Raw genomic sequence first — 141,150 nt, forward strand, 5'->3', positions numbered from 1 at the left:
ACTGGGATTAAAGGATGTGCTACCACCGCCCGACTAATAGCTGTTCTCTAATGGTCTCAGGTGACCCCTAAACAAGGGTCATTAGACCCCAAAAGGGTCTTGACCCACAGGTTCAAAACTGCTCTAGCACAATCGCAGCTGTGTGCCCTCCACTCTAGCACATCTGCTGTTGTTTCTTCAGTCTAGAGCATGCAGTTGTATTTGGCTTCTCATTTTTATGTTCTTGTGTTTTTGGTTTTTTTTTTTTAAAGATTTATTTATTGTATTTACCTGAGTACACTGTAGCTGTCTTCAGACACACCAGAAGACAGCACTGGATCCTGTCACAGATGGTTGTGAGCCACCATGTGGTTGCTGGGAATTAAACTCAGCACCTTCGGAAGACTCCTGTTTTGGTTTTCTTGAGACAGGGTCTCCTGTGTAGTTTTGGCTGGCCTAGCATTAACAATGTAGACCAAACTGGCAAAAAATGCTGAAGAGATCCACCCGCCTCTGCCTCTTGAGTGCTGAGATTTCACGTTTGCTTTTTAAATTAAACACAGGCTTTCAAGAACGTCTAAATGGAAGGTACACATTTATTACCAGAGAAGAGAAAACACACACAAAGCCTGGATCCTTTCTCCTCATGCACTAGTTTTCTATGCAGTCCAAAACCAACTGGGAAGCTATTTACAAGGACAAACTTCCTAACATGGTCCTGGACTGTGGGGTGGGCTGCTTCTTATAGAAGCCATATACTGCAAACTAAATATATTCTTAAGAGTTTACAAGAAGCTTTAGAGCAACTGTATCAACAGAGAAGACTTTTTAGTGCAAAATATTATAAAAGTGATACAACTGTGTGCCTCTTAAGTGTTTAATTATCTGATTTGAACAAGGAAATGAGAAAAAAATAAGTGGTGGAGACCGGCCTGGCTTTATGACTTTTTATACTCAATTCGTTCTACTTTTACGTCATCTCCAATTAGCTGATAGACGTAAGTGACCACGGTAGAAGCCTGGATGTCCATCAGCACAAATGACGGAATAATATTTCTGGAAGAAAAATAAACAACGTCAGAGTTTTATACTAAAGCAGCAGCACTGTAAATTTCAATTCAAGGTACTGAACACAGGAGGAGTCTGACTGTTACCTGCACACTGAAAAGAATTAATAGGTGGGCAGTGGGTGGCACACGGGAGGCAGAGGCAAGATTTATGTGAGTTCAAGGCCAGCCTGGTCCACATAATGAGCTCCAGGAGAGCCAGGGCTACACAGAGAAACCCTGTCTCCAAAAAGAAAAAAGAAAAAAGGAAAAAAGGTTGATAAGAACTTATTTACCTTTACCCTTTCAGTGTATTGTTTGAGACAGGACCTCACTATGTTGCTCTGGCTGGCATTGAACACAAAGAGATCTGCCTGCCTCTACCTCTGGACGGCTGGGACTGAATTTGTGCACCACCACACCAGCTCTTTTTTTTTTTTTTTTTTTTTTTTTTGAGCTGGGGACCGAATCCAGGGCCTTGCGCTTGCTAGGCAAGCGCTCTACCGCTGAGCTAAATCCCCAACCCCACCACACCAGCTCTTACTTAATCCCACTTCTCTCTACGAAACGTCATCCATGTAAAGGTCCCCACATAATCACTCCCTTTTCTAAAGCTCTGAATGCCTATGTTGTGGTACTTACGTTTCCAAGGCATTATAGGCTCCAGTGGCAGAACCTGGGTTAATATAGAATTTATTTTCATGCTCAAATGCTTCGAATTTGTGTGTGTGTCCTGAGATAAGAATGTCCACATCAAACTGCCTCTGCAGCAGGGCTAAGCTAGCCATGTCTCCCCACGGAATAACTTGGTGGCCATGGATCAGACCGATCTTGAACTGCCCCACAGTCACAACCTTCTGTTCTGGGTAATTCAGACTCTAATACAGAAAAGAGACATAAAACACAAGGAAACTTACTCGGTTTGTTTAAATATTCAACCTCACATAGGTATCTTAAGACAGCACCCTATAAAAAATACACTTAAAGTTTCTCATCAACCCGTGATACTGCAATGGTCCTTAGAACAACTCAGCTGACACTGGAAGCTGTCACACTGCTTTACTGAGTTATCTCTATAAGGGTTCTTTAGGGCAAGCTTTAAACAGTAATTAACCCTAGGCTGGTGAGATGGCTCAGCCGGTAAAGGTGCTTACCAACAAGCCTGGAATCTATCACTGGATCCCACATCATGGAAAGAGGGAACCTATTTCCACAAGCTGTTGTCCTTTGACCTTCACACAAGCACTGTGGCACACGTGGACAAGGATGTACAAATTCTGTAATAATTCCCTACACTTGTGATTTTTACAACTTAAGGTACACAATCTATAAGCTGGGGTTTATTTAAATTTTCTTCCAGGCTTTAATAGTCATGATACCCATTTTATGGATGTGGAAACTAAGACACAGAGAAGTTGAAATAACTTGCCCAAGGTTATATGCCAATATGTGGTTGAGGTGAGATCCAAACCCTAGTCACATGGCTCTAGAGATTATGTATTTAGCAAACTAGAAATGAATTTTAGCCTGTTAAACTGGTTTTTTTTTTTAAACACGAATAGCCTTAATGTATTTTTTTAATAAACTAAACCTACATTCTAATTAACAAGTAGTCTGTCAATGGGCAGTGGTGGTACACGCTTTTAATCCCAACACTCAGGAGGCAGAGGCAGGTGGATCTGGGACTTCTAGGCCAGCCTGCTCTACAGTGAGTTCCAGGACAGCCAAGAGTAGACAAAGAAACTCTCAAAAAACACAAAGAACAAAACCAAGTAGGCTGTCCTTTTCTGTCTCCCTAGTCTTCCATCACTGTACTTTACCCCAAATCTTCTGTATCTGCTAAAGAAGAACACTACATGTTCATTTTGTGTGGTATAAAGAAACTCTGGGGGTTTTTTTGGTTTTAGTTTTTTTTTTTTTTTTTTTTTTCGGAGCTGGGGACCGAACCCAGGGCCTTGCGCTTCCTAGGTAAGCGCTCTACCACTGAGCTAAATCCCCAGCCCCTTGTTTTAGTTTTTAATTTTTATTTTGTGTGTCAGCTGATGTGTGCGCCTGTGCCAATTTACACACCTGGTGGTCACAGGACAACCCGGTGTTAGTTCTCCTCTTCCGCCATGTGGGTTCTGTGATCAGGCCATCAGGCTTGGGGGGAAGCCCTTTACCCACTAAGATGCCTCAATGGCTCTAACCCGGTTGAAAGCAGCAACCAAATTAAATAATTTTTGAAAAGCTTAAGATCCCTAGAGGACAAAGTAATTTCTTCATGTTGGAATCAGGATTATTCTTGTGAATTATGCAATTCCAATCATATTTGTTGAGGGTCAGAAGAACTTGTCAAGAATCGCATTTAGTAACTAATGGGCAAAACTTAAATTTTTAAGAACTATTTCTTGGGCTGGAGAGGTGGCTAAGTGGTTAAGAACACTGACTGCTCTTCCAGAGGTACTGAGTTCAATTCCCAGCAACCCCATGGTGGCTCACAACCATCTGAAATAAAGTCTGATACCCTCCTCTGGTGTGTCTGAAGACAGCTACAGTGTATCCATATACGTTAAATAAATAAGTCTTAAAAAAAAAAAAAGAACTATTTCTTTCCCCATATCTTATTTCACAGACCCAGCTTGACTGGAATCCATGGTGTACCTTCGGGCTATGCATATGAGGTATATAGGAATGAAACAAAAATGAATTTAATGTTCAGATCTGGCTCTTATCCCCAATAACTCATTACATGTGTGCCCAAGTCTGAGAACACCCGAGTCCAGAACACTTCTCACAGCAAACTAATGGATACTTCACCCTAATTCTATACTTGAGAGACATAATTGTGATACTGAGGACTGAGCCCAGGCACTGTGTATGCTTCGACAAGCGTTCCACATCCTAGTGCCTAGGATGAGTTTTCAAGGGGCGGGGGAGGAAGAATGGAAAAGCTCAAGTCTAAAGAATAAAGTTTACACAAAGGGAAGAAAAGGGCACAGACGGAAGGGGAAGGAACACGGCACCTCATCGAAGTCTCCTCTTACGATGTGGACATCACCAGCCAGAGTCTTGAGATAGTCATAGCTCTCCTTGGTGCAAAGGTTTCCAGTGCAGAGAATGTGCTGGATTTTTCCTGGCACCAGGAGTTTTTTAAATTTGGCCGGCAGGCTGTTGCACCGGTGTGGAATGTGCAGATCTCCTAATACCAACACCAACTTTCAGGGGTCAGAGTGAGAAAACACAATTAGACACGATGCCAATCGGCACGATCCTCCCATCACCACCCCTTTAAACAGAGATCCAGAACAGAGCAGAAGTCATTCCTACAGGTCCTACTGTGGGTCAACAAATACTTGGTACCATATCTGGTCTAAGCAAATATCATCTTAAATATCAAAATTTATATTATTTACCAATAAAAAACAGGATAAAATCAAGTATTCTAAAATGATTCATTAGCCAGGTTTGAAAGCAAGCATCTATAATCCTAGCAAAGAGAGAGAAGGAGGGAGGGAGGGAGAGAGGGAGAGAGAGGGAGAGAGAGAGAGGGGGAGAGGGAGGGGGGGGGCAAAAGGACCACTGCAAGTTCAAGGCTCTCTCAGAAAAAGTAAAAAATAACAAAAAAAATTGATTTAGAAACCTATAAATTATATTGAAGAAAATGAAAACTGCAAGATGAATAACATACTGCTGGAATCTATAACATTTGGTAGTTTTGAAGAATGACAGTAATTCTTGTTCCTGCAACTATATAATAGAAAACCTATTTAATGGATTATTGGAAATGAAATAATGTGAGCCTAGAGAGATGGTTCAGATGTTAAGAGACCTGGCTGCTCTTCCTGAGGTCCCAGGTTCGGTTCCCAGGACCCACAAGGCAGCTCCGAACCATAGGGCTGGGGGTGGTGGCTCAAGCCTTTTGTCCCACACTCAGGAAGCAGAGGCAGGCCGACCTCATGAATTAATGACAACTTAGTCTACAAAGAGCTGCAGGCTAGCTATAGATAACACAGTGAGACCCTGTCTCAAAAAGGAGGAAGAGGGAGAGAGAGGAAGAGAGGAGAGGGGAAACGAGGGGAGAGGAACGGGAAGTGTGTGCGTGTGTGTGTGTGTGTGTGGGGGGATTGATTATGTAGGGTATGACGGTTCATGCTTGTAAAGCCAACACTCAGGAAGCTAAGTCAGGAAGATTACTACTGCAAGGCCAACCTGGGCCACATTGCAAGCAAGTTCTTGTTCTAGGCCAGCCAATGTTGCAAAGTGAATCTATCACACACACAAAATATATACATATACTTATGTGTGTGTGTATAAATATACAAATGAAATAGAAAAAAAATGAAATAGTAGGGAAAAGGTTAATTTTATAGTTTATGCTAAGAACTCCTTGGAGAACATTAGCCAAAAATAACTCAATTTGTTACTTCAAACTCTCAGCAGTATGCTACAGGGCACCAATGCCTACGCTTAGAGTGGATTAGATGCATATGTACGTCTGACTCTAAGTTTTACTGTCTTTGCTTTCTTTCACTGTCATATTTGTATAACTTGGATAGAACAGCTTCTTCCGCCCACTCAGTACAGCGGTAACTTAAGACCACACTCTCACAGTCGCCTATGTGCATCAGAGAGGTAGAACAAATGGAGTGAGGAGTGTAGCAGGCGGCAGTGGGGAGTTGCCACAAATATTATCTGCTCTGCATATCAAAAATTAGAAAGCCAACCCCAAGACAAGCATGGTGGTATACACCTTTGACCCCAGCATTAAGGGGGAAGAACCAGGCAGATCTCTGTGAGTTCAGGACCAGCCCAGGCTTCAAAGCAAGTTCCAGGCAAGCCAAAGCTACACAGTGTCCAAAGGGGGCATGGGGGACAGTCCTATGAAACTTTAAAAAACTTCAAGATTGAACAAAACAGACAGAGAAATGTTTAAAAATTCACTTAAGGGGGTTGAGGATTTAGCTCAGTGGTAGAGCGCTTGCCTAGCAAGCGCAAGGCCCTGGGTTTGGTCCTCAGCTCCGAAAAAAAAAAAAAAAAATTCACTTAAGGATAAGACACGTCTCCCTGAGAGGGACAGAAACCTTTCCCTGTGGATTAGTATGAGCACCCCTTCCAGGACTTCCTCATACAGACTTTGCAGGCCTTAATTCACATATTCTTTCCTTGCTGTTCAAGGCATGGCTATCTCTGAACGGTATCAAAGAAAGCATTACATGTTTAATAGTTTTGCCACCAGAATGTTAAAATTAATCTAAAATAGTTAATGTGGCAGCTGGGGAGTGGTTCTATGGTTAAAAGAGCTGACTGCTCTTCCAGAGGATCCAGATTCCCAGCACATGGTGGCTCACAACTGTCTGTAACTCCAGTTCCAAGGGACCTGACACCTTCTTAGCTGACCTTGGAGGGTATCAGGCACACATGTAGTACAGACAGGCATGCAGGCAAACACAGCCAACATAAAATAACTTTTTTTAACTCAAATACAATTTTTAATTAATTAAAATTTTAATTCAATAAAAAACTGGGCAGTGGTGGTATACACTTTTAATCCCAGCACTCAAGAGGCAGAGGCAGGTGGATCTCTGAGTTCCAGAATAGCCAGGAAAGGGGTACTCAGAGAAACCATGTCTTGAAAAACCAAAAACCAAAACAAACAAAACAAAAAAAAAAAAATGTGTGAAATGAGAATGATAACAAAAGCAAACTTGATTCCTCTCACAACAAAACCAAAAGGAACAGTTATCAGGACACAGAGTAGCTGAAGTATCAGGTGGGAGATCACAAAATGAGCATACGGGAAAGCCTTTGAAAGCTGAATCTACCAGAAAGTATCCACCTTCAACCAAGAGACATGTGCCTTGACAGACACCATCTTCATTTGGGGGGTAGGGGGAGGCTTCAGATTTGGATTGAAGGACAGAGTTACTGTGGGATGCTGACATTTGAAGAAAAGTGGAAGGGAAAAAAAAATCTGTATTTAAAAGAATTCTGAACTCATAAGAAGGTGTATGTCTAAAATAGTTCAAAATCTCCAGAACTAAAAATGAATTGTTCAGTCAGAATGTACCAGAAAGAACATAGGTGAGACACACACTGTTATCCTGACTGAAGATGTCAACTCTATAAGGTGCCACAGTATCCTTGGCAATTAGTGTGTGAAAACTGGATGAAGGGCCATCCAGGCAGCACCCGGGATCCACAGGAAAATAGAATCCTAGGGTTTTCTGCTGGTGACCAAGCTATGGGAAACAGAGTTACATGACACATGTCAATAGTGCCCTTGCCTAAATCCCACAATGACAAATCAGGTCAGACAGACAGTAGAGGCAGGAAAGGATCTGGAAACCAAAGACTTGTCAAGTCCATATACAAGAAACACCCGAAACAGAACATGGGGATGTGGTGACTCCCTATTTGACAGAGTCGAAAAGGGTGAGGAGCCCAGTCAATTATCAGCCACCCAACCACCATTGTTAGTAGGAGCGGAGAAAAACTTACTCTGTGCCCAGCCTTAGTGGAATGAAGAAGTTGATTGCAGACAGGGGAATGGAAAAAAAAAGGGGGGGTGAAACATGACCAATGTTAAAAGAAAGCAACAAAAGCTAAAAGAAAAAAACAAAAGATAAAAAAGCAAAAACCCATACCAAATATGCAAAAATTGTTAATGATTTCTGAATGTTATAGAAGGAAATGTTAAAAAATCAGCTGTGCTGGAAATAATTCCAAAAGAACTACTCATTTTCTTTTTAAACATAGAACAAACACCCACACGTGGCAAACTGTCGATGTATTCTGTATTTCCTAATCCTGCTTTCCACACTGACTCCTGTCCCTTTATTTCTCATTCTGTCTACTCTTTATAAGATTCCATAGTTATAATTTGAAGAATTCATCAGGAAGAGGTTAAGGTTAGTATTTTCTTGTTCCTGGGATCTTGTTATCTCTAGATATACTGGAGATATATATATATATATAATATATATATGTGTGTATTTTTTTGAGGTTCTAGTACTGAAAAAAACATGTTCCAGGGTAAGTTGATTGCTACTAGCATGAGTTCTTTATCGTGTGACGAAAATGTCAAGGAAAGATCAAGACGATAAAAACAAACACACGTCAGTGTGGTGGCACACTCCTTTGGTGCCCGCACTCGGGAGACAGAGGCAGGCAGATCTCTGAATTCCAGGCCAGCCAGGGCTACATCATAATAACAGGACTTAGGCTGGAAGAGATAGCTCAGAAATTAAAAGCACTTGCTAATCTTACAAAGGACATGGATTGGGTTCCCATTACCCTCACGGCACCTCACAACTGCCTGTAACTCCAGTTCCAGGGGACCCCAAGCCCTCTGGTCTCCAGCGGCACCTGTACTTGTTTGGCTCTCATAAACTCGTATAGACACATACACAAAAATTAAAAATAAAAATTTTAAAACAAACATGATGGACAGCAGAGCAACCGCCTTAAAACGTAAGCGTTCACCTCTCAAAATGACTTCAGAGACATGAACCATCCCAGCAAATTCTTCTTCCTTGCAAGTGTCTCCAGACTGCCAACAATGAACTTATCTACTTTAAACTGGAGACTAAAGCAAAAAATTCGCTTTGTAGAAGCCAAAATCCAGCGATTTTAAACATATTTTTGGAGCGCTTATAAAGCCACCCTTTTAAAGGTTGTCTGCCCAAGAATAATCTGTGAAAACGCAACGCGTGCCCTCAGCCTGAGAGGTGCCTTCACTTTAACCTACATCAGCACAAACAGTAAACCCCCCACAAACTTTAGAGAGTGCCTTCGAAAATTTGGTTACAGGGACGTGTCTGCTCCCCAGATTTCACCCAGAAACGTCGTAGGGAATGCAATCTATTGGGGGCAAATGCTTGATGCAGACTGGGAAAGCTACTGCTCTGCAAATAACACGCGCATCTCTGCAGACCTCAAACGATCCCCACGAGTTCGCTCTATGGGGTCGCAGGGGCCACAGGAGACCAGCAGCCCCTTTCCGGGTCCCCGTCCGGAGTGGCCAGTGCAGCGGCTACTTCGCGCTCTGCACCGAGGCCGGCTGACCCCAAGCCGGGGCAGCACAGGAAGAAGACGTGTGGCCACACCGAAGGCGGGAGGCCTCCCGCGGCCGCAGCAAGCCGATCTCGTGACAGGACGGCGGCCGGGTCCGCCTCGCACGCCCTCTGGCCGGTGGGGCGAGGGGGGACGCCAGGCCGAGCCACACCCTCGGTCAGCCGCAGTCCTCCCGTTCCTCCTCCGCGGCCTCCCAGATCCCCCTCGCCCCCCAACCGGACGCCGCAGCATCCCAGCCCGACCCGGGTCGCCGCCACCGCGGGGCTCACCATCCTGTCACCGGGATTCCGTTCAGTCACCACGAACGCCGCTGCCCTCTTCCTCAGGCACCTCGCTGACCCGCCCACTTCTTCCGCCACCAATGAGACGACGAGTTTGCGAGAGACTGTCCTACGGCGGCCCGTAAGGGTCTTTCCCCGTCAGAGAAAAAAAAACGGTGCTGCGAGAAATTCCTCGCGGGTGGGGCAAGGTAGAAGCGGAGCGGGCGGAAAGTGAGAGCAACATCCGGGCACCTGCGTCTGGAGCGCTTCTGCCCGCCATGCCTCCTTTTCCCGTAGCCATGCTGAAGTGTGGGATGACGGGCGGTCAGGTGAAAGGTGGAGCGGCCGTTCTTGCTTTGCTACTTAGAAGAAGGAAAGTCTAACGCCTGTGAAGGGTCTCCATCGTCCTCTTAGGCTTCCTCTGCCTTTCTTCGCCACGACTGACACCGCGAAGCCGGGCCTTACCGCGCCCCTCACGAGGGCCCTGTTGGGCTTCGAGTAGCATGCCAGTCCCGTTCCTTTTATTTATGCATAGTATTTAATTTGGCGTCCAAGAAACGAATTGAGCCATTGGGCCTTAAGCTCGGATGGCCGAGGGCTAATGTGGGGAGAAGTGGAAGGGAAAAATAATACTTGACCAGCGAAAGTAGTTTTGAGCTGAGGGGGAAAAAAAACTTGCTCTTTATCTGAGATTCTTTATCCGAAGACATTTTTAATATATGGTCCCGAACAAGCCTCTATGTCACTCTGTCGAAGAATGAGACTAATATTGACACCTTCGTTGATAAAGGTTGTTAGAGGAATGGACTAAAAGTCCATGTAATGAATGAGCTGAACAATTAGGACTATGTGGAGAACTCTTGGACTGGGAACGGGGTTTGTGGGTAGACAGACAATTTGCTTGGCCCTGTCTTCCATCCCTCTGCAGAGGTTAGGAGAACTCAAAAGAACAAAATAAATGGGAGTATTAGCATGGAAATTGGCTGGCAGGAAAAAACAATTTTGCTGAATTTTATATCGATTCATATTTTATTTGAGTTCTTGCTATGTATGTAGGTAAGGGTATACAGTGTTTCCTAATGTAAATTAGTCCATAAAATGCTGTGTGGATCGGCTGAATAATTTAACTCTCAGGCGTATCTTGAGCTTGTTCTACCCTAAGAGTTAAATGTAAGCCTTTAACGGGTAATTGGTGAGACATATTCAGGAAAAGGGATTTCAAACCACAGTTTCCAGCTCTGTGGCATGACAAACATCTGGACACTCTGTGGTGAATTCCTGTCGTGGTAATTCCTCTCATGGTGATGAACTTGATGCTGGGACTTGACATGTCATGTTGGAAGCCAAGATGCTGAAGTTGTTATAGTGTGTAGAGCCCATGAATCAAAGGAAGTGGTAACCACTTAGTTTCCAGCCTTGAGCTCAGAGTGATTGGTAGAGCCAAGATGAAGTGGGTTAGTCAGAATAGTTGAAGGATGGTTGCCAACAATTCCGGATAACTAGTGTTTTGGTTGAGGAGTAGTCTCGTCTGTGCAATACCAAAATCCCCCGTTTCCATCTCTGGCATTCTGACCTTCGGGTCAGTTATAGAGCTCAACAGAAGACTCAGTTGGTTTTGACAGGCATGATTAAGTCAGTCAGTTGACCCCACCGCCCTTTCCAGTTTTCACTTGAGTCCTGCGCGAGCAGAAGTAGTCTTGTGATTTGTCTTTACTGCTTGGGAAGAATATGAACGGCGCCTTTCTCTTCCTCCATAGTGTTTGGGAAAGCAATTCAAACTCTATCACGAGTGAGCGATGAACTGTGGCTAGACCCGTCTGAAAAAGGTGTAAGTAAGTCAAGTTAAAAAGCCAGGAGTGTGGTGACTAGAGAGGTGGTTCAGCAGTTAAGAGCAGTGACTGCTCTTCCAGAGGTCCTGAGTTCAATTCCCAGCAACCACATGGTGGCTCACAACCATCTGTAATGGGATCTGATGCCCTCTTCTGGTGTGTCTGAAGATAGCAACAGTGTACTCATATACATAAAATAAATAAATCTTTTAAAAAAACCAACAAACCCAGGTGTGCCTCAAATCCCAGCACTCGTGAGGGAGGCAGAGGCAGGGGGATCTCTGTGTTTGAGGCCAACCTGGTTTACAGAGTGTGTCTCAGGACAGCCAAGGCCACACAGAGAAACACTCCCCTCCCCATAAAAACAAAAAGCCCAAGTATGATGGCACAGGCCTATAATCCCAGCACCAGGGAGGCAGGGGTCAGTAAGATATATATGAACTGTGAGACCAGTTTGAACTATGAGAACCTATCTTACAAGCCAAAATAAATCAAATTTAAAAGAATGTTAAGCGATCAATTATACATAGCAAGAGAAAATGTTTTAAAAGTGCTAAGTCCAAGCAAGGTGTGGTGGGTACAATCTCCAGCACTTAAAAATGCCGAAACCTGACAGTTGCAAGCGTGCATTCCCAGGATGGCTGAATTAGGTGACAGCTTCTCCCGTAGGGCGAGGTCTGAGAGCAGACCTTCAGGGCTCTTCCCTGTCACTCTCTGCCACTCCCATGCATTAGCATTCTGGTCACTGTGGATATTTACAGTTTATATATATAGATTTTGTATATGTAAGTCCAATATGGATACATACATACCTGTAGGCACCATATGCAAATTCAATGCACACGGTTTTATTTGAATGTATTTGTGATGTCATGTTCACAATAGGATGGCCTCAGGAGAGGAGTTGGTTTCCTCTGAAATAGCTAACTTCTTTTTTTTTTCCAGCTTGCTCTGAGATCTGTGAATTCTTGTCATTCCACATATGGCTACGTCCTGTTCTCGTCTGTGTTTTTTCAACATTATCAATGGTCCCCCTCAGCCACGATAACAGACAGTGACATACCACTGAATTTAAATTGCAAACTGGCAATAAAGGTAAAAACAGTTGGTTTTCTCTTATATGGGAGAAAGAGTCCTTTTGCAGGGCTTAACTGTTATGTTAGAATCGCAGCTGGCTTCCAGACAGACCGCACCAGGCCAGTGCAGTTCCATGTGTCAGAGGTTTATTGTGGGGGTTGGGATGGGGGGGGGAAGGGGACAAAAGGACTATGGAGACAAAGGAGGGGTGAAGGTCAAGGAGGGTCTGCCTTTTATTTAGGCTGTGACGTAACCACTCACAGGTAAGGGTGGGAGGTAAACCAAATGGACGCTGGGAGTGTATGGCCATTGCCATGGCAACAGATGCGTGGGTCCCTGTTGCCTATGGGTGACGTCACCATCATCGCTGGCTTCGGAGGCGATCTGTAAAGCCGGTTCCTGATACCAACATTAACAGCTTAATAGACTTAATCACTTTGTTACCATTTACAAACACACAGCCTTTCATCTGCTGGCTTTTAAAAAGTTGGTGGGACAGTCATACTAAGTGCCTGTTTGACGTTTACAACGTATCTGTGTTGCAGTCAATCCTGCCAATCTTTAGATGTCTGAATTACCTTGAAAGAAGCATAGAGAAGTGTACAATGGTCGCCAGATCGGACAGATGCAGAGTCGTCATCCAGTTCTTCGGCAGGCATGGTAGGTGGGGCGGAGAGCAGCGCGCTTCTTAGAGTCCTGTGCACACAGTCTGCAGACCGCTGTGAAGTGGGCTGTCCACAGGGGTGGAGTGTGGCAGGTGCGGCACCTGTCTTTGCCCGTGAAGAGTAAGGTGGCCACCGTCATTTCCTCAGGACTAAGTGGCACAAGCTCTTCTGCATGCACAAACAACAACAACAACAACAACCCAGCTTTTTCAAATGTCCAACCCGGGAGGCGTGGATCAGTCAGCCTAGCAAGCAAATGATCTGAAATCACGATCAGAACCATGTAAAAAATGTAGGTGTGGTGGCACGTGCTAGTGGTCCTGTGCTACAGAGGCAGAGGCAGGCAGGTTCCTGGGGCTCACTGTCCCGCTAGCCTAACTTGCTTTGATGAGCTTCAGAGCAATGAGGGGCACCATTAAGGAATAATGATCCTAAATGGTAGACAGGTCCCAATGATACCTGAGACCGACCTCTGGTCTTAAGTCTCTCTTACACACACACGCACAGGCACACACACACTACACACACCACACATGCCCCCTACACACATGTTCAATTGAACCTGAACTGGTTTTTCTAGCTGGACACAAGGGCACACATCTCTGAACCTAGCACTGAAGTGGCTGAGGTAATAGGGTCATGGGTTTGAGGCCAGCGTAGCAATATCACTAGTTGTAGGCTCTCACCTATGGAGTGAAATCCTGACTCAGAGAAATAATTCATACTTATAGCATTGGTCCAAATCTTCTGTGTTCAGGATTGGTCGTTTGGAAGGTGGTGACCTTCTATTCACCCCCATACAACTGTAAGAATCATATTTCTTCATTTTGACTTACACTTATCTTAATATATTTTTACTTCAATGTGCGTTTATAGCCCTTAGATTTTTCTCTCTATACTAATGGTGTAGTATTATTTCTCCCTTCTTTGAATCTAAATCCACGTAGTAACCAACCACATAAGGAGTGTACGTAAAAAGATGCAAGGCTGATTGTCACACAATGTAGCTGTGAGTTCTGTTCCACGGCTTGTTAGCTTTGTGCGAGCACATAAGCTGCAGGAGCCCTCCCTTTCTGCTGTGTACACTGGGGGTAGCTTTGCCCCCATGCCACAGGCCGGATGGGGAGAAAGCGAGGTCTTACAGGGACAGGCCTGGGCACAGAACCTTTGCAGAGTGAGTGTTTATCAGCCGTGACACCCAGGTGGAGTTCAGAGAGCCATTGTTCAGTATTTGAATTGTCTCAAACGTGGTGCTGTGAGAACTAATCCCAGAAAATATTTCTGTCCTGGGCCTAGTGGTAATAACATTGCTCAGGTGGGGGTGAAAGTTTGAAGTTACACTACAGGCATGGTTCTGTCCCTGCTGCCCCTGCTGCTGCTGCTTCTGTTTCTCATGCCTTCTCTCCCTTCTCTCCCCTCTTCTTTTTCTTCTTCCTCCTCTTTCCTTCTCATTCTTTCCTTCCTTTTCTCCCTCCTCCTCTCCTTGCTCCTCCTCCCATCCCTTTTCTTCTTCCTCTTCTTCCTTCTTGTCCTTCCATTTCTTCCTTCCTCCCTCACCGTATTTTTCACTCATAGGGTTTGGTTCACAGCACACAACATCAGCAACTCCACAACAAAACTCAGAACAAAGTGACTTCCTCGGCATCAGGGACTAGATGCTTCTTCCATACCAAGAGCTTCCTAAAATTTACAAAAAAAAAAAAAAAAATTTACTTTGTACATCCCCTGACACAATGCTTGACTCTGCTGTGACTAGACCAACCTGGACTCGACCTGGTCACCTGGGGGCAGTGTTGTCATCCATTTGGCTAATTGCTGTCTGTATCTGGACCACTTTCTACTGTAAGGTTTTTGCCAGGGAGTCCTGGAGCTGGAAGGGAGGGAGGACCAAAGGCAGGACTGTGGCATAGATGCTGCCAGGTCCTGGGCTAGTTCTGTCCAGGGCTGCAGATGTTTGCAGTGTATGCTTGCAGCCTTATGTCAGTCAGCTGGTGGAGAAGCACTGTTCAGGGTCAGCTGAGACGAGTCTCCTGAGAAGATACTCAGCTGGCCGCTAAAAATACAGATTGGGACTTTTGGGGGAAAGTAACAGTCAGTGAAGTCAGCTTAGTTCTTTTGCTAGTAGAAAACAACTGCCCAGACCTGAGCTGCCACAGTAAATGAGTCACCTTGACTCAAACCGTAAACAGCCTGCAGAAGGGCAGTTGCCAGACATCTGCTGAAGGAAAAGACCGAGGTCCTCCTAAAGATCCGTCCACCCGTTCATGCTCCTCCCTTTGCACTGGCCACAGAGTCGCTCAGTGCCAATTCTGCAGAGTCCCTGAAGAACGTGCTCATCACGTAAGTTCTGGGCTAGCTCGAGAGACAGGCCTGCACAGAGGGGCTTCTAAAATGCTCCGTGAGTCTGGACAGAATGAAGCTCTGATTCACACACATGTAGCCAGGAAAGTGGATTGGAGTTGGTGAGGTTTTTGTTGCAACCTATAGGTGTGCTAATGATTTCCTGTTGGCTTTAAAAAAAGAACACTGAAAAGCCAAGCCACTTCTGAAGGTGTCCCTGCCTTCGAAAGCACAGCTCCACAGATAAAGTAGCTGTGTAAAAACTCGGCTCCTTAGCTTAACTGTTTCGGTGTCTGAAGAGTTCTCTGGAGCCTCTGAGAGACGGTCTGAACTTTGTGGAGACGAACCTGAGCACAGCTCCCAAGGACCATAACAAGAGCAGCGGCTTCTATGGAATGCTTCCCACATTGCACCAGGACTTAGCACAGCACAAGTGACAGAGACATGTTTTTATATTATAGCAGGGATTTGTCAACTTTTGAACTTAGTGTTTTCCCAAAACTGGTGCTTTCTTTAAAATAGGTGAGATGAGGCATGGTGTCTTTAACGCCAGCTCTCAGGAGGAGCGGCAGGTAGGACTCTGAATTGTAGGTTAGCCTGATCTACATAATGAGTTCCAGTTCCAGGACAGTCAGGGCTACATAGTGAGGCCTTGTCTCAAAAACAAACAAACAAGCAAACAAACAAAAACAAGTCCTACTGTTGAGTGCAGTGATGGCACATACAGTTAGCCCTCAAAAGGCTAAAGCAGAGGACTTTAAGTTTGAGGCAGCCTGGCCTACATAGTGAGTACTAGGGAAGCCAAGGCTAAATATCAAAAACCCTGTCATACTCAGAGAGAAAGAGTCAAAGGACGGATTACATCATCCCAGAGCTCAAAACTCTGAAACATCTTCTCATTTACCCAGAGACACGGGAGTGACCCGCAAATGCCCTGTACTCTCATCCAGGGGCCCGGAGGTATAGATGTTTCCTAGTATGTATGCTCAGCGCCACGGACCATTGCTTTACAAAACAGAACAACAACAGAACATCTGTCTGTTCCGTAAGGCGCGAAGGGCCAGTAAGATAGCTTAGCAAAGGAAAGATTCTTGCTGCCAAGTCTGATGACCTGAGTTCAGTCTCTGGAACTACATGGTGGAAGGAGTGAACTGACTCTCCACACACATGCCATAGCATGTGTACTCCCCTCATACAAAACAAACAAGAACAAATACTGAAGAAGATTTAGCGGCCACAGAGATGGCACAGTGGTTAAGAGCATTGGCTGTTTTTGCAGTGGGCCAGAGTCCATATCCCTGAACCCACACTGGGCAGCGCAACACCTGTTAGAGAAGCTATCTAATGCCCTCTTCTAACCCTGGGCACCTCCTTGGACATGCACATACATACATATGTACATACATACATACATACAAACATACATACATACATGCATGCATGCATATAAATAAATATTTTTTTTTTGTTCTTTTTTCCGGAGCTGGGGACCAAACCCAGGGCCTTGCGCTTCCTAGGCAAGCGCTCTACCACTGAGCTAAATCCCCAACCCCAATATTTTTATTTTTATCTTTTTTTCAAATGTTATGTGAGTAACCAACCACTTTTTAAAAAAATTTATTCATTTATTATATATAAGTACACTGTAGTTGTCTTCAGACACACCAGAAGAGGGTATCGGATCTCTTTACAGATGGTTGTGAGCCACCATGTGGTTGCTGGGAATTGAACTCAGGACCTCTGGAAGAGCAGCCGGTGCTCTTAACCGCTGAGCCATCTCTCCAGCCCCAATAAATATTTTTTAAATAAAAAAGGTCTGAGAACACAGATTTTATCTGATTTGCTTTCTGCTGGTGTTACAGATTAACTTGCCTTCCCAGTGAGAAATCATGTCAGCACTTAATAAAGGAAAAATCTTAATAATAGCAGGTGACTGGTTCTGGCTGATATACAAAAGGGAACAAGCCCTGAACAGAGATCCCATCAGCTTACGCAGTTTCATGGTCCCAAGTTACACTTTGCACAATAAACATGGTTCTCATAGCTATTAGGACAGATGGAGAGGCTTAGACTTACAATGTAAAATATTGTCATAGCTATCCTGGGGCAAACCAGGGCTGCTCTTCCAGGGCTGTAGTTACCCAAGGCCATCCTGCCTGGGTGGGAAGAATTATGCTATTTCGGCTAAAAGAACCTGGACTTAATGAAGGGTCAGGACTTAATGGCAGCCCTGACCCACAGCTGCCCACTTTGAACTGCTCTATAGAAACATGCTCTTTGATACAGGAGTGAGTCGGGGTTGGGGATTTAGCTCAGTGGTAGAGCGCATGCCTAGAAAGCGCAAGGCCCTGGGTTCGGTCCCCAGCTCCGAAAAAAAAGAAAAAAGAAAAAAAAAAAAAGTAGTGAGTCTAATGGCCAGCGGTGTCCTAGGAGTGAGTGTCTCCTTTTGTTATGGGTATAGGGCCTAATTGAAGGCAATCTTAGTGAACACATCTTAATAAAAACAAACACTCAGCAAACCTACCCTTCAGTTATCTTCAAGACCAACTCTTTCCTCCCTGCAGTTTCTGCAGAGCATCCTTGAGCACTGCTTTAACTAACTTCTACTTTATTAACTTAGTATTTCCCCAACAAGCTCACTGGATCCCCTATAACCTCAACTTACCATCCAGTTTCTGCTATATCACAAGGTCAATATCCTAAAACCATCCCACTGTGGTCGCCTTCAAAAGTTGCTCTATCATCTGTAGCCCCTCACTTCACAGTCGGAGTCTGTCCCCCCACTTTGAATCTCAGTGGGCTTTTTTGTTTGTTTGTTTTTGTTACTGTTTTGTTTTAATGTATACGGACGTTTTGCTTACATAGATGTCTGTGAACCATATATCTATGCCGTGCTTGAGGAGCCCAGAAGAGGGCATCAGCCATCTATCTGGAACTGGAATTGTGAATGGTTGTTGGCATCAAGTGGATTCAACCCCTGTCCTCTGGGAGTCCAGTCAGTGCTCTCAATGACTGCGCTGTCTCTCCCGCTCCAGCTTACTGTGGTCTTATTTGATGCCAGCAGTGGTTTGCCTAGGTTCCTAGCCTGGGCCTCCCAAGGCTGTCATCATCAACGCTGCCCTGGAGCTCCTCTATCAGCCAGAGGAGAAGCCAGGGATACACTTCTGGGATAGACTCTGTCTCAGGGTTTTCCTGCTGTGAGCAGACGCCAGGACCAGGGCAACACTTATAAGGACAACGTTTAACTGGGGCTGGCTTACAGGCTCAGAGGTTCAGTCCACTATCATCAAGGCAGGAGCCTGGCAGCATCCAGGCAGGCATGGTGCAGGAGGAGCTGAGAGTTCTACATCTTCATCTGAAGGCTGCTAGGGTGAGGGTCTTAAAGCCCACAGCCACAGTGACACACCTACTCCAATGGGACCACACCTTCTAACAGTGCCACTCCCTGGGCTGAGCATATACAAACCATCACACAATACGTCCTCAGCATCCTTGTTGCTCCCACTGAGGCCAGAGACAGACGGTGAACTCACCCCAGATGATCCTACGTTAGACCTCAAGAACCACTCGGTAAAATCATGAGAGCTAAATAACAGGTGCTTGCTGTTCCAAGAAACTCGATTCCAGAGTGGTTGGCTATGCAGCCAAATGAACGAAATTTGATAATACATAAATGTGCATGTTTATTAAGTTAGTAATCGTTGGGTTCAGTAGTGCACACTCAGCACTCAGGCAAAGGCAGGTTTACTAATGCTTGAGGCCAGCCTGGTCTACATAGTGAGTTTCTGGCCACATCAGTCAGTCAGTCCTGTTATTCAGCAAAACAAAACAGCAAAGAATTTCACCAAACATATAACCTGAGAAATGTGTCATTTCATTTACTTGAGACCAGGCCTGATTAGCTCTGCTAGCCCTAGAACACACTCTGTAGACCAGGCCAGGCTGGTCTTGAACTCACAGAGACCTGTCTCCTGAGTGCTGGGATTAAAGGTGTGTGCCATGGTGTCTGGCATTTTCTTTTTAAAGAATTTTTAAACTTAAAAAAATAGTGTGTGTGTGTGTGTGTGTGTGTGTGTGTGTGTGAGAGAGAGAGAGAGAGAGAGAGAGAGAGAGAGAGAGAGAGAGAGAGAGAGAACGAACATGTGGTGTGGTTTAAAGTCATCAGTCTTCTCACTCTTGGTGGCAAGATGGTCTAAGCCATCTCTTTCATCCTGGTTAGGTCTTCAGTTTGCTCTTCAGCACTGTGCTGCCGCAGTCTAGCTGTAAGATTAGTCCCTCCCTCCCCTGAAGGGCTGCAGGGAGGAGAGAAGATACACGTAAAATGCATACAAGTGTCTGGCACACAGAGCAAGCACCCTGATCTGAAAGTGTGAATCTAACCCCCCCAACCCAATCTGATTTTCAGATTAGGGATAATCAACTCATAAAGTTTTTAGAAATATTCCCCCAACCCTTCCAAGTCAGAACACTTTTAAAAATACTTTCATTTCATTTTATGTATGTGACTATTGCCTTTATTTATGTCTGTGCACTGCCTGTGTGCCCGGTGCTCTCGGAGGCAGGAAGATACCCCGGAACTGGAGTTACAAACAGTTGTCAGCTCTATGAGGGTACTGGGAACTGAATCTTAGTCTAGCAACTGCTCTTAACCATAGTTCCAGCTCTCCAGCCCCTGAAACACCAAGCATTTAGGACAGGAACACTCGACCTGTATTGCTAATTCTCCTACAGTAAAAAGAAATCACTGACCAGATTTAGAGGTCTAACTGCCGGTAGTCCTATAAAGAAAGACTAGTCCTGAATAAAATATTCAAAAAGAGCCTTGTAGATCCATGACCTGCAGTGCCAGTTACTGACTTATGTATGTTCAAGACGTCTCTTTTCAGGGCTGAGTTTTCTGAGTGCTTGCTTATCATGCAAGAAGGCCTGGGCTTGACTTGCAGTCCTTGAGCATGATGGTACATGCCTGTTACCCCAGCACTTGGGAAGTAAAGGCAGGAGCTTCAGGAGTTCAAGGTTATCCTTGGCTACCTATCAAGTTTGAGACCACTGGGCTGGGTGAGACCTAATTTGCTGAGATGTGACATGTTGCTCCTTGTCCACTAGGGGGCGACAATACGTTTCTTAATTAGGGCCACGTTCCATGGCAGGCCGTGTGCACCTGCCACGTGAGACATTAATTTTTATTGCTTTAGTTTAGCTGTGAAAGGCAGGCTTTTAAAGCCTGTTCATTTTGCACTTAGAGTTATTAAGAGGCTGCTTTGTTCTCTTTAAGGTATTAAAAGAACTCACAATGTGTATTTCCAAGACTGCCAGCCCTTGAAAATTCTCTTTGAAAAGAGCTTGTGTGCGAACATCCTGATGATTAAACCAAGGTAAAGGGTCTCCTGACGGCTCTTTCTCTTCTGAACACAGCGTCCCCGTGCACTAACAATTCACCCTGGAGTGTTCCTTTCTTTTTGAGATTATTTTTAAGTCAGCACACAAAAATGTCGGGGTTCTGTGTGACATTTCATGCTGTGTACATTGTACTTTGGCCACACTCACTCCGGTACCCTGCCTTACCCCACTTCCTCCTAGAGCTTCCTAGCCATTACACTTCTAAAAAGGCTAACACGTGACTTAGAACAATCACTGACATTGTCAGGAAGAGACTTTAGAAAGGCAGGTGACAAGCCGCTTAAAAGCAGCAGGTTAGTAGCCAGGAGCTCTGAAATACCCCACCCATGCCTGGCTTCACACTTCAGTGCAGCCAAAGAGACTGTGATCCTTCATCACTACAAGCTTCCCTTTGAGCCCCAGGACACACAGCCTGAGGACTTTGGGACATTTTTATGCAAATTGATTTTCTTATTCTATTGTTTTCTAAGTAATGGAGTGAGCCATATTGTCCAGGAAAGGACGTCATTCATTCAGTTGTCCAGGAAAGGACGTTATTCAGTTCTGTTGACCAGGAAAGGATGTCATTCATTCAGTTCTGTTGACCAGAAAGGACGTCATTCATTCAGTTCAGTTGTCCAGGAAAGGACGTCATTCATTCAGTTCAGTTGCAGCATTGACTGTTAATTATCATGAGTCTCGGGGAAAGCACATTCTTGTTTTTTTTTTTTTTTTTTTTTTTTTTTTTTTTTTTTTTTTTTTTTGGAGCTGGGGACTGAACCCAGGGCCTTGTGCTTGCTAGGCAAGCGCTCTACCACTGAGCTAAATCCCCAACCGGGGAAAGCACATTCTATCCCACTGCTTTTCTAAATTACAAAAGCAATCCTTGTTCCCTGCAGCACTCACACTGAAGAATGCAAGGAACCGTGAGCCTCACTCCTCTGCTGTCCTCTGTAGCTCAGTGGCCGGGTAGCAGCCTGGTGACTCTCCCTACAGCACACACCTCCCTACCACCCAGGTTGTGTGCGAATGCACATGCTACTGTGCACGTGCGGAGGTCAGAGGACGACATGCAGGAGTCAGTTCTCTCCTGCACATGGGTCCTGGGTCATCAGGCTTGGCAAGCAAGTGCCTGCACCTGCTGGGCTATGTCTCTGACCCTAGACTTGCCTTTGAGACTTAAGCTATGGGAGCAGCTTGGCATCAGTTCACTTACACCGATCTTATCTGAGTAACTGCTTTTTTCTTTACATTGCGTGTCTGAGCTACACTTTCCTGCTGATGACCTTACAGGGGAACATTTAGGTAGCTTCCCCTTTTTTGGTGTCAGAAACGATATAGTATACAGATTAGTATCTGTTATCTATTCCTGTGGAACAAATTTCCCCCAAATGCCGAGCCTTTGCAAATCAGGCATTTATGGATCTGTTGAAATAGCTGGGTCTCACCCGGATGTTCCTGGATCAAGGTCTCCTGAGTTTGAGGAAGGTGCCACTTGGATTAGAGTGTCACTCGCCATGGGGAGGCACTGCTGAACTCACTGCCTGGCTCTGGAAGCGCAGGAAAATCCATTCCAAACTTGCAGATTGCTATTGGGAATCCTCACAAACGCCAGACAATGAGTGAGCTCCCAAGACAGGGCCTCAGGGCTCAGGGCTCCTCCACTCTCCTGTCGGAACTGCTGCCCCGTAACTCCTGCTGTTTTCCTTGAGTGAGTTTAGGTCCAGCTCACACTCCAGGGAAGGGAGGGACCAAAGACAGGGAAGTGAGGCTCCTTAGGGCCCTGGTACAGGGTGCCCAACAGAGTCGTTAAATGGAGTTAGTGGGTCAAAGGCTGATAAACTTTAAACTCCTGTGTGCTCTGACAGCTGTCACCATCTGAACAGTTTGTCACTTCACACTCTGACTGGTGTAGAGTCCTTCTAAATGGAGGACATAACAAATCTTTACAAATTCTGATAGCCTGATAGGTAAAATTGATACATTTTCATTCTTTTCTTTAAAGGTTTATTTATTTATTCATTTATTATATATAAGCACACTGTCACCGTCTTCAGACACACCAGAAGAAGGCATCGGATCTCATAACAGATGGTTGTGAGCCACCATGTGGTTGCTGGGAACTGAACTCAGGACCTCTGGAAGAGCAGTCAGTGCTCTTAACCGCTGAGCCATCTCTCCAGCTCAGCATTTCCATTGTTAATAGTCTGAAAACTATATATTTATTCATAGTTTATACTTTCTGGATTTTTCAAATAGGCGCTTGAGACAGGGTCTCATACCAGAAATGAGCCCAGAACTTAAAAGTCCTTCTGCTTCTGCTTCCAAGTGTTAGGACTCTAGGTGTGTACCGCCATGCTTGGCGATTTCTTCTCCTTTGAATTACACAGTCGCACTGCCTTTTAAAGTCAGGTTTGTTTGGTGTCATGTTGTCTGGGGTATGTAACAAAGCAGTAGAGCAAACCCTTGCTTGATGTGTAGTGTACAAGTCTCTTCTTTTGTTCTATAAACACAAAAGGAAAAAGTGGCTTGAGTCCCAGCAGGGGGAAAGCTGAGGCAAAAGAAGCATCTGTTCAAGTCCAGCCTGGGCTACAAAGCTCAAGTCCAGCCTGGGCTACAAAGCTCAAGTCCAGCCTGGGCTACAAAGCTGGGCTCAGGCTCAGAACAGATGTATTTAGCATTTGTTTAACACCTCCCGGTTAAACAAGGGAGAGGTCCCCAGATGAGCCTGATGGTTGCTCCTGGCATTCTGGCCTGGATACACTGCTAACTAATGTCTAGCATCAGCCTAACAACTCAGACTGCATAAATCCTAAGATTTTATCCCACCACACCTCAAGTTGGAGAGCACGATAGAACTTGCAGTTCCTATTTGTCCTGTTAAAATGCAACTTTATTTTATTTTAATTTAAAACATGCTATGTTTATATATGGATGCTTTGTCTGTGTGTATGTCTATACACCATGTGCATACCTGCCCTCAGAGGACAGAAGAGGGTATTGATCCCCTGAAACTGGAGTTACAGATGGTTGTGAGCAGAGATGTGGAGGTTAGGACTAGAACTTGGGTCCTCCACGAGATCAGGCTGCTCTTAACTGCTGAGCTGTCTGTCCAGCAGTCAACTAGGAATGCTCAGAGAAGACCTGAGCGTGCACAGAGACCTGAGTGTGCACAGAGAGACCTGAGCGTGCACAGAGAGAGACCTGAGCGTGCACAGAGACCTGAGCGTGCACAGAGACCTGAGCGTGCACAGAGACCTGAGCGTGCACAGAGAGAGACCTGAGCGTGCACAGAGACCCGAGCGTGCACAGAGACCTGAGCGTGCACAGGAAGGTGCTCAGTGTCATGGTCACTAGGGGAGCAGAAGGCCAACCTCAAGCCTGTGGGTGCCACCTTGAGTTCTCCCTGAAGGCATGTGTTATTCAAAAGGGAGCATAATTAAACCAGGCCTCGCAGCTCTCACCTGCAACCCCCTCAGGAGGCTGAGGCAAGAGGATCACCTTGAGTTCCAGACCAGCCTAGACTACAGTGAGGAGACCTTGTCTCAGAAAAAAACAAAAGAAAACAACCCAGGGGATCTATAATAAAAGGGCATCTGGATGTCAGCAGAACCCTGAAGTGACTAATTAGTCTAGGAGAGTAACAGACGTCCAGGCCACAGGCCGAGTGGGAACCTCTGCCTGTCATGTGGATTAGCCACTTTGCAGTTCTTGGGACAAAGCACCATGACCAGAGCAGTTATCAAAGAAGGTTGCACTGGGCATGGGGTACACACCTTAAATCCCAGCACTCAGGAGGCAGAAGCAGGAGGATCTCTGTGAGTTCCAAGCTAGGGTTGTCAACACAATGAGTAAAGTTCCAGGACTCCATAGGTATACCCTGTCTCAAATAAATAAACAAAAATAAAACTTAACTGGGCATACAAATTCAGAGAGTCAGAGTCCACTGTGGCAGCAGGACAGCTGAGATCTCATATATGAGAACTGTAAGTAGGAGGCAGAGAGAACTAAGTGCCTGTGGCACCTGTCTTTTGAAACCTTATAGCCCACCCCCAGTGTCACACCTCCTCCTGCAAGGCCACACCTCCTATCCCTTCCCAAACAGTTCCACCAACTGGGGACCAAGTGTTCAGACACCCAAGACTTATAGGGACCATCTCATTTCAAACCACCACACGGGTTTCTGGCTTAGTTTACCTCAGCTGTATTTGAGCAGCTCCATCTTCTGCTGTCTCCTTTATGGCATGGAACCAGAATGCAGGGACGGCACCCTCCATTCGGCATGGAGGGTGCCGTCCCTGCATTCTGCTCACACTGCAGCCTCTACATGCTTTCCCAAGGTAGTACCAACATCTCACATGCCCAGGTTTCTAAGCTCTCTTAGTTGGCCTGCAAACGAAGGTCCAATTTAAAACATACAGTAAGAAGGTAGACCTTTGTAGGAAGTCTCCTAAATAACCAGCAGGCCTGTTTATTTCCAGATTCAAGACTTGAATTCCAGTAAGGTCTTAGCTGTTGCTCAAATGACATCGATACTTTTCATCACATTTTACAGACTGCTGGCTGAGGCCATTGCTCTTCTAACATCGAATCAAGAGGAAGTCACCTTCTCCGTTACCCCAGAGAATTTCTGCCTCAAGAGCTCGAGTGGGGAATCACTGGGTAAGGCTGATGTCTGCAATGGGATGGGATGGGATGGGATGGGATAGGATGGGATGGGATGGGATGGGATGGGATGGGATGGATGGGATGGATGGGATGGGATGGATGGGATGGGATGGGATGGATGGGATGGGATGGATGGGATGGGATGGATGGGATGGATGGGATGGATGGATGGGATGGGATGGATGGGATGGATGGATGGATGGGATGGGATGGGATGGGATGGATGGATGGATGGATGGGATGGATGGGATGGATGGGATGGGATGGATGGGATGGGATGGATGGATGGATGGATGGGATGGATGGATGGGATGGATGGGATGAGATGGATGGGATGGGACGGGACGGGATGGATGTACTTCCTGGCTCCACACGGAGTGCTGTCGCTAGTGTGGGAGTAGCTGCCATCTGAGAAGCAGCTAGAGAGAGAAAAGTGGAAAACTGATGGGCGGTCTGGGAGATTTACAATTCACAAAGTGTATGGCTTTGAATTTTCAGGTTACTTTAAAGTGAAGAGTGGTTATTAAAATCATATATTTTCATGTCAGGAATAACTTCCTGTTGTTCTCCCTCCTAACTAGCTCAGATTGGCTTGGAACTTGCACTTTTGCCTCAGCTTCCCAAGTAGCTGGGATTGCAGGCTCTTTCGAACATGCCCAGTTTTGGTCAAGGTTTCTAGGCCTGTGTCTCATGGTTTACTGTCCTAAGAGCCAGCAATCTAACTGAGACTACACACCAAGAGAAAGAGTTAGAACCTTACAGTATCTCAGACACTGGGCAACATGTGCACTCCCCAAGTCTAAGTCAGTCCCCCCAAGACCGTGTAGAAGGGAATTCTGGTGATGAGCCTGGACTTGCTCTATGCAGTGCCTGCACTAGGGATCTTCCGTTCCTCACGGCTTTGGGAGAAGTGGAAGGAAAAGCCGTGTGCTTAGCTTGCTGCACTGCAGAACTGTTATGGGCCTCACGCCCATGCCTCTGTGCACGCACACTAGATTCCGCTGCTGAGGCACGTGCTAAGTCAGGAGCTGTGGTATTTAAGGTGAAGGGCTTACACTGGGTCCAGCCATGGTTGTGTGTATATAGTATACATCAGGGGTCACTTGGTCTGTGAGGTAGGTGTAGTTACTGACATGAATAAAGGAAGCAAAAGGAGCCATGTGGCCTGCCTGGGTCATGCTCCATAGGTAGTCACCGTGAGCCTACCGTGTAGATAGGTGAGCTTCAGGAGATGGCTCCTGACCTGTGACTTTGTAATGGCTTCCCTTGCATGGCTGGTAAGGATCTTCCTGAGTGGAGGTGGCTGCTGAGCAGCTCTAAGCCCCGCCCCAGAGGAGCTTTCTAATGAGTGACTGCAGCTACTGTTGCCTGACCACTGTCTGACTTGTTACTGAGGTTCTCTGTTACAACACTAACTGTGGAATGAGCCTTTGCTGAGGGAGCCATAAGGCACCTTCCATACTTGAGACTGCAGTGCATTGCAGCCCTAAGCCATGTTAAAAGGAGACTCCTCGGTGTGAATCTGTTTCTCTCCCCAGAGCCTCTGTGTTATGTATGTGTATTGACCAGTCTTTTCCTTTCTTTGTTTGAGACAGGGCCTGTCTGGCCTAGAACTTTCTGAGTAGACCAGGCTAGCCTTGAACTCACTGAGATCCACCAGCTTCTGCCTCCAAGGGCTGGGGATTAAAGGTTGAGCCACCACATTCAGCCAACCAAAGCAGCTTTGTAAAGAAAAGTTCAAAACACCAACATATATGCAAATTATTATAAAAGAAATGTATTGCTAAGGCAATGTTGTCAGGAACTGACAACAAATGTTAGCGGGGATGTGGAGAAAGAGAAACCTTATTCTCTGCTGGTGGGAGTGCTCACCAGTATGGCCATACAGAGACCAGCTTAATTTATTTTTTTAAAAAAGTTTTGAGAAGTTTTAGATTTTTAGTATTTTAAAACAGCATAGGATATATAGTTCATCAGAAAAGCATAACGTAATTTCACGTGTAAACTGTAAATAGTCCCTTTTAGCACTAGTTAGCTTTAGCTGTGTGTGATGACCCAGGCCTGTAATCTCAGCAACTGGGAGGCCAAGACTAGGGGATTAGGAATGCAAGGCCACCTTTGGCTACATAGCAATTGTGAGGTGAATCTGAGCTACATGAGACCCTGTTGCACTAAAAACTTTAGACAGACAGACAGACAGACAGACACACGCGCGCGCACACATACACACAAATAAATAAGTAAATAAGTGTTGTTGTAAAAATATAAAAAATAAAATGCTGTCTTTTACCCCGCACTAGATCCAGCACCACAGTGCCACAAGACATCTGGTAGATAACTTCATCTCAGTCAGCAAAGCGTCTCACCCACTCTGCTCCATCCCATATCACACTGCCGAAGGCCTCTCTCTGAGCCGGCAGCAATCTCTCTGCCTACCTAGTTCCCAGGGCAGGTCTCCATGCCAGACACACACATCCCAACTCAGCAGTGGCCCAGACCAGCCGCCCCACACTCCACTACACTTAAATCTACACGTGAAGGAACACACAACACAATAACCTTTGACCCAATTGATAAGATATAATTGCCCACCTAAACATACAAAGCCCAATACACATCCATCCCTTAAGAACATTAATAACAATCTGTAAATACACAGAGTGGAATCTGAACGTCAGCTTCCATTTTCTCTCTGCCATGGCTACTCTCTCTGTCCCTCCTTTCTCTTCTTCTTTCCATTCCAGTCTCCTCCTCTTCCTTCAAACTTTTCTCCCACCATCCTTTCTTCTCGTCCAGTGACAGGCCTCCTTCTATCCTGTACCTGCCCTCACCTGTACTTTACAAATTAAATGGGGAGAAGGTTCTGGTGAAGTCACCTGAGTCCTGAGTACTTGACTAGGCAGCCATCCTTAGGGCAGTGGAATTAGCATCAAAATACAGATAACTCCAGGGCAAACCACAACAAATAAGTCATTCCAAAAACAAAGTAACTGGGGCGTCCTTTGTACCCTCCGGACTCTGCAGATGGGGTGGTTGTCACTTGGAGCCTCACCAGCTGTGGTCAGGCAGTGATGACCTAGAAGCCCCAAAGGTCAGAAGGCAGTACGGGGGCATGCTGGCCGCTGAGACAAGTTGGGTACGGGTCGTGGCCTTGCTTAGCCTTTTCCTGCTGACTAGAGCCATCACAGGGCTACCCAGCTCAAGGGGTGGAGTGTCCCTTAAACCCCACCTTCAAGGCTCTCCTCTATGATTAACTCATGGTTACATGCTTGTGCTGAATGCTAGCACATGCCTCATTTTAATCTTCATTTTCCTACATGGAACAGATTTAACCAGCTCTGTGTACAGTGAGATGTCTTTTGGCCCGGAAGAGTTTGACTTCTTTCAGGTTGGACTTGATACCGAGATAACCTTTTGCTTTAAAGAACTGAAGGTAAGCAAATCCCAGTGTCAGAGTCGAAGTCACTTTCCTGAGTGCTTTTAAAGCAGTGATCTCCACCTTCTGCTCCTCTCCCTGCAGGGGATCCTCACCTTCTCAGAAGTGATGCACGCACCCATTGCCATCTACTTTGACTTTCCTGGAAAGTATGTCCCTGAGAACTCTGGGTTGGTCTCTTCCCTTTTGTTCCCATAACTAAACCCTTTGGAGGTTGGTGAAGTTAATGTTATACTCCAGGACCTTTTCAACTTTATTAGCAACATTTATCAAACTGAAAGTTTGAAAGATGCCATAGCATGGTGCTTTAGAATTGGTCATTTGGGGATAGAGACATGGCTCGGTGGTTAAGAGCACTGACTGCTCTTCCAGAGGTCCTGAGTTCAATTCCCAGCAACCACATGGTGGCTCACAACCCTCTGTAATGGGATCTGGTGCCCTTTTCTGGTGAAGACAGCTACAGCATACTCATAAAATAAATCTTAAAAAAAAAAAAGAAAAAAGAATTGGTCATTTGGCCAAACGTGACAGCACATGTCTGCAGTCCTGGCACAGGGGGTCGAGGCAGCAGGATCAGAAGTTCAAAGCTTTGGCCACACAGTGTTTGAGGTGAGCAAGTGCTACTAGACCTTGTCTCAAAAAACACAAAAGCAGTCGCGTGCCCCAGGCAGTGGTGCTGCACACCTTTTTTTTTCTTTTTTTCTTTTTTCTTTTTTCTTTTTTTCGGAGCTGGGGACCGAACCCAGGGCCTTGCGCTTGCTAGGCAAGCGCTCTACCACTGAGCTAAATCCCCAACCCCGGTGCTGCACACCTTTAATCCCAGTCCTCGGGAGCCAGAGGCAGGCGGATCTGAGTTCTCAGCCAGCCTGCTCTGTAGGGCGAGTTTCAGGACAGCTAAGATGGCACAGAGAAAAGTTGTTTTGAAAAGAAATAATAATAATAGTAGTAATAACAACGATAAATAATTTGGTACTTTGACTAAGAAAGATAATTCTTCTGCAATGGAAACATTTGACTGGCTCCTGACACAATCGTCTAATCAGGGATTGTCTAGTTATGCCTGGCCTAAGCATGGAAACTCTGTGTGTGTGAACTTTTAATGTGCTTTAGAACTACAACTGAATCAGATGGGCTTCCTGTGGTTGCTAAGGGCTTCCCAGCTCTTAGGACTGTCAACCTGAGGAATTGCTGAAGGAGCACCTGCTGACGCTGTTTCTTTGTTGCTAAGTTGGTGGTACTTGCTGATGTGTTCCTAGCACGGGACAGAAATGAGCATGGTTTGTGCTGATTGTCCTCCTAGACCAGTTGTTCTGAGTGTGGAAGACATGCTCTTGGAGGCGAGCTTTATCCTGGCCACCTTATTGGACTATCCAAGTAGAACATCTTCACCACAGTCACTGCGCCTTTCCCAGGCACGAAGGTGAGGCCGGAGGCTTTCTAGTCTTTTTCCTTAACACTGGGGGATGGCACGGGCTGCCATCCATCCATGAGGTCAAAGGACAGCCCCAGGTATTAGTTGTTGCCTTCTGCCTTGCTTGACAGACGGTATCCTGCCCTTCACAGTTGCACATGGCTAGTTAGTCTGTGAACTGGGAATTCTCCTGTCTCTGAACACTGAGATCATCGATGCGCATTACTGAATCCAGCTTTAAATAGATGCACGTTCAGGTCCTCATGTGTGTATTGTGAGTGCTTTCCCCTCTGTGTTGAAGCAACTGAATGAGATACTAGATCAGTGCTACCACAACTGGCTTACAGTTATCTTCTTAAAGATCAGGGTCATGTTGTACACTGCTCTCTCCATGACGTACATATTGCAGGCATGTTCTAGTGTCATGATTTATGACTTGAAAACATGCATTCTCATGACCTCATAACACTTGATCCATAGGCCAGCACATGGGTCAGTGGGTAAAGACACTGCCGCTAAGCTTGATACCTGGGACTCACATGATGGAAGGAAAAAAATCCACTCTTGAAAGTTGTCCTCTGATGTCCACACACAATATGTCTGAGCCTACTATGGCACACATGCAGTCAGGATCACAGGGTCAAATTCAGGTCACAGGGTTGGCAGCAAGTGCCGTCCCCTACTGAGCCCTCTTGTGGGTCCACAGCTGGACTTGTTTCATGAGATCCTATCTTAGTTACTTTTCTATTGCTGTGTAAAACAACATGGCTAAGACAACTCATAACAGAAAGTTTAATTGGGCTTATGGTTCCAGAGGGTCAGAGTCCATGATGGCGGAGCAAAGGCACAGCAGCAGGAGCAGCTGAGAGCTCACATGCTGGTCCACAGACAGGAACAAAGAGCATACTGGGGATGTGGGAGGCTTCTGAAGTCTCCAAGTCCATCACTTTGACACACTCAGAAGGTGTTGACACAGGGCCACACCTTCTGATCCTTCCCAGACAGTTCCACCACCTGAGGACCAGGCACTCAAACACATGAGCCTATGGGCTGTTGTCATTCAAACCAGCAGTGATCCTGTGGACATAATCCATGTCTGATGGGTGCTGGGCTGCTGAGCCCAAGTCTGTCTGGGCGTTTCCAGATGACAGTGTGCATTCATTCATCTTAACTCTCGGCAAGTACTTCTGTTCACCAACTTCTCAGTCCACAGCTCTCATCGCCGTCACACCGCTCTCTGAGTTACAGGAAAGGTATTTCCCAGTAAAGAGCTCTATCTAATCCCTCTTAATACCCCAGGTCAGACCCCACACTGTCCGGTGCTCAGGAGGGTAAAAGCCGAGTCAGCCAGACCCCAGAGAGCATCTCTCGAGCAGCGCCCAAAAGGCTGTTTCCCAAGGATCCTCCTGACAGCAGCTCTGCAGCAGAGACCAGGAGAGCCAGCGCCAGCCAGGATGACATCTCCGAGGTGCCTGAGAGTGTTGTCAGTGATATGGAGGAAGGGCAAAGTCCCTCACCCCTCAGAAAGGTAGGAGAGCTGTGCTGAGGTTGGCCAGGGCAGCCCAGCTTGTAAGCATCTACCTTGCTGTAGGCCTGGCCAGGCCACTGTGTTTCACGATGCCTACTTTCTTCAAGTATATTACATCCTATGAGCAAATTCATCCCTGCCCCTTTGCTTCCTCCGCCGTCCTCTTCCTCCCCCTCCTCCCTGCTCCCTCCTGCTGGCCTCCTTTCTTCCACCCTCTGCCTTCACGCTTGTCTACATGTGTGTCATATGTATTGTTATGTGTCGATGTATGATCCACGAGTGAGTGAAAACATGCCACACTTAGTTTACCAAGAAGGCCTCCATTTATACTCAGTCTAGCAAATGACAGCATTCAGTTTTCTTAATGATTAGATAGAATTCCCTTTTTAATAATTTGTTAGTTGTAAGCATCGGTGTTTTGTTTGCATGTATGTCTGTGGGAGTGTCAGGTCTTGGAGTTACAGGCAGTCGTGAGCATGTGGTTGCTGGGAACTGGACCCAGATCCTCCAGAAGGGCATTCAGTGCTCTTAACCACTGAGCCACCCCTCCCAGTCCCCCAAATAAGATCCCATTTCACAGATACACATAGGTTCTTTGTCCACTTACCTGTTGATGGACGGATAGTGCGGCTACGGCAAGAGTGCTATGACAGTGGATGTGCAGGCCTCTCGGGTTTGGTAAAAGTCCTGTAGCTGTACAGTCACAAGTATCCTGAAGCGATACAGCAGGGCACTGATAGGGTGAGAGACATTTCTAGGGCTTGTTTTTTTGGAGAGTCTCACGTAGCCCAGGTTGTAACCAAGGATGGGCTTAAATTCATGATACTTTTGTCTCTCCCTCCCAAGTGCTGGGATTACAGGCATGTGCCACCACACCTGGCTGTTTTTGTGTTCAGACAGCATCTCTTGTAGTCCACACTGGCCTTGAACTATGCAGCCAAAGATGACCTTGAAGTCCTGATCCTCCTCACTTGCCTCCCAAGTGCTAATCGCAAGTGTGCTAGCATATATTCATGTTTCTGTGAAGCTTGGTGCTGATCGCCATGGGGCCTGGATTACTTCACGTTCCTACCAGCAGTGTACAGTGGTTCCTATTTCTCACCACCATTGCTGGCGTTTGTTGTGTTTTCTTTTTGTTTTAGGGGTGTGTGTGTGTGTGTGTGTGTGTGTGTGTGTGTGTGTGTGTGTCTGCGCATGCGTGGTGTGCCTGAGTGTATGTGCACCAAACATGTGCGGTGTCCACCGAGGCCTGGGTCAGGGGTAACAGTTCTGGGAACTGAATCTGTGTCCTCTGCAGGAGTGACAAGTGCTCTTAACCACTGAGCCCTCTCTACAGCCCCTGACATTTCTTCTGTCTTTGTTTTCATATTTGTGTGTGTGTGTGTGTGTGTGTGTGTGTGTGTGAGAGAGAGAGAGAGAGAGAGAGAGAGAGAGAGAGAGAGAGAGAGAGAGCATGTTTGCTATGAAAAGGTTTCCCATTCACACAATGCCAGCAGTCAGCTCTTACCTGAACTGCTGGAGTCCCTTCTACAAAGCCCTTGGCTGTTCCTGTAATTGAAGTGTTTATCTGTATTCTCTTCCAATTTCGGCTTCTGTTGATATTAAAGTCTTAAAGTTTGTGTGTGTGCACATGCCACAGCATAGAGTAGTGGTCTGGGAACAAGTTCTGAAATCAGTTCTCGCCTCCCACTCTGTGGGTCCGAGATTGAATCTGGGTCATCAGCTTGACACAAGTGAGCTTACCAATTATAAAAAAATGGTATTGTGTACGTATGGCATCATATGTGTTGTGTGATATACACACCTGTGCTTGTGCTTGCACATGTGGGCACATGGAGGCTCCAGGTCAATTCTGGGTGGCTTTTTTTTTTTAATTTAAAATATATTTGTGGGGTTGGGGATTTAGCTCAGTGGTAGAGCGCTTGCCTAGCAAGCGGAAGGCCCTGGGTTCGGTCCCCAGCTCCGAAAAAAAGAAAAAAGAAAAAAAAAAAGAAAAGAAAAGAAGTGATAAAATATATTTGTGGGGCGGAAGAGATGGCTAAGTGGTTACATAAGCTTGATGCTCTTGTGAAGAACCAGAGTTCGCTTCCAAGCACTCAAGTTGGGCAGCTCACAATCGCCTGAAACTCCAACTCCAGGGGATGCTACACCATCTTCTGGCCCCTGCACAAATGAGAACATTTATCTGCACATTTGTACACACACACACACCCATATCTTTAGAAAAAAAGAAATCAGGAACTTTGGAGTTAATTTGTGTGTGTGCAGGCCCATGCTGAGGCCTGGGATCCAGGCTTGGCCTGCTAAGCCGTTTCACTGGCTTCCATCTTTACTTTTTGAGACAGGGTCTCAGTGAACCTGAAGTTCATTCCTTCAGTTAGGTTGGCTGACCAGTGAGTTCCAGGGTTTGGCCTGTCTCCACCCCAGCCCTCGGTAACAGACAGACAGTGCCCAGATTCCTACCCAGAGTGGGATCCAGACTCAGTTCTCAGCTCTCACACTACGCACTTCTCCCTTGGTTATTCCCTTGGCAAATGAGCAGCTGCATACATCCTCACACGAACTGCTTTCTAGCTGCTCTCCCCACTTGCACAGGCTGGGAAACACTGCTTTCCACACGGCAGCCTTGTCTTCACATTGAGTTAACCACTCTGAGTGACTGTCTGTGTCTGTAGTTTCTGCAATTACTAAAGTGTCACAAGCACTCGGAGGCAAAGGTGGGAGGATCTCTGAGTTCAGGGCCAGCCTGGTCTATGTAGTGAGTTCCAGGACAACAGAAGTGTTTTGTGAAACCTTGTCTTAAAACTATTAAAAGCTCCAAGTACAAACTGGGTCACACATGCATCTCCTATAGTTAGAAGTGTGTCTGTAAGGTAAATTCCTCCTAAGAGCGTGAGAGCTGAGCCATGTGTGTGCACACTGAGGTCCTGCCAGTGTATGCTTACTGCAGCCGTGATGGGGAGAGACGTTTCCCAAGTCTGCAACCAGCTCCTACTGCCAAACTTGCAAAAACAACCACTGCCAAATTTATTTTTGGAGAAATTTTGTTTCCTTTTAAAATATATATATATATATATATGTATATATATATATATTTTTTTTTTTTTTTTTGGTTCTTTTTTTCGGAGCTGGGGACCAAACCCAGGGCCTTGCGCTTCCTAGGCAAGTGCTCTACCACTGAGCTAAATCCCCAACCCTTAAAATATTTTTATTTTATGTATATGTGTTTGCCTGCATGTGTGTGTGTGTGTGTGTGTGAGAGAGAGAGAGAGAGAGAGAGAGAGAGAGAGAGAGAGAGAGAGAGAGAGAGAGAGACATGTGTACCTGATGCACACAAAGGTAAGAGTTAGATGTCTTTGAGCTGGAGTCACTGATGGTTCTAAGCCCCTATGTAATTGCTGGGAACCGAACCTGGATCCTCTGTGAGAGCAGCCCTTGCTCTCAACTACAGAGTGGGCTGTCCTAGAACTCACTGTGTAGTCCAGGCTGGCCTCAAACTCACAGATCCACCTGCTCCTTAGTTTTTGGATTCAGAGTATTTTGTTTTTATGTGTGTATGTCTGCCACATGTATGCAGTACCCAGAAATCAGGAGTCAGATCTCCTGGAACTGGAGTTACAGGCGATGGTGAGCCATCCATCTTGGGCGATGGGAACCAAACTCAGGATGCAAGAGCTTGTAACTGCTGAGGCTTGTCTCCACTCTCCTCATCATGGCCTTAATCTGCACTGTCTGATTGTGAATGAAGTGGAATAGCTTCTGGGAAGCAAACTTGGGTCTTATGGTTTTTTTGTTTTTTTTTTTGTTTTTTGTTTTTTTTTTTTTGGTTTTTTTTGGAGCTGGGGACCGAACCCAGGGCCTTGTGCTTGCTAGGCAAGTGCTCTACCACTGAGCTAAATCCCCAACCCCAAACTTGGGTCTTATGGAAGACCAACAAGCACCCTGCCCAGCTGCAGTCTACAGCCCTGGCCCCTCCACATGTGCTCACTGGATACAGAGGCTTCTTAGCCACTATCTGTGATGTTTGATGTACCTGACTACATAGCTTATATTGGATTTCTTTTGTTGTTGGGTTTTTTGTTTGTTTTGTATTTTTTGTTTTTTTGTTTTTTTGTTTTTTTTTCCGGAGGTGGGGACCGAACCCAGGGCCTTGCGCTTGCCAGACAAGCACTCTACCACTGAGCTAAATCCCCAACCCCTGTTTTTTTTGTTTTTTGTTTTTTTTGCCACAAACAGCCCTTTTCCTTTACATAGTTAATTTTTTTTTAAATTTCAAATGACTTTTGAGGTAATTAGAAAGCTTTTCCTACTCGGGTTAAGAAATCCACGCCTTTCCTCTTGTTTACTCGCTGTGCCATCTGGAATCTCTTCATGCGTGCTGTAAATTATGGGTCTAACTTTGTCTTTGCAGCTTCCCCAGAAGCCTTTAAAATTACAGTCTGCCTTTGCCCAGGGCTCTGGTGTCTCCTTTGCCATGTTATACACTTGGTGCACTTGTGCCAGTCTCTGGACTTGCTGTGCTTGACCCGTTAGTGTCTTCCTTATCCTCTGCCCCTTCATCAGTGGCTTTTAGTTTGGTGGAATAGTGGCTTTTGGCAGCCTTCTCTTTCTGCTGTGAACACTGACTGGTAACCAAACTTTAGTAGCTCACCCATCTCCCTAAAGTGTCTGCTGGGATCTGAGGAACTCTTCCCTTCACTTACTCAGAGCGCTGCTATTCTGTCCACCATCCACCTGTAACCAGGCGACGTTTCCTTTAAGCCCACTTGTGTTTTTCAGGACTGTTTTAGAATTCTGACTTAAAACATTGTTAAGCCAGGGTCTCATGTTGACCAGGTTTATCTCAAAGTCCCTTTGCAGTTGAAGATGGACCCATGGCCTCTGTCTCTCAGGGGCTGGAATGCATCACCACACCCAGCTTTTCCGTGTGGGAGGTGGGGCAGTGAAGACATCTGTGTAGCCCAGATGGAAACTCCCAGTCCTGCCTCAGCCGTCCGAGTGCCAGGACTGAAGCAGGCAGCACCACATTAGCTTCTTCACAGGGGTCTGAGTGTCTCCTGTCAAGTGTGTCCCTGGCTGGGCTGGGGCACAGGCTAGGAATGACAGCACTTGTGAGGGTGAGGCCAGATCATGGGTTCCAGGACAATCCACCAACTTTAGAGATTCTGTCTCTAAATAAAAAGTAGAGAGGCTTGGGAGGCTGGCCTTTATCTTAGTTGACAGAAGGCTTGCCTGGGATGCCCAGGGCTCTGGGTTGAGTCCCCAGGGCTTCATGAGCCAGGTGCGGTGGCACACATAGTGAGTCTGAGGCCAGCTTGGCTACAAGTCCGTTCCTGCTGTAGATACTTGTCTCCATCCTCTGTGTGCACAGCTATTCTGTGTGTAGACGTATGTCTCTCTGCTGAATTGTTTGTCCTTTTTTCTTTCTTTCTTTGAGTCAGGGTTTCTCTCTGTAGACCAGGCTGGACTGAAACTCAAGAGATCCACCTGCCTCTGCCTCCAGAGGGCTGGGACTGAAGGTTGCACCACCACTGCCCGGCTGCCGAGTTGTCTTGGTCTTGGCAGGTTCCCCCAGCACAGTCACCCTGTGTAGAAGTGTGCAGAGGTCGTCTGCTTTCTCCCTCAGTGCCAGTAACTGAGTTCCCATGTCCACTGATCCTAAGTTACAGCCAGAGTCGGGTATCCTGCTTCATCCTTGTCTTAGCAGGAAGGTGTGGTGACATATTGCTTTCTAATGTGTGTGTCTGTGAGTACTGCACCCACGGAGGCCAGGGGTCCTGGATAGCAGCAGCCAGAGTCCATAGGTAGCTGTGAGCGCATCCACATAGGTTCTAGGAACTGAATTCAGGTCCTACGGAAGAACAGCAAACACTTGACGGTTTGGCCATCTCAACAGCCTCTTGTGTTGTCTTGTTCTTGCTGAGCCTCACAGCTCTGTGATCGGGGCCAGCATCAACCTTCCTTTGCCTTGTGGTGCTGGAGACAGCAGCTGGCTCTCAGGCACATTAGCGGAGTGCTCCACCATTGTGCTCCAGCTCACCGTTCTTCCCTTGCGTGTGTGCAGGGCTCTTGCTTTAGCATAGGAAGGGCTGTTAGCCAGCCACACATTTTAGGCCCAGGTAGACAACAGGAACAAGGGTAGGTGGCAAATAGCACTCACCCCAAAGTCAGGCAATGCTCAAACACCAAAATATTTTAGCCCGAATGCTGCAGCTTCAGAAGATGCTGTGAAAATTAATTCCCGAGAGCGACTGCTCGGCCAGACGCCTGGACAGAGGAGGCTGCGCAGTCACCTCAGCTTCAGGACCCTGACCTTGCTCAAGGCCAGACTTAAGAAGCAAGGGACTGATTCCAGGTGACCGGGTTAGAGAGATGGCTCAGTGGTTAAGAGCACTGACTGCTCTTCCAGAGGTCCTGAGTTCAATTCCCAGCAACTACATGGTGGCTCACAACCATCTGTAATGGGATCCGATGCCCTCTTCTGGTGTGTCTGAGAGCAACAGTGTACTCACATATATAAACTTATTAAACTTATTAAAAACAAACAAACAAAAAACAGGTGACCACAGATTTTACTGCAGGAATAGCACAAATGTGCTCTCTGGTTGCAGAGGTCAGAGTATGAAATGCCTCTCAGGGCTATCAGAGTGCCACTTAGCCTGTGCCTTTCAGTTTACTCCATGGCCAAAAGAAACCGGATCCCATCACTACCTACCTGTGTATATGACTGGGGTTCTAGGGTTCCGTCCATGTGGTGGCTGTCGTTCTCCTTACTGCAGCTAAGCTGGGGTCAACTGCAGTAAGGGATCAGACGCTGTACAAGGTATCTTCTCTCCAATCTAGACCATGTCTTCTGCTACAGGAGACTGCTTCAGGCACAGGCAAGTGCTGCTGAGGTCAAAAGCTTAAGGTAGGGTAGGAAGGAGGATGAGAAGAGTCTCTAAGGACAGTTACTTCTCTGTGACAGAGAAGAGGCAGCAGCTGGAGAGGGCGGAGGTTGGGACATCTAAGCACCAGCAACACTACGGCTCCCCTCAACACAGCAGCAGGCTGGGATTGGGGGCTGTTGATTAGCTTCAGCCTCCGAGGACAGATACGGTTCCTCTGCCTCTCTCAGTCCTGGTGGACATTTCTGAAGCTCCAGGAGAGGTCACAGTACACTACCATTCACAAAGATCCTGTCTTGGGCTGGTGATGGCCGAAGAGGCTCTGGCTCTAGATGTGTTCAGCAGGTAATGGTGTCCACGATTCATCACCATCAAAGACAGTGGCAGTACATGGCCACATTCTTTTTCTTTTCTTTTCTTTTCTTTTTTTTGGAGCTGGGGACCGAACCCAGGGCCTTGCGCTTGCTAGGCAAGCGCTCTACCACTGAGCTAAATCCCCAACCCTCTTTTTTTTTTTTTTTTTTTTTAAGATGTATTTATTTCATGTATGTGAGCACACTGTAGCTGTCCTCAGACACACCAGAAGAGGGCATCAGATCCCATTACAGATGGTTGTGAGCCACCATGTGGTTGCTGGGAATTGAACTCAGGACCTCTGGAAGAGCAGTCAGTGCTCTAACCACTGAGCCATCTCTCCAGCCCACATGGCCATTCTGAAACATACCAGCTGGAGCCTTGTATGTGCAGGTCTGTCTGCAAAATGAACTACAGCCTTCTGTTTTCCTTTCTAGTTTTCCTGCATGTTCTTTGGAGCAGTATCTTGTGAACAGCAAGAGCATGCCAACCACCCCTTGGGCAGTCTGGCAGTAGCAAGCGACAGTGAACAGGACGCGAGTGGATGAACGTCCACGCTAAGGCTGTAATAGCCACACCGGGCGCTTGGCTCCCTGAAGGCCAAGGGGAAACTGAGCAAACTGTCCCAGGATGCCCTGGAGACAGTGTCTCTGCTCTTGCCAGGATCACTGTGCACTAAAATCTGTGTCACTTGGGGGACAGAGCTGGCCGCACAAGGATGAGCCATCGGGGTTAGATGCCACTGTTTAACCCTGCAGCCTTGGCATGTCCCCTGTGGATCCCTAAGGCAGACTTCCCTCAGCATCTGGGTGAGGTGGAGCTTCTGTACCTGACAGCAGCCTTCCAGCTTATGTGAGACCTGACAGGCTTTGTTCAGTGTTGTTTTTCAGAGTAGAGAAAAGGTGGTGAATAAAAGACATACAGTTAACTTCACTTTGTGGTCATTTTATATATTACACGATTTTATTTCCTGGCCCTCAGCTGCTCTGGTTCCTGTCTGCTATGCAGTGGGATGCAGAGAGCATGCAGTGAAGTCGGTATGAGTCACCGGCACACACAGCGGCCGCTGAGCTCAGCCTGGAGTGGAACAAGGTAAGGGGGCAGAGGACAAATGCCTGTCCACTGCTCCTCTCAGGTCTAGCTGCTTACATGCACAGATTAAAAACCTGGCACAAAACACACTGATGTAACTTATTATGCTGTAGGACTCTCTCCCAAACCAGTGTACAGTGGTTGCAGGCTACAGGAGTCTTTGGAACATCTTATTGCTAAGTCCTTGGAAACCATCAGACCGTAAGGAAATGTCAAGCAGCAGGCCAGCCACCGTACTTCACACTCAGCGTTGCCTACGTGGATCAGATGCTGCAGACGTGTGAGCAGAGTTCTAGCTGAAACAGTGACTGGGTTCTTGTAGCTTAGCAATGACTCACAGCTGCCCACAGTAACCTAATAAAAACCCAACTTCACCAACTTCATCCCAAAATGTCCCTCTGTGAATGAAAATGGGCTTTCAAGAAGCTTTTTGTGGAAACTGGCAGTGCCCACCTATCTCAGCCTTGTCCTCTGTTGTAGGCTGAAGATTTATGAATCTCATGTTTACACTGATCACTGGATTGCAGACATTTCTGCCCAGCACACATGGCTGCAGAGCAGCTGTGGGTCTCCTGCTGAGAACGGCCTGGGCTCACCCTGATGCAGCTTCCCAAGCACCTTGGCCAGCGCAGCCTGGCTACAGCACTAATCTGCACAAGACGGTGACACTGTGACACTGTGTGTGTGTGTGTGTGTGTGTGTGTGTGTGTGTGTGTGTGTGTGTGTGTGCTCATGTGATGGAATCTAGGCCCTTGCACATCCCAGGTCAGTGCTCTGCTACAGAGCTCCCCACCCCTCACAGCGGCCTTTCTGGTGGCTCCGTCACTCAGTACTGTCTGGAAGGACACTGATGGCTCCAGCTGTAAACTCTCTGTTTTACACTCAACTGTCGTCCATTTTGGTGAACTTCTGAGGAAGATAAGGAGCTGCTGATGACAGGCCACGCTGCTCTGGCTCAGATGGTAAAGCACGAAGGACACGGCTCTGTGGTGCTGGCTCACTGTCAGGTAGACCAAGAAGCTTGGAGTTGGGATGTGACGGAGACAATCTGAGCGTCGGTGCTTTAGCCCCTGACCGTTCACACCAAAGGAGTGGCACGTAGTATAAATACTGTATTTATTAAATATCCTTACAGTTTATTTAAATGTATTTACAGAACTATTCCTGCATAAGTTATATTTCAGACATCGATCAGGTCATTGCCTCTGGTAGGACAAACAATGATAGTCTCGACAGAACACGCAGCTCATTAGCACAGACTCAGATTTGCTCGTCGTTACTATCTTTGCCACCAACTTCCTGCTAACAGTCACGTTTTGACATGGTCACTGCTCTATTGAGAAGTTCAATTTTGTGATAATTTACTTTTTTCAAAGAAATAGAATCCAAATTCTTGTTTCATATTTTGTTTTATAAGCAGATTTTTGCAAATTTTTTTAAATGTAAAACTGTGACAGTCTCCAGAGAAACTGAGTGTTACAACTTGGCCAGAGAGAGCTGCTGTACAGTGACAAGAAGCCATGAACCTACTCTAAAGTACAAACACGCACAGCCTCAGCCAGCCTGCCAGTGCCTCCAAGACACTCCTGGGGAGGGCAGTGCTGGGACGCTTCCGTCTGCTGGCTACTCTACCCAGAGCAAGGGCACTCTCCTGCCTCGGAACGCTGGTGCCAGTCTCTGCCGCAGACACACACCTGGAATGGACTCTGTGAGCGAGTAGCCTATCGACCAAGCACACAGCGACTCAGGATACAGAACTTGTCCCCTCCTTTCTCTCCGCTGTTAGAGCCTAGGGACGCCAGCTACTTCATCTCCACTTGATAATTTAATATTTTTTGTGCGCAGGCAGCTTAAGTTCATAGGAAGAAATAAGGTTCTGATATGTTTAGAGTGCACATTTTTAAAACAGAACAAAATAAAAATTTCAAGCATGTGATAAAAATAGTGATTTTTATAATACAGTATTGCTTTATAAATATAGATGGAAAAGCTATAAACTTTACTGGTCTTTGGTGCATCCAGAGGGATAAATAATTTGCCATTTGTAAATTAAAATCCAAATTTTCTCTTTTGTTATAAAAGTTCACTCTGAGACAAACATGAGTGCTTACACTGCTTGATTTAAAATACAGTGCACGCGCACACCAGGTTCCAGAGCAGCCCTGGCGAGGGGTGCGTGACAGAGCCCTGGGCACAGTGAGTGTGAGCGGGGCTTGCTCTGCCTGACCTTGGACAGTTATAAAACCGAGTGTGTGACAAACGGACAGGGAGAAGCAGATGGAATACTCGATGTCACTAGCTCATGCGCCAGGCCCCAAGTAATTTCACTGAAGCCTGATGCCTGCCCTATGGCTTTCTGTTTACTAGAGCAGCCCTATTGCCTGTCCATTTCTAACGATGACTGCTCAGAAAAGTGAGTTGACTAAAAAGAAGTTGTCTACAACAAACCAATCCACTTTTACAAACATTGGTTGATGGGCTAAAATGAGAGCAGAAAAAAAGCCAGCGACTTGACCAGCTCTGCTCTTAGCAGGAATTAAATGTCGGCATTGGAAAATTAATGCAAAATATATCCAGATTGTAAGGCTACAACACCTCTGACCAAAAACTAATGACAAACCACACAGAAGAGCTGAAGCTCAGTCCTAGAGTCACACACCCCATCTGGATGCAACCTCACCGTTTCACACACAGACACTGTAAAGAGTTTGTGCAAAATAAATACCCACCACGTGCCCCTCGTGCCCCAGGATCAACAGAACGCGGCGCGTCTCCTTAGTCCAGTCTCCCTGCATCCCGGCCGCTGTATCTCCTCACCAGAGAGCTCAGTGTTGTCAGGTTAGGGTAGTTAAGGCATTCTGACGTGTAATTAAAGGTGATTCAATACAGGAATCTAACATTATGCCAATTTAGGAATAGTAGATAAATTACTGAACAGCTTACAAATGAGTAACTCATTCTTATAAATGAAATGCCTGTTACAAGCATGATGCACTGAGAGCACTGACATGTACATGGTACATGGTAAACAATTTAAATAAAACAAGACACAGCTACTCAAATATACAGACACACAGACAAAACCTTTAAAAACAAGTTGAGGTAACCTCACACACAAGTTCAATGCAATACCCGGGGAGCCAGTGTCTCCTGCAGAGGACGGGCTGTGCAGCTGCTCACACCGTCTTCGCGCCAGCATCATCTGACTCGCACAGAAAACACGGCTTTAACTTAAGGGTTTCTAAGTATATATGGTTTTTCTACCACCACGTTAATGAAGGAAAAGAACGGACCCAAAAATATATATATATCTTTACAGCAGTCAGTTGTACATAAACCTTAAAAACAAGTCTGCGCTCGCAGGTACTGGGGGATTCTGGGAAGGAGCGTCACCTACTGCGATGGCTATTGGGGACTGTAAACAGTAAGCCGGACTCAGGGCCCCACACTCAGCTGTGATGTCACTGTGAATGTCAGGTACCACTGGCTTTCCTGTGGGCTCTGGGAGATGCAGCCACCGCGCCACCAGGCCATCATCACCTTGAGGACACAACGCAGGTGGGGCATGGGAGGGTGGGCGGCTCCTGAGGGGGAGGAGCAAGGCTGTCCACAGCCAGCCCCATTCCGAGCTGCAGCTGCGTTCTCTACTCTAGGAAAGCCCGGGGCATCCTTACAGGCAGCGCGGACGACCTCAGCTACAGCACTGATTCCCAGGCTTTGAGGAGTTTGAAATTTTGCGTAGTATTTCCTTTACTAGATTTCCCTGTCCCTCTCCTGCCTCTAGCCTGTGACCTGGACAAATCAACAGACTGCCACAGCTGCAGTCACAGGGGCACAATTAAGCATCTTTTAAAAAGCACAAAACATCTGCATCCACAGAACAAAAATTTCCTTCCAATTTGTAACCCAAGCCATCCACCGCTGGGGTTGAGATGCCAGTGCCCAGCACAGGGTTAGGGCAGGGCTGTGAGCTCCTGAAATCAGGAGTTTATACAGAAGACACAAACCATACCAGTCCTAGCAGAGACTGCACCTGTGGGACACAGGGCTGGTTCTCCTGGGACGACCATGTGTGCTCTGTAGAGCTGTCACTATTCACTATTTGTCAACTGTTAACATCCCTTTAACACACTGAAATTTTGAGTTCGCTTTACCAACATTACTTATTTTCAAAACTTCAACTGCTTTTGAAAAGTAAAAGGCTTTGAAAACCTCCAGGAGAAGGGAGAGGTGGCCTCGCTTCTCTCAGAGGGTCGCCAGCAGGTCCGGGCTAGCGCATGACAGTAGTGGTTCTCAGCAAGGATCTCCATGGGTCTCAAACGTGGGCCAGAGCATCCATCAGTGGCCACAGATCAGTGGCAAAGAAATGTGGTCCTGCCAGCAGGATCAGCACACGTGGCAGGGAAACGTTGGGGACAAGGGAAAGGCAGGAGTCACCAGTGTGGCCAGTCAGTCCGTGTACTCAGCCACTATTGAGAGGAGCACGGTGATGTCATCTGGTTTTCCACCTAAAACACAGATGAAGTTTATCAGTGTGCCTGAAGGAACAGTCAACCGAAGACGTGGCTCCTGTAAGCACTGGAGACAGTGCTCTGTCTGTGGGTCTGATCTGCCGACGCCCCAGACTGGAGAGTCAGAGCCGCAAGCTCCAGGTTTGGGGAGGTCAGGAGTTCAAACCCACCTATGTCACCCGATGCCTCTCCCACAGCTACAGCAAACGAGGCACAATTATGCAGCACCCAGGCCGGGGCACAGGGGTACACCCTATAATCTTCCTACTTGATGGGCTGAGGCAGGAGGGTCACCACATACTTGAGGCCAGCTTGAGCTTTCTTCGGCACAAACACAACGGTGGCTTGACTGAAGCCTGAACCCACCCTGCTGCTCTCCCGCTCGCCCACAGCATCATGTGAGTGCAGCAGGGGTTGGCAGGACAGCTGCAGCCCAGCACTCACATACCGTGCTGCCCTAATTTGGACAAACATGTCCAGTGTTTGGAGACTCGGAATAGCCTGTGTTCTAATCTGCCGAGTAGCTGCGGCATGTGCTTTTCTCTAGTTTAACATTTCCTCAGCTCAGATGTGCTCAGCACGTCACAGTATCACACCAGCAAAAGCTGGGCAGCTCCACACAGCTCTGACACCAACGTCATCCAGCTAGGACTGGCCTAATTCCCAGTCAGCCGCATCACAATGTAGATAAAAGACAGGACAATCAAGAGCAGTGTCGTGCAGCTCCCCTCTGCAGACTGCTGCAGCGGTCGGGAGTCAGCTACTCAGGAGGCCGAACATTAATGAGCTGCCACCCTCCCGACCTGCAGAGAGAGGATGCACACCTACACATCCCGCCCAGAGCTCAGAACCTTCCAGAGAATGCTTACCTCTCACATTTAATCCGTTGTCACATGCGAACTGTGCGAAAGGTGACATGTAATTTGGGTCATAGGCCAGCTCGTGCGCTTGCTCAGCGATGCTCCTTGCAGTCCGCTGTATGCTCTCATAATTTGAATTCTAAAGTGAAGGACAGAGTTATTTTTACACGCGGCCTCGTGTGAGTTCCGCATGAGAACGCTGTGTGCAGAGAGCTCACCTGCACATTCCCCCAGCACCTATGTTTACTCCGGTTAGACAAGACATGGAGACAGGGCCACAGGGAACAAGCCTCGGAAGTCCCCGTGTTTGGGACTAGCTGGCCGTATTTGCTTTTTACAAGGAAGAGGTGCCCGGGTGCTGGCCCTGCTGAGAATGGCTTCCAGTCTTTGCACCCCGTAGAAGACTCAAGCTTTGCTGTGAGCTCTTTGGCCATGCCCTGTCCTAGCTGCCTCCACTTCCTCATCTACAAAATGAGTGTGAGGACAAGCGTCCCCTCAGCCCTGACTTCGAAGGCTCTAAACTGTTCAGTCTAAATGTCACCCAGCGAGGGCTAGGGCAGCTGGAGACATGGCTGCAGAGATTAACGTACTGGCTGCTCTCGCAGAGGACCCAGGTTTGGTTCCTAGCCCACATGACCATTCACATGGGTTCCATGGGATCCAAAACTCTTCTTGTTACTCAGATGCATAAGATTAAAAAAAACCAAACAAACAAAACCCAAAGTTCATAATGAAAACGAAAGCCAGCAGGTCTGTGCCTCAAGGCCACCTCCTTACAGGAGCCTTCCCTAGCCAATCTAAGACAGCAGTCCCCTTTATTTCCAACCCTTTTCACTTGCCACCAGCCTATACTGTGTACCCATCTCCTTCCAGCCACTCCTCTGGACTGGAAGCCCCGGAGGGCAGGCCCGAGTGCTTCCTGCTGTCAGCACACAGTGCTCCAGTACAGGACACCACAGGGCAGGCCCGGTGTTAGGACTCCCTTGCCACCCTGAAGGATAAGACTTTCCTTCTTCCCAAATAACAGACAAGGAGGTACTGCTTGGACAGTAGAAGAAACACCCTAAGCCGGAATGCTGAGGAGCTAGACGAGGTCAGTGTCTGCCAGCCAGTACTTTCACTGGGCTAAGAGAACACAGAAAGCCCAGCTACTGGCCCTGCCACTTTTGTGGGAGAAGGCAGACTCTCCCTCGGAGGCAGCTCTGGTCAACACCCACACTCTTGCTGCCCAGTCTCACTCCTGACCTCCCAGCCTCAGCAGCTGCAGGGTGTGTGGTAACAGTGAAAGGAGGAGGGGAGAAGCAAGTGCATAAAACACGGGAAAGACACAAATCCCTCTCCGACTCCCCCTGAACCACTCTACGGAGGAGGGGCTTAGCCCAGGGCTTCCCCCCAGTCCTCCTCTAATGTCCCCATTTATAACCGCCTGGAATATTACATCCATTATTTCCTGAAGCTCAAAAATAGTCCTTCCCCACCAACAAAGGGACGGTGTGATGGGCTCAATAAAACTCTGGCTGCGCAGAGAACACGGCTCCGAGGGCCTCCCCGCTCGCCAGCCTCCGGTCTGTTACCTTCAGTTTTTTCAGCTCCTGAAGGATCATATAATCAGGCATGTTGTCAAAGAGCCCATCTGTCGCTGTCAGGATGATGTCTCCTAACTGAACATCGAAAGATGTGCTGTCAGCAGCATCGGGGCTGTGGCAAGGACAGAGAGGAACAGCAAGGTGACGGCAGGTATGTGTCAGAGGTCCTTACCCACGCTTTACAGTTGATGAGGCTCCCAGTAGGGCGTCAGCTAAAGAAGCGGGGCTGGAGAGACGGGCCGCAGGCAAGGGCGAAGGCCTTCAAGTCTGCTGACTTCAGTTCTCCATCCTAAGAGCCCACATGTCCAAGTGAGAGAACTGATGCCACCGGTGTCCTGTGACCTCTACACCTCCGCTGGGGCATTAACCTCGCTCACAACACAAAGCCATACTCACATGTCAATCCTGACAGAACTAGCCGACAGCAGCATCTGTATGTTTCAGAGGCTTAACCAAAGCCGTCATGTAAAGCTGAGTCCAGGCCGTGAGAGCAGTCACGGCTCAAGAGGACAGCTCTCTCCTGAGGCAGGTCTAACTTCTGCTATGTGGAAGGGAGTGTTCCTGTCCAGTCTGCAGCCTCAGATCCCTGCCTCTCCCATCCACACCACTGCACCCCTTCCAGCTCTCGGGAGGCTAGTCACCCACAGACGACGTGACCCCTGTAGGATGACGGCTCGGGGACACCCAGAGAGGCCTGAGCACAGTTAAGGACTATGTGCCTCCTACCTTCACGTGTGCCTGACATGTAAAAATTCAAGAAACATGTTAAACGACATACTGCACACACTGAATAACCCTGAGTTGAGAGAAGATCTTTAATGTTAAATAGAAAGGGCAGGAGTATGTGGTAGATACAACTACTTCTGTGAGGAGGAGGGACACTCAGAGACTAAGCTTAGAGCGTCAGTCTGGACAGAAGCCTCCCAGAGAATGTGTGGCTGCACCAGGGGCTGGAGGACGATTGCTTGTCTTGGGGTCTTGGCACGGCTTTTCTGTTTGATTTGGAGGGAAGGTCTCGACCTGTAGCTCAGGCTCACCTTGAACTCAATTCTCCTGCCTCAGCCTCCGAGGTACAGGAATGATATTATGCCTGAGCCGGGCACAGCGTTTAAAGAATGTGATGGCAGGTACTTTTCTGACAAAGGAAATAGATCTGACGCTGGGGGACAGGCAGGCAGAGCCCCCTGGGCTGGCTCTCAGTCTCTCTTGAAGGCCGCCTTTACTATTCCTAGCCTCAAAGGTCACCTTTCTCACCGTGGCGAGAAATAACAGAAGGAAGACTTAGACACTGACCAAGAGTGGGGCCATGGCCAAAGCGCCCCAGGCTTAATAGAACCCCACACTTGTCTAGTAAGAGCGGAGACAGGAAACCCATGGAGAGAAAACACCAAGTAGGCCTTGTACATGCCTGAGGACCAATCCACACAGTGCCCAGAGCAGACCCCGAGCGGGGCAGGAGGCTGCACACAGCTGAAGATAAGAGGGACGACCAAGGACGGCAGCAGGAAGAGAGAACCACTGTCGTACTGGTGGGAACTGGGTTAGCTCCTTCTGCAAGTCAGGTCGGCGAGCCAGTCTCTGGCCTGCTGTCTCTGGAGCGTACCGGGCTCTCCAAGTGCAGATTAATGACCAGGTTGGCACGGGGGCTCTGTTTTATGCTGAGGTTTTGCTTTCCCCACGAGCGGCCTTTGCCATTCTGCTTGTGAGAGCCTCCCTCCCATTGGACAGTCTGTGCTCTAACACTCCCACCCACGAGCTTGGTGTTCCGCCAGCTGCAGCTCTGCCCATTCTGACTGGACACGCTGTGCCGCTGAAAACTCTCACCACACGGAAACACGAGCCACAGTCACATGCTGCTGAGCCGGGCTCCACGGGCGGCTGCCTCCACCTCCCTTCAGGGCAGCGAACTCTGCTGCTAAGCCTGCCTGTCCCAAATCTTGCTTGGGGATCTGGTACTCGGAGGCCAAAACAGCCCGTGAGGAAAAGGAAGTACGGTGGCTCGGAAGCTGTCATCTGAGGCCTTTACTCCAAATGGCTATGTCTACAGCCATTACATACATGTATTACAGCACACTCAATGACACAAGCGAGCTGGGTCACTGAGATGCTCAGGGATGGCACCTATGGCCAACCTGACACCTGAGACTGATCCAGGAACACACATGCTGGGAGAGAACTGACCTGCATACCTGTGCCATGACACACACACTACCTCTACCAAATACACAAAATAAATATTTTAACAACACAGTAAGTGTCTAATCAGATGCCCTTCCATCAGAGCAATCAGCAGACCCGAAAGCTCAAAGTACTTCTCTCTCTCAGCAGCAATGCTCTTGAGTGTTTTAAGACTGGGTCTTGCTATATATAGCCCAGGCTGGCCTCAAACTGGTAATCTTCCTGCCTTAGCCTCCCGAATACCAGGATTACAGGTGCAACCCCCATGCCTACCTAGCGAGCAGATTATTTGAGTGGACAACACCAAATACCTAATTATATAATGTCCTTGGTCCAGAACCAAAGTTGTTTTGTGTTAGTTTGGCCTTGAGATCTGGTTCACCAGGAGGTAATAGGTAGAAAAGCAGAAGCAGAAACAGCATTTGCTCAGAGCTTCTTAACGAAGATCCCCACTCAGGGGCTGCCAGTCAGCACGTGCAGCCCCTGCAAGGTGACTGAAGAAAGGGTGGTGCGAGCCCTAACCTTACCATAGTCTAAGAAAAGAAAAAACTAAAAATGAAGTTTAAAGTGTCCCACTTGTTTTGAAAGGTTCCTGGAAGTTTAAAAATAAACTAAGAGGCATTAGCAATCATCAAGAAAAAGAGACCACCCCAGTGACCCCATTAGGGACGGAGGCAGGCCTGGCTACTTCTCCTCTGTTGGGTGCGTGTGTGGAGAGGACGTCTGAGTAGGAAGTTATTCTGACAGGTAAGACGGGCGTCTCCCAGTGTGCTGCTGCATGATAAGGTGACTGCCGAAGTGCGGCTGGCCTGTGCACACCGCGTGCAGTGACGGTGTTCAGAGCACCTTGGCTTGCCTGGGATGCCCACTCTAAAGCAAACCCCTTCCCAAGGCCCCACCACCTGGTCCTGTGGACCGGCAGTTTCTTGGGAAGGAGGACGGGAGGGCAGTGTGGGCAGCTTGATTACCTGTCGCTCAGGACGACTCCCTCAGCTTCCGGGGGAGCAATGGAGAGCTGGAATGGAGTGTTGAAGTAATGCTGCTGCTCATCAGAGCGGTGCACGACCTCGCCGCCCCGGACCACCAGGAAGCCCGAGTCACCCAGGTTCGCTGTGTGCAGACGGTGGCTACTTCTGTCCAGCACCACGATGCAGGCTGTGCTGCTACCTAAAACAACATGGATGTCCACTCATGGTCTCCCCGGGCTGCTGCCCATCAGCACAGGAGCAGCTGTGATGGCAATCTCTGTTTACATAGGACCTTCCCCGTGTGCCCCACCCCAGAGAACCCTGAGGGGGGCTGAGGTGCTGCAGACAAGGGGTGTGGTGGACACTCTTCCTCCTGTAGACATGGGGGGCGGGGAGGTCCCATAGCAAGCTACTGTGTTTTAATACTTAATTGCTGGAACAAGGTAACTGCAGCTAGCCCTTCTTTAGTTATGGCAGCGTAACTAGACTGATGACTCACAGAGGTCACAGGACCAATTTTCACAAGTGGCTTGAAGATCAACCTATTCACTTTCCAGAGGCTGGTGCCCAGGAGGACAAGCCCCACCTCGCCAGCAGCCAGCAGGCACCCGTGCAACCACTGCTGAACAAGGCCCAGGCTCTGGCCTGGCTGCCTGCAGCAAAAACTGCACCTGTCTCCACCAGAAGATAATGCAGCTCGCCAAGAAACAAATGGAGCACGCCTGTGTGGGTGGGCTGCTGGCAGCCAGTTCTCTGAGAATAGCACAAGGGGCTGGAGAGATGGCTCAGTGGTTAGGAGCACTGACTGCTCTTCCTGAGGTCCTGAGTTCAAATCCCAGCAACCACATGGTGGCTCACAGCCATCTGTGATGAGATCTGATGCCCTCTTCTGGTGTGTCTGAAGACAGCTATAGTGTACTCATATACATGAAATAAATGTTTAAAAAAGAAGAGGAAGAAGAAGAAGCAAGCACAGGGCTGGCCAGAGTGCAGGGAGCCTGCTCACTCTCAGTCTGGGGAGGCACCGGGTAACTAATCTTTCTGAGAGTCACAGGCCTGAGAGCACGCATTTCCTTCAGGCAGCAGGTCTCCCTGAGAGAAGCCATGGAAGGAGAACCCTGAGAGACGCGAGTCGCACTGAAAGGTGAAAGCACTGGTCAGAGGCCAGAGACCCCGGAGAGCTACACGTCTGCTCCTACGCCACTGGAGCAGGCTGGCAGCCGTGTGGCAGACGCTTTCTAGCGCGAGCCCGGTCCTGCACCGGTCTCTGCAATAGCTGAGTCCTGCCTCACACACTCAGCAGCATGACCTGAACCGCAGGGGCTCCACCACTTCCAAGCTCTACTGTCAGCTCTGGGCTCAGCTTCCTCATCCACAGAAACAGGGCTGCGAGTAAATCCCTGGGGTGCGGGCATGAGGGCAAACCAGTTACGTTGTGGCAAACACCTACAGTGGGTTATCCAGTGAGAGCCACTAGGGAAGTGTGTCAGAGAATCCACTAGGAAAGGGAAGATGAATGAGTTAAGAGATTAAAGCTAGTCCTGGGGGCTGGAGAGATGGCTCAGTGGTTAAGAACACTAGCTGCTCTTCCAGAGGACCCAAGTTCAATTCCTACTGACCACATGGTGGCTCACAACCATCTCTAACTCCAGTTCCAGGGGACCCATCCAATACCCTCTTCTGGCCTCTGTGGACATACACACACTCAGGCACACATGAATATGCATAGGGTAAATAGATCGATTTAATTTTATAAAAGTGTTGACTTGAGACATCCGTCATTGAGCTGCCCGAATGCCCTCTGAGCATGCACCACGTCTGCGCTCATTCATCAGATCACAACTGTGACCCCAGGCCTCAGGCCATGAAGGCAGGAGGCTGAGACACTCAAGGTCATCCTCAGCCACACTGAGTCTGAGGCCAGCCTGGGCTGTCTGAGCAGACTGTGGACACCCAGTTAGCCCCTGGACACTGCTGTCCAGTTGCGCACGGCGAGCAGGCCCCTCGGCCTCTCTAGGCCTGTTCCTTCTAGCCAGCTGTGGAGAGCGCCCCGTGCACCCGCCTCGTCCTGTGTGTAAGCAGAGCACACTCAAAACCACAAGGGACAAGCAGAAGCTCAGCGACTACAGCCATCTGCTTCTCCGTGAAATTCCGATAGTTGTCCCAGTGCAAAGACCTAATTTAATGTATGCATATTCCATCGTTAATGTCCAGCAATTCAGCTCCCTTGTACTCTGCAGTAGACTGACTAAAAGTGACTTTGACACCCCTTTGGTGCCTACGAAAGGGACGATGTGGGCGCTGTGCCAGCCAGGGTGCTGTCAGAACCTGCTCTATGGCTTGCGGTGCCATCAGCTTTCCTTCCTAAAAACCTCCAGCTACTCAATGTTACAAAACGGCCACACAGAACATCTGGGAGCTGATGAAATTAAATCGAGAGAGTGAGAAACGACCGCCTTGGAGCTGCTCCTTAGGAAACACCCGATGACTCACCGTGAAAACCTCAAGCCACCATTTCATGCCCCTGTGGAATCAAAATGGTCCTTGTGAGTCTTGGGGCTTTCACAGCCAGAGCAGGAACAATGAAGGAAGGCCCACACTGCCTGGCAGCTCACACTCCTCCCCTCCTCAAGTGACCCAGCTCGCACGTGAAGATGAGGGTCAGAAGCTCAGAGACTGACCCACATCGGCAGGTGCCTGGGCAAATCTCTCAGGTTAAAGTGGAATTATTTTTAGCACTCGGCCAACAACCGTATTAGGTCTGACACCTCAGCTTTCTTTCTTGTGTGGCGCTGGCGACTGAAGGGCGGCGGCGTGCATGCTGGATCCCTGCTCTAAACCGTGCTAGAGCGCTGGTCTCAAACTCAGATCCCCTGCCTCCACTGCCCAAAGGCTGGGATTAAAGGTTCCACGGTAGCAACCCCTTGGACTCCTAAGAACTTAGGATTCGTCTCCAGCACCCACGCAGTGGCTCCCAACACCTGTGCAACTCCGGCTCCAAGGGACCCAGCACCCTCCCAGCCTCCATGAGCATGCACATATGACATTCACTAAAGGTAAGAAAGACTCTTCAAATAAAAGCACGCTCTGAGCACTGCGTGTAGCTACACCCAGCACGGCTTTGTAGATTCACAGTCCTATTTAGCTGCCAACGCTGTGGAGGTGTGTGGTTAGGTCAGGGAGCTGTGTGCTCAAATCTTTTAGGCAGCAAAAAAAAGGGCATTCTGTGCTGTAACGGGCCACTCTAGGCCCAAGTAAGCGCTGAGTGAGGTAGGGAACTGGTGCCCACAGAAGGTGCTGGAAACTGTCTGGGAGACCGCTTTCCACTCACAGGTTAAGTGATTTGCCCACAGTCACAGCTCTGACAGAGGTACTAGGACAGAACCTAGGATGTCCCACTGACCCGAGATGTCCTCTGACTACATTTAGAGAAGCAGGGAGCTGGCCCATCAGCCTGCACCCTACCTCCAGGACCAAGTACTGCAGAGACAGCCTACGCCGGGATGCTGCCCTCTGGCCTCCACACGTGACCCCACACCAAAATAAACAAATGAAATATATTAATAAAAAGCGGCCAGGGGACTGCGAGCTGGCTCAGCAGGTAAAGTGTTTGGTGCCAAGGCGTGACCACCTGGGTCTGATGTACAACGGAAAGGAAATGATGGACTCCCGCCCGAGTTCTCCTCTGACCTCCATATCCACGCATTCATGCACAGACACGACTACTTCTAACAGGGAGAAAGGCAGTACCAAGCTGGATTCCAGGAGAGCTCTCAGTGGGAGGAGGACGGAAGTAGGCAGTAAGAAAAGAGCCTCTGCGGAGAAGAACTCAAGGGACATCTCATGTCACTGAGCAGAAGCTCACTTTAAACAGAGGTGTGGGCAAGGGAGGCCCTCTAGTAACCAGAGAGGTTCTGGCGATTAGGACCCTGGGCACGATGGCGCACACCTTTAGTCCTAGCACTCAGGAGGCAGCTCTCTGAGTTCGGGGCTAGCCTGGACTATGGGCAAAATCTGGCTTGTGTAGCTATCAGTGGGTGCTGTAAGGAGGGACACAGACGTCTACTCACCCAGCAAGGGTACTTTGTTTTGCAGCAACTCACAGTAGCTCGTGGTGAGAATCCCAACAGGATTGCTGGGGACAAAGCGTCCTTCTTTTACTAACCGCTCACATGTTCGCATTAAAGTCCCTGAGAACTGAGACGGGTCCACTCCATAGTCTCTCCACCCTCCAACGCCATCCGCAACTCCTGAAAGAGAAAAAGGGCTCTTAAGACCTTGATCATTGACTGAGAACTTGGCTCTGTGACAGAGCTCCTCCCTCCCACGCACAAGGCCCTACGTTCAGTCCCTAGTGTTGCCCAAAAACAAGAAACCACAGTCATTTACTTCCCAGAAACCCTTACCCCGCCCCTCCCTGCCAGCTCACCGGTGCACACTGGTGTTTGTACTCACGCAGCCTCAGTTAGGAGCATCACCACACAAACTAACATCTTTGTTCACGCCGCCAAATCAAATGCTTACTACGTGGTCTTTTGACTATTCATGGATAACAAGTAGCACACACCTTTAACCCCAGCACTTGGGAGGCAGAGTCAGGTGGATCTCTGTGAGCTTGAGGCCTGCCTGGTCTACAGAGCAAGCTCCAGCAATAACTACATAGTAACGAGACCCGGGGATAGAAAGTGCTGGGGAATACTTATGTGAGGGTTGTAGTGACATCATGGGCCTGCTGCCTGCAGAGGGCAGAAGATGACATTGGATCCTCCCCGAGCTGCTATGTGGACACCAGGCACTGAATTCAGATCCTCCACAAGAACAGCCAGTGCTCTTGACTACTGAGCCACCTCTCTAGGCCCTCCCGTTTTTTTCTTAAGTACCGATGTTACTGATGATAACTTTTGGGCCAGGGCTGGCAATCAGTACAAGAAAGAAGGGCAGAGCCGGGACATGTACTCACGCACATGGAATCAGATCCCAGAAGCAAGAAACACACACAGAGATAACGAAATGTCAAGAAATGAACAAAATGGAAACCAGATTCCATCCCTTTCCTCTTCCTTCAGAAAACAACGCTGCCCTGTCGAGCCGGCCAGCCCATGTGTGCCGAGGGGCCCTGGGAAAGGCTGCTCCACACTGAGCTTTGCTGAGTGGACTGTGAAAACTTAGAAGGGAGGCAGGAGAGTGTTCTCACTGTTTTACACTGACTAGAGATTCCAAGAGCACTTTGGGAGCTAGGCCTGGTAGGATAGGGCCATAATCCAAGCTACCCAGGAAGACTGTAAGTGTAGGCCAGGCCGGACAATTTCCTGATTCTGTCTCAGAAAGTCAGAAAGGGGCTAGGACATAGCTCAGGGGTAGGGCTCCCGCCTGACATTCACAAGACGCAGTGCCTCAAACCAATAGCATTTTGGTAGAAATCACTAGAGAGATTGGTTTCAGTTTTTCCTTTTTCTTTCTTTCCCTTTTTTTCTTTTCTTTTTGAGACAAGGTATCTCTGTATAGCCCTAGCTGTCCTGGAACTTATGCTGCAGAGCGGGTTGACCTCGAACGCAGAGATCTGCGCGTCTCTGACTCACGAATATTGGGACTAAAGGTGTCACTACCAGCGCCTGGCTTCGCTTTTTCGTAAGGTATTTAAAATCACGTGTGTGGCTCATGGTCTGTTCTGCTGGGTGATACCAGTGCACACTTCCACAGGTCCATGGGGCTGCCAGTGAGTGCGGAATCTGCTCTACGCTCCCTTTAGCAACAGGAAAGGAGTGTTCAGTCAATAGACCCTGGACGTCACTGTTGTACTGTCTCCCATCGCACCCCTTGCAAAACAACGTGCTTTTCAACTCTTTCCAAAGTTAAAATCAATTCCTGCCTACTGGCTTTAAAGAAACAGAGAAGTGCCACACACATACACATTAGTAAGGCTTTCTACGGCTTTCCTGGAAGGATCTGTAAGAAATGCAAACAATGGCTGTTTTAGATATAAGGGACTGATTCTAAATGTCTAGAGCAGTGGTTCTCAACCTGTGGGCTGTGACCCCTTTTGGGGTCAAACAACCCTTTCACAGGGGTCACCTGAGACCACCAGAAAAGATACATTATGAGTCATGACAATAGCAAAATTTCAGTTCTGAAGTAGCAAGAGAAGGATTTTACAATTGGGGGTCACCATAGCACAAAGAACTGTATTAAAAGGCCCACAGCGTTACGAAGGTTGAAAACCACTGCTCTAGGGGTGACTGGAGTTACAGCCCAGTAGACGAATACATGCCTGGAATATGTGAACACTGTAACATATCATTTGGTTTTATTTTTATCTTTACCAAAAGCATGTGCCACAGCTTGGTCTTTGTGTGTGTGTGTGTGTGTGTGTGTGTGTGTGTGTGTGTGTGTGTGTGTGTATGTAGACCAGAGGTCAACAACTTTCTACCTTACCATCATCTTCATGTATTTGTGTGTATTAGTATGTGTGTGTGTGTGTGTGTGTGTGTGTGTGTGTGTGTGTGTGTGTACATGCCATGTGAGGTCAAGGAACACACTCGCTGGCGTGGGCTTCTCCATCCACCTTGTGTGGCTCCTGGGACTTCAGGTCACCAGGCTTGCACAGGAAGCAGCTTGCTTGACCCACTGAGCCACCTTGCTGACCTCCAGCTCATCTTCTGAGGCGGTGTCTCCCTGAACCTTGAGCTCACTGACTGGGTAGAGCAGCCCTCCTCACCAGCGCTGTGATTACGGTACACGCTGCTACCTTGTCCTTTTATGTCATCATGCTTATGCAGTGGGCACTCTGCCGACAATCAATGCACTCATCTCCCTATTCCCCAGATTTTGTTTTTAAATTTGGGGGGAGGAGTGGACAAGAAGGCTGAGTTGTTTTTTTGTTTTTTTTTTTTAACTTTTTTTTTAAGATTTATTTATTTATAAGTATACTGTAGCTGTCTTCAGACACACCAGAAGAGGGCATCAGATCTCATTACAGATGGTTATGAGCCACCATATGGTTGCTGGGATTTGAACTCAGGACCTTTGGAAGAGCTGCCAGTGCTCTTAACCACTGAGCCATCTCTCCAGCCCGAAGGCTGAGTTGTTAATAGCCAAATAGCCAAGCAGAATTTATTTTTAATTAATTAAGTAAACAACTAAATGTGGGAATAAAAAGGCGGAGTACGGTGGCTGATGCCAGTAATCCCAACACTCAGGAGGTAGAAGCCAAGAGCTCAAGGCCAACTGTGCCGAGTTAGCAAGATGGAGGCCAGGCTGAGCCACACACACGGGCACATGCACACGCGCACACACACACACACATACAGATGCACATACACACAGATGCACACCCATAGGCACAGACACATGCACATACATCAAAAATAAGAAAAACATAGGTCTGCTTGTTTTATGCTTTATTTATTTATTTGTATTGTAAGGCTCAAGCACTACCTACCTAGCTACGTCCCTGGGTCAAATCTAGCGCCTTCTGAGTATGAGCCAGCCCTCCCATACAACATTTATATTTGTGATCATTCATCTGTCACAGGCATCTTCAAAGGACGTATGTGACAGCACTGGCTTGACATGATGAACACAGGAAACTCTCTGGTGAGCTCATAGGAAACAGAAGGAAGACAATGGAGGAGGAGACAATAGCAGCAGCTTCCTCCTCGTTGTGACCACCAGCAAGCCAGGCCTCCCTTTGGAGCAATTCCAAACCAGCTGATGGGATGGGATGAAGCCTGGCGTCTGTCTCAAAATAACTGGGGGTGGAGGAGGGGGCGACAGAGGAGAGCCGGGTCAAGCTTGGTCGTGAATGGAGTGTTGTTGAAACTGAATGAGAGCTGTGCTCGCCTCTACCTTGACCGACTGGAAACTTCCCATAATACCAAGTTTAAGTACAGTGATGGCGACACTAACAATGTCAAAGAAAAATCACTCGTGTGCCTGCTTCGTGAGCTTCCAGGTGAGGTTTGCAGTCATGGGGGCCTATGAACTTAGCAGCAGGCTGGGGGTGCAGGCAAGAGCCACAGGAGACACCCCTCACCTCACAGGAGCCAATAGCGAATTCTACCCTAATCTTTAAGCAGGTGTAGGCAGGGAAGAACAAAGAAGGGGAGAATGCTTACTGTCATGCTTCTGAGGAACCCTTACTTCACAGGGCTTATGTAACGATTTATGTTAAAACACAGAATCAGAGATTCCAGTCCTGGGCACACCATCTGATGATGAATCACGCATTCTCTACTGCATGCACAGGGAAAGAATTTGCTCTTAACCAGGCCCTGGTCCAACAGCCACATTAACTTAAATTACAAATCAGGGGGCTGAGTGGCTGGACAGTCCCTCCAACCAGCCACCTCGTGGAGCAGCACCACCTTTCAGATACCTGTTGCCTTTAGCAGACGAATCCCGGGCAAAATGCCACAGGCTCAATCATTGAGGGGAAAAAGAAACTCAACATTACTTCAGCTTTCCAAAAAAGCTAAAAAGGGAAATTTACATCTGGAGAGTGCTTACTAATCTACCAGGGAAAGAGGTGGGCGCTCGGCCAGACTCAAGCAAGGGTCAGAGTAACCTACACCACATGTATTTATGACACGCAGACCACAAGGAAGAGGGGAACCAAGCCTGAATAAAGCTGTTAGTCAAAATGCCTATGTAAAGGACAAAACCCCCAAACTGCTGAAACTGTGACCGGGAAGACTCCTAAAGACACCCACAGAAGTCAGCACAGTGTTTCCCAGCAGCAGCAGCAGCAGCAGCAGCAGCAGCAGCAGCAGCAGCAGCAGCAGCAGCAGCAGCAGCAGCAGCAGCAGGGTCACCGTGTATAGCAGTGCCGTGTGCTTGCATTAGGAACTCCAGTCCTAGCATGAATGGAAAATGTTTACAGGCCACTGAGGGAAGAAAACAGACCTTCTTTGTAATGGCATTTGGCTGTGCCTAGGGGGTCCTCTAATTTTCAGACAGAGAAGGGCACGGGAAGGGACCTGTCTAACCGGGAGCTGATCCTCCATGTGACCACCGAGTGTGCAGAGATCTGCTTGCTATGAAACGTAAGACGGCCTGGATTACAAAACACTCAGGGCCAGCAACAAGAACACGGCCTAGCAGCCTTCAGAGTTTGCTACTGAACACACAGAAAAGGTCTTTGGGTCTAATGTATTAATTAAATGTATTAAATAAAATTAACTGCATTCCATTGATCTAAATTTTATTACATTTTTAACTGGGGGTGGGGGGTCATGGCATGTTAAAGTACATGTGTGTCAGTCACAGGATATTATGTGGGAATCCAGAGTTCTCCTTGCCCGCTGTGTCCCAGGGATCAAGCTCAGGCCATCAGACTTGATGGTAGTGCCTCTGCCTTCTGAACCGTTTTTCTGGCTCCCTGTCTCTACTGTTTTCCCCCAAGGCCTAATCATGCATCTGTGACTTTACTTATTTTGGACTGGACTCAGTAGAAGCGCTCGGCAAGCACAGCCTACATCTCCTGGTAATCTGTTCCTGGCAGTTTTCCTTGGCTTCCTTCATTCTCTTGGCCAAACGTTTACTCTGCAGCTCCTCCTTTTCCTTACTGCGTTGTTCTTCAGGGCAATAGGTCTATGCTGTGGGACCCGTGTAATAAGATGCTTGATCTCGGGGGCGTTGCTCCTGGCCTCTCATCTTCTTTATATAAGGGCGTCTGATGACACTTAGTGGAGATGATCTCCTTTGGAGAGATTAAAAAGCTTCTGGATTCTGCTTGCTCTTTTGGGCTCCAACTGCTAGGAAACAGTAGTATCTGTCCGTCCAGGAAGATCCTCCTCCCTGTCTTCGGTTTTACGGTAGCCAAGCTGAGAACACTTAGCTTGGCTCCCACAATGCATCTGCAAACAGATTCATGCTTCCTCTCTCTAGTTCTCCTTGGTCCATAACAAAAACCTCCCCTCACTGAACAGCAGGAGCACTCACCCCTGGGTCAGGACAGCTTGCTTTGTGGGAAAACTGTCACCCCCACCCCGCAACCCCCACCCCCACCATTGCTTTGGACCACAAGGCCTTCCACTCTGGCGGCGACTTCCTGGCTACGCCCATGTGAAACTTGGGTAGCTTCTCCCCTTGTAGATTAGTGACCAATTTCTAGATGTACGCTAAGCGTTTTCCCTCTGTGGCTTTACTGGAAAGTTGAAGTGCTGTTTGAGGTTTTTTCCTCCTCAAGAGATTGAGCTGGTGGCATTTTGCTTGGGATCCTTGTTCGATAAAAGCATCAGGTACCTAAAAGGTGGTGAGCCGCCTGGCTGATGTGGAAGGGCTGTCACCTCAGACCACGCTCTCTCTCCTGCATGAAGTTTCTGTCACATCAGTGAGTTTCTGACAGCAGTGTCTGGGAAGGAGATGTTAGCTTCATCTTGACGCAGCCGATGGCCTAGGAGATGTCCAGCCCACCCCAGCCCATCCTGCCCCAGCTCACCCCCAGACCTGATTTCTCTATGCAGCCCTGGCTGTCCTGGAATTCACTCTGTAGCCGAGGCTAGTCTTGAACTCACAAAGACTCGCCCACTTGCCTCTTCTGGGATTAAAGGCTTGGCCACCACAGCCTAGTGACCTCCCTGTTTTTGAAACAGATTTATACCATGTTGCCAGGCCAGTCTCAAAATCCCCAGCTCAAGCCATACTCCTGCCTCAGGCTCGGCAGCGGGTGGGGCTATAGTCCCTTAACTCTGAATGTCAAGAACTCCAGACTGCACACGTGACAGCACTACGTATACAACAGAGGCTGCCAAGGCTCCCGAGGAGGAAAGACAGAAGCAGAGCTACAGTTTGTAAGAACGGTCCTCGGAGCAGGTGCAAAGAATGGTCTGGCGGCAGAAGAAAGGGAGGGCTGAGTAGGAAAGGTAAGACCTGGGGCTAGAACAGGCAATTGCTGAAATAACTAGAAAGGGACTCCTGTTTCTGAGACAGGGTCTCTCTGTAGTCCCCATTGTCCTAGCACTTGCTATGTCAGCCAGGGCCAACAGGCGCCATTGCACGAGTGTCTGCAGGAAACCAGGAACTGAGCTGGATGGGACCTGACACCACAGTGGTGGGTGAGAGGCTAAGGGAAGAGTAAGGAATTGCAGGGTATGTGCTCAAAGTGATTTGACTTTAGAATGAGAATCCTGGCAAACAGCCAACCCGTTTTACATCTTGTGTACTGTCTTACATCAGACAACAAGTGACTGAGATCCAGGAAGACCCATGTGCCCAGCCTATGATCAGCAGGTTAGTAAACTGGCCCTTCCTGCCACCTGAGGTAGCTGCAGAAGCTGCCGTTAATTCCCTGTAGCTATCTTATGTCTCCAGGAGTAATGTTACAGGAACACTGCATACATACAGTAGCTCAAACCCAATTACAACTCTTATTAGATTAAGATAGCGGTTACGGATCCGAAGGGCTGAGCAAAAGCCTGAGAGGAGACCAAAGAGCACGAAGCCCTCTAGTTCTACCAATATGTCCTGAGTAGAAAATGATCAACTACAAACTACTTACGCCATTAGACTTGTGTTTTGGCCTTTGAGACAAGGTCTCTCTGTCACCTGAGGCTGTCCTTGAACCAGAAGCAATTCTCCTTTCTGGCCTGACCTCCTGAATGCCAGAGATTACAGGCAGGAGCCATTTATAAGATGCAGATCTTAGGATGAAGTGTTTTAAAAAACACAGTGTTAAGTTTTTCATGCACTGATTTCCTAAGCAAAGAAATGCAAATGAATCAAAGCCAGCTCCCTTTACCTGACAGTGTCCGCTGCCAACACTGTTTTCCCTGGAGCCCCTCCTGCCCTCATGGCTTTCTTTCTCACCTTTCCTTAACAAATTATTCTTCGTTCTGTTCTAATTACTTTTTTTAAAAAGATTTATTTATACGTGTACACTGTAGCTGTCTTCAGACACACCAGAAGAGGGCACCAGATCCCATGACAGATGGTTGTGAGCCACCATGTGGTTGCTGGGAATTGAACTCAGGACCTCTGGAAGAGCAGTCGGTGCTTTTAACCACTGAGCCATCGCTCCAGCCCCTCTAATTACTTTATAAATAGAATTCTAAGTAACGATTTCTCATTTTTAAAATTAGAATCCTTTTACCTTTACCAGTTACAACCATACAAAAATGGCGCTGCAGGGCTGGGCTGGAGTCTGCGCAGTGAAGCTTCAGCACGCCTCTGCCCTGGGCTCAATCCTCCAGATGACGCTTTGCACTAACTTCCCGTGATAGTTTTGTTCCACTGGGCAAAAGCCCATGGAACATATGTTTGGTCAATAAACTCAAACTATGGATGGCACCTTAAAACTCTATCTCCCCAGCTGCCCGCTGTGACCCTGCAGGAAGCAGAGGGACCCGGGAAGCCTCTCAACTAAGCTGCCATTAGCACAGATGCCTCCAATGGCCCACTACACTCCCAGCCACAGCGGGTCCATGCTGAGACTGCTTTTCTTTTAAGGGGTGTATGTGTGTGTGTGTGTGTGTGTGTGTGTGTGTGTGTGTGTGTGTGTGTGTGTGTGTGTACAATGCTACATGTGTACAGGTCCTGAAAAGTGCAGAAGAGGGTGTAGGTTTCCTTGGAGCTAGAGTTATAGGTGGTGGTGAGAAACTCAACTTGGTGCTGGGAACCAAACACGGGCCCTCTTGCAAGAGTGACGCTCGATCTTAACGGCAGAGCTGTCTCTCCAGCCTCTTCTGTATCCCCTCTCACACACACCTCCCAGACTGACCTTCGATTATTCATAAGATCACTCTGGACAATGACACCTAGAGAACACTGCATTCCACTTCTAATATAAACACCAGTGAAGGACACATGGCAGGTCACCTTTTATTACAACATATTTAAAACACAGATGGTGGCAAAACTGCAAATAGTCTGTAGCATCACCCAAGGGAGCGTGTCTCATCGACACGGGAGCCTTAGGCTCCAGCAAAGCAAGCTGCTTCTCAGGGGTTGGTTTTCTGTCAGAAAAACACCTCTCATGTGGCTTGGATGGGAGTATCTGCTGTGAAGGGAAACTCCAGAACAAAAACCTATGACTCAAACTGGAGCTAAGAGTAACAGACGAGCCACTCACAGGCAGGGCATAGCTACTGAGACAACGCTTAGCTGTTTCTCCACCCCTGTAGAGATGGAGTCTCTCAGCCAAGCCAGGGCTCCCCTACAACCCTAGCATCACAACAGGAAGACCAGGATCAGATGAAAATGAGATAAGCACCCAGCTGACTCTGTATCAATAGGAACAGGTCATATTTACACCAACATTTCTGAAGCTTCAACTACTGGGACATCGGGGAACACTCCCCTGTGACTCAGGACTGAGAAATGTGTCTGCAAAGGAATGAAAGGGGCAAGGTTACTGAAGAGTACACTCGCCCACCACGCTGCTGCACAGTCCTCAGTCCTCTGGAGGAGAAATCACAGGGGCCGCAATGTTCCACTGGCCTTAACAGGCCAGGAATTCCCTCTGCACAAAGCTTCCTCAAAGCAACCACTCTGCATCAAGCACAGAGACCTGCGCCTTTCCACTCCAGAGACTGAGTTTCCATCAAACTCTAGATCTCTAAGGAGAACAGCTAAGATCAGGCTCAAGGACAGAGGGGAAGAAAGGGTCCACCCTGTAGAAACCCAGACTCTGTCAAAGAAATGGACGCCCAGGACAATAGTCAAGAGACCCAAGCAGGGGGTTGGGGATTTAGCTCAGTGGTAGAGTGCTTGCCTAGGAAGCGCAAGGCCTTGGGTTCGGTCCCCAGCTCCGAAGAAAAAAAAAAAAAAGAACCAGAATGAGAGCAAAACAAAAACAGCCACTTATTCCTTAGCTCAATAAGCAAGAAGACTACTCAGTAATCAAGCTAAAAGAGTGTACACACAGACACACACACCCCCCTACACACACACTACACACACACACAGGCACAACACATACACAGGCACACCACACACACATACCACACACACACACACACACACACCCCACACATACATACACACATACACACACAGGCACACCACACACACATAACACACACACACACCCCACACACACACACGCCCAACCCATCTTCGTTGTCTTGATCAGTTGCCTTGTCTTTAAAAGCAGTAAGAAGCCCTGGAATAAGGGAGGGTAAGGAAGCAAGAGCGTGAAGAGAAACTTGAAATAACGTGTGTGTGTGTGTGTGTGTGTGTGTGTGTGTGTGTGTGTGTGTAAGGGCTTGAGATTGATGTAGCGTGCCTTCCTCTGAACTCTCCGCCTTAGTTCTTGACACAGGGTGTCATGTTTGCTCTCTAACTTTAGCTCCCCATAACCAACAACTCAAGCTTCTGACAACAACTGACTTCTCTGGCCTCAGAGAGCACCTGTACTCTCTCATGCACTCTCTCTCTCCTCACCCACTCTGCTATACACATACACACAGACACACAGACACAGACACACACACATACACACACACACACACACACACACACACACACACACACACACACACACACCCCAAAATAAAAAAACAAATCTTCAAAGAAAAAAGAAAAAGCAACTGGGTGCAGTGGTGCACACCTTTAATCCCAGTACTTGCTAGACAGAGATAGGTGGGTCTCTGTGACCAGACCTGGATGGAGGCCAGCCTGGTCTACACAGTAAGTTCCAGGATAGCCAGAGTTACAGAGTAAAGCCTCCTATCTTTTTATTTGTTTGTTTGTTTGTTTGTTTGTTTTAAAGGCAAACACTGTGGAATCATCTACTCTAGCTCAACTGCCAACTGCCATTTGGGAAACTGGCTGGTAACTTACAGATTTAATATGAATCTCTGGCCAGTCAGATTCCCTCTGGACACTACAGAGTGGCAGGCTGTCTCTCTGAAGCCACTTCATTCCTTTCTGGCCTCCAACACCATCTTCCCCAAATGTCGAGTCTTGTTAGCTATGCTCTCTGGTCTGGGAGACGCAGCCAACAGATCACCACCTGGGAGGAGAGGTCTCTGCCTGGACCATGCCTATGGCCAGTGCTGGAACTGAGTGTGCAGAGTTGAAGGCCTCTGCAGGAGCTGTCCATTGGGTACTTCTCTGTGTGGCATTTGTTGGTCTACACTGGCCCCTTAGGATGAGAGAAGGGTTGTTCTTCTCTTTTTAATTGATAAGATTAGATCTAGGGCTGGAGAGATGGCTCAGCAGTTAAGAGCACTGACTGCTCTTCCAGAGGTCCTGAGTTCAAATCCCAGCAACCACATGGTGGCTCACAACCATCTGTAATGAGATCTGATGCCCTCTTCTGGTGTGTCTGAAGAGAGCAACAGTGTCCTCACATATATAAAATAAATAAATCTTAAAAAAAAATAAATAAAAATTAGATCTAGACCATTGGCCCTAAGGGTTAACCTAATATTTCTAACAATTGAGTGCACCCTTCCCTCCTTTCTACCCCTTCCACCAAAGTCTGACAGTCTGGCCCTAAATTCCTAAGCTCATTCAATCTTCCTGCCTCACCTCTCCAATATAATAAATGGAAAACGGTATACCTCAAAAAGACTATGTATGTTTAACCTGATCCTGGTATTGCCGCTTTTTTCACCCCTCTGTAAAGTAAACAGCAACCCGAGAGAGGCTGGGTGCCCCGGTCAGGCCTTGTAGTGCTCCCCTCAAAGACCCGTCCTCTGGGCTGGAGACATGGATCAGCAGTTAAGAGCACTGGCTGTGGTTGGGGATTTAGCTCAGTGGTAGAGCGCTTGCCTAGGAAGCGCAAGGCCCTGGGTTCGGTCCCCAGCTCCGGGGGGAAAAAAAAAAAAAAAGAAAAAAGAAAAAAGAAAAAAAAAAGAGCACTGGCTGCTCTTCCAGAGGTCCTAAGTTCAATTCCCATTAACCACATGGTAGCTCACAGCCACCTGTAATCAGATCTAGTGCCCTCTTCTAGCCCGTGGGCATATATGCAGGCAGAATACTGTATACATAATAAATAAATAAATCTTTACCAAGGAAAAAAAGAAAATGCTTCCACAGAAGTCAAACATGCAGTGGTGCTCAGGGAGCAGAGGCAGGCAGATCTCTGAGTTTGAGGCTAACCTGGTCTACAGAGTGAGTTCCAGGACAGCCAGGGATACACAGAGAAACCCTATCTAAAAAAAGAAAAGAAAAAAGAAAAAGAAAGAAAAGAGAAGACCTCCATAAGATCTAGTCATAGGGCATTTTTGAAAATGAGTGATTGATATGGGAGGGTTGCAGGCAGCTATTGTAGGTGGAGCCATCCCTGGGCTGGTGGTCTTGGATGGTATAAGAAAGCAGGCTGGGGTTGGGGATTTAGCTCAGTGGTAGAGCACTTGCCTAGGAAGCGCAAGGCCCTGGGTTCGGTCCCCAGCTCCGAAAAAAAGAAAAGAAAAAAGAAAAGAAAAGAAAAGAAAAGAAAAGAAAAGAAAAGAAAAGAAAAGCAGGCTGAGCAAGCCATGGGGATCAAGTCAGTAAGCAGCACCCCTCCATGGCCTCTGCCTCAGCCTCTGCCTCCAGGTTCCTGCCCTGCCTGAGTTCCTGTCCTGACTCCCTTCAGTGAAGAACAGTGGGGAAGTGTAAGCCGAATAAACCCTTTCCTCCCCAAGTGGTTTTGGCCAGGGTGTTTATCACAGCCATAGTAACCCAATTAAGACACCATCTCACAGATCTAGGTCAGTTTATTAATTCACTGTGTGTGTTGTGTGCATGTGTGGGTGAGAATGCCACAGCTCCATGGAGGCCAGAGGACAAGGCGTGGGACTCAGTGCTCCCCTTCCACCTCTATGTGAAGTCCGAGGATAGGACTCAGGCTGTCAGGCTTGGCAGCAAGCTCCCTGCTTGCTGAGCCCCGGCAAATTTATTTTTATCCTTTATGTCCTATACTTTCAAGATTTTTAATAAGAATACCAATACATTTTGATAACAAAAATGATGTGGACCCAGTTAAAGTGCATCCAGCACTTATCCTCAACACTGGAGCCATTCAGCACAGTTATTGGCATCCACTACCTGCAAGGCACTGCTGCAAAAGACAGCCACAGGGATCACTGCTGCAAAAGACAGCCACAGGGATTCAGACTTCTAAGCGTTCCTGCCCATGGGACGCATGGTGAGGCAATTACAGTTACGGTGGAGAGCAAAGAGGTTTAGGATAAGTTACTATGATACGACAAAGTAGACATAAACCAGTACAACATTATAAGGTAATATAAACGGTAACTCCGCCAGCAGGAGGCAGCACTAGAGGCGCACGGAGTGAGTGGAAGTAGGAAGAGCTAAGGCTAACCTGGGCTACGTGAGTCCCTGTCTGTCCCTTTTTGAAGGAAACATAAAAAGCAAAACTAAAAACTAAATCCTAAACAGATTGAGTATCCACAGGAAGGGATGGGAAAGTGTCAGAACGGTGAGCGGGAAGGAGGATGACGCCTTCCTGCCATTTTCACCAAGAAGGATAAAGTACAAGTTAGGAAGGCTCAGGGAGGAGTCCCATGTGGAGAAACCTGGCCTCGGGTGAATACCTCCTGAACCCAGGCCAAGAACCTCACACCATTAGCAGTCCCAACAGTGCAGCGCGGGAGCCAGGGCACTCAGGAGATCCCCTGGAGGGAAAGGCAGACCAACCACCACCAAAGTCAACACTGGGCTCCTATTTGCCTCAGTCAAGGGCTTTGTCTTACTATTGGCTTAGGGAGAGCTGATACCTGCGAGGTATCCTGACTCAGCAAAAACCGCCTCCAGGAGAGAAGTACCACCAGTCTCCCTTACGCAGCAGTGCACTGGACCAGGGTCTGCTCTGAGGCAGATCTGGGCGACTCCAGCTAAGTCTTAGACTAAGACTAGTGTCTGCTTCACGAATGTGTGAGAGGCTCATACCATGACCCTCTGAGGACAGCAGTGTAACTCCACTCACCTGTGAGAGTGCAGGTGCACGGAAGCCTGTGTACAGGTCACAGTGTGCTGCCCACAACTGGCTGTGAGAAAAGCCAGCTGCTGCGAACCATGGTGCACACCAGTAATCCGAGCACTTGAGGGGAAAGAGGAAGAAGGACCATGCGCTCAAGGTCATTCTTGGCTTCATAGAGTTCAAGATCAGCCTGGAATATGATCTTATCTCAAGCAAGCAAGCAAGCAAGCAAGCAAGCAAGCAAGCAAGCAAGCAAACACACACACACACACACACACACACACACACACACACACAAATCACAGAGGTAGGGAATGGATGAAGCTCAGAGGTAGATCACCGTGAAGCATGCCAAGGCTTGGGCCCACACCACAGACAAAATAAAAGGTTTTTAAAAAGGAGCAGACAGGGGTTGGGGATTTAGCTCAGCGGTAGGGCGCTTGCCTAGCAAGCGCAAGGCCCTGGGTTCGGTCCCCAGCTCCGAAGGAAAAAAAAAAAAAGGAGCAGACAGAACTCTTCCAGAGAACCAGATTTGATCTACAGCCTCCACATGGGGCTCACAGCTCTAAATCCAGCCCCCGAGGATCTTCGGGCCTCAAGGGCAGCAGATACAGGCGTACACACAGGAAATATCCACGTACATAAATTAGGAATAAAGATTTTTTTTTTTTTTAAGGAGCAGTACAGAGGCTGTGCAGTCTACAGCGAGCAGGGGAGTGCTTGGGGCTTCTCTGATTCCCAGTCAGAAGTCGCCAGCTCTCCAGACACTGGTCTGTGGTCACAACCAAAAGACAATGTCCACTTACAGATAATGTATAAAAGATGAGTGAGAGGATCTTTTCGGGTCTCCAGTCAACTCCCCAAGCCTGTCATTCAATAGCTCATTAAATATTCAACAGTGACATTTGCAAGTACTAAGGAAGAAGCATTTATTTGTCTGCAAAAAACACACAAAGGAACAGAAAGATGCACCTGCACTCTGAAGCAACGTCATTTAACAAGCATCTCTGGCACACGCTGCCTGCTGGAGGGCCTGCTTTAAGTGGGAATTCTAGACAATGAGCACTCTACAAAGGGCTACCCATTTTCTTCAGTCACTGTGATAACCTCACTGGCTGCCAACGTCTTCTCACCCCTTGTCTGGCCAGCACCTGGCCCAGCAGCTCCCAAGCCCTCACTACAGGCTGAGATGTCCCTCCGAGCCCTGGCCCTCAAGGTCTGCAAAGCACAGATGACTCTCATAGGTGTTACTGTCCCAGCACTCAGCAAGCCACAAGCCCAGAGATTCTGCCTCCAAAAGCCACTAAGCAATCCTTCCTTTCACCCCCAAACTTGGTCAGTCCTCTTGCTGGTCCCAGCCTGTCACAAGTAGCCCTTTAGTCTGCACTTCCAGGGTAGAAATCCTGAGAATCTGCTGGGTGCAAACCCAGTTCCCAACCCTTCCTCCCTCCCGTGTCCTGTGTCACTAAGTTCTACTGACCCTGTCTGCACTGCCTAGAGCCCAGCTCCTTTCAACTGCCCTGGACGCAGTCCCGTGGAGCTCAGCTCTTCAGCGGCTGCTGTTTTATTCCAAAGCATCTGTCTGTCCACTGTTAGCTCACCGCCATGTCCGCATGCCCCTTCCGTGTATACGCCGCCCTTGCTTGCTCGTACATGAGAAAAGTATTCTTTTTTTTTTTTTATCATCTTTTTTTTTTCCTTTTTTTCTTTTTTTTCGGAGCTGGGGACCGAACCCAGGGCCCTTGCAAGTGCTCTACCACTGAGCTAGATCCTCAACCCCGGAAAAGTATTCTTTAGGACACAAGGCACTAATAATGCTGCTTGCCTCTGGAGAGAGGGGCTTCCAAGAGGAGGCAGGAAGAGGGGCTGACTCTGGCTCCAAATCATGCTGCCTGGATAAGGAGTCCGTTTGGAAACTCCTGAGAAGGCGAGAGGTGAGCGCGCCCGGCCATCTGTCTCACACACAGCTTTACATTTACTGCACGAACTAGTCTGAGGTGAAGGCTCCGTTTACAGCTCCCTTTCTCTTGGCCTTGTCACAGGGCCATGTGCGTATTTTCAGAGAAGTGTCAACAAAGCCTCAAGAGAGTAAAAACTTTTTGGTGACTTAGCTAAAATGTTGAAAAGCTTTTTTTACAATGATCAGTTTTGAATCTGAAGTCACACAGTACCTCGTGAAGAAAGACTCAGGACCCTGAAGGACATCCCCCATGAGATCTCATTTCACAGGAAAACTCGGAGACCTATTCCCCACTAGTGGCCAAAGCTCAGGTCCAGCTCTCAGGGAACAGCCTGAGCCTGACCTGGCCGGGAGCTGCTGTCCAACACTGAAGTGAGAATACAAGCGCTTTTGTTTGCCTCATTCTGTGCAGCCAACCTTTGGGAGCTCTGATTCTGAGAAGCCAGAAAACAAAATCGTGCTAGGTGATGGTAGTCTTGAAAGGTCAAAACAGGCGGTCAATAAAACAGTCTGCACATCCCTGGACCTGCCACAGCACATTTGTAGGAAGTCATTTTGTGGACCCTGGCAGAACGGCAGTCTCTTAGTGGTCTGTGATTCACACCAAGAGCAGATATAAACTGTGGACAGCCTGCTAAGTACACACGTGTTAAATGTGACACTCCAGGGGCTGACATGAGCTTACTGGAGAAACTGATCCACAGCGTCTGGATCAGCATCAAGCTTGAAACCTTTCTGGAGAGTTCTGGGGTGCTATGTGCAACAGGGCCTTGTGCAGAGTTCCTCAGTCAGCCCTAAGGAGCTATTCCAAGGGAAGAGAGGCTCGCCTCACCGTGACTTTAGGCAGGGAACTGAGTACAGCCTAATAATAAACGTAGAGGGCCAACTGCAGGAGATGTGATGAACTCTGCTCGTCAGTAGAGACACATCCACACTAAGACATGCAGTGTGGAATATAAGCCAGCACACTGCTCGATAGTGTGCAAAGTCCAGTGCTGATTACAGCCAAGGTATGTGCCACAGGAGTCTTAAACACGACCCGTTATGGGCAGGTGCTCTTTTATAAGCACAAAGCTGAGCACTAGAAAACGCAATGGAGTCCTAGGTTCAAGTCTCACTTCAACATTAAGTGCACCAAACCTGCCCACTCCTAAACTTTACAGATGAAGAAACACAGCAGGTGACAGGTCGGGTGCAGCTGTGTCTGGAGCCACACAGTTTTCAAGAGCCACAGAACTGTTCTGCCGTCTATAGTGCTCATGTTAGGGGAGGCGGCTGACTCCTGGAGTCAAGTATGCAACATGGCTTAGAGGAAAGAAAGGGAGGTCTTCCCTCCTTCCACAGAGGACCTGTCTGCTCTTCCAGTCCACCCCCCAGTCGCCACTTGGTATCTTATCGAAGCACCTGGCCCCTCTTTTCTTCCCTAACGATCTAAAACTAAACTGAAAGAGCTGTGCCAAAGGCCAGTTCAAGTCCTAATGACCAGTGACTGCCTGTTAGCAGCGCCACCCTCTGTGGCCTTTGCTGGGGCTCTGGCCTTAGGGTTGATTTTATGAACTTTTAGCAACAGCAAGAACACGAAGCTCGCATTATGAACTTTTAGCAACAGCAAGAACACGAAGCTCGCATTCGTAAGTGTTCCTAACAGCAGCCGTGCACTAGAGGCCAAACTCCGATTCTCAAAGGGATGGGAGTTAACACGTATTTTGAGAGATAAACTCACAGGCATATTATTTTCTTTTTTTGTTTGTTTGGTTTTTTTTGTTTTTTTTCGGAGCTGGGGACCGAACCCAGGGCCTTGTGCTTCCTAGGCAAGGGCTCTACCACTGAGCTAAATCCCCAACCCAGGCATATTATTTTCAATGGGCTAAATAAAGTATAATTTCTTTAGAAATAAGATTCGAAAAATACAAAACATTTTCCTGAGAAGTCTGAGGGCCTAGGCAGAGCCATAGAAAAGACACGGGGAACTAAATAAAGGAAGTTGAAATTTAGCCTCCAGTTGACGTGTGTTTGATCTGCCAGAGGACGTGGTTGTAAGTCACATTCTGACCTGGTGTAGTGTTCCTGGAGCCACACACCAGCACCAAGTCCACCTGGATGCTGCTGCAGCCATTCAGCTTACATGCCGCCTGTCCAGTTTAGTGATACCTCAGCACCCCAAATCCCTCCCCAGCCGGAGCCCATCTGCACCCTACCTTCCCCAGAGATTGAACAAGTCTTTTATCTAAAGTATAAGCACTGTGCTTCTAAAATCCAATGGCTTACTCTACAGAAAGATCCACCCAGAGCCCTCTAGAGATTATTAACGCCTTGAGGGAAAAGCTGAAAGTCAGGACAATGTCAAATTGAGCACAAAGTCTCCAAATTACGATCTGGTGGCCAGGAAAGGTTGCTGAGGGCAATGGGTGAAAGTGAAGGTGTCTCATCAGCACCCCACAGTCTAACTCAGCCCACACAGCACACAGCAGGGCGGGGAGCTGCAGAGCTCAACAGCACACACCCTCCCCACCAGCCCTGTCAACGGCCAACGGGATCTGAAAGCCACACAGCAGCTAGTCAGTCCTCAGCAGCCCTGTCCGTGAATCCAGACTTCTCCCCTTCCTCAATAGTGCATCTTTTCTTATTTTCTTCTTCCTTTTGTCTTTTCTCTTGTTGAGGTAGGGTCTCACTATGTAGCCCTGGCTATCCTGAAACTCACTATGTAGCCTAGGCTGGCCTCAGACTAACAGAGGTAGGCCTGCCTCTACCTCTCGAGTGCTGGGATTAGAGGACTATATTACTAAGCCTGGTAACGCTGAAAACACATATATCTATTATGTGACATCAGGCAAATTTAAGGAACTGATTAATCTCAGAACTTACATATTTAATTACTGCAAATTAAAAGTTAATTTACTATACCAATTTACCAGATGTCCAAGTAATTCCACTCCCAGTTTTACACTTGAAAAGGTTAAAATTACATGTGCATAGCTGAGTGTGGTGGCATGTGCCTACAATCCCAGCATTTAAAGGAGAACTGCTGAGAGTTCAAAGCCAGCCTATGTAGTGAATGCCCATACACACTCCAAAATAATATACACTCCTATGCACACGAAAGCTTATATACAAATATGCCAAACATTACTCACAGTAAGATGTGAAAATACAGACTGATACCAATGGATGAGCATATCAACAGAATGCAGTATATGCCCCTGAAACAGAATATTATGTGGCCATGATAAAGGATGAAGCATTGACACTCTCCAACCTCAACTTCGAAAACAGGTAAAGCTAAAGAAAACAGCATGGAAGACTACATATTCTAGGATTCCAATTACACACACTGCCCAGAACAGGGAAACTCAGAGAACCAATGAGCTGCTACCAAGGTTGGGAAACACCCACGAGTGGCGAACAACTACAAGTAGACAGAAGGCTTGGGGTTTTGTTGGTTTTTTTTTTTTTTTTTGGGGGGGGGGGTGGCAGATTCTGGACTCAGGAAAGCTATACAACCTTGTGAATACTGAATATTCATTTTTAAAAGGTGCCGTGTCATCTCATGTGACTTTGCAATTCAGTTTTGGCATCTTTTTTTTTTTTTTTTTTTTTGACCTGTATTGTGTGGCTAATGGTCAGAGGGCATCTTGAGGGAGGCGGTTTTCTCCTTTGGCCACACAGGTCCTGGGGCTCAAACTCAGGTCATTAGGCCTGGTGGCACCTTCACCAGCTGAGCCATGATCCAAGCACTGCAGCTCAGCTTAAAACAACAAAGACTCAAGGTCATCAACAGATAGGCTTGACTTCAAAAAAATCCTCACTACGAGAAGAGGCCAGTGTTCTGACAGGACCTGAGATTCCAGAGAGGGCTTCTTGAAATGCCGGTGTCAGTGCACTGTCCAGGGACGACATATGTAAAAGTGCAGAGCAGACACAAGTGTTTATCAAGACTAGAAATATCAAACTGGACCTACCCTATGTACCCAATGCGGCTCCACATGTCCCTTACCTGAGCCTGATACGTCAACCTTCAGAAGCTGGGCATGGTGCTGCTCGCCTTTAATCTGAAGGCAGAGGCTGGCAGATCTGTTAGGAATCTGAGGCCAGCCTGGTCTACACAGTGAGTTCTAGGTCAGCTTCAGCTGCATATAGTGAGGCTGTCACACAAACAAAACCGGGGCTAGAAAGATCATGATTCCGCAGCCAAGAGCACTAGAGGCCCTTCCAGAGGACCTGGGTTTGACTTCCAGTATTCACATGGCAGTGCACAGCCATTCAGAATCACAGTCCCAGGGAAGCCAGCGTCCATCAAGGACAGTCATGCATGTGGTGCACACACACAGGCAAAACACCCACACACACAAAACAAATATTCTTAAAAATTAAAACACCCACACACACAGAACACCACCACCACCACCACCACCACCACCCACCACAACCACCCCACCACCACCAAAGCGTATTTTTAAGATTGGCAAGACTCACAGAAACACTTCAGAATCTTGGCCCAGTAAAAACTCAAAACCGAAGGCTGAGTAGAGAACTGTTTTATTTTTATGTTTAGGTTCCAAACTAAACCAAGCTTAAACAAACACCCCTCGGCTTTTAAGAGCGGCTTCACAGCTCAGTCTTTAGAGGCCAGAATTTATACTGCACAGCCCATGCCTGCCATTTTCAAATAAGTGGTTTTCTGTAAGCTGTTCAGCATGCAGGAGAGTTCTGTTGCTTTTCAGTTATGAGTCAGAGAGAATAAAGTGGTTACATTATAAACACATCCATATGCCCTCCCTCCCTCCCCCTCTGACTCTTCCTCTCCCTTCACCCCTCCAAGTGTGACAGAGAAAGACCCGTCTGCCGAGAACTAGCAGTGCTTTGGAGTTACCTAAGCATCTGAAGGCCTCTGCCGCTCATCATCAAAACACAGAAGAAATGAACCTCAAGGCTATGAAGTGTTAAGTGCTCAACAGCCTTGTGGTGCTGCTGTGGCTGGGGACATCAGGTGGCCTCAGGGTTCTGTGTACCTAGGCACAGCATGTAAAGTACCAGAGCTCAGGGCTAAGCTACAGGGAAGGAACAAGAGAAGCCGCAGAACTTGTGCCATGCGGGCTTACTCCTGCTGGCCCAACCAAGAGTGAGCCCCTGCCAATTTTCCATGGGATGGGAGTGGTGCTCGGTCTCACCACACCCTCTACAGCCAATTTTTCCTAAAAGAAATCCAATGGGGACAATACAGTGTGAGGTATCAAGGATTCTTCATCATGACTAACAGGACAATTCAGTCCCAATTTTATTCAGCCAGCCATCATCTATCTATGTATCTAACTATGTATGTCTCTAACTATCGACAGATTCTCTGTGTAGCCCTGGCTGTCCTGGAATTCACTGTGTAGACCAGGATGGCCTTCAACTCAGAGACCTGACCCTCTCTGCCTCCCAAGTGATGGAATTAAAGACATGAGCCACTATAACCTGTCAACTTCAATTTTAAAAAAATTAAAATAATAATTTATTGGGCTGGAGAGATGTCTCAGCGGTTAAGAGAATTGACTGTTCTTCCAGAGATCCTGAGTTCAATTCCCAGCACCCACATGGTGGCTCACAACCACCTGTAATGGGATCTGATGTCCTCTTCTGGTGAGTCTGAAGACAATGACAGTGTACTCATATAAATAAAATAAATCTCTAACTAAAAACATTAATTTCGTACTCTAGTTTTCACTCCTACAGTTGAGGAGAAGCCCACAGTGAGTGACCAAACTGTTGAGATACTTAGCGAGAAAGTCTCAACTAAGAGACAAGTTCTCTTTATGCAGACCAAGCTAGCCTTGAACTCACATAGATTACCTTCCCGTGATTCATCAGCTTATAACTCCTATCAGTTCAGCCTGTGATAGATGGTGTCAATAAAGTGGAAGGCACCATCTGGTGAACTGGTTCATGGCTGCCAAGGATCAAATGACGCCAACTTAGAAAGTTGTTTCAGATGACTCCCAGGATGGCTTTCCGGAAGAGCTCCTCCACAACAGGACGGTCCTGGAGAACCTGTTCCTCACTGTTCCCATGCCCACTCCCCCATTTGCAGAGGGGTGTGTGTGTGTGTGTGTGTGTGTGTGTGTGTGTGTGTGTGTGTGCAAGATCTTTATCAAATCTGACTGGCTCCTTCTATAAGCAGCCATGTGTGTGGCTCTTCTGTGGCACTCCTTCCAAGACAAAGAGCTGGGGATCTCCAGGACACTCAAGCAGGTGCCTTCAGTGTCACAGGGGAGGCTACCTGCAAGAGTGCAGGCTAGAGAGTCTGCCAGCCTGCCTCTGTGCTCTCCTCTCCAGAGTGGTCCCTTCCACAGCCAAGGATCCTTCAGCCAGGAAACCAAGGTAATTTAAGATCTGAGTGCTCAATGCTAGATACAAAAGAGAACAAAGGTGTCTGTGGCTGTTCAAGGGACAACAGGAAAATGTGACTGTCTAGCCAGAGCCTCCACATTAAGTCTGACAGCCCACTCCTTTCATCTTCTCCAGATAAGGAAGGGCAGACTCAGAGAATCCACCAAGACCACAAATCACAGAGCTATTAAGTTGCAAAGCTTAACCTCAAACTAGGCATGGTTTCTGATGGAATGCCAGAGCGTGAAATTACCTTTGTGCCTTTTTAGAAGAGGCCTGACCAGTATCTCCCCTATCCTTGTAAACATGCATGGCAGCATGTTAAAGCTCAGCATAGGGACTTCATACACACAGATACAGCAGTCCCCTTCCTCTTGAGGGATACATTCAAGGCCCTACTGGATGCCTTAACCTCAGAGAGTACTGAACCCTCTAAGTACTTTTCCAAATACATATACAGCTATGGTAAAGAATAGTTTATAAATTTATAAAGTATAACTTATAAATTAGGCACACTAATATAGGAATAATATTTGTTAATATTAAAACATATTTCAGGGCTGGAGAGATGGCTTCGTGGTTAAGATCACTGACTGCTCTTCCAGAGGTCCTGAGTTCAATTCCCAGGAAACACATAGTGGCTCACAACCATCTGTAATGGGATCTGATGCCCTCTTCTAGTATGTCTGAAGACAGCTACAGTGTATTCATATAAATAAAGAAAGCTTTTAAAAAAAATTTCAGTAAAAATTAAACAAATTAGTACCCTACATCTTCAGGTGATCTGTTAACAAGATGGCTTCTTGGTGACTGTGGAGGAAGGAGAGTGGACACAACTAATAATGAAAATACCTCACCTGTAGACCTAACACTACTAGGACTCAGGAGACCTAGGCAAGATGGTTTTTTGAAGCCAGGAGTTCATGACCATCCTGGGCAATATAGCAAGAACCTGTCTCAAAACAAAACAGTAACAAGACTTCTGGGTAGATGTGCAAGATTCTGTCTCACTACTCAGAATGGCATACAATTTAAAACCTAAGAGTGATTTACTCCTGGTACTTTTCAATTTAATACTCTCAGACCTCAGGTCTAGAAAGTTCTATCCTGCCAATCAATCAGACCACAGGTTTCTCACAAAAATAAAAACAAACCAGAAAAACTATGCTATGGTCAGCGTTATAACATGAACTTTACCGGCTCCACTGTTTGCATGACTGCAGCTCCTGACACCCCTTTGGTGGTGTTGAGCCTTCAACAAAGGCCTCATGCATGGGTGGCAAGGGAGCAGCCTACATTGGCCTACCCATTGTAGGGTAACCTCAGAAGCAGCACAGATCCTAAGCTCCCTAAGAGAAAGGCTGCTTTGGTGACTTGCAGAAGCAGCTCCTGGCAGCCTCTCAAAAATGACCCTGAGTCTAGACAGACTTCATGGTGAATTTGCATACTTCCAAACCTAGGGAAGCTCTCTCTGAAAGCTTGGTGTCCTAGTGCTGTCTAAATACTAAAAGATTTTTCTCAAAAATGGATAATGGGGTTATTCATCAATAAAAATAAAGGAGGCTGGAGAGACGGCTCAGTGGTTGAGAGCACCCACTGCTCTTCCAGAGGTTCTGAGTTCAAATCCCAGCAAGCACACGGTGGCTCACGACCATCTGTAAGGGGACCTGATGCCTTCTTCTGGTGTGTCTGAAGACAGCTACAGTGTATGCGTATACATTAAATAAATAATATTTAAAAATTTAAAATAAAAGAAAAATGAGAACCACCTTCTCAGTATCATGCTCACAAACACTGCAGGTGACAAAACCAAAACTTACAAGGTTACTCTGGTATCTGATTTTAAAATGTCATGAGCTGGGAGTTACGGCCCACACCTGTATCCTCAGCACTTGGGAGGTGGAAGCAGGAGCTGAAGGTCAGCCTCCCCTGAACAGCAAGCGGGCTACAAAACACTGTTCTCAAGAAAAAAGAAAGAAAACCCACCAAACAATTACTGTCACAAAAACGATTATTTGCTCCAATGCTATATTGTGTCTAAGCGTATGAAGCTTCAAGTAACCAAAAAACTCAGTGTCACTGGAGAAGTGAAACCAAGCGTGTGACATTTGAACCTAGGAGCCAATGACAGTATGTCCTTCAATATCAAAGGAAGAGCTTCAGGATCTGAAAGACCTTTAGTGGCATGCACAAACTCTCCAAGGGCATACACTAGGTAAAGTTTCTGACAGCTTGTGCATTGTTGGGCTTTGGACAGCTCTCTGTCTCCTCTTCCCAAAGGAGTAACTGGGATAGATCTTAGGAAGCACCTGTGGCCTAAAAATCTGTGACCGAGTGAGTCTCAAAGCCTTTTTGGCTGCAGTCTACAAGCAGGTCCAGCCATTCTATTTTGGGTCAAGGAGACCTTCTGCCACCCCAAGTGACCTCAAGTACACAAGTTTCGTTTGGGAGAAAGCACTGCTAGAATTTCTAACCCCATGGCCCTTCCTGAAAAGGATGGAAATCCGGGGACGGTCCAGGCAGCGGGAAGGGAAAAACCCACGACGGGGTTGTGGGCTCCCGCCGGCTGTCTTCGGATCTGCTCCGGATCCCGCAGCTAGGGCCGGGCCGTGGAGTCAGGAGCTCGCCAAGAAGCAGGGATTCCCGGGGCGCGCAGAGGGAGGAGGGAGCGAGGCAAAGCGAGGTTAGCAGCCTGCAGGTGTCGCCGAGCGAGGAGGACGAGGTCGCGTGGGGGCTGTGACTAAGAAGAGTGCGGTTCTGCACCGGGACAGACTGGACACATTCCCAAGGCGGTGGTGACCTTGGGCACATGGCTCCACCGCTCTGCCCCTCAGTTTCCCCATTTCTAAAGTGTGGGGGGGATGGTGAGGCAGAAAACGCGTCTCGGGGTGCTTGGCAGGGCGCTGCGCTCAGCGGAGGAAGCAGGGAAGCCTCGCACTCCGGAGTCCCCAGGAGGCGGACCTGGGGCCGGGGGACTCACCCAGCACGTCGGCCGAGCGGTGGCGGGCCACGAAACACGCGTCGTCCCCGTAGCACGCGCCCTTCTTGAGCAGGCCCTTACGGAAGTCCTTGCCGAAGCCGCAGCCCGCCGTCACCAGCCCGTAGTCGCCGCTGCCGCCGCCTCCGCCGCCGCCCGCCCTGGGGTCGGTCTGCGACAGGCCGCCGAGCACAGCGCGGGCCACCAGCCGCCCGTACGACAAGACCGAGAACATCGCCGCCGCCGCCCCCCCGAGGAGGCGCGGGGCCCAGGGCGCAGGAGGACGCCGAGGCCCGGAGCCGGCTCTCTCCTCAGCCGCAGCAGCGCCGCCCGGGCGTTCCTCAGGGCGGCGCGCACTGGCCACTGCCGCCCCTGCCCGCCGCACGGGGCCTCGCACACGCTCTACCGCACGCACTGGAGCCAGAGCGAGGTCAGAGCCGGCGGCTCCTCCGCCTCAACCAAACTGGGGTCCCGGCTGCAGCCGCAGCCGCCGCCGCCATCTTCCGCTCCACTAGCGTGTTCCGGGCCGCGCCGGCAGCGCCGCCCCCTCTTCAGCACCGCCCCGGCCCCGCCCCTATTCGCGGCTCAAGTCCAAGCCCCGCCCCTTCGGACTCGCAGCCCTATGTAGTCACTGGAATCGAGCGTGCGCAAAGGGTGTGGGCGCAGTTTCTCTTGGAAGTCGTAGTTCAGCAGTTGTAGTCGCTTTGGACTTGGCTACCTGTGATCCAGGAGTTAGATTTCCCAGAGGACTGTAAATTATTGAAAATGACGGCTAGACTGGGTTTTTTGGGGAGGGGTGGATGAGGGCGGAGGTCCTGTTTTTTTATTTTTTTCCCTCTTACCATGTCTCTCTGTTTTTTTTTTTTTTTCCTCTTTTCTGATTTTTTGAGATAGAGTTTCATAGAACACAGGCTGACCTCAGACTCACTCTGTTACCAAGGGTTTGGCCTTGAATTCCTTCTGATCTTGCCTACTGCTTCCCAAGTTCAAGGATTACAAATTATGTGCCACTATATCCTGTTTAACTCTTTCCTTCATACACACACACCACACATAACAATAACACCACATACAAACACACACCACACCACACACACACACACACACACACACACACACTATTCCTTTACATAACTGTAAGAAACCAAGATTAGGATTCTACACTGTCTAGTATACTCAGTGAGAAACGTCAATCCTAACATTTCCATAATTCATGTATCTTGAAAGCCCCAGGTCTAAAAACGGTCTATAAAGAAGAGAGCTTGAAAGAAGGAAGAAGGAAGGAAGTAGGGGCACTTCTATTTTATTTTTTCTAAAGCTCTTGGCCTACCTTGAACGAAGATATCAAACAAACAGCCTTCCCCAAATATTAACTATTGTAAGTTATTTCCTTCGAAAATTATTTCAGTTGAATAACAGCTAATAGCTAGGATTATTATTATTATTATTATTATTATTAAGGGAACTTTTAGTATTTATTTTTATTTTATACATTTTGTCTACATGTGTGCCCTGTGTCATGTGTGCAGTGCCCAGGGGGGCCAGAAGAGAGCATTAGATCTCTCAAAACTGCAGTTGCAGACAGTTGTGAACGGCCTTGTAGGGAATGGGAATCTAACCCAGTTCTCTAGAGCAGTCAGTACTCTTAACTCTAGTAATTTTAAAGCCAGGATCTCCTATAACTTAGGCTGACCTTGAACTCACTCCCATTCTTCCTCCTCCTGCAGGCACGCACTTCCTTAAAGGCACACACTAGCATGCCCAGTTTAGCTCATATATAACGTTGGTATGTATGCATGAATATACACACATTTAAGTTTCACACCCTAGCCAGTGGGGGTGGCATATACATGATCCAGGATCCAAAGACTTTTCCTACCTATTTGGTGTTTCGTTGCTGACTGGCCTCCTGCCAAGCACACGGCTGACCCAATACCTTTGTCTGTATTCTTCCTTCTACCAGTTAGGATGGAATTCCATATCTGAGAGTCCTGTGTTTTCTGTTGTGTTCTCAGACCATGGGGATTTCACGGTAGTCCGGGTTCCCCAAGGGTGGGGGTAAACTGGTATCATATTGTCAGGGTTTAATCTAAAGTCTGGCACACAGGCGGAGAGTTTGTAAATGTCTGATCTGTTTGGTAAGAGAAAGAACGATGGACTGGGGTGGGAGGAAATGTTTGAAAAGGTGGAATTCACAAGCAATAGAATTGGCCTACAGGGATCCAGTGTGAAATAATTTTTAGTTTAATTTATTATTGTGTACAAGTGTGTGTGTGTGTGTGTGTGTGTGTGTACATGCACACTTGCATATCCAACGTATAGGGATTGGGGACATGCCATATATATGCAAGACAGAGGTCAAAGGGCACCTGTCGGGAGGCAGTTACCTGCTTCCACCTTTACACGGGTTCTAAGGATCAAACTCAGGTTTCCAGGGCTGCACCACCATAAGTGCCTGAGCCTGTGGAGGAGCTCTCTCACACCCCATAATTTTTAACTGTAACATAAGAAAAAAAAAACAAAAAACCTCATCCAGGAGTATTTGCTTTTTTCTAGATTCCCTTCAAACAGGATTCCAGCTACTCTGGAGATTCCCATTTAATGTTCCTTTTTTTTTTTTTTTTTTTTTTTTTTTAATGCAGGTTTGGTTTTTTTTTTTTTTCTTTTTTTCTTTTTTCTTTTTTTCTTTTTTCTTTTTTTCAGAGCTGGGGACCGAACCCACGGCTTTGCGCTTGCTAGGCAAGGGCTCTACCACTGAGCTAAATCCCCAACCCCTGTTTTTTTTTTAAATACACCTCAAGTCCTGCCAACCAAACACACATGACTATGTCACCTAATTACTCTCGCCCTTAAACACTTGTGCAGTTCACAATGTGCCTAGACCAAGCTTCTGTAACTCAGAGGTTTCCATCAGAATTGAGCCTGATAAATCCCTTCCTATGACGAATGGCATGTGGCCGGATATACAAATAAAACAGAAGCTCACTTTTGGGATAAAAAAGAAAGCATTCACGCCTTTCTTTGTGTGTGTGTGTGTGTGTGTGTGTGTGTGTGTGTGTGTGTGTGTGTGTTGTGTGTGTATTACAACATATATGTGTGTGTGTTGTGTGTGTATTACAACATATATGTGTGTGTGTTGTGTGTGTATTACAAAATATATGTGTGTGTGTATTACAACATATATATGTGTGCGTGTGTGTGTGTGTGTGTGTGTGTGTGTGTTACAATACAACAATTGGCACATGGCCAAAAGAGGGGGCAGCGCCTCTCTGGAATCTTCTGCTTGGCATTTCAGTCTCTGCCAACTGAGCTAAAGGTTGCTCTTTAAACCACACGCGCCACCAGCCAGTCCCAACCAGACTGTCAGGTAATCCTACCCCAAGGACAAGCTTTTTTTAAGATGGTATGCCAATCCGTTCCTTGCCTTGTCCGACTCCCGCAGACCAATCAAACTGATTTTCAAGGCATGTATAATTACCCAATTCCCGTGCCAGTCATGAGAACCAGTTGGATCGGGCCAGTGGGAACGCAGGTGGTTCACTTGCCTGGCATTTGCCACGACCCCTGACCCCAGCAAGTCTGCTGCGGTGACTTTGGGTGTCACGTGCCTTGAGCTTCCAGCCGCTGAGATTTCTGCCGACTGGTTGCTCTCTGGGGCATGTGGCAAACAGTCCTTTCTCAAGGCTCCTGCGTGCTCCCCCGCCCCTGCATTTGTGTGTGGGGTGGGGGACACAGGTTGAGGGGCGTGTGTGTGAGAAGAGGTTCCCTGGAATCATTGGTTCCAGAGCCAACTCTGAAGTTTCATCAGAGAAGCTAGGAGAAAGGACTTTGCAAAACACCTCTCGCTGCCCTCCTCTAGGGGGACAACTCAGATTTGACATTTTGCTGGACTGGAGAAACCTTGAGTTTTCCTCCTTAGGCGAGTTCGTTACATTCCTAGCACTTCAAGGATTCCTGGGAGGTCAGTTGCTGCTCTCAGAGGCCAAGACGTGGTGGAAATACCATCCAGGCTCTTGGAGCACCTCTGTGGCATTAGGAAAGAGCTTTGCACAGAGATTGCCACGGCCTCAGCTACTAAAGGAAGAGAGAGAAAAGAGGCATGTATTTTCTAAGGATGACTTCCAGTCAGGCCAACGATCTCTTCTGACTTCTTTTTTGCTAGCTTAAGGAAAAGGGACACTGGCTGTTCATTAGTGGTAGGCTTTCTCAACACTGATACTATTGACATTTGGGACAGGGTATGCCCTTGACCGAGAGGCTATCCTCCCCACCAGAGGGGACTTGGTAGCATCCCTGCCTTCTACCCACTAGATGCTGGTAGCACCCTGCTGCTCGCTCCCAAAGGGATAAGTAGAAAATGTCTGAGCTGTTTTCAGATATCCCCCCGGAGGGTACAATCACTGCTGGTTTAGCACTAGCAAGTTATGGCTACACAAGGCAAGTGAACAGGCAATTGTCAAGCACTCGTTCGATTTAAAAACCGGTCACCGAGTCTAGAATGGGAAGAGGTTAACACTGAGCGAGTGGAGAGAGAAAGGAACTGTTGCCAAGTAAAGGAAGTGAAGTTAGGAAGGGGAAGTGTGCCCAAAGGGCGGGGAACAACAGGTCAGATGAAGAGGTGGCATTCTAGAGGCTGGGGCTCGGCGGATAGATAGGGTGCTCACCTACTGCACACAAGGCCCCTGGTTTGATTCTGAGCACCACATAAATCAAGTATAGATATACACTCGGAACTCAGGAGGTGGGACCCGGAGCATCAGGAGTTCAAGGTCATCCCCTGGTATAGAATGAGTTCCAGATCAGCATGGGCTGCTTAAGAACCTTTCAGAAAGAAGAAGAAAGCAAGAGGACAAACTGATGTCCCAGAAGGAAGGCAGAGTGTACCTGAGGAAGGACACGCGGTCTAGCATGGCTTCAAATTAAGCACAATTTTTAAAAAGAGGACCAGTGACCTAGACTGACATAGTCAGGATGTACCCCATAGTCATGAATACATACATACATAACACACATTCATACATACATACATACATACATACATACATACATACATACATACAACGAGGATGAACTTCAGAAACCCTGTAGTGAAAGAAGCCAAGGGCTTTCAAGATGGCTCAGTGGGTAAAGGTGCTTGTGGCTATTCCAGACCATGTTTCAGTCCCTGGAATCCAAATGGTAGAGGGAAGGAATCCATTCCTGAAGGTGGTCTTCCAACTTCTACATGTGTGCCAAGGCACACTCCCATTCATACATACCATAGACAAGTAATAAACAGAAACCTTAAGAAAAGAAAGACAAGAACTAGAGAGATGGCTCAGGGGGTTAAAAGCACTGGCTGCTCTTCCAGAGGTCCTGAGTTCAAATCCCAGCAACCACATGGTGGTTCACAACCATCCGTAATGGGATCTGGTGCCCTCTTCTGGTGTGTCCGAAGACAGCTATAGAGTAAATAAAATATAAATATATAAATAAAATAAATCTTTATAAAAAGAGAAAGGTGAAGACTCATAGAGGGTGGTCCTTGCCTTTAATTCTAGCACTCAGGAGGCAGAGGCAGATCTGAGTTCCAGGACAGCCAGGGCTACCTAGAGAAACCCTGTCTCTCAGAGAAAGAGAGAGAGAGAGAGAGAGAGAGAGAGAGAGAGAGAGAGACCAAAGGGCAGCATGTCCCTTATCATGTTCAGAACGGGCCTGTCCATCCAGTGAGACAGTGTATTAGTGTTGTCAAAAGGGAGAGGAAGACTGCAAGTAATGGGTATGAGGTTGCTCTGGGGGACTTCAGAGTCCGGAACCACACAGGGACAATGTGGCACAGTCTTACACAGTCTATAACAGCCATTGACTACTAGACTGTAAAGAGGAGAGTTTTATGGAGTGTGAATCATGTCTCAATTAAAAAAGCCTTACTGAGGGTTCCACCCATGCCAGTCGGGGGTGGGTACAAAATGTCAACCCAGGTGCTACCATGTGCTTCGTTTATCTACTCGGTATTCAGAAGCTCTTGGGATAGAGAGCCTCACACAGACTAGACATGATGCTAATAAGATGGGAAGCTCCACCCTAAAGGACAGTAGCAAACCTGGTTGCATTGGGCTGAGCTCCCACGCTGAACAAAAAGCAGGCAGTCGACTGACCACTGTGCTCATCTTTCTATGCTTCCTGACTACAACGGTCAGGATTCTCAGGTCCTCTGAGCCTTAGGTTTTACCTGCCAAGTCATCTCTGGTCCTACTCCCCCCCCCCATGACCAGTCATTGGCCATCGGCATCTTTATTGATCAATCAAAAACCAATTGGGGGGTGCGGGAGCTGGAGAGGTGGCTCAGGGGTTAAGAGCACTGACTGCTCTTCCAGAGGTCCTGAGTTCAAATCCCAGCAACCACATGGTGGCTCACAGCCATCTGTAATGGGATCCAATGCCCTCTTCTGGTATGTCTGAAGACAGCAACCTTGTACTCATAGATAATAATTAAATCTTAAAAAAAACAATTGGGGACAAGGGCCTTTAGTGTTTGCACAGGCAAATTCCCGATTGAATCAAAGCATTAGAACCAATCTCCAACGACTAAGTAAACAATCTGAGGACAAAGCAGACTTGGTAAAAGAACCTTTGAGGTCACACAGAGCAAGCAACCTGTTTTACAACTGAGGAAAGTGGGTAAATAGAAAGTCTATGCCGCTACATTGTGGAGGCACGTGTTTGTAATTCCTAGGCTCAAAAGTCAGATGAAGGATATTTGTGAACCTGAGGCCAGCCTGGTCTATATAGAGAGCATAGAGAGTTCCAGGACAGACAGAGCTTTTTTTTTTTTTTTTTGGTTCTTTTTTTTTCGGAGCTGGGGACCGAACCCAGGGCCTTGCACTTCCTAGGCAAGCGCTCTACCACTGAGCTAAAAATCCCCAACCCCCGGCACACACACTTTTAATCCTAGCACTTGGGAGTCAGAGGCTGGTAGATCTCTGAGTTCAAAGCCAGCCTGATCTACAGAGCAAGTTCCAGGATGGTCAGGGCTACACAGAGAAACCCTGTCTTGAAAAGAAAAAAAGAATTAAAAATTTAAAAAGTGAACAAAACCTCAAAGACTACTCATAAGGAGCCAATGGGTAGTTGGGTGTTGCTGGTCTGAACTGGAGACCCGGAGAGGTGTCGCCAGGAAATTAATGGCTAGGAAGGAATGAGGTAGTTGCTTTGATAGGATGGGATGGTCGTGTTTCCCCCTCCTGAAACCCCTTACCTCCTCTTAGCTCTCTGTGAATAGAATTTGGTTCTCTTGGAGGAAAGCTAATCCACTGTGGTCTGAGATTTGTGTACTTGGACCAATGTTCCGAGAACCGACACACGAACTGGAGAGATTGGATCTTGAACACGGACATAAGAAGTCGAGCTCAGTGGTTGTGTATCTGCAATCCCAGCGCAGGGGAAGTAGAAACGGGAGAATCCCTGGTGCTTACGAGTGAACTCCAGGTTCAGTGAGAGATACTATCTCAAAAATAAAATGGGATCGATCCATCAAAGGAGATACCCGATGTCTGGCTTCTGCACACACATATATGCATGTGCATGTGCACATACTCAGAAATATGTCCCGAAAAGTGAAGACCCAGCTGTAGCTAATCAGCATCATAGGCTCTTGGTCACAGTCATTGGTTTAAAGAGGAAGGAACTAGGGTTGGGGATTTAGCTCAGTGGTAGAGCGCTTGCCTAGCAAGAGCAAGGCCCTGGGTTCGGTCCCCAGCTCCGGAAAAAAAAAAAGAGAGAGAGAGAGAGAGGAAGGAACTAACTAGTGTCAAACCAATGAAAGCGATTTTGAGATTCTGTAGAAAGTTAAGAGGAATCTCGATGCCCACCAGGGCTCCCAGAGCAAGTGGGATGCAAGCTTGGGTCTCTGAGGGCTATCACCTCGGCTTCCTGGGAAGAATGAACAGCCGGACTGGATTCAAGGGAGGATAGATCACAAATCACTGGAGTTCCCCCTTGGACTTAAGCCTCAGGCTTTGACTTGCAAAACAAGGCGCCCTGACAGACACACCACGTGACCAGCTTCCATGGCTACCCTAACACAGTCAAGAACAAAGTTCCTACAACAAAGAAGGCTGTGCGGGAGGAGCTTCTCTTCTGATTTGCATAGAGAAGTGGGAACAGATGCCTCTCACCCAAGAAACCACTGACTTCCCGCTTCGGGCTCTGCTCCGCATACAGCAAGCACTTATTGGAAGGCTTGGGCAAGATGCTGGGTGTGTAGCCAGTCTCTTCCTCCTTCCTCCTCTCATCTACCCTGACCTTCAGACATGTGCATTCTGTGGATACCCGTGGAACTTGTGAATTCCTGGTCCCTGTAATAACCCAACCCGGGTCTAGCAGAAATCTGTTTGATCCCGAGAGGCTGTTTCTGACCAAGCTGGGTCTCCGATGAGATTTGCACACAAAGTTTCGATATCTAGTGTCCTGATTTGCAACAGCAATGTTACCAGTACTGCCATTCCACAAAACCCAACATATTCACTTTTTGCTGAGCTCCCAGAGGAAGACACTCGGACAGACTTTGGGAGCCTAAAATAACACACAAAGGTCAGGTTTTTTTTTTTTTTCTTTTTTTTTGGTTCTTTTTTTCGGAGCTGGGGACTGAACCCAGGGCCTTGCGCTTCCTAGGTAAGCGCTCTACCACTGAGCTAAATCCCCAGTCCCAAAGGTCAGGTTTTTTTGGGGAACAAACCCGGTCTTGGGTTTAAAATGTGAGTTAGGTGGATTTTGGGTCTGGGTGGTTTGAGATAGCTGAAATTATTCTGTAGGGTTTTAACTGGCAGAGACCTAAGGACACGGTTTCTGGTTTCTGGATCGAGGAGGCCGTTCCCACCTTTTCCTAAACTATGAAAACCGCCCTCAGGCTGTATGGTGGGTCTCCTGGGTGCATCTAGGGGTGTCCCTCTCAAACCAATAAAAGAAGGCCAGCTCTTGCCCTTAAGGTCGATCTGCGTTTTCAAGATCTTTTTATTTACCTCTGCTAATTTCATTCCTACTATGTGGATCCCAGAGGTCAAACTCAGGTTATCAGGCTTGGCAGGAGTCTTATTTACTGAGCTCTTTCACCAGCCCTAACCCTACTCCCCCACCACACACACCTTTTTGGTTGGTACTGCGAATTGAACTCATGGCCTCCTGAGAGCTAGGTAAACACTGTCCCTGTACTACTCCCAGCCCCTTCTGCCTAAAAGTAAACAAATTCCTTAAAAACTTGAAATTTAAGAAATGAAAAGTGTCAGACAGGTGGCTGGTGGCGAAAGTCTTTAACCCCAGCACCAAGGAGGCAGAGGCAGGCGGATCTCTGAGTTCAAGGCCAGCCTGGTCTACAGAGCAAGTTTCAAGACAGTCAAAGCTACACAGAGAAACCCTGTCTCAAACCCCTCCCCCGCGAAAAGACTTGAAAGTAGAGACCGTTCCCTTGACTTTTGACATGAAGCAGGAGAGAGAAATGGGAGAAGCCGAGGCCTGAGAACCGCAGGCAGATGGAGGCAGGTCCGCTCCAGACATCGAGAAGGACTAGAGGGATGGAGAGATGGGTCAGTGGTTAGAGCACTTACCGTTGTTCTAATGAGGCTCCGAGTTCCCAGCAATTACATGGTGGCTCACAACCACCTGTAATGGGATCAGATGCCCTCTTATGGTGTGTCTGAAGACAGCTACAGTGTAGTCATAGAAATAAAATAAATAAATAGATTTTTTTTTTTTTTAAAAAAGGAGGACTTGATTTGCTCTGGGAGAAAAAAAAATGTTCCTGTCACCTGCCAGAAAGCAGCCAGGAGCAGAGAGAGCAGCTACTCAGGCTGGAGAAGCAGATGTTCAGGCTTGAACTGAAATCTTGGGAGACAGCCTCGGCAGGTGTGAGAGGGAGGGAAGCTTTTCAAGGTGCTCTGAGAGGTTTTAAGAGGGAAGAATAACCCACAAGTTCAAGAAACCCGAGAAAAGCTGAGGTAACCGTTTAATTAAGTCAGTGGGAAGAAAATATTATTACTTTTTTTTTTTTTTTTTTTTTTTTTTTGGTGCTCCCTTTGGGAAGACCTAAAGTGGAAGCTGGGTTTTGTGGCTCATGCCTGTCATTCCACTCTCTGGAGGCTGAAGTAGGAGGGTCAAAAGTTCAAGACCAGAACTAAGAAATGGCTCAACAGGTAAAGGCACTTACTAATGAGCCTGTTGCCCTGAGTTTAATCCGGGAGCCTGCAAGTTGTCCTCTGGTCTCTGTATCTGTACTGTATTTTTGCACACACGCGCACGCACGCGCACACACACACACACACACACACACACACACACAATTAATTATTATTTTTCCACAAAGAATTCAAGGTAGCCAAAGCTAGAGAGACTCTGCGTCAAAACAAAATCAAGTTAATTTGATCCCTGACTTCATATACAAATGCCACAAAATGAAGAAACAAAGGAAAGAGAGGATAAATTCCAGGCAGGAAATTTTTAATCATTAAAATTTTTATGTATTATTATGAGTGTGTGCGTGGGGGGAATGTGGGGGGCGGTGCAGGTAGAGTTGGCTCTCTCCCACCTTTATGTGGGTCCTGGGGTTCTAATTCCCACTGTGGAGCTTGTCGGGCAAGCACCTCCCAATCAGCCATCATATTGTTCTTTTTTTTTTTTTTTTTGGTTCTTTTTTTTTCGGAGCTGGGGACCGAACCCAGGGCCTTGCGCTTCCTAGGCAAGCGCTCTACCACTGAGCTAAATCCCCAACCCCATACTGTTCTTTTATTAAAGTCATTACTTACTGTGTAACACATACTCACGCACCCAGAGGGTGTGTGCATGCGCACTCTCATGGGCGGTTGACCCAGAGGGTGTGCGCATGCGCATTTTTTTTAAAGATTTATTTATTTATTATATATAAGTACACTGTAGCTGTCTTCAGATACACCAGAAGAGGGCATCGGATCTCTTTACAGATGGTTGTGAGCCACCATGTGGTTGCTGGGAATTGAACTCATGATCTCTGGAAGAGCAGTCGGGTGCTCTTAACCGCTGAGCCATCTCTCCAGCCCCAACGCATGCGCATTCTTATGGGCGTTTTGTACACGTGTTCCTTTTCTCCTTCTACCATGTGGGGTTCAGGAATTGAATTCAGGTCACCGGGCTTATATGTCAAGTGTCAACCTACTGAGCAATCTTGATGGCCGACAATTTGCTTTGTGTGACCAAGTTTCACTATATAGCGCTGGGTGGCGTAGAATTCTCTCTGTAGACTGGCCTTTCGTCAGGCTCATGGAGATCTGCCTGCCTCTGCTTCTTCGGTGCTTGAATAAAGGATGTGCGTTACCATATCCGGCATAAACCTTTTCTTGAAGTTACATTTATTTATTTATTGGGCACATGTGTACATGACATCATGTGTGATTGAGGTCAGAGGAGAACTTGAAGTGGAGTCTCTCCTTCCATTTTTGGTTGGTTCAGTTTGTTTGTTTGTTTGTTTGTTGTTTTGTTTTGTTTTGTTTTGTTTTGTTTTGTTTTGTTTTGTTTTGAAACAGGGTTTATTTGTGGAGCCCTGGCTGTCCTAGAACTCACTCTGTAGACCAGGCTGTCCTTGAACTCAGAGATCCACCTGCTTCTGTCTCCAGAGTGCTGGGATTAAAGGTGTGGGACCACCACTGCTCCCCTCCTTCTATCTTTATGTGGGTTCCAGGAATTTCCATCAAGTCATCAAGTTTGAAAGCAATCACCTGTACCCACTGAGCCATCCTACCAGCCCTAATCTTTTGTTTTAAAGTTCAAGCCTCAGGGTTGGGAATGAGGCTCAGTGAAGGAGCATGCTTATCTAACATACACAAGGTCCTTGTTTCAAGCCCCGGTGGCTGTCTTTTTTTTTTTTTTTTTTTTTTTTTTTTTTTCTCGGAGCTAAGGACGAATCCAGGGCCTTGCACTTGCTAGGCAAGCGCTCTACCACTGAGCTAAATACACACACACACACACACACACACACACACACACACACACACCCGTGGGCGTCTTGACCCTACTCCATTGTAAAAGAGAAAAGAAGAAAGGAAGGGTAGAAGGAAGGTTTGGGAAACATTTTTTGTTTCTTTTTTGTTTGGCCTTTAAAAGCAATTGTTTTGGGGGCTGGAGAGATGGCTCAGCAGTTAAGAGCACTGACTGCTCTTCCACGGGTCCTGAGTTCTATTCCCAGCAACCACATGGTGGCTCACAACCATCTATAATGGGATCTGATTGATGCCTTCTTCTGGTGTGTCAGAAAACAGTGACAGTGCACTTATAAATATAAAAGAAATAAATCGTAAAAACAATAACAAAAAACCACAGTTATTTTGGATTTACTTTATTTCTATAAATACAAGAGTTTGTGGGCTGGAGAGATGGCTCAGCGGTTAAGAGCACCCGACTGCTCTTCCAGAGGTCCTGAGTTCAATTCCCAGCAACCACATGGTGGCTCACAACCATCTGTAAAGAGATCTGATGCCCTCTTCTGGTGTATCTGAAGACAGCTACGGTGTACTTGTATATAATAAATAAATAAATATTTAAAAAAAAAAGAGTTTGTGTGTGTGTGTGTGTGTGTGTGTGTGTGTGTGTGTGTGTGTGTGTGAAGTGTGGGCCCGGTACCCAAATAGATCAGAAGAAGGCATAAGATTTCCACAATCCCCTGGAATTGGAGTTACAGAGTAGCCACATGGGTGCCGAGAACTGAACTTGGATCCTTTTCAGGATGAATAATTACTCTTAACCACTGAGTCATTTATCCAGCCCTTTTGGGTTTTTTACTTTGTTATTTGTTTGTTTGTTTGTTTGTTTGTTTGAGACAGGACTCACTCTGTATCCCAAACTGGCTGGACCTCACTAGGAACCCCGGGCTAGCCTCAAACTCGTAGCAATCCTCATCTCAGCCTTCTGAATGCTGGAGGGAAAAATGTTCATAGAGCATGCAGTCAAGAAAGAGTTCTGGGGTTGGGTATTTAGCTCAGTGGTAGAGCGCTTGCCTAGCAAGCGCAAGGCCCTGGGTTCGGTCCCCAGCCCCGGAAAAAAAAAAGAGTTCCTATCTAGGGACCCAAGAATGGGTCCAGGGCTAAGAGATCTTGCTGCTCTTTCAGAGGACCCAAGCGCAGTTCCCGGGCGCTCATTTTAATAACTCCAGCTCCAGGGATCAGGCACGTGTGCACAAAGAAGGAACTCACATCCAGAATACATAAATAACTTCACATTAATACAAAGTAACAACAACAAAAGTCTAAATACCCACCAGACAACTCGGAAAAGAAAATCTTTGTATCCAATAAATAGGAAGAGATACTCCCTCCCAAGGAGTCCGCAGGCAGATGCCTGCAGTATAGAGGTTAGTTGCAATGGCACTGGGGAGAATTTTAGCCTTTGAACCAAGACGTCTGTGTGACAAGGAGACTGGAAACTGAGCAGAAGACTGTACAGCATAAGGACCAGAGTTGGGGGTCTCAGAATCTACATAATCAAAGCTAGACACCTAGATGTGGTGGTTGTGATCCTGGAGACAGGCAGATTCCTGGGTTCACTGACCAGACAGTCTTGCCTGCTTGGCAAGTGCTAGGCCAATGAGAGACCCTGTCTTAAATAATGAGATGGACAGCACCTGAAGAATAACAACAAAGGGGGAACCATGGCTGGAGAGATGGTTCAGCGGTTAGGAGCACTGACTGCTCTTCCAGAGGTCCTGAGTTTAATTCCATGGTGGCTCACAGTCATCTGTAATGAGATCTAATGCCCTCTTCTGGTGTGTCTGAAGACAGCGACAGTGTACTCACATACATACAATAAATAAATCTAAAAGGGGGGGGGTGTGACTGTTCGATCTGCCCCCCCCCCCCACAGTTGACTCATACCTCTAACCACAACACTCAGGAGACTGAAGCAGGAGCATTGCTGAGAGTTGGAGGCTGGCTTGGACTGTCTAGTGTCCTGTAGCAGTTTCTTTGGAGATTAAATTCTTTTTTTTTTTTTTTTTTTTTGGTTCTTTTTTTCGGAGCTGGGGACCGAACCCAGGGCCTTGCCCTTCCTAGGCAAGCGCTCTACCACTGAGCTAAATCCCCAACCTCTTTGGAGATTAAAACCGTCTGTTTTAGAGGGAAACTCCTTAAAGCACCAGATATTAAGTAGTAGATGAAACACTAGGATATTTTAAGACGGGATGCCTGTGCGCGCTCGCTCGCTCTCTCTCTCTCTCTCTCTCTCTCTCTCTCTCTCTCTCTGTGTGTGTGTGTGTGTGTGTGTGTATGTATGTGTAACAAGATAGTCTAAACTGAAACATTTCATCCTGCATGGAAGGTCATTAAGTCAGGAAGTAAACTACTCAAAAATGGCTTCAGGAAGTCCCTAAAACTGACCAGATTCATTATACTCTGCCCCCCCAATCCCAAGCCTGGTGAGTCACTCAACTGAGTTTCCAGGAAGAGATACTTCCTAGACTGTTGAGCTAACTGGACTCTAGGTTCTCAGCTTTTGAGCTGTCACCCATGTTGGGTTGGGTCTTGGTCATCCAGCTGTCTTTGAGTCATTTCTGCATCTGTAAGTAACCCCTCACCCAAATTCCTATAAATAACCACAATAAAACTCATTGGTTAGGTTGGGGATTTAGCTCAGTGGTAGAGCGCTTGCCTAGCAAGCACAAGGCCCTGGGTTTGGTCCCCAGCTCCGGAAAAAAAAAAAACCAACTCATTGGTTCACCAAGTTGGACTTCTGTCTGTCGCTGGTGGCCTTCCAATCTAGAGCGATTGGAAGCTCAGTCTGTTATTGGTTCCCTCCCTACGTAGGGTGAGTACATGTTTATTCATGGTTCCCCAGGAATAGTCTCACGAGACACGACACGCAGGGAAAACCCTGTCTCTGTGGGGTGTGGGTGGGTGTGAGGGGGCCAGAAGTTCAGTGAAAAAAATGAGGAAGTAAACCTTGGTGAGGTTGGGCAAGATGAAGGAACTTCTTCTATAGGTCATCTGGGGGTTACAGGAAGAATTTGGCCTGTTTGGGGTGCCAGAGATTGTCCTTCACATTAAAGTCGATGGCACTGGAAAGAAATTCTCAAGTCCCTTCTCCTCCCAGTCCCGTTCTTTGTCAGTTAACAAATCTTACAGTTAATTACCGGGAAGAGTGAGACACCAGAAGGTCATCTGTGACTCACACAAACGCACCTCAGAAAGATATTCAACTTGCCAAAGCCCAAACAGTGTGGTGAAGCTAGTTATAGGTGTGGTGGCGAAGACCTTTGATCCCAGTACTCCAGAGGCAGAGGCAGGTGGAGCCCTGTGAGTCGGAGGCCAGCCTAGTCTGCATAGTAAGTTCCTAGACAGCTAGGGCTATGGTGAGAGGCCATGTCTCAAAAAAACCCAAAACCAAACCAAACAAAAACATAAAAGCAAAAGTCATAGTAAATTACATCCTTTGGAGATTTTTTTTTTGTATGTTAAAAAAAAGGGGGGTCAGGGGCTGGGGATTTAGCTCAGTGGTAGAGCGCTTACCTAGGAAGCGCAAGGCCCTGGGTTCGGTCCCCAGCTCCGAAAAAAAAGAACCAAAAAAAAAAAAAAAAAAAAGGGAGGGGGGTCTGGAGGGATGGCTCAGTGGTTAAGAGTACAGACTGTTCTTAGAGGTCCTGAGTTCAATTCCCAGTAGCCACATGGTGGCTCACAACCATTTGTAATGAGGTCTGATGCCCTCTTCTGGTGTGTCTGAAGACAGCTACAGTGTTCTTATATATAATAAATAAATAAATCCTTAAAAAAAACATTTTATTTTTGAGGGAGAACCCTGGTTAAGGCTTTGACTCAAACTAACTCAACTGAGTAATTTTCTAGGGGACCCCTCATCTCCCTTGAAAGAAGACTCTAGAGCCCTTGGCCATGATAAGTTCTAAGTGTCTTTAAAACTAGTGTTTCTTCTATAATGGGGGGAGGCATGTGTGTGGAGGTCAGAGGATGACTTGTAGGATTCCACTCTTGATTTCCAACTTGTGGGTCCTGGGGCTGGAACTCTCTGATTGTCAGACCTGGCAAAAGCACTTTTACCCACTGGGCCATTTCCCTGGTCATTAAGTGTTTTGTTTTGTTTTTCCCTACTGTGATCTCACTGGTTCTCTTCACCTATTAGGTGCTCAGTTAGCATTCACTAAAGAAACAGGAGCTAATGAAAGAAAAGCCGTTTTCCTTCCCCTTGGAGATGAATAATTTTAATGACAAACAGTGCCCCCTGCAGGTCGAAGGTGGAAGTGTAAGGTTGAGAACAGCAAAATGCCAACTTGTTCAATGGCAATTATTACATTTTCTTTAGTTTTATGTGGACTCTAATCATCCCGAACCTGTCCTTCCCAGCTGTGGAACTCTGAAATGTGCTCAAGCCTCTAAAAGCTTATCGAGTGGCTAGTGCCATGCCACACCGTGTTTTATCATGGTCACTGCCGTTACAGGAGTCTAAGGACACAGGACACAGTCACAGTCACATTGCTAGCAGGTGGCAGAAGTAGGGGGTTTGAACCCAAGCACTGCTCTACAATGTGTTCTGAATTTCTGCTTTTTACTTTTGTTTTTCTGTGAATGAGCACGTGCTTGTGACGTGTGCGCATGTATGTGTGTGTGTGTTTGTGTGTGTGTAAAACGTGTGTGCAATGTTCACAGAGCACAGAAGAGGGCGACAGATTATCTAGAGTTGGAATTACAGTTTCCAGCAGCCTGGCAGTGGGTGCTGGGAATTGAACTTGGGTCCTGGCATATGTGAATGTACTTGCTAGGGCCTGGATGGAGGTCAGAGGACAACAAATGGAAGTTGGTTCTCTCTTTCTACCGAGTAGATCCCAGAGATCAAGCTCAGGTCATCAGGATAGTTGTGTGTGTGTGTGTGTGTGTGTGTGTGTGTGTGTGTGTGTGTATGGTGTTTTATTTTGTTTTCTGTTATTGTTATTGTTTGAGATAATGTCTCCCTGTGGAGCCTCTACTGGTTTGTAACTAGGTAGACAAAGCTAACCTCAAACTCACAGAGAGAGCCAACTGCCTTTGCCTCTTACCATGAATGCTAGGGTTAAAAAAGACTCCACCAAAAAAAAAAAAAAAAAAAAAAAAAAAAAAAAAAAAAGACTCCACCACCAAGACTGGCCCATGCCTGAATTTTAACATATTCTTTTTTTTTTAATGTATGTGAGTACATAAAGATTTATTTATTTTATGTGAATACACACTGTAGCTGTCTTCGGACACACCACAAGAGGGCATCCGATCCCATGACAGATGATTGTGAGCCACCATGTGGTTGCTGGGAATTGAACTCAGGACCTCTGGAAGAGCCGTCAGTGCTCCTAACTGCTGAGCCATCTCTCCAGCCTTAACATATTCTTAAAGGCAATTTAGATTCATAGCAAAATCAAACAGAAGGTAGAGTAACTTTTCCTGCATGCCCCTGCCTCAGCCTCGTGTAGTGCTTCTCCTCATAGAATTCTCCTACCATCTTCTGTCTCTCCAATGTCTGACACAGAGATGTTGCCTGAAATACAGAAACATGGCAGACGGCAAGGCCATGGTTGTCGCTTTTCAGAGGCGCACCCCTAAAACGATAGTAAAGGGATCAAAAGGTGAGCCCGAACAGAGAATGGGAGAGAAGACCAATTGTCAGACGCTCAAGGTATTTTCTGAAAGGTAGGACCATCAGTCAGGCTGAGTACTGGAGTTCCTCGGAGTACAGGAACTCCAAGCTTTGCAAAAGGAATTGCTGAGGGGTTGGGGATTTAGCTCAGTGGTAGAGCGCTTGCCTAGGAAGCGCAAGGCCCTGGGTTCAGTCCCCAGCTCCGAAAAAAAGAACCAAAAAAAGGAATTGCTGAGTAGTAAGCCAGCTGGAGCAGAGGAACCCCAGAAAGCTTCTTGGGGTGAGGCCAGGCTCATAACCCAGTAATCCATGGGACATGTGCAACATGGGGAGCCTTATTATTCCATCTCCCTATTTAATCTATAAAGAAGTTCAGCGTCCTATTGCTGTGAAGGGACACCATGACCATGGCAACTCTTACAAAGGAAAACACTTCACTGGGGCTGGATTACAGTTCAGAGGTGTAGTCTATTCTTGTCGAGGCGAAAAACATGGTGGAACACAGGCAGACATGGTACTGGAGAGGTAGCAGGTGGTCTACGTCTTGATCCAAAGACAGAAGTGAACTGTAGGCCACTGAGCCTGGGCTTAAGCATCTGAGACCTCAAAGCCCGACCGCTAGTGACACACTTCCTCCCACAAGGGCACACCTACTCCAAGACCACACCCCTAAATTGTGCCATTCCTTGTGGGCCAAGCATTCAAACACATAAGTCTATGGGGGGCCATTCCTATTCAAACCACCACAGTTTGGCTCAGGCTTCTGGGAGATTTGTGCTTGTTTGTCTCTGAGATGGGAGTGTCACTATGTTGGGGTAGAAATCACGGCTCGAGTCAGTACAAAACACAACGGGCCAACATGGTTCCACGTGGAAAGGTTTAATGAGAGAAGAAAAGTAGAAGAGGAGAGGAGTAAAGGCCGGCCATGAACACGTGGAGGGAAGGGGTCAGGGTAATGGGGAGAGAAGGGACAAAGGGGAAAAGGGGAAGAGCGCAAGAGTGAAAGAATGAGGAGGGAGCAGCCCCTTTTATAGTGAGCCAGGCATACTTGGCTGTTGCCAGGTAACTTTGGGGCGGAGCATAGCTGGCTGTTGCCAGGTAATTATTGGGGTGGAGCTTACCTGGCTGCTGCCCTGCTAACTGTGGGGGTGGAACTTAGACAGAATACCAACACAGTATGACCTATATGAGCCACACTGGCCTTGAACTTGCCTGCTTTAGAGTTCTGAGTGCTGGGACTACAGGTGACTACTACCACCCCTCCATGGCTTTTAATGTACTGCACAATGAACCATCAATAGTACATTTTATGATTTCTTTTGAAGATTTTTCTCTCTCTCTGTGGCTGTGCCCGTGAATGCGGGTGCCAAAAGAGGAGGTTGAGTCCCCCAGATCTAGACTTACAGACCGTTGTGAGTCACCCGGAGTAGGTTATAGGAACCACCCCCAGGTCTTTGACAAGGGCTGAAAGCATTCTTCACCTCTGAGTCATCTCTCCAGCCTTCACTTTGCATTGAATTCTGTGTATTCTTCGAATAAGCCTGGGGTTACAGTCTTCAGCTCCAAAAAAAAAAAAAAAAAAAAAGAAAAAGAAAAAAAAGAATAAGCCTGGGGTGGTGGGTAATGTGCATGTGCTGTCACACAGGCTGCAGCTTCAGTGCTGACTGATGAGGCCCCATAGGGCTTCAGGAAGAGCTGACCAAAAGAAAGAGGAACTTCTTCCAGGTCCCCAGAGCAAGGGTAAAAACATGTTTACATCACAGAACTCCAAACAGAAGCGGGGAAGGAAAGAGCAGCAGATCTCAAGGGGGCTAAGGGTAGGTAGCTTGATTCTAATTTGAAGCTCAATTTCCATTCCATGCAGACCATTGCTACGTAGCTGAAGGTGACTTTGAATTCCTGATCTTCCTGCCTGCCGTCATCTCCTGAGTACTGGAATTATATTCACTTCCTTCCTGCCTTTTCCTTTCAGACAAGATCTGTGTAGCTCAGGGTGGCCTTGAACTTAAAGCCGCTCTCCTGCCTGAGTATTCCAAGTATCTACTACACCTGGCCTCAGACTGTGTGCTTTGGTAGCTCGGAATTAAACTACAAAGTCAGCAGGTCACGGCATGTCGATGGGATAGTAAGAGACAACTGTAGGTTGAAGTGCACACACCTGCAGTTCCATCACTAGGGGAGGCTGGTGAGGAAAGGACGGAGAACACACAGTAAGATTTTTGTCTCAAAACAAACAAACAAACAAAAAACCCCCACCAAGCCTGGGAATATGGTGCACTTGGTAGATGCTTGTCTAGGACACACAAAGCCCTAGGTTGGATCTCTAGGGTCATACACACTGGGTACAGCGACATGCACCTGACATTCCAACCACTTGGGAGGAGCGATCGAGAAGACCAGAAGTTCAAAGTCATTCTTATTTACATAGTGAGTTTGAGGCCAGCTGGTGCTACACGAGAGATCCTGAATTTAAAAAAAAAAAAAAAAAAAAAAAAAAAAAAGGATCTGGGGCTGGAGAGATGGTTCTGCAGTTAAGAGCACTGTCTGGGGGGTTGGGGATTTAACTCAGTGGTAGAGCGCTTGCCTAGCAAGCGCAAGGCCCTGGGTTCGGTCCCCAGCTCCGAAAAAAAGAAAAAGGAAGAAAAAGAAAAAGAAAAAAAAAAGGAAGAAAAAAAAAAAAAGCACTGTCTACTTTTCTAGAGGTCCTGAGTTCAATTCCCAGCAACAACCATCTGTAATGAGATCTGGTGCCCTCTTCTGGCCGGCAGGCTTATAGGCAGGCAGAACGCTGTATACATAATAAATAAATCTTAAAAAAAATTATCCAACAACGGGACACCGCCACAGGCTTGTCAGGTTAGCCAAAATCAAAAATGGAAATGAGGTTGAGCAGGCCTAAACTCCCAGCTGGCAGACTCTATTGGTGGGAAAAGAAAACTGGGGAGTCGCTCTAGAGAAAGGTCAGGCCATTTCTTATAAACTTACAAACACACATGACCATAGAATGCACTCCTAGGAAGGAGCTCTGAGAGAAATGGAAACACAAGTCCACTTAAAGTGTATAGTGAACCTGTAGAGCGGCACTCATTAAAAACCGCTGAAAACCAAAACCAAACCAAATTCTACCACCCAGTAAATGGATGACACTTGTTGCCAATAAAGACGTTGACTGGGAAGAAACCCCAGCATAGGTGACTATATCGGTTATTTTTATATATTCAGTGCCGAGAACTGAACCCTGGTCCTCTGCAAGCAGCAAGTGTGCCTAATGGCTGAGTCATCTCTCTAGCCCCTAGATGGACTCATTGACCTATGATGGGGAAAAAAAAAAAAACCTAACAAATGAGTCCCCAGGGTCCCTAAGGATTCCAAAAACGTATGAGCAGATGCAGTCTACACCTTGACTTTTACATTGGGGCCATCAGGGCTTGAGATTAGATAAGACGACTTTGAGAACTGAACTTTTCGCAGAATGGTTCGAAGCATGGGACTGTAAGACTTGAGGAGGGGTTGGAGGGTTAAGAGTTCTGGCTGCTCTTTCAGAGGTCCTGGGTTCAATTCCCAGCACCCATACGGCAGCTCATGACTGTCTATGACTGTAGTCTCATGAGATGTGATGCCCTCTTCTGGTGTGCATACGGACATAACACCCATATACAAAAAATACACAAATAAACCTAAAGAAAGAAAGGAAGGAAGACAGACAGACTTGGGAGGCAGAAGCAGGCGGTTCTCTGAGTTCAAGGAAGCCTGGTCCACAGAGTGCGATCTCGGACAGCCAGGGCTATAGAAACTCTGTCTCAAACTCCTCCCCCATCTTCCCCAACCAACCAACGAACACACGAGAACATTCCGAATGACATAACAGCAGAAATGGAGGTTGGATTCCGTGGTGCATGTCTGCATGAGGCACTGATATAGGACTTCCTTGAGTTCGAGATTAGTCAGGCGGACACAGAGAGATCCTGTCTAAAAGAACCAAAAAGTTAAGAATTCTTTTGTTTCTCTTATCATAAATACGTGGATAGAAGTGGTCTGGCGACCTCCTGCGTTGTATCTAAAGGCAAAGAAAGTAAAGTCAGTAAGTAACATGGGGTAAGAAATTCAAGGATGGTGGCAATATGTCTTAAAGGACTCCAGTCGCCTCTAAACATGCACTTCTAACCATGACACATTAGTTTACAGATTCCGGTTTTCAGAGGGCTCCTTAGAAAGAGCAGTCTCAGACCCCGCCCCCACGGTCCCGGCCCCGCCCCTCCGACGCCAATCAGGTCCCGCCCATAGCCCTGCCCAGTTCCCGCCCCTTTCGTGATCGGCGGGCCTTAACCCAATCCCCGCTGGTCTGGCTTCAGGCCCCACCTTTCTCCGCAGACTAGCGTGGCCTCGCGAGCCCTTTCCCGTGGTGCCTAGCGCTCGGCTGTGACTGTTGCCCGGCAACAGACAGGCCTAGCTCTCTGGCGCGGGATAGTATGCTAGTCCATGGGGTCGCGGTGTCTTCCGCCGCTCCTGCTGGTGCTCCTAAACTGCTGCACCTCTTCGAGCACCCAGGTCGTTGCCACCCCGGCTGCGGCCACCCCGGTGGTGACGAATGAGGATCTCAACTTCACCGAGGCCACCCCGGTGGTGACGAATGAGGATCTCAACTTCACCGAGGCCACCCCGGTGGTGACGAATGAGGATCTCAACTTCACCGAGGCCACCCCGGTGGTGACGAATGAGGATCTCAACTTCACCGAGGCCACCCCCGCCACTCTCAGACCCTCCTGGTCTCCTAGGACCCCGGGAACTCCCAGGCCACCGGAGCTCTCTGGCCCCAGGCCCACCCCGGTCACGGACGGTGGGTACAAAGTGCTAACTCCCTGGAGCGAGTAGACCAGTAAGAACGTACGGAAAATGATAACCCTTCTCAAAGTTCCACCTTTCTCAGCCTCCCTGTCGTTCCCTGAGAGGGAGACGGGATCTCCAGCACACAAACGCGGAGAGCGGAGCTAAGTTACTCCCTTTCCCACATAATTTCAAACAGCTGGAGTGTTGATGCAGAAAGTGACTCTGGAGTGGAGTTCTAGATAGAAACCTTCAGAATGAGTTGTAGGCAGTACTGGTAGAAGAAAGGGTGCTAAGTAGATCTTAGTCCTTTCCATGCAGACACACGGACGTGAGCATACGAATGCTGTTTAGATGACTTGAGAGCTCAGTGGAGTTATTAAACATGCCAGCTTTACCCTCATCTTCTTACCTTCTGAAGCTTTTCCAATAATTCGTGGTTGTAATTTTAAACACATGAGGCAGTGGGCCTAATTGCTCTCTTTCTGCTTTCCGTGCCAGTTAAGGGATTGTGGCGTTATTTTAGCGAGCATGCCCAGTTGTCCATGGCTAGAGAGGACCTCATCTAGAAGGAGCACATTTGCCTTTCGGACTAAGAAACATTTTGCATTTATCAATAAACTTCCTTTTCCTTTTGTGTCTTTCCAAAGCACATTATACCATTTTGGGGGAGAATTTTTCTTAAAAAAAAAAAAATATATATATATATATATATAAATATATAACACACACACACATACACACATATTTAATTATGTGTGTATATTTGTATAGGTGAGCACTTGGGTGGCTGGATATATATTGGTGACCTTGGAGAACATAAAAGGGCCTCAGAGCCCCGGGAGCTGGAGTTGGTTTGTAAGCTGCCTGACTTGGGTGCTGGGGACAGAAGCAATATGTGCTTTTTTAAAAACTCCTGAGCTATCTCTCCAGCCTCCTGTAGAAATATTCTAGTCTCCTGCTTTCTCCTTTTTTCTTAACTTTGTTCCTGACAGTTTTGCTAAGTGACCCAGACTGGCCTATATATAACCTGATACCTTTCTGACTATCCTGACTGCTTCCCTGTTGCTGAGATTCCCAGGTGTGGGCCTCCCATCATGCCTCCCATCATGCCTCCCATCTCTAGAGGTTGTTTTTATTTTTTTTTTAAATCATTCATTCATAGAAACAATGCCATGATGTCCTATTAGCTAAAGTTCTTTAAGCCTGAGATTGTTGCCTCTCCCACTCCCCCTAGGAAACAAAACATTACAGTTAAGAATCAGGGAGCTGGAGAGATGGCTCAGTGGTTAAGAACACTGACTGCTCTTCCAGAGGTCTTGATTCAATTCCCAGCAACCACAGGGTGGCTCACAACCATCTATAATGGGATCTGATGCCCTCTTCTGGTGTGTCTAAAGACAGCTGCAGTGTACTCATATAAACAAAATAAATAATTCTTTTTTTTTTTTTTTTGGTTCTTTTTTTTCGGAGCTGGGGACCTAACCCACGGCCTTGCACTTCCTAGGCAAGCGCTCTGCCACTGAGCCAAATCCCCAACCCCAAAATAAATAATTCTTAAAAAGAAAATCAAGTCAGGTGGTGGTGGTGGTGGTTGTACACACCTTTATCCTGGGGTAAGGTGGGTGGTACAGAGGCAGGTGGATCTCTGAGTTCAAGCCAGCCTGACCTCCAAAGTAAGTTTCAGGACAGCCAAGGCTACACAGAGAATCCATCTCAAAAAAACAAAACAAACAAACAAACAAACAAACAAAAAAACCAAAAAAACAAAACAAAACAAAAAAACCCCCAAAGATTCAGTGACATTTTAGCTGGGGAAAGGGAGAACCGTGGTGGGTCACAACTGTGATCCTTCATCTTCTGCTGAGAGGTGGGAGGTTAGGAGATCCGATCCAAATGAGCCTCTGTTTCAGAAAACAAAGAGCAAAACAACCAAGATTATCAAAGCCCCAAATTTATTACTTCCTCCCCCTCACGGCAGTCAGAGCCATGCATTCAGTTTACTTCCAGGCTCTGGTACTGGTCGTCCTCGTTGTTGTATGTTCTGGTTTTTGAGATTTATAAGGGGTGTTTTGCCTCTGTAGATACCTGAATGATGCCATATATGTGCCTGGTAGGTACCTGCAGAGACCAGAAGAGGGCATGAGATCCTCTGGAACCAGAGTAACAAATGGATTTCTCTTTTTCATAGATTTATTTATTTAGTCATTTAATGTATGTGAGTACACCGTAGCTGTCTTCAGACATACCAGAAGAGGGCGTCAGATCCCACTACAGATGGTTGTGAGCCACCATGTGGTTGTTGGGATTTGAACTCAGGACCTCTGGAAGAGCAGTCAGTGCTCTTAACCACTGAGCTATCTCTCCAGCGCCTGTTATTTCTTTCAAAGGGTTTTCTCCATGGACAGAGACAGAACGAGTAGGGCACTAAAGTCAGTGATAAATTGAAGCAGTCTCTCGAGTACACTCAGCACCCTGGGCTCGGGAGGCTTTTGGAAATTTCGGAGGAGGCTGCCTCCGCCGCTCTTGTAGGGGTTCTCTACCTGTTAAATGGGGTTAGCCATGGGGTCCTGAAGAGTCACAGCGGCTGTCAGCGCAGATGAGGTCTAAGTTGCTGGCGGGTTGGGGGCCTTTCCTCCATGTTGTAGTATCCTGTCATCAGTGTATTACCCTACATTGTAAATTTTAAATTAACAAAGGCCATCTTGAGCCAAATCAGGAACATTTGATTTTTGTTCGGGATCTTGTGACTTTGAGTTCTGCTTCAAAGCAAAAGGCTGCATGTGAGGAAAGGAACAAGGTTGCCAACAGTCCTTCCTGCAGCTACCCTAGAGAGACACTGAGGTGAGGTCCTCATGTACTCAAAGTGACTGATGTCTATGAGCAACTTTTCCCCCCAATAGGGATCGGATGCTTTTGTGACATTGGTTTCTGGAGTCCTTGGTGGCAGGGAGCAGTAACAACCTACTTACCCTCTGGACCCCCACTGTCCTGTTTCCTAGTTGCTGCTCTGTGTGTCTGCGACCTGCTTCCTGCACAGTGTGATATCAACTGCTGTTGTGACCCTGACTGCAGCCCTGGGGATTTCAGCGTCTTCTCTGCCTGCTCCATCCCAGTTGTCACGTAAGCATATGACAGGGGGGTTTGATGGCCATTTGGCCAGGATGATTAAATTTGGGGACAAGAATTGTGTTCCACACTCTTCAGAAACCCTGTTTGCAAAGCCCTGTGTGCAAAGCCATGTGCTGTCAGAAGCAGTCATTTGTCCCCATGCAGCCTCTCAACAGTGTGGGCAACAGAGGGGCATGTGTGTTGCCTCTAGAGTGTTATGAAGTTTGGAAATTGATATTTGAGCTGTGCATGGATAATGTGTCACCAGCTTGTACCTGGGAAATAGTCTCATTTGGCCTAGGGGTGTGTGTGTAAGTGTACATATACACCGGGGTGCGTGTCTTTGCATGCATGTATGTTGAGCTTCCTACCTTCATTTTTGAGGTGGGCTTTCTCACTGAACATAGAACTCAACTAACTCACTCTCCTCCCCCACCCCCCACCACTGATTGACAGATGGGCTTGCAACCTCCTGTCTCTGCCCTGCCCAGCGCCCTGTTACAGATAGACACCAGAGCCCGGGCTCTTTTAAATCCCTGCTGGATGTCATGCTTCTGAAGCAGGCACTTTCCCCACTCAGCCGTCTCTCCAGCCCCTGTGGACTCTTTCTGTGGACTCTAATTAGTGAGGATGCTTTGTGTGCTCCTCTCTGGTTGTAAACGAAGCAAAGATTCTCAGTTCACAGTGCATGGGAAGTGGCAGAGAGGGAAGTTCTCAAGCGAGTACAAGTCGAAGATGTGATCACTTCTGAGTGATCTCGGCTTGCAATTCAGGGGTTTTTGTAACAAAACAAAACAGCCCTTTGAAAAGGTTTGCGTTCAGGATGGGACCAGCTTACTGCAGAAGAAGAGTCACCTGACATGCTTAGTCCTTTTGGAAACACAATGGACTCTTCCCATGAGAAACCGTTTTATCAACCCAGTGGGAAAACTGAATTCCCCTCAAACACTGTGAAATAGGTAGGAGGGCAAGGGCTGGAGGGTCCTTTTCTAGCCTCCAGTACCAGAGCATGGTTTATCCTTCCTTGAAAATCAGTCTGCTTGTCTTGGTACTGCAAGCATGCCCTGCCAAGAATGCTGTTTTTAAATTGAAGTGCTGTTTATTTAAATATGATAATTTGATTTCTTTTTTCTTATGACAGGGTTTAACTGTGAAGCCCTGACCATCCTAGAACTTATATGTAGACCAGGCTGGTCTCGAACTCACAGAGATCCACTTGTCTCTGCTTCTGAGTGCTGCGGTTAAAGATGTGCAGCACTGTGACTTTGTTATTTTTATTTTAATTATGTGTATACACGTGTGTCTTTGGGGGAATGGGATATGCACATGAGTATAGTTGCCTGCCTTGGCCAGAAGAGGGTGTTGGATCCTTTGGACCTGGACTTAAAGGAGACTCTGAGCTGCCCAACATGGGTCCTTGGAACCAAACTCAGGTCTCCTTCAAGAGCAGGACACACTTTTTTTTTTTTTTAATTTATTTATTCATTTATATGTAGGTACACTGTAGCTGTCTTCAGATACACCAGAAGAGGGCATCGGATCTCTTTACAGATGGTTGTGAGCCACCATGTGGTTGCTGGGAATTGAACTCAGGACCTCTGGAAGAGCAGTCGGGTGCTCTTAACCGCTGAGCCATCTCTCCAGCTTACACCTTTTTTTTTTTCTTTTCAGAGTTGAGGATCGAACCCAGGGCCTTGTGCTTGCTAGACAAGCGCGCTACCACTGAGCTAAATCCCCAACACCTAGCCTACACCTTTTTGAGATTACTTTTTTACCTACTTTGTGCGTGTGTGTGCTCATACTGCAGCGCTCATGTGGAGGTCAGAGGACAACTTGAAGTCAATTTTCTCCTTCTAGTATGTGGATCCCAGGGGTTGAACTCATGTCATCCGACTCGGCAGCAGGAGCCTTTACCCTCTGAGGCATCTTGTTGACCCTCAAGTATGGTCACTTTATTAGATAGAGTATTTGACACATAGGGAGGGAAGCTTTGTAAGGGGCCAGCCAGGCAACAGGTTAGTCAACATGGCGTCACACGGTGTCCTTTGCAGCTGCCATTCATAATGTGAACGAGGTGGGCCTGTGCCCTATAAAGCTGTACTTCTAAAAACACCTCATCTGTAGATCCCTAGTTTGAATCAGGGCTAAATCTCTCAGGAAGACTTCAATTTATTTTAAATTAGTTTTGTTTGTGATCTCCACCCCCAGCCCCCACCAAAGGAACCAGATTAAACCAGATTAAGCTCAACTCTCCTGTAGCCACAGCTCCTGAGGGGCCTGAAGTGGGAGGAACACTTGAGCCTGGTGTTGGGAACTAGCCTGGGTAATTAGAGGCAGACCTTCTCTCTAAAAAAGGAAGACAAAAGTCGCAAAAATCCCAGTGCCAGTTTGTAGCATGCCCCGTTATACAGGCTTCAGTTCATAAAGGTTTCGTTAAGTCTATTGACTGCCACCAACTCGCCTGTTGGATAATGACTTGGAATCTGCTGGTGAGCATCCCGGTGAATCGGTCCTCATCAGAAGGGACCTTCGTGAGCACAGGAATCTCCGGCTCCTTGTCCCGCATGACCTCGCCAGCAAGAATACACGGGGACACACGAATCCTTACTGCAGCTAAACGTTTATTGAATCTTTAAAGAGAGAGAGGCGCCGCATGCCGGCATAGCACGGCTTATATACACCCTAGCGCGGCGCATCCACACCTGATTGGTCGCTTACCCATGATCTCATTAGGCACGCCTCGGAGTGGGCAAAGACCTGGCACGAAGGCACTCTTGCACATGCGCACACAGTTAACTTCCTGAAAGGAAGTCGGCTGGCCCGGCAGAGGCCAGCGCCATCTTGTAATGGCAAAGCTATCTCGGCCTTCCACGTGGGGCGCAGTGGAAGCCAGCGCCATCTTGTGGTGGCGAATGTTATTGCGGCCCTCTACATCTCCCCCTTATTATTTTATTTATAACAATAAATTATTGTCTAGGTTGGTCTAGGTCTTGTAGTTACGTCCATCTGCTGTGGCTCCTGTCTTAGGTCGTTCCTCTATGTCACAGCCTTATCGAAGGGTAACCCTATCACCACCGGGCCCCGTGTACTGTGCATGAGGAAAGTTGCCCATCTCTGGATACCACAGTGCTGTGTGACAGTAACTGTTAAATGACCTAGGGCGAACTCTAAAAAGAGGCCAGCCAGAAAATGAGTTAGTGGGGAAATCATGATCACCCCATCGCGTGCAATGAGGAAACCTCAGCGATGTGGAAGGGCTGATCAAAGGATCATTGAGTCTCTCTCATCCCAGTGTAATGGATCCACAGATCCATGGGGTGTAAGAGCAGAGAACTTAGATACCGACTAATTTTTGAAGATAGATAACCAAATTTCAGGGGAGGCCCCTTGTTCAATGGCCACAAGTGCTTGAGTGACAATGACCTTGTCACGTTTCTGTTGAGATCTGAGTTTGCAAACCATAGCATGAACACTAATCCACAGCATAGGGCTGCACCAAACAGAGCCACTCCCGATAAGTAGTGGGCACCTCATCTGGTTTTCCTCAGCTGCTACCACCAAGGGCCGTAGTCAAGCTGCTCCTATAATAAAATTTAGAATTCCCAATTGTTAGCAACTACTCCAGAAAGTTCACCCACTGTGCTTGTCTAACAATAGATTGGGGGAGGGTAACTCCAGACACTGTTGACACAATGGCCATAGCAGTAAATGGCTGCTACAATAGCAGCCAAAGTAACAAGGTCTTTCCCAGGACAGTTCAGGATCAGTCATTCTTCTCTGGAACAACCAGCAGGCAATGGAACCATGTCTGAGATCTGCATAACCAGGGCAGAGTTCCCCAGTCCACAGCAGCTTCACGCAGATGGCCTTCCTGTGAAGCTATAGACTGCAAGATGACAACACCAGTCAAGGCAGCAAGAGTCACCAGGGGAATGAGGGGGGCAGCAACGGCTGGAGTCCAGTCTTCTCCAGAAAGCAGCAGTGCACAGAGGGTCAGAGAGCAGGCCACAGTGGGACGGGACACACGCAGCGGTGACACTGACTGTAGCAACAGCAAAATCATGACAAAAGATGAGGGGGAATCTTCCATCTTCCTCTCAGGGCAGAGGAATGACTCCAGGGACCTGAACCAGGAGAGCTGAATCTTCATGCAACCAGGATCAGCAAGTCTCACCAACCACCTCTGGCAGCTGGCATACTCTTGTAGCATCCTGTAGAAAAAACACAAACATGCCCTCTTCCCCATATAAAATACCTGGACAGGATCATGCCAATATGTGGATCTTTCTATTTCACCTAGGCAGAAGTATGCCTAGTTGTAGGGTGCCATAAACTTTGGCATCCAAATTTTAAAATTGAAATAAAAGGAGAATTATTTAGCATACAGGGATAACTCCCCCTTTTTATTTATTAAGATATAGTAAAGATATTATTTATTAAGGTAAGTCCTCGAGGATTAAATTGAGGACACTGAGCACTTGTATTTATAAATTGACTTGTATACCAAATTATTGTCTCCAGCATTATTGTTTTGGATATATAAAGAATGAGATTTTTTGACTAATTGTTCCTATGTAAGGCCTATAATCTGTCTGGTATCATTGTCCTCCCTTGTTAAAGGGTCCAGGCAATCTAGTTTGAGTTCTTAAATGGTCTATTAAGGAACAGTACTTAGTGCTCTTAACCACTAAGCCATCTCTCCAGCCCCTCACCAGCTTTATTTACCTAAACATAAGCATTAATTAGAAATGTCAAATCCTGTAAATATTGTCTAATTTCAGTCTTACTAGATATCCCTGAGCTGGCAGGGCGAGGCTGAGGATTTAAAGTAAGCAAATGGAGTCTTCCTCTTTTCATATCAACTCCATTACCATTTTCAAAGAGCTGGGTCTATGGTTTATGTTTAGTTGTCTGAGCCAGAGCACTGAAAGGACAGTGAGTTGTCAGGCAATTCACACTGAAATCACTCATTGATTTTATATAGAAAACCTGTCTCTAGTAAAGCATTAAGTAATTGAAATCAATTGTAAACCACAAGCCACACATTGGCTATCAGTATGTGAATTGAAAGCTTGATTTTTTAAACATTTTAAAAACAGTGGCTATAGCACGTAATTTAATAGTCTGTGTTGAAGCAGGGGAAACTCAGGAGAATAAACAAGTGACCCAATCATATATGTAGCCTTTTCATTAGATGAACCATCTATAAATACACTAAGCGCATTTCCTATGGGTTGCATGCACAAATATACAAGAAGTACAAAAGCATGCAAAGAGTAAAATTATCAATATTGGCTGAAAAGTTTGTATATGTAATAGGCCAAATATCAGTATTTTGTAATAACTAATTTAATTGTTGTTTGGAATAAGATATGTTTCACCAGGTTTCTTTTTAAAATACTTCCATGACTCTAGCCTACAATTCTGTATTAACACAACCGAAGCTTTATCTCCAATGAGGATAACAAAGGCTTAAGTCCTCTGGTAAGGTGAGGTATTTTGGCAATTAACATATTCTTAGAAGCTTAAAATTAGTTTCAAATATTCTTTTCTGGAGTAGTGTAACAGCTACTCCCCAAATATTAAAGCTCATTTTGAGAGCAAAAGTTTGTAGTAAAAATTTCTATATACACTGAAAGATTTAAAGTTCTAACTCTTCACATTGAAGAAGCAACAAAATTACATAATATAAGGCTGTTAGCCATTCTTAATGATATCACTTTATGGGCTCTCTAAAATTATAAGCAAGCTCACGAAATGAAAACTCAAAAAAAATCTATCTTGAAATGGCAGTTGGGAGTAAACAAACTGGCTGTAATGCTCTCACAAGTTTCAAAACCTCATCAATCCTTTGTAAATCCTGTAACAATCTCTACCTGTTTGATTTTTCTTTTTTCTTTTTTTTCGGAGCTGGGGACCGAACCCAGGGCCTTGCGCTTCCTAGGTAAGCGCTCTACCACTGAGCTAAATCCCCAGCCCTGTTTGATTTTTCTTAATTACAAATAAGTTTGAGTTAGTCAATGTAACACTGGCAATCCTTAATCACAATCTTTAAGTTCTCCTTGTAACACCAGAGCACAGCCACAATTTTGGAACTCAGGTGATTACCTGAGTTCTGAGTACTGACTAGGCAGCTGTTTTTGGGGCAGTGGAATTAGCATCAAAATACAGATAGTTTCAGGGCAAACCACAATTATGGAAAGTAAAAACTCAACCTCCAACAAATGATCTAGTCTCCAAAATCCAGTCTCCAGTCTATCCTTCATGTTACAAAGTTTGACTGTCAATTCCTACATATGAACGCACGATGGTGTATTCTCTAGTACCTCAACAAAGAGACATTGTCCTAAATTCTTTCAGAAGCCTGGTTTCTAGAATAAGAATTCCATAAAAATATTATCTCAATTTAGACCTGTTTCCCTAGGTTGGCTCATGTCACATGTTGTCTAGAATGACTTTATCTAAATTACCAGCTTATGTCACCTTTTGTTACCAATATTATACCTTTTTAACCATATCCAATAACTTAAAAGCCAATAGTCCATAACCAAGGCATGTAGAGCATATTTATACATTTAAAACCAATGAGAAACAAAATTGAATTGGCTGCACATATCTTTAATATTTAGGCCAATCACCATTTTTACCTTTTTAGCTATGATTTTAAGAGAAGCACCTTGTCACCTGTTGAGTCAAATAATAAGGCAGGGATTTTTCTAAGAGAAACAGCTATCCGCTCTTGTACCAAAGAAGCTGAGGAGCTGTTGGCGCCTTTAAGATCAGCTCGTGCAGATGCTTAGCCCCTGGGCAGCTTCTCCAGCTGACCTAGACTCCTGGCTGTAGGTACAGGGCTCTAAAGGCCTGATTGAAACTGCTTTTTATTCATTTGTTCCTTTTTTGAAACGAGTTAAAACCAAATCAAGATGTGAACGACCAGCAGATAAAGTTTTTACCATTTTTTCTTTTGAACATGAAACATAAAACATTTAAGCAACAAGAGACAAAAACCACAGACATAAACTGACATATAGGGACAGCTTCGTGCACCAAGGACAGACAATAGACAAAGAGGGAAAAAACCAGATGGTGTCAGCAGAGAGGTAGGATTTTCCCTTTCCCACCACTTCCACGGTGACTATCCACTCGAGTGGAGTTGATATGGACGATGGATTGTCTCAATTCTTGGACTATTACATCAACGTGTTGAAACCAAATTCCTGTAAGATACTGAGATATATTACGGGATATCTGAGCAGCACGACTAACATTCACAAATGGTATGGAAGTGAAACACAGTCCTGAATATTTTTACTCACAACCCAATTACATTAACTCCATCAAGCTGTGTATGGGCGTTGAGATGTCCTTTTGTTTGATTCTCCTGAATAAATTTTCAGGCGGTCTACCTCTATCAAATCTGATCAGTATGACTCTGTGAAGCTCTTCTTCATAGCGAGCTGCCTCATCTTCTAAATCCTCTTCCTCAGAGGAGCTAAGCTCGTCTGTCTCTGAGCTATCAAGCTCTGAAGCCTTTAATTCTTTTACCGAATAAAGACTTCTCCTTTTCAAGACTTTTTTCTCCATTCTCTGTTTTATCTCTCCCGGGGCGTTTTTTCCCCAATCTCTCGCCTCTGCAGATCTGAAGTCTTTAGAGGGGACTGTCTGCTTATTTTTATCTTTTTTCCTTGAGCTCTTTAATTTTTTACCCCACCCTGTTTCTGATATGCCATCTTGTACCTCCCCCAGCGCTCTCTGCTTTGCTATTACCGCTGGGCAGCTCCCATGCGACCTCTGACGCTGTCCGGCAGTAGCTAGAAATTCAAAAGCAATAGAGAAAGCACGAGGGCTGCTAAAACGATAATAAAAACTTCCGCCGTATCTAGCAGGGGAGTGAAGTGGAACAAATCAAGACTAGGCATGTTTCTCAGGGCCTACCTTTTAAACACTACAGTTCTGGATTCCTTCCGCAGACGGAAGACCCCCTCTTGGCGCCTGGTGATGGCGTGGCGTCCCGGGTTTCGGCACCAAAATGTCCCGCGCGACCTCGCCAGCAAGAATACACGGGGACACCGAATCCTTACTGCAGCTAAACGTTTATTGAATCTTTAAAGAGAGAGAGGCGCCGCATGGCCGGCATGGCGCGGCTTATATACACCCTAGCGCAGCGCATCCACACCTGATTGGTCGCTTACCCATGATCTCATTAGGCACACCCCAGAGTGGGCAAAGACCTGGCACGAAGGCACTCTTGCACATGCGCACACAGTTAACTTCCTGAAAGGAAGTCGGCTGGCGCGGCGGAGGCCAGCGCCATCTTGTAATGGCAAAGCTATCTCGGCCTTCCACGTGGGGCGCAGTGAAAGCCAGCGCCATCTTGTGGTGGCGAATGTTATTGTGGCCGTCTACAGCTCCTACCATGTAATTGGCTTTACTGGCTGGGACACCACTTAGTGGCAGAGCGCAGGCCTAGCATGCACAGGGCTCTAGGTATGTGTGTGCTCCTTGCTAACACACTAGCTGACTGGGTTAATAGAGTTCTGGGTTCATTTCCACTGCTGTCAGCCTTTCAGGCAGACACCAAGCCAGGAACCTGAGGCTCTTGGCCCCTGCTCCTTCCTGGCTTTTTATGCAGGACAGGAGGTCGCAGGATAAAAGCAGGGCCTGGCACAGCATGGTGGGTACTCTGTACTGATATACTTAGCCATCTTCTATAACTTTTTTGAGCACCCACTGTTAGCACTAAGGGCATAAAGCTCAGCCTTCCCCATGCTTTTTGTTTGTTTGTTTGTTTTGTTTGTTTGTTTTGGTCTTTTGAGATATGGCTTCTTTGTGCAGCCCTGGCTGTCCTGGAACTCATTCTGTAGACTAGGCTGGCCTCAAACTCAGAGATCCACTTACCTCTGCATCCCAAGTGCTGGGATTAAAGGTGTGCACCACCATTGCCTGGCTGCCCATACAACTTTTAAGAGCTCACTGTTGGCTGGGGGAGGTGAGTGAATGCAAGGGCCCTGAGGAAAAGATGGTCAGAGCTGTGTCGTGTCCTGAAGATCACCCACAAGTTGGGCACCAGAAGTTGGGAGACAGACCTTCTCTAACTGTGGCATAGGCCCAACAGGGAACTGAGATAGCGAAGGTGGGGAAGAGAGCAGGGCAAGATGCCTCAGTGGGTAAAGGTGCTTCCTGCTGGCCTGAGCTTAATCTCTAGGACCTACATCATAGAAGGAGACTGACTCTTGTAAATTGTCCTCTGACTTCCACACATGTGACCTGGAGAAAACATCACACACACACACACACACACACGCACACACACACACACACACACACAACTACTCCACACAAACTTCCTGGTATGTCCTTGTATTTTATTTGTGTGTGTGTGTGTGTGTGTGTGTGTGTGTGTGTGTGTGTGTGTGTAGGTATGCATGTGTGTGTGCGTGCTCATGCACATCTGTGTATGTCATGGGTACCACATACATACAGTGCCTACAGAAGCCTGAAGAGAGCATCAAAGTCCCTGGAACTGGAGTTCCGGCACGGGCGGTTTGTTATGGGTTCTGGGGACTGAACCTAGGTTCTCCTCAAGAGCAGTAAGCACTTAACCACTGAGCCACCTCTCCAGCTCCCAGAATGTCATGATCTCAACGCTGTCCAAGTTTATGGAAAGTGTTCTGCACGGTGCTCCACACCCAGGAGGCTTCCCTTACACGGTGGTGGTGTATTTTCTGAGATAGGGTCTCACTGTGTGGCTTCGGCTGATGTGGAACTTGCTGTGTAGACCTGAGCTCCTAGACTCGCTTGTCCTGACCACCCCAGGGCTGGGGTTAAAGCTGTGCGCCACCACAGCGGACAGAAGCAAAGCCTCAGCACCACCCTTACCAGCAAGTCCAGCCAGATGGAGTCTCCGCTGACACCACGCCTTCATCAGTGTCCCTGCGTCAGTGTCCCTGCAGCTCCTATTTCTGTAGTGGAGGCGTCTGGGAGATTAGGATGATCTGGCTTAGATTTCGGACTGAAAATTTGCTGTTTTCTTTAACTTTCAGGGGTGATCGGCAGTTTTGTAGTCAGAAGGCAGCCTTCTACTCAATGAATTTGACAGCAGACCCACCTCACCGCGACTTTAAACTCATTGACCAGATCAACCCTTCCATCTTCTGTATTCATATTTCAAACTGTAAGTATTTGGATTTGACAGATTTTGGAAGATCCATTTTCTTTTAAGTTACTGTATGGAAGAACACCTCCTCACTCAGTTCATTTCAAGCACCCATCTCCTGTTCTGGCTGTGAATAATTCAAGCCCTGAGGCGGGTTTACAGGTGGCTTTATAGATCCTGGGCACACACTGACTTTAAGTATTTGCTCTGTAACTGGGTTTTTTTGGTTTTTTTTTGTTTTTTGTTTTTTGTGTTTTTTTTTTTTTTTTGGTTCTTTTTTTCGGAGCTGGGGACCGAACCCAGGGCCTTGCGCTTCCTAGGCAAGCGCTCTACCACTGAGCTAAATCCCCAACCCCTAACTGTCTTTATCTTACACTTGACTTCAAAGATGTTTATGCCATGGAGTCAGAGGGATCCAAGTTGTGCGTGCCGGTGTGTGTGTGTGTGTGTGTGTGTGTGTGTGTGTGTGTGTGTGTGTGTGTTCAGTGTTCATGTGCGTGCATGCACGTGCCTGTGTGCATGTGTGTGCATGGATGTTTATTTCCTCGTAGAGCAATGGTTAAAAATTAGTCTCATCTTTAAATGTTACCTGTGGTTTCCATTTCCTTTTTCTTTTTTATTTTTACTAAGGATATTTGCATGAATACAGGATCTTTATTTTTAACCCGAGCAGTCAGGTCAGGCGGATGTGTTGGTCCACAGTACTCCTGAATGTGTGCTACTCTCAGGATACCAGGCCCACTCATGGCCCTGTCAGCTAAATGTTATCATCTCCTTCCCATGTCTTTCCATGTTTGGGATTTGTTCCCTCATGACTAAAGACCCAGGGGAATGTACTTATCCAAAGTGACAAGTGACAGTGACTGTCTAAGCCCAGTGGGCATGGAGCCTGCCTCTTCCTCTCCAGTCAGACACAGCACAGGAAGTGGCTGCCAAGAGATTAGTCCTATCTTCTGACAGGCACCCTCAGAGAGTGTGCTCTAGAAGGGGGAAGAAGCAGACTCTTGTCCATGTGCTGGACAGAGTGACCAGCCTGACCCTTGCTTCTGCTGTGTAGTTTCCCTGTAGGCCTTCAGACTTAGATGCAGCCCAGTCGAGTGATCTTGCTTGTCTATTGAATTTTCATGACAGGGTCTTCTCATGGATCCTTTGCTGGCCTAGAACTCACCATAGAGACCAGGTGTTCTCAAATTCATGATGATTAGGGATTCTGATCATTTAACAAGTCTCAAGAAATCCTGGGAGAGGCAAATGTACAAGAAAATATCTTAAAATTTAATGTGTTTGTGTGTGTGCACGCACATGTGTGATTGTGTAGATTAGAGGGTGACTTGTATAAAGTCAGTTCTCTTCCTCTATGTAAGTTCTGAGGATCAAACTGAAGCTGTGAGGCCGACTGGCAAGCACCTTCACCTGCCGAGCCGCCTAGACAGCCCTGAAAGACGGTTTTCTTACAGGAGTCTTATGCTGCTAACTGTGGTTTCCAAAGTTCAGATGTCACATACTCCATATATTGCTGCTGATTTCCAATGCTTTGTCTACAGACAAGCCGGCGCTGTCTTTTGCCAATCCGGAAGTGCCAGATGAAAACAATTTTGATAGACTGATGGGAGCATCAGGTGGCTTTACACTGAGTGCCGAGTCAGGAGTTCCTTCCACAGCCACCTCAGATGACCCACAGCCCACTAAATATGAGGTAACCCAACAACCTGATGGCCATTGTTCATACATTCTGAAATACTCTTTCCTTATAAGCTAATTTCAGTATCGACGTATAACGCCAAACTGCCTGCCCCTTGGACACTGAGAGAAACAGGTAGAGGGAACTGGCCCACGGACTCAGTGTCAGATCGTCGTGACAAGCTCACCCTCCTGGTGTTGTCCCACCATCCTAGTCTTGGCGGTGATGAGGGTGGGATTCATGCTATGAATGAATTCCCCAACCCCCAGCCCCAGCCCTCTATACGTTTCTGGAATCACGTGTCACAGTGTAATTCAGCTGGTCCTTGAAATGATCTCCCGTCTCTACCTCCCGAGTGGAAGATCAACACCAGCCACTGTCTATTCTTGTCTGTTTATGGTGGACGCCTTTAGTAGCAACGTTTTGGAGGCAGGCAGATCTCTGAGTTTGAGGCCAGTCTGGTTTACAGAGCCAGTTTCAGAACAACCAGGGCTACACATGGAAACCCTGTCTTGAAAAACCAAAATAATAATTATGTTTTTATACTTATTTATTTTTGAGAAGAATCTCACTATGTAGCCTTGGCTGTCTGACCTCACTCTGTAGACCAGGCTGGCTTTGAAGTCTGGCAGCCTAGAGATCCGCCTGCCTCTGCTTTGAGTGCTGGGATTAAAAGTGTGAGCCACTCTGCTGGTATATTATGTTTGTGTGGGAGGGCATGTGCAAGTGAGCATGGAGACCAAGAGAAGGAGACGGATCCCTTAGATCCCTTAGAGGTGGAGTTACAGGTAGATCTAAGCTGCCTGATGTGGTTGTTGGAAGCTGCAGTGGGTCCTTTGCAAAAGTAGTATGTGTCTTTTTTTTTTTTTTTGGTTCTTTTTTTTCGGAGCTGGGACCGAACCCAGGGCCTTGCGCTTCCTAGGCAAGCGCTCTACCACTAAGCTAAATCCCCAACCCCAGTATGTGTCTTTAACCATTGAACCACCCACCCTTCCGCATAGGCCCCTCCCCCCCATCCACAGACACATACAGTCTCTGAGATTTTAATGAGTATCACATAGTGAGACAGGTAACAATATGGTGATGCTGGCACCACACACACACACACACACACACAAACATTCTCCTTAGCCTCTGTCTATTTACTTGAGATAGAGTCTTACCGTTTAACTCTGGTTCACCTACTCCCTGTGTGGACCAAGAAGACGTCTAATTTACAGACATGTGCCTGCCTCTGCCCCCCTAGTAGAGGACAGAACACAGATAAACCTGGGTTAAAGGCTCGAGCCACCACACCTACCCCAAGCAACTTTAATCCCAGCGTTGGGAGGCTGAGGCAAGAGGACCACTGAGCCCTGGCAGAGTGAGACTAGCTTGGGCAACAAATTAAGAGTCAGCTCAATAAATTCATGAAAATTAAGGGGCTAATACAGGGGTTCTCAACCTTCCTAAGGCTGTGACCCTCAAATACAGTTCCTCATGGTATTGTGACCCCCCAGCCATAAAATTATTTTCAATGCTATGTCATAACTGTCCTTTTGCTACAGTTCTAAATTGTAACGCAAAGATCTGGTGTGCGGGATGGTCTTAGATGACCCTGTGAAAGGGTCATTCAGCCCCAAGTTGAGAACTACTCATTTGTCTTCTTCTGGACCTGGCCTGAGAGTCTTTTTAGCATCTCTGCTCTGCTGGTCTCAGGAACTCTAAGCTTTTATTGCTTACTCTTGGCAGGGAGGGGCCTAGTGAAGCTGGCCAGCTTCAGGGACTTCCTGAAGTTCCTTTGAGTTGTTTACCTTTCTGTGTAAGGAACTTTCCTTCAGGGTGGACTATTTTGTTCTTGGAGGAAACTGTTAGACAGCAGTTTTGGCTGTGTAGTCCTGGCTGACCTGGGACTATGTATACCAGGCTGTCCTCAACCTCACAAAGATCCATCTGCCTCTGCCTACTGAGTGCTCCCACAAAATTCATTTTAAAAAGGTATGTGTGAGAATGACCCCCCATTCTCAGCACTGTATTCCCAAACCCTCAGCTGTGTGAGCACTGTGTCAGTAGGGACTGTGTTCAGCACTGCGTCCCTAAATCCCCAGCCCTGTGGGCACTGCCATGTGTCCAGCGCATGCTGTAGGAGCACCTTATCTAACCTGTGGGTGCTGTGTTTGCAGTATGGAGCCCTTCTGCAGACCGCAGGTGAATCTTCAGGGTCATTTCTGAAACTGCCTTCACCTCTCACTTCATCTCTGTGTGCAGATGAGAACCCTGCAGGTAAGAGGGTGCGGCTGTGCTTCCTGATGGCCACTAAAGCTTGCCAGTTACACAGGCTCATTGCCTGCAGACTCCAGGTAGAAAGCCTGAAAGGTCACCCCCTGAGGAGGTCCTTTCTACCTGGTCAGTGACCGCCTGAACCCCGTAGTGAGCGCCTGCAGTAGAATCTACCCATTTCAGGCAGCGTGAGTCTCTGCAGCGTCTGATTCAGCACTAATGAGTGCTGGTCACCAATCTGCATGGGGCTGCTTCTTGGCACCCAGGGGCTGTGACAGGGCTTAGCAGGGAAAGATGCTTGCCATCAAGCCTGGCAGCCTGAGCTTATCTTTGAGACTCCTCTCAGAGGACCGTATTAGCCTCTGCCTTCCACATCTACCACAAGTCAAATGTAATTTAAAAAACAAAAGAAAATAAATTGTTTTCACACTGCCCCTTGAGGTCATGCTAATATCCCTGCTTTGTCTCAGATGTGGAAATGGTGAGGCTTTAGTTTTCTTTCTATTGTTGTTGCTTTTTGGGTTTTTGTTTTTGTTTTTGTTTTTTAATTTTTTGGTTGTGAGTCTAGCTTTCAATAGCTGAGCCATCATCAGTCTAGTCCCAACCCTCCCCCACCTTTTTTCCCCATTTTTTAAATTTTTTGAGACACTGTCTCACTATATAGCCCCAGCTAACCCAGAACTATGTAGATCAGGTTGATTTAAAAAGTCCACCAGCAGGGGGCTGGGGATTTAGCTCAGTGGTAGAGCCCTTACCTAGGAAGCGCAAGGTCCTGGGTTCGGTCCCCAGCTCCTCCGAAAAAAAGAACAAAACAAAAAAAAAAAAAAAAAAGTCCACCTGCCCCTGCGCTTCTTTCTGCTATCCCTACATTAGATTTTTTTTTTTTTTTCGGAGCTGGGGACCGAACCCAGGGCCTTGCGCTTGCTAGGCAAGCGCTCTACCACTGAGCTAAATCCCTAACCCCCCACATTAGAATTAAAGTCATTGCCGTCATGCCTGGCTCTAGTTTGTTTTCTAGTTCCGTGGTCTCTCCCTGTGGATCAGCTCAGCCTCCCCAGTTCTGGGATTCTAGGTTTTGTCTGTCTGCATAGGACTTCTCGGGCTGACTCCCTCCCACAGTGAGAAAGAACACTGAGATCACTGGGCTCAAGTGCCTGGGTCCAACCCACTTCTAGGAGAGCAGAGAGGCCAAGAGCTCAGGCCTGGGCTCCAGGAGGCCAAAGCCATGGCTCTCTAACCCTCAGCTTTGAGCGACTGCAGTGAGCAAAGGGTGACAAGTTCTGTTGCAAAGAAGCTTCTTCCTTAGATAGGAGGTCAGTGTCAGGTAAGCCATGGAGTCTGGTAGGTGGGCACCGCAGACCCTAGCTCTTGGGAGACGGAGGAGGGAGGACCGATTTGAGACCAGCCGAGGCTACACAGTGAGGCCTTGTCTCCCAAAGCAAACAAGCCAAGCTCAGACCCCATTTCCACTGTTCAGATGGATTAAACTGAAAAAGGTGGAAGCTGTGGAGAGACAGACTCTCCTGCCGCAGTCGGTCGGGGACCATTGGTCACGCCCTGCCATAGGCAGCGTGATACGATCAACATTACCAGAGCTCCTGAAGGAAGGCTTGGCCCACACACAAGAGCCCCATGCAGATTGTGACAGCAACAGCCAAGGCTGAGACAACTGCTGTGGCCATTAGCTGGGAACTGGGGAGTAATTATGCTGCATCCGGGCGAGAGCGCTAATTATCCCTTCAGGATTGCTGGAAGGTTCAGCGTGCACACATTGCTCACGGGAAATGTGCAGAACAGTGCAGTGTGTGCATTCCTGTCCAAAAGGGGAAAATGGTTGTTTAAAAAATAACCTTTACGCATGTGTTTTGTTTCATTTGCATAGTACTTCTGAAAGCTTCAGCAGGCATCACCTTCCCCCTCTGAGGCACAGCCCTGGGTGGGGGCAGAACTGGGAGGAGACACTGTTCTGCATCTTCCAGGCATATTGTATTTAGACGATTTTGTGCATGTATTTCCTAGTTGAAACCCATTTTTAAGCCCCATTTTAAACTTGCTGCATTTGAGTTGTAGCTTATTTTGCCTTTTCTTTTTTTAAAAAGAATTATTTATTTATTATGTGAGTACACTGTAGCTGTCTTCAGACACACACTGGAAGAGCACATTGGATCCCATTACAGATGGTTGTGAGCCACCATGTAGTTGCTGGGATTTGAACCCAGGACCTCTGGAAGAGCAGTTGGTGTTTTTTTTTTTTTTTTTTTTTTTTTTTTTGGTTCTTTTTTTCGGAGCTGGGGACCGAACCCAGGGCCTTGCGCTTCCTAGGTAAGCAGTTGGTGTTCTTAACCACTGAGCCATCTCTCCAGCACCTATTTTACCTGTTCTATTGACTTTCCACTTCCCATTCTTGAGCTGAACATGTTCTGTATATCCCTCCCCAACTCCCCACGCCCTGGATGTTACCATTCCCAGCATTCCTGGTGAACCAGGCCTTCGAATGCAGCCGAAGGGTGGCCATAGAAGAGTGTGAAAGAATGGAAGCTCTCAGCATGGCTCACTACAGCAGCCCTGCCATTCTGAGGGTAAGAATCATCTGGAAACAGAACCGACTGACCCTGTAAGATGTAGAGTGGTCTCCGCATGCCCGGCCCAGGTGCGTCCTCTGGCACTGTGGCCTTGGTGGCTGCCCGAGGGATCTCTGTGAAGTTTGTCTGTGGCTCGGCTGGGTCTTGCTTGCACTCAGCTTTAACATTGACCTCATTTGTCTGGAGAGCCGCTGAGCAAGGCCAGGTCTTCAGTGACTTCTCACAAATCAACACCATAAAAAGTGGGCTCCCAGGACCAGCAGGGAAGGGAAGTGCATGTTTGCCTAGAGACAGGGGCCATCAGGAAAGGTCTAGCAGTGGGTGGAGGGCACCCAAGTCCCAAGGAAAGGGCCTTTCCCTTAGAGTTGGTGACAGCTGGGATGGCCGTGAGCAAGGCCCTGGCCTACTTGTCAGGGAGGACTGAAGAGAAAAAGAGGTGACTCAAGCATGGGACTATGTCCAAGGCCCCTCCTGGTTTCCAAGTTCTTACTAGGGCTGTGGAAGGGTGAGGCAGCCTCGGCAGCCATATTCAGTCGTTCACCCCTCCTCGATCCTTCGTGTTTTCTAAGTTGGTCCTCCAGGCCCAAGTTCTAGTAAGTTTGAATTCTCAAGTTGTCCTCGAGTGTGACAGGGTGTAGCTCTCTCTCAGTACAGGCTTGGGAGAGCATGTCTTATCTGCCACTCTCCCGGAGGACCCCAGCCATGATAGGGTATATAGCCATGAGAGTGGGAGGCAAGCCTTTGGAAGGACAGCTGTGTGATGTGGGAGACCAGAGACAGGCCCTGGGAGCCTTCTGTGCCAGGGACACGGCCCTGCTGTGAAGACAGGCGCAGCGAGAGGCAGTGTGGGATGGTGACAGCAAGGCAGGCAGGCCTTGGAGTGCTGCCGCTGAGGGAAGATGAGCTGGCAGAGGGAAGGTCAGTGGCTACCACATAGACGGAAGCGTGCGGTGGCCGGGCCTGCGTGGGGAATCTGCCATCATGTCAGTGGCGTCTCAAATAATGGCTGTGGCCTTTAGCTGAAGTCTGAAAAGGCTGTGGAAACTCATCCATTTGTTGGGCCTAACTTAGCTGTGGTTTATTTTTGTCTAGGTGCCTAATTCAACGACACAGGTAAAAGCATAAAGCCCCCCGCCCCTGCCTGCCTGCCTGCCTGCCTGCGTGCCTGTCTGTCTGTCTGTCTGTCTGTCTCTCTCTCTCTCTCTCTGTCTCTGTCTCTCTGTCTCTCTGTCTCTCTCTGGGTGTGTGTGGGTGTGTGATTTAGTGGGATGGGATGGGGAGGATGTATACATGTGTGTACAAAAACTGTTAGCCAGAGGTCAACCACCCATATCACATTCCTCAGTTACCTGATTTTTTTTTTTTTAAGATTTAATTTTACCCAGCCATAGAAGCACATGGCTTTACTCCCAGCAACTGGAAGGCAGAGGCAGGCAGATCTCTGTGAGCTCAAGGGCAGTGCAGTCCACATAGAGAGTTCCAGGCCAGCCATGGCAACACAGTGAGATCCTGTTTTCAAACAAAGCAAAATGTGTTTCCGTGACACAACCTCTAGAAAGTGCCTGTTTCTACCTTTGAAGCTGGCCCGGCCCACTCCATTACTGGGTAGCATCCAGTGGTCTTTTGATTTTAACAAGACCCAGCTAAGTCACAGCCCAGGGTCCCCACATGACTCTGCTGAGGTGGCATAGAGAGTTGTGCATACTAGATTACCTTTATCCTGTCCCCCATGTCCCCACACTGTCCCCACACTGTTCCCTGTGCGAGTGAGTGATTTGCCCTGAGAGGGCAGTTGTAGTGGCCTTGGTCATAAGAGCAGACGTGTAAGGGCTGCATCTTTAGTTCTAAAGTGATGGCTTCAACACTTGCCAGTATGAATTATAAACAGTTCAGCAAAATTGAAGACAACATGAAGAGCTTTGGGCGCCTTCCCAAATATGGCTTCCAAGAATTAACCTGGAGAGTCCTCGTCAGAAGCATCCTGTCTGTCCTCAGGATGTTTTGTCACTCTTCTGGTGTCATGATCCAGGCTTCCTGACAGTATTTAGAAAGTTTGCAGGCTCGGTCCTCCCCGATCCTGCTGCTTAGCCAGCCACTGTGTGTGAGCTGCCTGGAAGGCAGGCTGCACCTCCTGAGGCAAGGGTTTGCTCTGGGAAGCTGGGCTTCGGCTGTGAACCTAAGACTGAGTGTAGAGGTCTGCACTGTGTTCCGGTGTTAAGCGTGTGTGTATGTGTGTGTGAGCGTGTGTGAGTGTGAGAGAGCGTGTGTGTGAGAGTGTGTGTGCATGCGTGTGTGTGTGAGTGTGTGTGCCTGTGTGTGAGTGTGGGAGAGTGTGTGTGTGTGTGCCTGTGTGTGAGTGTGGGAGAGTGTGTGTGTGTGTGTGTGTGTGTGTGTGCACACGCGTGCACAGTTGGTCATACAATGGAACTGTGTATTTGTAATGTGCCGGGCAGTTTCCCCCTTTGGTGCTGGGTTGTGAACCCTGTTCTCCCATATGCTGGCCCTTCTGTCAAAGTGACCAATGCTCTGGCTTTGGTCAGAGGTTGTGCCAGCGTCTCTGCAGTCTAACCCAGGAGGTTTTCATCACTGTAAGAACTGTAGTATCCCTTAGGTGTCACTCCGTGGGCTTTTCAGTTCTGGTCCCTGATAACCACTTTGGTCTCTGCATTGGAATATCCATATTGAGTGCAGTCTGCAGGATATATGGCCTTTGGTGTCTGCTTTCTGTTCTTTCTTTTTTAAGATTTATTTATTAATGTCTGTGAGCACACTGTAGCCATCTTCAGACACACCAGAAGAGGACATCAGATCCCATTACAGGTGGTTGTGAGCCACCATGTGGTTGCTGGGAATTGAACTCAGGACCTCTGGAAGAGCAGTCAGTGCTCTTAACTGCTGCACCATCTCTTTTAAAACATTTCTTTTAAAAACATTTCTTTTTATTATTTTTAAACTATATTCTGGGAGTGGGAGGTGGCATACCTTTAATCCCAGAACTTGGGAGGCAGAGAGAGGCAGATCTCTGAGTTCCAGGCCAGCCTGGTCTACAGAGTGAGTTTTAGGACTGCTGGGGTTACACACAGAAGCCCTGTCCTGAACCTGCCCCACTCCCCCGCACCCCCGGAGATGATTATGTGCATGTCTCTCTGTGTGTGCAGTCCCAGAAGAAGGCGTCAGGCCACTTAGAGCTGTACTTACAGGTGGTTATGAGCCCCTCAGCATGGTTCCAGGAACAGTGCTCTTAACCACTGAGCCATCTCTGCAGCCCCTGGTGTCTGATTTCTTCCACTTACTGTTTTCAAGACTCACCCTGCAGTAGCACGTGTGGGTATTTGGTTTTCATGTGTGAGTCATGTTCCTTGTGAAGATGGACACTTGACACTGGTCCAGTTCTCAGCTGATGGACGTCCGGGTTGTTTCCGTGTCTGTGATGAATAGGCTTCTTAGAATGCACCTTTGAACACGTGTGGTGTGTGTGTGTGTGTGTGTGTGTGTGTGTGTGTGTGCTCGGAAATACCTTCACTCTTGCAAAGGTGTGTGCACTGTGTGCACAGTGTGGGTAGCAGTGGGTGTCCTCTGCTTTGCATTTGCTGCCACTGAGTGTTCATTTTAGGCTCTGGGTGCTGGAACAGGGTCACCTGTGCTGTATGTCGGATGTGGCTGGTAGCCTCATGACCAAGATACTTTCCCTCTCAGGTCTCCATCAAGATCCAGTCTATAATGTATCGGTCTCTGAATCACACACTGACCCAGTTAGAAGGCCGTGGTATCCTGCGGCCATCTCTGGTCAGCACTGGGCAAGACAGACTCTGCAGCAACGTTGTTCTCCAGGTAGGCATCCAGTGTGTCTGCAGTCTTGCTCCAACTGCCTGACTCCAGCCTGCTGGCTGCAGGGGAACTTCACACCTTCCCCTGCTGGACTGCTGGTCGCTACCGTGCTGGTTCTCTTCTTGGTTGACCTCCAGCTGCTCCTGCTGCTCTGCTCTCCCGCCAGAGAGCAGGCCTTCACCTGTCTACATGATCCAATACCTTGCAGGAATACATCACATTTTTCTTGTCAGTGGTTAGGACGATGGCTCAGTGGAGTAAGAGTGTTTGTTCCACAAGGATGCAGACCTGAGGTCAAATCCCTAGCACCTATGTAAAAAGCCAAGCATGGCTACCACCATAACCCCAGCACTGGGGGACAGCAGATCCCCAAGAGTCAGCCAGCCTCACTGAAATAGAGCTTGTGGTTCAATGAAGGACTGTGTCTCCAGGCAGTAAGTCTGAGAGTTACAGAGGAAGACACCCAGTGTCACTCTCTGGCCTCTGGCCTCTGGCCTCTGCATGTGCAGGCATGGGTACACACTCTCTCACACTCGCTCACACTCTGCATGTGCAGGCATGGGTACACACTCTCTCACACTCAGTCACAGGCACCATACATACAATTTATCGCTACCACCATTTGATGGGACTCATTTCTTCTGCAGAAATAGGCTGTTCACATTGTGCTTGAGTCAGCTGATCTGAAATGTCAAAACCCTGGGTACAGAGAGGCTGAGGTGACTGTCCACTAGGATGCTAAGGGGATACGAGTGACATGATTGGACAGCAGACTTGGGGGCTGTGGTCTTTCTGTGGCTGCTTTGTTGGAGTTGGTAACATGGCTGCTGAGCCCCATTCTTCCCCAGGTAAAGTACAGTCTGCTATACACAGCCAGCGGCCAGATCCAGGAAGCCGGCCTCTCCCTCGTGCTGGGGACGCTCATCAGCACCGTGAGTCTCCTGCAGCAGAAGTTTGAGATTCACTTTATTCAGGTGAGTCTGAGAGGAAGCCTGGCTTCTGGGGGCAGCACTGACAGTGGAGAAGCATGACCCAGCTCCCAGCCTGAGCTGCAGTAATGTGTGGGGTTTGCCTGGAAGCCGGGTGCTGTCCCATGCCTTGCAGGCTCACAGAGCGCTGTCCTCCCACTCTCTGGGATCTATTTATACTTCAGAACAGAGGGAGCTGCTCTTCCAGATGTTACAGTGAGAAGCACTGTGTTGCCCCCGCTCTTACCTAAATAATGTTGCCCAGGTCATCACCTTGTCTTTCAGCATGGCACCAAGCCTGTTCCTCTCAGTGGCAACCCTGGTTACAGAGTGGGACTCCCGCTGGCCGCTGGCTTTCAGCCTCAGAAGGGGTATCCTTTTTTTCCGGGTCTGTGGAGAAGGTCACCTTCCCTGTCTGCATGGTGGGCCGTGCTTCCATTTGTTGCCAGAGACGCTGTGGGCGGCCTATGGGAAGGAGGTACCTGATTGGCCAGAGCTTCCACTGAAAGCGCGTTCCACTGAAATGTGGCACGGCTGGTTTAAATGGAGTCTGGTGCTTTGGGGAAGATGGCAGTGCATTTAAAAGGACAGCTGGAGGCAGAGGGTTCTTCTAATCTTTGATTCATTTATTCAGTTGTTTTTAAGAAAGTCTCTCACTGCGTACTGGAGCTCACTATGTAGGCCAGGGTGGCCTCAAACTCAGGAGGATGCCTTGCCTCCTGAGTGCTGAGGTCAAAGGTCACTCTTTGGCATCGCTTCCAATCTCAGGCTGGCTGTGGCGGTGACTTGAGGAGTCTCCTGTCTCAGCCCCCTCACCTTACACTTCATTTCGAAACAAGGTTCCAGCAAGTCGGTCACCCTGACTGGTCTCACGCTCACTTGTAGCTCAGGTGGTCCTCAAATGTGCCCCCCTCAGCCTTTTGAGGGGCTTGATTGTGGGCCTGGCCACCGCAGCTGGCTGGAACTAGTTTGGAAGATGAGCCAATCAAGAAAGAGATTTGCTGCCGTGTTACCCTTCCTGGTAATAGGCCAGGGCCTGGAGGAGCCTGCGTCTCACTCAGGTCTCACAGCATGCGTGAAGCCATTTTCTTCCTAGACAGTCTGACTGCTCTGGAAGTGTTGACTGTCCCTTAACAGTCTGTGAATGTCTGGGATTATTCAGACAACGAACAGACAAGGCCAGCTTACTATTCTTCGTAGCACAGGCAAGCAGGACTGCCTGGCCAGCCACGGGCAGCGGGCTCCTGTGCTGTTTGGCTACAATGTGCAGTCTGGCTGTCAGCTCAGGTGAGTGGCTGTGGCAGAGATCACACATCCTTCAGCTTTAGCCACATCGATAGCACAGGCGTCACAGTGGAGGCTGACCCTAACCCTGTGTAGCTCAGGGCAGACTCGAACTCCTGGCCCTCCTGCCTGAGCCTTCTGAGATCTGCAATGGCATTTATGGATCTCTGGGTCTGTGTATTTGTTGATGAATTCCTACTCTGTACAAACCCTTCTCTTTGCTCCTCTCATCTCCCTTCCCCTGTACCCTTCCCACATCTTTGCAGTGACTCTGTTGTTAGTTTGACTGCTAGATGTCAGATCAGTGTTTCTTCCTAAGAGTTCCACCGAACACTTTGCCACAGGATGCCAGGAGACATGAGAAAGCCACTGTGTTTCCTGGCTTCTGCCCATGGCACAATGTTCAGAGGGGGCAGGGGAGTGGGAGACAAGTTGGGAAGCTGCTTTGGGCTATCTCCATGACCAGGATGTGCAAAGGCAGGGCCATGTCAGCAATTGGAGGATCACATTTTTGGAGAGGGAGGAAGAAGTGTAGAGGCTGACATGTCTTGGAGGTTGTCAGCTCCTCCCTCTGTTGGCCTCTCTTTCCTTCTCAAAGGTTGACAGGCACCATCCCATGCGGGCTTCTGGCACAGAAGATGCAGGATCTGCTGAGAGGCCAGGCCTTCCCTGACTACGTGGCTGCGTTTGGGAACTCACGAGCCCAGGATGTGCAGGACTGGGTGCCTGTGCACTTTGTCACCCACTCCTCCAACACGAAGGTAAAGACTGAGAGGCTGCTGGCCCCCCTCGAGTGTGCCTTCCTCTGCCTGGTGGGCCACAGGAGGCTAGGGAGGCACCAGGGCGGGAGGGAGGCAGGCAGGCAGGTTTCAGGGAGGGGGAGGGAGGAAGAAGGCTACAACCAAGCTGGGTGGGTTTCCAGCTCGCTCCTCTTCACGTGCCTTGATGAGTAGTTTTCAAGCGTCTGTTTGCTTCCCTGTGATGTGGAAACTGAATGGACCAGGACAGCACAGGACCCCAAGACCAAGTTCTCAGCACAGAGGAGATGTATTTGCCCCAGAGGGACAGAGGGCAAGGAATAAGAGACAAAAACAGGAGATAGAGGATGAGGGGGAAGGAGAAAGTAAGAAGGGATGGGGGTTAGGGGTGTGATAATGCCCTGCAGGGACAAAGAACTGCCTCTGGATAGAAAGGAGACAGACAAGGCCCGTAGGCAAATAGAAATTTATAAGGGATGAAATGTTTTATTTTAACTGGGTGTGTTAATCAGGGCAGCCAAAGGGGGCTTTACTTTGATAGCTGGACCTTGGTAGTCAGCCTCAGGAGGAGGAGGAAGTGGCCAAATGTGGGCACAGGCCTTGGGGCCAGCTTTGGGGATGTGATCTAATGATTTAACAAGGCAAGGCCTGCCAGAGCCATGTTGGCCAGGCCCGGGCCTACCAGAGCCCTCCAGAAACAATGTCACTGACCACACAGGGTTATTTGTTTGGTGTTGGCGGACACAGTGGTCACTCCATAAACTGGGAGCACAAGTGACCACCATAGTCGAATATGGTTGGGAAATCAATGTTACATCTAAATCTGGAACTTTTTAGTGCTAACATGTTACTCATCATATGGTAGCTGTGGTCAAAACTGGGGCTCCCTGAAATATCTCTAGCCCTCCTGTGTGAGGTGGACATGAACCGTGAATTTCCTGTCCATCTTCAACTTTCTCAGTCCCCAGGACACCAGGCCCTCCAGAGTTTCCTGCAGTCCTCCAGGATGGTCAGCTCAGAGGGCAGTGATGCAGTAAGCCTTCCTCGGGCATTTGGGGACAGGAGGGACAGGAGATGTGGCCATGCCATGCCCTCTGTGCTGTAATGGCAGTCCACCCACACGGGAGTTCTTTCCATTCCAAAGTTCCCCAAAGAGTTTAATGGAAGCTGACATCCTACAAATAGCTTCCTGGTCACACGTGACTCTTCTGCCCACCTCCTTCTCTTGTCTTAACAGCAGAGTGTGGGCTGTCCCCAGCGGAGGTGTGCACTCCATTCTCCCCTAATTACCCAGCTATTTCTTGTCACAGCCGCTTCAGGCCTCTCAGTATCTGCTTTGTGTATTTACAAGGAGCAGCTCAGTGGGGAGAGTAACCTCACCAGACCTCCATTCCAAGAATCACTTAACCCCTGCTCAGCCTCAGTGAGCCTGGGGCATGGCTCCTAGCTTCCTGACACTGGGTAAAGACACCAGGCATTAGTGCCAGAGGAAGCAGGCCCACTGTACCTGCCACAGCTCCTCACCTAGCGACAGGATATTGGCAAGCCAGTTCAGTGACAAGGTTCCTAAAAGGCACTTGTAAGCTAAAGAATCCTGTGAATGCTTTTGGCAGTCTCCAGTTTAGCAGGTCTGCTAGCTTTCTAAGCCAGGACATAATTTAGAAAAATATACATGGAGATTGAAACATCCAGGCAAGTACTGTAGCTTAGGGGCCCTCTGCCCACTGCAGCTCCTGCAGTCCCAGTTCTCAGCAAGAGGAGGGTCCGGAGGCCCCGAGTCCATCTACCTCAGTGAGGATGCTGCACTGTTACTGTTGTTTGTTGATTGAGACAGGGTCTCTGTAGTCCTGGCTGTCCTGGAACTCGCTGTGTGGACCAGGCTGGCGTTGAACTCAAGTGTCTGCTGCCTCTGCCTCCGAGTGCTGGGAATAAAGGTGAGCACCATGACTGCTCTGCACTGTCACCTTTGGGAACATAGATACCATAGAGCAGGCTGGCTTCAATCCCAGAGATCTGCCTGCTTCTGCCTCCCCAGTACTGGAGGAAAGGCATGTGAAACTGAGCTGGGTTTTGTTTTTTGTTTTGTTTTGTTTTTGGTTTTTTTTGTTTTGTTTTGTTTTTGTTTTTTTTAAAGATTTAAAAAAAAAGTGTATGGGGGCTGGAGAGAAGGCTCAGTGGTTAGAGCACTGACTGCTCTTCTGGAGGTCCTGAGTTCAAATCCCAGCAACCACATGGTGGCTCCCAACCATTTGTAATGAGATCTGATGTCCTCTTCTGGTGTGTCTGGAGACAGCAACAGTGTACTCACATACATAAAATCTTTTATTAAAAAAAAGTGTATGAGTACACGTATATATATGCATGGGCATAGTTCCTGCAGAGGCTAGAGGAGTGTGTCGTGTCTCCGAGAACTGGAGTTACAGGTGGTTTTGAGCTGTCAGGTGGGTGTGGGGACTCAACCTAAGTAACCAGTGCTCAACTGCAGAGCCATCTCTCCACCCCAGGATGTATCTTCGTTGCTAGATGGTGAAATTAGATGACAGAATGCTGGTGTTTCCTGTTTTATTCTAACATGCGATACAAGCAAGTTCACCTTCCCACTGTTAAATTCTCTCTTCCCTGCTGACCCCTAGCCAGTGTCCAGAAACATCTCTGAGGTGGATGAGGACTGGTCGAGGCCCTAAAGGTCCCACCACTGGGTAGTGGAACTTCACATTTGCACAGTGACTCTGGCTTTTGGGACTAGGAGGGGCTGGTGAAACGGCATTTGTAGCACTAGATGCTTTAGTAACTCCAGCTCTGTGAAGTCGCTTGTACCTGAACTTGTGTGGCCCGTTTACCCTAGTGTTCTGAACATTCTGTAATTGGGAGACATTTTCTAATTAAAACATTCAGCTGCAGAGTTGGTCTGACTTGTGGTTGTGGGATATTCTGGTTTAATCTAGTTTTCTTTTGCAGGGCTCTTGCCAGCTTCCTGTGGCTTTGGGTATAGAAGTAAAATGGACTAAGTATGGGTCCCTGCTGAACCCCCAGGCCAGGATAGTAAATGTCACTGCCCAGCTCATCTCAATTCCAGAGGTAGGCCTGCTGGCAACGGTCTCCATGGGCTGGGGTATGGCCCAATCTTTTTTCCCTCCAAGACAGGGTTTCTCTGTGTATCCCTGATGTCCCGGAACTCTTTTTGTAGACCAGGCTGGCTTTGAACTCAGAGATCCATCAGCCTCTGCTGAGATTAAAGGTGTGAGCCACCAGACAGAACAGCTCTAGGCCCGTTCTTAACCCAGGACAACCTTCAGCCTCACACAGAAAGAAATGTGAAGGAAGACAGAGGGCCCAGGGACAGCAGGGTGACGGGGAATGCTTATTACTCGGGAGGCGAGATGGCCATCACTCTCTGGATTTCAGTCTCTTTACAGTGGGGTCTTGGGATTGAGATGGCTGTGCTCACGTCACAGCTCCTACGTGAGGGAGGGCAAGGTAGGCAGATGATGCTGTGCCCTCTCACACTGACCCCGAGCCTCAGGCTCCTGACTTAATTTCGAGTCTTGAAACAATTCCATGATCATTCTTTAACTTGTACTCAAAAAGGCTGACAGTTTTATTTGCAGTCACAATTCTTGTGAACACAGAACTGTGGTTGCTGCTGCTGGACCAGCATAGTTGATAGCATAGTGCTCCTCACCCGCCGTGCGGCTCCTCAGGCTGGCCGTGAGGGCGGGTGAGGAAGATGATGACAGTGCTGACTCTTTTCCTTACAGCCCCTCCCAGGGCCTGAGAGGACCATGGTCATTTCCACTGCAGTGACATTTGTGGATGTGTCAGCCCCTGCAGAGGCAGGCTTCCGAGCCCCACCCACCATCAATGCCAGGCTGCCCTTCAGCTTCTTCTTCCCATTTGTATGATGAGGTGGCCCCCACACGGGTGAGTACCCATCATGAGGGCTTCCCTTTGGCAGCAGTGGGCACCTGGGCCCCAAGCTCAGGAGGACAGGAACCTCGCTGCCACTTCCCTTAAAGCAGCCCTCTGCCCTGTCCACTGCCTTCTCCCTCTCAGAAGCTTTGCTCTGCTGGGCATTGGGTCAGATGGTCCAGCACACACAGGTCAAAGGCGGAGTCACCTCTGGGAGACAGGAGGGAGCAAGCCTGATGCAGCAGTGCGTGGGACGCCTCCTCGGTGCATCATTCCTGGTCTAGTGGGAGCTGACTTTAGAACGCCCGTCAGCATCTGAAGTACAGACCTGCAAGAGGCTGTGTAAAACCATGTGCCCCAAGGGAGTTGTACCCCAAGAGCATGCTAATTGCAGGGCAGTCTTGGGGCCCTGCCGTGAGCTGGCTGGATAACTGGTGGGCTGGTGTGGGCTGCCACTGAGGAGAATGTGGTAGGCGAGCCCTGGGGAAGGAGAGCCTATTATACATTAATTGTACAGTAACTGAAAGATGCTGGTGGGTGCAGAGCCAGTTCGAAGCTGACGGTACAGCCGGATGCTGCAGTGGGGCTGGGTACCATGATGGCTCCCCAGGGACTGCAGCAGGAGAAGCTGTGGACCGTCTAGTAAAGAAAGGGTTTGCAGGATGGGCTGGCACAGGGCACAGGCTCCAGCCCCATCCCAGATGTGTGTCAAGTTGGTTTGCAAGTCCAGCTTTCTCCATTTCCAAGCAACAGAGTCCAGCTTGAGAAAAGGTTGTTATGATTCCTTTGCTGCAGGCGTAGGGCATGGACACGGAGGAGACAGCTGTGGCCATGAAGATTTGTCCCCAGCATCCAGGAGTGCAAGCCAAGGCAGAGATGGGTGGGGACTGGACCTCAAACCACACAGTTGCTCTCTGGACACAGCCCAGCTCTGGATGGAGCTTCTGGAAGGCTTAGTTCACGTTCACGTCCTCAAGAAGTCCGTTCTGTCTCAACAGCTTGCTCAGTCGCTCAATTTCTTGTTCCTATTGTAAAAGCAAACGCACACAGGGTGATGACCTTCTGAGCTACATTTCCCCCAGGCCCAGGGCTGCAGATAGCTAGAAGCTACAGTCTGTGGCATTCTGGCTGCTGAAGGAAACCCCTTTCAGGAAGGGCCCTGGGCAGTGATAGCAGGAGCAAGATGCCCAGAGGAGGGACTGGACCTGGCTCTTGAAGCCCATACTGAAGCTGAAAAGACCAAGAAGAGGGAGCTACATGTCAGCATGGGCTGGAGGGGACCGCAGTGGAACCACTTGTCTCACCTTCTCGGAGCAGCTGAATTCCAGATGCTGGATCTTGGTGGCCAGTTGGAGGTTTATCTGCTTTAACCGTAAGATCTGCCGTTCAGAGCGTGTCTTCACTGAGATGATGATACCTAGAAGGGAGAGGAGGGTTTTGGTGATGCAACAACTTCATTGTAAACGTGTGAGAGAGGGGTAGGGGGATGGGGTGCATGTGCACCACAGAGTCTGTGGACGTCAAAGGACAAGACCTGGGAAGTCTGTCTTTCCTGTCACCATGTGTGTCCTATGGCTAAACTCAGGTCACCAAGCCTAGTGGCAAGAGTCAGCCCCACAACTTGTGCTGACTCACACATAGAGTTGGGCATGTAGACAACTGTCACTGGGCAGCCTCGGTGAGAAAGACAAGGCGGTTATTTCTGAGCTCAGAGTAAGCAGCTAGGCAGTATTTCCCTATGGCCTGCATGGGTGCTGAGTCTCTACAAGCTAGCTGTGTTCCCGTTCCCCAAGGACATTTGTCCCTAGCAGTAAGAGAAAGCTGCTTGTCTTCCCTGGTCAGAGTCCATCCAGAGTGTGGAGATAAAAGGCAGGAGTTAAGGCAGGGACTCCCTGCCGTAGGCCAGCCCTGACTGGCTGACACCTGGCCTGCTGGCTTGGGGAAGCCTTGCACGGCTCCAGAGACCCAGCTCCTGCCCCACTAGCAGTGCTGCCCCTCATGCAGACCCAGAGAGGCCCAGGCGTGCACCCGAGTTACCTGACCCAGCTGCAGTGGGAGGCTTCCACCCATCTCAGCCAAGGCACCCCTGTCAGGGAGCCTACTCTGTGGCTGCACTATGTGATAAATGTAATAAATCTTTATGTCTGCCTTTTGATAAATTCATTAAAACCTTTTTTTTTAACTAGCTTGTCACCTCTGTCTCCACCTGACACAAAGGAAATGTTCCTAGTTTGCTTTTCTCTTCTCTCCAGAGCTAAACTTGCTTAGCTGTGGCCCTGCCATCCCACAGCCCCAGCGGCCCACTTCACCTTCGGGCCCTGACACACTGAGTGGGCTGTGGTGCATGAGGTACCAGCCCCTCAGAGGACACCCCCACCCCAAACAGGGCCCCACTGCCACCTTCTCAGCCCAGGCTTCCCAAGCCTGCCTCGGGGACAGCTCTAGGTGAATGCTGTGTCCCAGACAGGACTGAACTGCTCCAACTGCCAGCTAGCCACAGACCCGCAGAACCCCTGCTCCTAGACACAGGCACAGGGGCAGCGCTTGTGCCTGGACTTGGGCAGAGCAGGACTTCCTGGGTGTCCTCTCTAGAGACAGAAGCCAAGCGATGATGACGAGTGTCTACAGCAGGAGGGTCATTCGGGGGCCTCTGGGAGCCCCGGGGCCTGGGCTGTGTAGGCTGATGTTCCCCGTGTGGGGACCCTGGGGTAGGGTAGTCAGCACAGAGAGCTGCTTAGCCACTGTGTGTCTCCTAGAGGATGCCCTCCGGTGCTGCCCTGGGCACAAGTCCCACGCTTCCTGACTACCTTCTGGTAACCAGGAAAGCATGGGCAGAGGGTGAAATGGCTTTCAAGCAACCACAGTCGGCAGCTAAAGGTAACTCTCATCACTAAATATCACCGTCATACATTTCTCCCAAAACCCACGAGGTAGCAGCCATGACACAGACCAGGAATGAGATCCTGGGTATCTGGTGACTATTGCCACTGCCACCTCAGTACCCCACCCTGCCCCCACCCCGTGTAGCCTGCGAGCACAGGAGACTCACCGTTGATGATCCGGGCCACCCTCCAGAGCCGAAGCAGAATCAGCAGACCAAGAGCTTCAAAATGGTGGTTTTTAAACAGGAGGATGAGGTCAAGGACAAAGGACACCACCACCACAATGGCATCCAGGATCTCAAACTTGTGGTGGAAGAACTCCAAGCGGAAGACAAAGACTTTAAGGGAGATCTCCAGCACGAAGAAGGCCAGGATGGCTAAACTCAGATAGTGGAATACCTTCGTGGAATACTTCTGTGGAATACAGAGCAGGGAGCAGAGTCACGGCGCCGAGGCCAGGGTCACCATCGCAGGCAACATCTCCACCCTTTAGAGAGAATGGCTGGGCCTGGCTATCATCCCAGCACTTGGGAAGCTGAGGCAGGAGGATCAAAAATACTTGAATACTTCCCTGGGCTTCAGAGTAAAACTGCCTCAACTCAAAAGTAAAGATGGCCTGGGACAGCAGCTCGGTCACGTGTGTCCCCGCCTTGTCCCTACCTTGACCGAAAGATCCGGCTCAATGATCCTCAAATCCAGAAGGAGCTCAGCCAGCACCAGGAGGGCGTCCAGGACCACCAGGCAGATGATGATGACCTAGAGGAGCAGCAAGAGGCTATGAGGGCAGGACAGGCCTGGCCCCCCTTCATTCTCAGGAACGCCGGAAGTGCCCTATGGGGAGCTTGGGGAACCCCTCCCTTAGGGTCCCACAGTCTCTCCCACTCCCTGCCCCTTGGTCACCCAGTCTGTTTCTCCAGTACCAGCTCTTAAAGGAAATGCCACTCTTAAAAGGCAAATAGAGGGGGTTGGGCATTTAGCTCAGTGGTAGAGCACTTGCCTAGGAAGCGCAAGGCCCTGGGTTCGGTCCCCAGCTCCGGGGAAAAAAAAAAAAAAGGCAAATAGAGTTTAACTTTCCTTCTCTACTTCTGTGGTTCACTGTTGCTGGGGTAGACGCAGAACAGATACTCCAGATACTCAATAAGTTGTCCGACACACCCCAGCCTTGGGACTCTGAGTTCCAGAAGGGACACCCCCTCCCTGGAAAGGCTGCCTGTCCTTAGGGAGTAGGGTGGCAGTGTTCTCACCCTGTGTGCTAAGCAATCTCATCCTAGCGTGGTCAGCTAGGGCTGCATGGTCAGGGGCAATGGGGAGAAGGCAGGGCTTCCAGGAGAATGGAAGGATGGGGGTGGGGTTGTGACCTGATGGAATGGAGGAAGGGCAGGTGACAGACTGGGGTGGAAGCCTGGGCACTAATGGCAGAGGGCAGAGGGGGTTTTAGGTTTTTTTCTTTATGTGTGTTCCCATGTTGTGTTATGTGGGGAAGCCAAAGGGCATCCTCAGGAGCTCTGCCCTAGGAGGGGAGCCCCCCTACCTTGCCTTTTTTTTTCCTTGTTGAGACAGGATCTCACTATGTAGCCTTGGCTGACCTGGAGCTTCCCACATAGACCAGGCTGGCCTCGAATTCACAAAAATCAGACTGCCTCTGTCTCCCAATTGCTAGGGTTCCAAATGTGACACACATAGCCTGAGCTTACGTTTGGAGGCAGAGTCTCTCATGGGTGTGGGCTCACTAGACTGGCCAGCCAGCAAGCCTGAGGAGCCTGACCTTCCTCAGGGCTATCACAGCAGCTTCTTCTGTCTTTTACAGCCTGGGTCCTGCGTCCTCTTACTTGTAGAACAAGCACTTTCCTGACAGAGCCATTTTCCCAGCCTGGATTTTGGTTTGGTTTTTAATTCTTGGTTATTTTAGAGCCAGAAGAATCAGAAAATTCACATGCTCTAAAGCCAAGGCAAAGCCACACTGATGCGTGGATGTGTCGTGAGTGTGCTACCACGGAGTACAGACATGATCCCCAGGAACGATGCAGCCTGGGGTTCTCCTGACACAGGATGGGCAGTAACAAGAAGACTTGGAGCTGGCTAGTGGGAGCTACACAGTGTTCTATGCACTGCACACCACAGAAATTGGTACTTTCCAAAGATTAATCTTACATCAGGCCTCTGGTACCTGAAGTTAGAAGAGAGAGAGAGAGAGACCATGAAAAGACACTTGGCCTCTATGAACTGATGCCCCTTCGTCTGGCTGCCTTGTGTGGCTAGGAAGGTCGCATCCCTTTGTTAACCCACATCCTGCCCTGTGGGGTGTCAACTGCAGGGTTCACACTGTGCCCGACAATGGGCTTGCGACGCCAGGTGAGCTGAGGGCTCAAGCTCTGGCTGCCCCTTGTTCAAGATGGAAGAAAGTTCCAGACCCACCTCAGACCTGCCTCCCCTGCAGGCTGGCTCACCCATGTCATGCCTTTATTATGCCATCGTACATGACAAGTGACAGCACACTATCACTATGTCCTGCAGATCCTACCAGCAGACACAGCAAGAGTCCTGAACCCCTGCCCCCTCCTCCCATCCCACCGGGCTTCCATCGAAGATCTGTAACCAATCTGGTCACAGCCTGTCCACAATCTTGCTGCTTTCTCCACAGGAACCTTGCCACCCTCTCCACCCTTAACCAACTCAGGCCTCTGCCTGAAACATGCCCTTCCACCCACCAGACCTACTATGTATGCTCAGCCTTGTGTGTCACATGACAGTCACCGACTACCAGACTCCCAATTTCTGCCTGCAGGGGACATCTTGCTGGCTAAGTAAGCATTTGTCACCCCTGCCAGCCAGCTTGCTGCCATCCACAGTAGGTGCTATACTGTCCTCTCAGACAATAAATATCTTGATGAGAGTCAGACCCAAGCCCAGTAGTCAGAGGGGTAGAGATGAGTGCCTTTCAGAGACAGGGACATGGGGGGACGGCCGGGGCTCCCTGTACAGCTGGAAGGAAGCTGCCTCCCTCCACATGCTCAGAAATTGCAGGTTTGGGATTTCAACCCCAACAACATAATACCACGTTTCTTGCCACAGCCGCAAAGGGCTGGCGAGATGCAAGGGATGCTGGGTTGTTGGCTTTAAGTGGGAGAAAAGACAAACATTTTTTCCCTCCCTGAGAACAGGGTCTGTGGTGAGACTGAGGCTGTCTCTTCCTGCTTTCAGTAGGGATTTGGACTCAATGCCCAGAGTGGCACCCCCAAAGCACCCTCCTGCCCTGTGGTACTGGACTGGACAGGGGCTGTATCTATCCCTGTGCATTCTTTGGTCTGTTGTATACTCCTGGAGGCAGCCCTGCTTCTAGACACTTGTGTGCCACCTCTGCGCAGAGACAGAAGCTTTCATGGGGCTAGAGAGCTAGCTCAGAGGTTAAGATGCTCACTGCTGGGCTGGAGCGATGGCTCAGTGGTTAAGAGCGCTGACTGCTCTTCCAGAGGTCCTGAGTTCAATTCCCAGCAACCACATGGTGGCTCACAACCATCTATAATGAGATCTGATGTGCTAGGGCTTCTGGTGAGTCTGAAGACAGGGACAGTGTACTCATATATATTAAATAATCTTTAAAAAAAAATGCTCACTGCTCTTTTCAGTTCCTAGAACCCCCATCAGGTGACTTACAACCACTCTAGCTCCAGGGGATCAGACACCCCTGACCTCCCTCTGAGGGCTCCAGCATACGAATGATGCATGCACACACATACAAATGAAAAATCTTTTTGAGAAAAATTGCCCTTTGCAATGTTGGAACAGATGGCTTCCAGAGTTCAGCTCAACTGTTTCTCTCTGAAACCAGGAAGTCCCCTCCCTCTCCCTGTGACAGCATCTGCACAGAGGTGGTGACCGTGAGAGCCAGCTGGTGTGTGTGTGTGTGTGTGTGTGTGTGTGTGTGTGTCTGTCTGTCTGTCTGTCTGTCTGTCTGTATACATGTAAAAATCAGAGATCCACGTTCGTGTCTACAGTTCCTCTCTCCATTTAATTCTTCGAGACAATCTCTAATGGAACCTGGGTCTCCCCAACTGGCCAGTGAGCCCCAAGGAGCCACCTCTGTCCCCCTCCCAGTGCTGGGATTCCTGGCAAGTACTGCAACACCCAACATTTTCCCTGGGTGCTGGGGAACCGAACTCAGGACCTCATGCTTGCATAACAAGCACTGTACCCACCTTAACCTAAGCTTCCCCAGACCCACGTGTTCTTGGGTCCAAGAGCCAGGCATGGTGATGAGCTTACAGAACAGGGGGATCCTCATGCCCTCATCCAGGAGCAGGCACTCTGGAATGAATGCTCTCCTAGTGTACTTTGAGCATATACACAGGCCAATTCCTTACAATGAAAATAACTAGAGTAAAGTAACCATTCACAGATTGCCATAAAGATCTGCGGCAGTGGGTACAGTCACAAGGCTGTGCAGCCGCCACCACTGTCTACTTCTAGTCTATTTCCACCACCCCAAAAGGAAATTCCCTTCTTTCTCAAGCAGCCACCCCCTCTCTCTTTTCCTCTCTCCCACAGCCTCCCATCTGTCTACCCAGCTGGCTATGGTGGACGGTTAGCTATCTGGCGTCCCACGCAACTGGGACCTTCCCTATGTGGTCTGTCACTCAGGTCATGTTTTCAAAGTCACACCATATGTATGCATGTCCTTTGTCATGCCCAGGTCACACCCTCTGGAGGGACAGAGACAGGCCACAGAATGGCCCCTCCCCCCACTGCTAATACAGGTCAGACCACAGAGCATAGACCGTCCAAGGTGCTCAGAAAGCACCTGTGGGATGCAGAGGCAGCAGCGGGCAGATGGGGCTCCCACCTTAGTGACCTGGTGACCTCCCTCTCTTTTTTTTTTTTTCTTTTTCTCGGAGCTGGGGACCGAACCCAGGGCCTTGCGCTTCCTAGGCAAGCGCTCTACCACTGAGCTAAATCCCCAACCCCACGACCTCCCTCTCTTACCTGAAACCTGTGGGAACTGAAGAGTTTCCTTAGCCGGCTCCTGAAGTCCAGGGATGGCCTGGGTGTGGAGGCAGAGCCAGCCTCAGCGTCTGGGCCCACAGCACTGCCCTCGCCCTCCGCAGACGTGGGGGCGGGCTCCTCCTCATCCTCCTCGTTCTCCCACTTCTTGTAGTTGACATTCCAGGTGTGGTAGTCGTCCCCCACCACTGTGAAGTGCTTCAAGAACCTGCTCATCCTCTTGGTGGGAGCCACCTTGGTTCTGCGAGTGACGGCCTGGAGGGGCGGGACAGAGCAAGCACTTGAGGTTCCCCAATGCCGATGCCCTGTGATGGGGAGTAGGGCCCAAAGCAGGCCTCAGGGTGCTCAGAGCAGCCTAGCCCAGGTCAAAAAGGTGGGGTTTTTAGGGACACTTATTTTTGGAACTTAGAATCGCAGTTTACAAGGGGCAACAGGAAACCCCAATCCGGCCAGACATGTCCTTGCGGTCTGGCTGGCAGTCATCAACGGTACTACAGCCCGGACTCAGCATAAGGCCCACGTGTAAGTACCAGAAGAGCTGTGCACTCTCAGAGAAATGAAGGGCTAGTGAGAGCAGAGGAGGAAGTCTCCAAAAGTAAAAGTAGAGTTTCACAGAGAACTCAAAGAAGTCGCCCCTACGCTCCCCAGACTGCCTGGATGCACAGGCAGGAAAGGGGTTCTCCCCAAGTATATCCAGCAAGGTGCCACACACCTGTCACCCCAGCAACCAGCATTTAAGGGGGTGAAGAGTTCAAGGCCAGCCTAGGCTACATAGTATCTCAAAAAAAAAAAAAAAAAAAGAGAAAGAAAAAAAACCATCATGGGCTATCCCACTGTGTACTCAGCCTGCCTGTTTGTTTTTTGTTTGTTTTGTTTTTTTTTTTCCTTTTTCTTTTTTTCAGAGCTGGGGACAGAACCCAGGGCCTTGTGCTTGCTAGGCAAGTGCTCTACCACTGAGCTAAATCCCCAACCCCTCAGCCTGCCTGTTTTAATCTGCCTTAAAAGCAACAATGTAGCAACTA

At 48.0% G+C, this 141,150-nt stretch overlaps 5 protein-coding genes and 2 long non-coding RNA genes across 23 annotated transcripts in view; 3 read left to right on the plus strand and 4 right to left on the minus strand.

Annotated features, from left to right (window-relative positions):
- Positions 1-390: 390 nt before the first annotated feature.
- On the minus strand, positions 391-9,435 carry Vps29 (VPS29 retromer complex component). The gene is made up of 4 exons (NM_001105932.1): positions 9,350-9,435; positions 4,031-4,222; positions 1,668-1,903; positions 391-1,035 (listed from the first exon to the last, which is right to left on the minus strand). The coding sequence occupies exons 1-4, from the start codon at positions 9,350-9,352 to the stop codon at positions 918-920; spliced, it is 549 nt and encodes a 182-aa protein (NP_001099402.1). The 5' UTR covers positions 9,353-9,435; the 3' UTR covers positions 391-917.
- On the plus strand, positions 8,924-39,957 carry Rad9b (RAD9 checkpoint clamp component B). 14 transcript variants are annotated; one of them, XM_063271565.1, is made up of 12 exons: positions 9,526-9,676; positions 11,098-11,168; positions 12,115-12,264; positions 12,792-12,906; positions 20,527-20,626; positions 25,186-25,292; positions 28,625-28,731; positions 28,819-28,883; positions 30,035-30,154; positions 31,445-31,673; positions 39,352-39,450; positions 39,889-39,957. In XM_063271565.1, exons 1-12 carry the CDS (start codon positions 9,619-9,621, stop codon positions 39,955-39,957), a joined length of 1,290 nt encoding a protein of 429 aa, XP_063127635.1. In that variant the 5' UTR covers positions 9,526-9,618. The 14 variants fall into 14 exon arrangements, with proteins under 14 accessions (XP_063127632.1, XP_063127631.1, XP_038945561.1 ...); XM_063271561.1 differs by lacking the exons at positions 9,526-9,676; positions 39,889-39,957 and adding an exon at positions 8,926-9,516 and having other exon boundaries at positions 39,352-39,847; XM_017598412.3 differs by lacking the exons at positions 9,526-9,676; positions 39,889-39,957 and adding an exon at positions 9,368-9,482 and having other exon boundaries at positions 11,098-11,172; positions 39,352-39,847.
- Positions 17,477-24,885, minus strand: LOC134481297 (uncharacterized). Its single transcript, XR_010056777.1, has 3 exons — positions 24,828-24,885; positions 24,407-24,510; positions 17,477-23,133 (listed from the first exon to the last, which is right to left on the minus strand). It is a non-coding gene; the product is annotated as an uncharacterized LOC134481297 (long non-coding RNA).
- A 1,473-nt stretch (positions 39,958-41,430) lies between the features above and the next one.
- Positions 41,431-79,804, minus strand: Pptc7 (protein phosphatase targeting COQ7). The gene is given in 6 exon segments (NM_001107141.1): positions 41,431-44,514; positions 45,387-45,516; positions 46,952-47,075; positions 50,110-50,308; positions 54,180-54,359; positions 79,288-79,804. Coding segments are annotated over 6 exon segments (924 nt in total). The 5' UTR covers positions 79,520-79,804; the 3' UTR covers positions 41,431-44,455.
- Positions 55,323-58,032, plus strand: LOC108352448 (uncharacterized). Its single transcript, XR_005491972.2, has 2 exons — positions 55,323-55,742; positions 57,641-58,032. It is a non-coding gene; the product is annotated as an uncharacterized LOC108352448 (long non-coding RNA).
- A 21,452-nt stretch (positions 79,805-101,256) lies between the features above and the next one.
- Positions 101,257-134,430, plus strand: Tctn1 (tectonic family member 1). 3 transcript variants are annotated; one of them, XM_017598330.3, is made up of 15 exons: positions 101,262-101,725; positions 104,715-104,835; positions 114,867-114,997; positions 116,524-116,675; positions 118,823-118,922; positions 121,389-121,498; positions 122,594-122,614; positions 125,198-125,332; positions 126,178-126,303; positions 126,583-126,668; positions 127,444-127,584; positions 128,180-128,342; positions 131,298-131,417; positions 132,098-132,260; positions 133,044-134,430. In XM_017598330.3, exons 1-14 carry the CDS (start codon positions 101,368-101,370, stop codon positions 132,239-132,241), a joined length of 1,908 nt encoding a protein of 635 aa, XP_017453819.1. In that variant the 5' UTR covers positions 101,262-101,367; the 3' UTR covers positions 132,242-132,260; positions 133,044-134,430. The 3 variants fall into 3 exon arrangements, 2 of the variants coding, with proteins under 2 accessions (XP_017453819.1, NP_001388059.1); XR_010056385.1 differs by lacking the exons at positions 132,098-132,260; positions 133,044-134,430 and adding an exon at positions 129,301-130,273 and having other exon boundaries at positions 101,257-101,725; NM_001401130.1 differs by having other exon boundaries at positions 101,297-101,725; positions 132,098-134,430.
- The window catches only part of Hvcn1 (hydrogen voltage-gated channel 1), a 29,467-nt gene continuing 20,224 nt past the window's right edge, over positions 131,908-141,150 (minus strand). The window contains exons 4-8 of one of the 2 annotated variants that reach the window (XM_017598518.3): positions 140,111-140,383; positions 135,791-135,886; positions 135,298-135,544; positions 133,553-133,665; positions 131,908-133,273 (exon numbers count right to left, since the gene is read on the minus strand). In XM_017598518.3, coding sequence (XP_017454007.1) covers positions 133,202-133,273; positions 133,553-133,665; positions 135,298-135,544; positions 135,791-135,886; positions 140,111-140,383 — 801 coding nt within the window. In that variant the 3' untranslated portion in view covers positions 131,908-133,201. Of the gene's footprint in view, positions 133,274-133,501; positions 133,666-135,297; positions 135,545-135,790; positions 135,887-140,110; positions 140,384-141,150 lie in introns of those variants that run through there. The other variant, XM_063271892.1, reaches the window with a different exon arrangement.

This window comes from Rattus norvegicus, chromosome 12 (assembly GCF_036323735.1).
Source record: "Rattus norvegicus strain BN/NHsdMcwi chromosome 12, GRCr8, whole genome shotgun sequence".
In the NCBI taxonomy this organism is placed as follows: domain Eukaryota; kingdom Metazoa; phylum Chordata; class Mammalia; order Rodentia; family Muridae; genus Rattus; species Rattus norvegicus.

Coding starts and splice junctions, on each gene's coding strand:
- Vps29 (NM_001105932.1), bottom strand. Junction 1,904..4,030: donor TAAGAGGAGACTTCGATGAG/GTGCCGTGTTCC, acceptor TTTCTGTATTAG/AGTCTGAATTACCCAGAACA. Junction 1,036..1,667: donor GCCTATAATGCCTTGGAAAC/GTAAGTACCACA, acceptor TTTTTCTTCCAG/AAATATTATTCCGTCATTTG.
- Tctn1 (XM_017598330.3), top strand. CDS start 101,368: ATGGGGTCGCGGTGTCTTCCGCCGCTCCTGCTGGTGCTCCTAAACTGC. Junction 104,836..114,866: donor TGCTCCATCCCAGTTGTCAC/GTAAGCATATGA, acceptor TTTAACTTTCAG/GGGTGATCGGCAGTTTTGTA. Junction 116,676..118,822: donor CACAGCCCACTAAATATGAG/GTAACCCAACAA, acceptor CTGTGTTTGCAG/TATGGAGCCCTTCTGCAGAC.
- Rad9b (XM_063271565.1), top strand. CDS start 9,619: ATGCCTCCTTTTCCCGTAGCCATGCTGAAGTGTGGGATGACGGGCGGT. Junction 20,627..25,185: donor ATCCTGATGATTAAACCAAG/GTAAAGGGTCTC, acceptor CACATTTTACAG/ACTGCTGGCTGAGGCCATTG. Junction 28,884..30,034: donor TACTTTGACTTTCCTGGAAA/GTATGTCCCTGA, acceptor TTGTCCTCCTAG/ACCAGTTGTTCTGAGTGTGG.